At 45.3% G+C, this 132,311-nt stretch overlaps 1 protein-coding gene across 1 annotated transcript; it reads left to right on the top strand.

Annotated features, from left to right (window-relative positions):
- Positions 1-25,423: 25,423 nt before the first annotated feature.
- LOC115083778 (zinc finger protein 664-like) lies at positions 25,424-109,042 on the top strand. Its single transcript, XM_029587797.1, has 4 exons — positions 25,424-25,621; positions 100,780-100,906; positions 101,928-102,047; positions 107,875-109,042. Exons 1-4 carry the CDS (start codon positions 25,523-25,525, stop codon positions 108,882-108,884), a joined length of 1,356 nt encoding a protein of 451 aa, XP_029443657.1. The 5' UTR covers positions 25,424-25,522; the 3' UTR covers positions 108,885-109,042.
- The last annotated feature ends 23,269 nt before the right edge of the window (positions 109,043-132,311 follow it).

Here is a 132,311-nt window from a genome sequence, read left to right on the forward strand (position 1 = left end):
TTTGGGGACAAGCAGCACTACATGTGTTCAGTGGCCCTGCAGCCCCCACTGCTATACAAGAGTTGGAAACTGAAGTGCTCTGGTGTGACCAGAGAATGGGAGAGGGAACAGGTGGCAGAGGAGAGATGGGAAGCAATAGAAAAAAAGAGGGGGAAGAGGATGAATAGAGAGGGATTGTAGAGAAATGAGCTAAGTGCTGAAGAGGCATATGTAAGTGAGAGGAGGGAATGAGATGTATATATGGACAGTCTGATATGGTGAATGTCGTAGATGCATTTGCTTTTCAGAAGAAATGAATAAGAAAGATAGAAACATATACCCAAAGGAACTTATAGGCAAGAAATGGAGGGATCTGAAGAAAGAGATAACATAGGAATGTAGAGGCAGATATTCAGCCTGCTGTGCGCCAAGGCAACCAGGCTAATTTGTTCAATCCAAAACACTTCAGTCAAATGGCAGGAGGAGGGGAGGGGGGTTGAAACGGCAAGGTTTGTCTAGCTATAGTTCCCAACGTTAGCCAGACAAAACATATATTTGGATTTAGTACACAAGACGAGAATTGCAAGTGCTATTCTGGAGGTTGTCCAAGTGCGTTTGTTCCTTTTTGATAAGTTAAGAAGAAGCTGATTGAAGAGACGTGGTATAAATCTCGTAAGTGGTTCAGACTGTAGGAATTGATTCTCATTAGATTTTTCTCCATATTATTTAATGGTGTCACTTCTGATATTAAGTATTGATTGGAAAAACATGCTGGGAAACTTTTTTTTTTTTTTTTCCTTTAAGTTTCTAGAAAAAATTCTAGAACAGGTAGTCATGGGGAAAGCTACGGTTTATCCCTGGGTGTTAGCGGCATGGCGTCGGTCTACTCTTTGGGATCCTACTTGTAACATGGCATAGCCACTGTTGGAAACACTGGGCTTGATGGACCGACCCTTGGTCTGACCCAGTACAGCAATTTATGTTCTAACAATAAAATGTACTCTTTTTTTTTTTTGCTAAGTCCACATTAAGTTAAAACCGAGCAGATGTCTTTAGTATTTTGATTAAAAGAGCAGTCAGTTATTAAGGTCCCTAATAAGTTTAATAGCAATGCCTTACATGTTACCTAAGTAACTGGCTAGGAATTTTTCAGCTTTGTATCAAACAATAGAAACTGCTATGAATCTAAAAACAAAAAAAAAACTATAAAAGTTATAATTTTAACTGAAGTACCTTTTTATTTATAAAAACAAAATGTTGTTTTGCGAAGATAAGATGGTGCTTTTGTGCAGTTGAATTCCTTCCCCCTTATTTCATGGATCTTGAAGGGAAGAGGGCAAAAATGTTTTGCAGATAGCTGAGACCCCTTCATTCCTACATGTGAATGAATTAACCTAAGTTATGTTTTACAAATAGAGCTTGCGTCAGCTATTTTAAAGATGTTTTATAGATAAAAAAATATATGTATATTGCCTTTTTTTACTGGATTACATTTTTTTTAATCCTAAGAAATTTGTACAACCTGCAGTTGTACTTTTTTTTTTTTTTTGAGCTATTTTTTTCTTTTCTGGTTCTGATTTAACTTTTTTTCATTGTTTTAGGTATGTCTTTGTCTTGTGTAATTTTTTAATTAGTTCAATTAATTTTTGTTATCATTCACAAATAAACATTTTTAAGTTTTCATTATTCACCGAAAAAAAAAAAATGAAGAAAAATCAAAGTGTGTGTTTTTGCTTTGTCAGTGAGTTTGAAATAATGGTGCAGAAAAGACATTTAATAAATTACTCATGAAATTAGTTACAGAAAAAAAACAAAAAAAAAAGCTGATTGAAGGAGTGAGATGGGAGTCATGAAAAGTTTTAGGGGCAGAAGTATGCCAAAAAAAATATTTCTTGGACCACAGTATGCCAAAGGTGATTAATGATAGAACTGGTTAAAAAAAACAAATAAAAGTGAATTATTCGTATACTGAAAGCAACAGAGAAAGTTGTTGAGTTTTGGGCAGGGATGTAGCAGTGTTAAGTTTTGTTGTTTTTTTTTCTCAGCTAAATTTTGACTAAATTAGTCTGCTAAGAAATTATTTGGGGATTTTTTTCCAAATTTAGTTCCTTGGTTGTATTAATGTCACATTTGATGTCTTATTAGTACACACAACAATTTTTTCCAACACAGCTTCATAAAGATTTAACATCAAAAGAACTGATAATGTGTTATAGTTTACTTTTAATTGTTCCTGATAACCATTACTACAAATGCTTCCAGTTTGCATATTAACTGAAAGTATCAAAATACTTTGATTTGTTACATATGATTTAAAAAAAAAATTGTCATGTAGATTCACTTATATTGTTTAGTTATACATTAACTTTTTTCTATGAAAGCCATTTAAATGTTTTGCTAAATTTTAATTTTCGTATGTCTATTTTAATCATTGATAGAAAAAAATGTGAAACAATCTTTTATTAATTATCCTCTAGGAAGACACATGTTGCATCCTTTATTGACAATTCAAACAACAATGGTTCAACTGGTCAATCTCAAATTCTTACACTACCAAAGCCAACACAAAAATTCATATGTAGGCCCCTTACTCTCAGGGTCTGTAATGACTTCAGACTCTAATCTGGTATAGGGTCACCTTTACTTTATTGTAACAACAACTTTTCTAATTTTGTGTGTCCATTTTTTTTTTTTTAAACCATTCTTTCACAACGTGCTGCTGGATTCTTAGTGCCAACTTTGGTTCACAAAATGCTATGTTTGCCAAACAAGCAAAGAATTTGAATACTGTGAAGGCTCACCGCCCGTGCTGCCCTGGGTGCCGCTCCGCTGCCTCCGGTTCGGGCCCCTCGCGAGTCCTGGACATCCCTGGAGTCCCTCAGTCTCACAGGACTCCCTGGGTTCAGGTCTCCGCTGGCCCTGGTTTTGCTGGGCTTCTGGGTTCTCTTTGTATGGCGTGGGGTTGAAGCAGTCCCCCAACCCCCAAAGATAACACAGAGAGAGAGATGTTCCTCAAAGCATTTTTATAAAGCAGAGTAGCTGAATCTGTTACATTGGCTCCGTCCCCTCAGGAGCTGAACAAATGACCCTGCCCCCGCTCTCCAGCAGTCTAACCCCTTAACACAGGTGCTGGATTAAAGGTACTGTTTGAGCCCCCCGGCTCTCCAGTTCACCCGCAAACACCCCTGCCCTAACTTCCCTTAGGGTACAGGTTATCTGTTTCCCTTTTCAGGCTAGGCTGTGCCCCTGAGACAGCTGGAGGATTCCTCTCCCCCGGAACCTACCTCCATTTCCTTCTCCCCCTTTGCTTCCTGGCACTCGCTTTTTCTGGCCACTGCTGCTACCTAGGCACGCCCTCTTCCTCTAGCTCCCCAGGCTCACCTGTGTGACTCATTAGTGTCTAAGTCTGACACCTGCTCACCTCCAGGCTCTCCCTACAGGTCAGGTGGTGGTTCTAGGAACCTGGGATTTGTAGTTTCCGCCTTCACCTGCTCCACCTGCTGGCGGGCTCTAGTATTACTAGCTGCCTTATGGTATCTTATCCATTCCTGCCCCCGGCAGCGCTGCACTCCATCACAATACTCATCCGTTAAAGGATGAGTATTCAAATTCTTTGTTTGGCAAACCTAGTATTTTGTGGGAACCTTTAACGGATGAGTATTTAAATTCTTTGCTTGTTTGGCAAACATAGCATTTTGTGAGCCAAAGTTGGTATTAAAAATTCGACCTGAAGTTGGCACTAAGAATCCAGCAGCACGTTGTGAAAGAATGGTTTTTAAAAAAAAAAAATGGACACACAAATTTAGAAAAGTTGTTGTTACAATAATAAAGTAAAGGTGACCCTATACCAGATTAGAGTCTGAAGTCATTACAGACTCTGAGAGTAAGGGGCCTACATATGAATTTTTGTGTTGGCTTTGGTAATGTAAGAATTTGAGATTGACCAGTTGAACCATTGTTGTTTGAATTGTGGATACACATATCAGGGTGACTGGAATACAGTGGTAATGGGGTGAGATTTGTGATTGATATCGCATCCTTTATTGAAACATGAATCTGTGGCCTTAGCTTTTCTATTAAACATAGATTTAAATTTATAAGAAATGTAATAATTTTAGTTCATGAACATGAAGCTTTTAGAAAAATATATTTGCTTACTGTAACTTTGGAGAGTTTGTTTTAATTTTAGATATGTAAATATATACAAATGGGGGATAATGAGTAAAGTCATAGCTTATGATTTTTAATTCCTTCATCTTTAGTCCTTATTATTTCTGTGAATTTCTCACCAGAGGCTTTTCAGAGCTGCATATCTTAAAGCCGTATGATATTGCTGTGGCCCCTGGATGCCACAGAGCGTGTACGTATTGATGTTCCGAGGATGTGTAATGTATTGTGAAGATTTCCCTCCTACGGGGGAAGGTGGCAGTGAAGTCATGTGAGAGGTTCTAGTGCAAAAGGCTTCAGCTGATGATAAGAGGATGTTACAGCCAGCTTGATACAGCCCCACTAGGGGGCATGCTTGAGGGGAAGGCTATAAAAACCCTGGTCTGGGGCTTCTCCAGCATGTACAGGCCCTCATGAGATGCAGCTGTGACCCTCTCCCGGGGTTACAGGGCTGGAGAAGCAGAAGCTTGAGCCGAGATACTTTCCTTGTGTCTCAAGAAGCTTGAGAGGGTTAGGAGGTTCTGAGATATTTGTTAAAAGATTCTAACTTTTCACTCTTTAAACTGTGACGGGAACTTGCATGGACCAGAAGGCGAACTTGCTGTGAGCGCTAGTCTGACTCCTAGCTGCAGAATCGGAGAGATTTCTTCCTCAAGCTGATCAGGACATTGGGAGTAACTTAAGCTGAAAATGGAGAGAAAAAGAGGGCCAGGGTAGGCCGAAGAAGACTGTGTTAAAGAAAAAAGTTCCTTTGTTTGAGGAAACGATGCTGAATATGGACTGTGATTTCTTTTAATGCTGTTGCTACATGGTCTGTTTCATAATCTTTTACTCTTCATCAACCTAGGCAAACTATTGATTGATTGATTGTTGGAGCACATCTGTCAGTCGGTTATTTCATTGGTAGAGTCATTGGCCCTGTGGATTACACTGCCCACAGCCCAGGAAATTCAGTTCCTCACTTTGGGAGAATGGCCCCAGAGCTTCCCCTAGGCTGGGAAGGTGACCCCAGATAGAGCAGAGTCGTCTTCACTGCTACAATTCTGATTGGAAAAATAAACTAGTTCCCTATAACATTTTCCTCCTGGAGCTTTCTCTCTCTGCATAGTTCAGACAGTGGTCAGAGCATTCAGAACATGAATTCAGACCTAATGAGGACCCATCATCCATGGCAGCACAGTTTAGGGTGGTGGTGCCCACCACCAGATATAGACCACCTCCAAGGCAAATCTCCAGAACGTTTGTCGCAAATGACAGTGAATCTTCATCACCAAGGAAGACCGGTGCGGTGTCGCACATAGCCCAGGAAAGGTCTCTGAAGATCAGATGACGACAAAAGGTTTGGGAATGTAGGAACCCTTGCAGGTTTGAAAGGATTAACTACAATTGCACATGAAAACAAAATTTATAAGGCGGAGATGGTATCCAGGCTAAATTATGCTGATTAGACCAAAATCCTTCGCAAGATATCAACACTAATCTCTTATTTATTGGCTGGTGCCGAGAGGGGATTGGTCCTTTCACTGACTTGTGACAGCGGAGGGACCAGTCTGCTGTTGGTGAGGGAGCAGCCCTGCCGAAGGAGGGAAGGTCTTCTCCAGATGGGGGAAAGGGGGAATTTGGAAGGCTTCAGGCTTTTCTGATGGGCAGGATTGGGAGGGTAGGGAAATTCCATTCCATGCCGGCTAACTTTCTTTTAAGGAGAGAGGAAGAGGGTTTGGCCTGCTTGGGAGGAGAGGGAGGACTTGCCTGGGGCCAACCACATCAGGTCAAAGTGGGAGGGAGGGAGATGTGTAATCGAGGTCAGAAAACATTTTTATATATATATATATATATATATATATTTTTTTTTTTTTTTATTTTTTTTTTTTTGTACAGGTTTTGAAATAGACATACAAAATGGCCATTGAGGAAAAAAAAAGTGTTTAGCATGCTTTTATTTTTTTAACTTGTCTTTTTGCATGTCATCGGCTTCCTGCATCCGGTGGGAGGGGACCACTTATTTTAATGCACACATTAAGTGAAAACTGTGCTAAAATCTAACTCTGATTTTAGTTGAGTCTTATACATCGGCCCCTTAGTTAAAGAAAATTCTTCACTATTCTTTCTTGTATTTTGTGCAAGAGCAGCAGCAGCAGCTACCGCCTTGGAGGACTTGCGGTGGAAGGAAGTGATGGGAGCCAGGGGGAGAAGTGAATCAGATGATCTGTGCCTGGGTAGCAAGAGGATTATTCCCGGGGAGACAAGGCTGTGGGGAAAAGGAGGAAGCAGAAAAAAAAAAAATGCTTGTTGTACCTACAAAAAACCAGTAGGGGTAGCTGTAGGACAGTTAATCACAGATTATCAGAGACTAACAAAACAATGTGTTTTTTTTCTAATGTCTGTCATTTCAGAAGTTCTTAAGAGGTGAGCGTGCCTGCAAATCACATCTTTGCTTTTTGTATTGGTTTTCTATTCTCAATGTTTGCAATATTTCCTTTCTTTTTTTTTTTTTCAGTCATTACAGAATTTAAAAAAAATCTAAATATGAGAAACAAAAAGTTACGTTCTCCGAAAGTGAAAGAAAAAGATGATCCTCGCGCTCTGGGATCTGGGGTGTATTAGCTCAGTATATTTAATGTTTGGTATTTTCCGAGGACGATACAGTATTTCACGTGATGCGTGCTAAACTGATTTTCTTCAAAAGAAGAGAGGAGAGAAATGTAACCGCAGGCACCAACAGGCCCATGTTTTACCCGAGGTTGGACGCACATTTGACACGTCCACTACCCCTTTTACGCTAAGGGGTTTAGGGTGTCGAAAATGCACATATGCACATCCAACTCCCCCCCCAAAAAAAACAACTAATAGCACTAGTCACATGCAAATGCACGTTGAAGAGGCTATTAGTTATTCAGCCGAGATGCTGAAAGAAAAAAAAATGCAGCCAATCCACACATTTGTGCTCAGAAATTGAGCAGCCCAATAACGTGTAGGGAAAAGCAGAAAATACTGCTTTTCTGTGCACCCTCCGACTTAATATCCTAGTGCTATTAAGGCGGAGGGACCAAAAATGTTAAACCAAAAAAAAAAAAAAAAGTGCCGACTGGTCAGGTTAGGGAAATGGTCACTCAGGTTAGGGAAATGGTCACTCAGTTTTAGCGGCATCCGTTTTCCTAACCCAAGGCATTCAGCAGGTTCGGAAAACCGATGCTCGTAAAATAGAGCGGACGGCCACCGAGTCTCCTGGGTTTCCGCTGCTGAGGAGATGCTAGGGACGCGCTATTGTCCCCGGTGCCTCCTTTTTTGCGCGACCCCCCTCATTTAAATACAGGATCGCGTGCCCGGGAGAGGTGGGTGGGCACCCATTGGGAGAGCGGGCGCTCCACACAGCCCCTGTTTTCCCGCAGGCCTTACGGAATCGACCTGTAAGGTTGGAAACTTGCATACTGAACCTTTTGATGAGGATTTCTTTGGTAGCTGGGCTGCCTCAAGGGTGGGGTCAGCCAGTGTCTGCCCTTCTCTTCCAGCGCTGTGCTCAGCAGGGGGGGGGTGAATAAGGTATGTTTCTTCTGGACTCCACGGAGGAGGGAATATGTGCAGCCCTGAGCTGAATATCTCCCTCCTTAAAACTTGCTCCAGCTTTCTATTTTATTTTATTTTATTTTTTTTTAGGTCCAGTCCCTAGCATTGCTTCCCAGCTACTTTTAAAACTGTGCTTTTCTCCCAGCCTCCCCTCACTTCTCCCTAGACAGTCACAGCAAGGGTTGAACATTCACCTAAGGCTGGATTTTAAAAGGCCTGCGTACAAGGGCCGAGCCTCTCCAAAGGGGGGAGAGGGGCCAGGACAGCGCCATTCTACGTTGTCCCGAGGAAGCACGCGCCGGCTACTTCTGCACCAGAGGACAGCAGAAAGTAATAAAAAAAAGAATTAGTAGATAGGAAGGGTTTAGTGGGTAGAGGAAGAGGGAGGAAGTTTAGGTAGGGGGGTTGGGAATTTTCCTCCCAGTCCGCTCCTTAATTGAAGCGTACTGGGAGGGAACTGGGGGAGCCCCAGTTGCGGCACTGTGTGTATTAATGGAAAATTCACACACAAACACACACCCCCTGCAAGTGCCACCTGCATATGTGCGCGTGGCCATCAGATTTTAGAAGGTGCGTGTGCATGTTATAAAATCAGCGCACACCAGGAACCGCGCGCACACGGATGGCCTCGCTCTCTTTTTAAAATCCACCTCTTTTATTGATGTTTAAATTTCCCAAGGCACCTCCTTAATGTTTTCAGCCGTCTTGCTGCAGGGCCATTTCTCATCGAGGCACAAGGTGAGTAAATGTGAGGCTTTTGTTATACTGTCCAGTGGAGGTACTTTTTTTTTTTTTAAAGGAAGTATATTTTTATTTATTCAAATTATTTATATGCTGCACAGGTTACATTGAAAGATGCAGGAATAGACAGTAGCCAGGGTTAAAGCCTGTGCAAATTTAACCCAATTTTCTATCAATTCCTTAAAAATTTAGGGGGGGGGGAAACAATTATCATAAGATGATCATTTCCTGGTGATCTGGGAGAAAAGGGAGCTCATTGCACAACCACCCATGCTGGGACTTGCATCATCTCTGTGTGTTGTCATCAGTCTGCATGCTCAGTCTATAAACGTCTTCCCTCCTATCTGATGTAGTCAGTCTGCGCAGGCCGTGAAAAGTGCTGGCCTCCTCCAGTCTGTGATCTGGATGGGAAGCTCTGCCCTTGTCCACTTTGACATCAGTCTGCTTGCTCAGTGTAAAGCGCTACCCTCTTCCTATTTGATGTCATCGGTTATTGCCTTCACTGTAAAGCTTTGTCTTCTTCTTCTTGTCCAGCAGCCGCAGAGCCGTTCTGCACATGTGCAGTGGCTTAAGAGATCCACGGGAAGAAAAGGCATGTTCTCCCCAAGCTCTCCAGCTCTGCTTCTCAGTATTCCTCTCCGCCTGTAGAAGCAAGAGGAAAACTCGTCTCTTCCCCAGCTCAGGAAAGGAGCCACCAATTCATTTCTAATCCTGAAAACGGCAAAAGCAGAGAGGAAAATGCCTGCAGGAGCTTCTGCTTGGAAGCTTGTCCCCTACTTCCTGCCCTCTCTATACAGACTCTTAGAACATGTATAGGAAAATTATGTTCTTACCTGATAATTTTCGTTCCTGTAGTACCAAGGATCAGTCCAGACTGCTGGGTTATGCCTCCCGTCCAGCAGATGGAGTCAGAGAGAAACTGAAAAGGCACCACTCATATACCCTGGTGTGCCCCCTGCGATCCTTCAGTATAATCCATAACAAAGCAGTATGAATTTAGGAACAATGGCAAACTCTGTGACTAGATCAAGATAAATATGAACATGTGGAAAACGAGGAAACCAGGCAAAAGCCATGAAACATAACCATATGAAAAATAGAACAAGTGCTCGGAAAAAACAATGGAATCTGAAAAGGAAACACGACAGACGCGGGACTCTGCACTGACATGGGCGGGCGTCTGGACTGATCCTTGGTACTACAGGAACGAAAATTATCAGGTAAGAACATAATTTTCCTTTCCCTGTACGTACCAGGATCAGTCCAGACTGCTGGGAAGTACCCAAGCTGCCCTAAACGGGGTGGGATCCTGACAGTCCCGCACGAAGCACACCACTGCCAAACGAGTCTACCGGCGGAGCGCGGACGTCCAATCGGTAATGTCTAGCAAAAGTGTGCAACGACTTCCAAGTAGCCGCCCGGCAAATTTCCTGAGAGGAAATAAAACCACTCTCAGCCCAAGACGCCGCTTGGGAACGCAGAGAATGAGCCTTAAGACCGTCCGGAACGGTGCGACCTTGAGAAATGTAAGTAGAAACAATCGCCTCCTTCAACCAGCGGGCTATAGTAGCCTTGGAAGCTTTATTGCCTTTCTTTGGACCATTCCACAAGACAAAAAGATGATCAGACAACCGAAAAGGGTTGGTAATGTCCAGGTACCGTAAGAGTGTCCTTCGAACATCCAACCTGCGAAGCTCCGGGTGCCGAGACACCTCAGCACCATCCACCGCAAAGGCCGGTAGGTCCACAGTCTGGTTGACGTGAAAGGCAGAAACTACCTTAGGCAAAAAGGAAGGAACGGTACGCAGAGAAACCCCCGAGTCAGAAATACGGAGAAAAGGTTCTCTACAGGATAACGCCTGAAGTTCAGAGATTCTGCGAGCAGAACAAATAGCGACGAGAAAAACTGTTTTGAGAGTGAGATCTTTGAGAGTAGCCCTTCGTAGCGGTTCAAACGGAGAAGTACATAGACCCCGGAGAACCAAATTTAAACTCCAAGAAGGACAGATAGGGCGTACCGGAGGTCGCAAATGTTTAACTCCTTTTAAAAATCGTGCAACGTCCGGGTGCATGGCAATGGAAAGTCCGTCAAGTTTACCGCGGTAACAGCCTACGGCTGCCACCTGCACACGAAGAGAATTATAGGACAAACCTTTCTTTAGACCTTCTTGCAAAAAAGCCAGAATATGAGAGACCGTAGCCTGCCGTGACGACGCTTTCAAACCCTGGCACCAAGAGTCAAAAACTTTCCATACCCTGACATAAGCAACCGAGGTAGAGGGCTTCCGAGCCTGTAGAAGAGTAGTAATGACCGACTCAGAATATCCCCTCTTTCTCAATTGCCGCCTCTCATAAGCCAAGCCGCTAGACAAAAGCGATCGGCCTGGTCGAAAAATACTGGACCCTGCCGTAGGAGACGAGGCAGATGACCGAGACGCAAGGGGCCGTCCACCGCTAGGTTGATGAGGTCGGCGAACCATGGCCTCCTTGGCCACTCCGGAGCTACCAGAACGACGGGTCCTGCGTGGGATTCGATCCGACGCAATATTTTTTCCACCAATGGCCACGGTGGAAACACGTACAGAAGAACTTGCGCGGGCCAGGGAAGAACTAGCGCGTCCACGCCTTCCGACCCGTGTTCCCTTCTGCGACTGAAGAAGCGAACCGCCTTGGCATTCGAACGAGTCGCCATGAGGTCCAACCGGGGGGTCCCCCACCGGTGACAGATGAGTCTGAGTGCCTCGGGAGATAGTTCCCACTCTCCCGGATCTAATCGCTGCCGGCTGAGAGAGTCTGCTTGAATGTTGTCGACTCCGGCGATGTGCGACACAGCAATCCGAGACAGGTGCTCCTCTGCCCAATCCATCAGTTGGCTGGCTTCGGTTGCTACCGGAAGACTCCTTGTACCGCCTTGCCGATTTATATACGCCACCGTGGTTGCATTGTCGGACAAAACCCGAACCGCTCTGTTCCGAATCAAAGGCAGGAAGTGCTGTAACGGTAGGCGAACCGCCCTGGTTTCCAAACGATTGATAGACCACTTGGCCTGAGAAAGCGTCCAACGTCCCTGAGCGGATTGAGACTGACAGACTGCTCCCCACCCCGTCAGACTGGCATCGGTCGTGACAATGATCCATTGGGGTGGTTCCAAATCGATGCCTTGGAGCAAGTGGACCGGATCCAACCACCATTGCAGACTGGTCCTTGCTGGGTGTAGGAGTGGCAAAGATATCTGAAACGCCTCTGATTTGGGATCCCAACGCGACAGAAGCGCCCTCTGTAGCGGCCGCATATGCGCAAAAGACCACGGAACCAAATCCAGGGTGGACGCCATATAACCAAGAACCTGTAAATAATCCCATACCACTGGCAAGGGAAGGGCTAGGAGACGACGAACGTGCGCCATCAGACGCTCCATCCTTGCCTGCGGCAGGAAAACTTTTCCCACTCTTGTATCGAACGAGGTGCCCAGAAATTCCAAACTCTGGGAGGGAATCAGTTGGCTCTTGGGATAATTGACTACCCAACCCAAGGAGTGTAGTCGGTGGAGTACTGTCTGAATTGCGACCTCGCAGAGACGACGCGATTTTGCCCGAATGAGCCAGTCGTCCAAATACGGGTGGACCAATACTCCGTCCCTCCGGAGGCTCGCTGCCACCACCACCATTACCTTGGTGAATACTCTCGGAGCGGTCGCCAGTCCGAACGGAAGGGCACAGAACTGGAAATGAGATCCCAGGACCATAAAGCGGAGAAATCGTTGATGGAACTCTTGTATTCCTATGTGCAAGTAAGCCTCTGTGAGATCTAAGGAAGCCAAATACTCTCCTTTGTGGACCACAGCGATGACTGAGCGCAGGGTTTCCATCCGAAACCGCGGAATGCGCAATGCCTTGTTGACCCGCTTGAGATCCAGAATAGGGCGGAATGTGCCCTCCTTTTTGGGAACGATGAAATAGATGGAATAACGGCCTGTGCGTTGTTCGGCGGGCGGTACTGGCACTATGGCTCCCATCGCCTGCAACTGCTGCAGGGTTTGAGCAATCCGCTGTTGTTTTACCAGAGAACCGCTGGGAGAGATAAGGAACAAATCGCGCAGGGGCCGTGCAAAATCTAAGGCGTATCCGTGAGTTATAATGTCGAGGACCCATTGGTCGGTGGTAATTGCGGCCCATTCCTCCCGAAAGTAAGAGAGTCGTCCTCCGACCTCCGGGACGGAGGAATGGACCTGCGTCCCTTCATTGAGCCGCCTTAGAGGTGGCGAAGGTATGAGACGCCCCTGCGCGGGCTGGCCTTCTAACACGAAAGGAAGGAGTCCATGCTTGGGAATGCATAGACGGCTGTCTTGAAGCGTAAGAGGAACCCCTCCCCGATCGAAAACGGCGCTGCCCGCGAAATCGCCCGCGAAAGTTACCCGAAGTACGAAAAAATCTCGGCTTGTCCTCTGGCAACTTGAACACCTTATTCTCCCTCAAAGATCGAATAAGGTCTTCTAACTCGGTGCCAAATAATAGTTTGCCCCGAAAAGGAAAGGAACCGAGTTGGGCCTTGGAGGAAGAGTCTGCTGCCCAGTGACGCAGCCAGAGTAACCGCCGTGCGGACACTGCTGAAGACATAGACCGTGCCGAAGTGCGGAGGAGATCATAGAAGGCATCCGCGGCGTAGGCCACCGCGGATTCTATGCGGTTTGCTTGCTCAGCTTCCCCCAGAGGCAGATCCTGAGATGTCAACATCTGTTGTACCCAGCGAAGGGTAGCCCTTTGTACCATACAACTGCAAACGGCCGCCCGTACTCCCAATGCTGAAACCTCAAAGATTCGCTTAAGCAACATCTCCAACTTCCGATCTTGAAGATCCTTAAGGGCCGTACCCCCAGTTACGGGGATGGTGGTATGTTTTGCCATGGCAGTGACCGCCGAATCCACCTTTGGCACCCTAAGGAGCTCCAAAGAATCAGCAGGGAGTGGGTAAAGCTTATCCATAGCGCGGCTGACTCAGAGTAGCCTCCGGATTATCCCATTCCTTGGATACAAGCTGAAACAGTTTATTGTGAAAAGGAAAAGCATGTGAGGGTGTGCAAGCCCGTCTAACTCAAAATCCCCTGGCTGGGAATTCGTTTCAATCTGGGGTACCGGAATTCTTAGTTCTTGAAGAACATGAATGATCAAGGGATCTAATTCTTCTTTATGAAATAACCGAAGAATGAGAGGATCGTCCCCTTCAACTGGGTCAGCTGGGTCCGTACCCCCCACCTCCGTACCAGAATCCGGAACGGGTGGGTCCGGTGAAATAGGGTCCGGAGCTACATGCCGTAAAGGTTTAGGAGGAGGAGGAGGGTCTGGATTTGGATCCCCTCCCAAGTTAGTAGAAATTTTGCCACATTTATCTGGGGCAGGAGCACCCTGCTCCCATTCAGCTTCGGCCTCCATATAGGCCTTATGGAGCAAAAGAACAAATTGTGAGGTAAATGGATGAGGTCTTTTTAAAGAACCTCCCTTGGCTCCCATAGGTGGCAAATCTAGAAGCCCCGATAAACCGCGGGGTCTGTGGGGGCTAAGGTCCGGTGGGGACAGCGGTGGGAGGTCCTCTCCCTCCTCCGACGAAACGGCATCGCAATCAGGCACTTCTAAAATGGCCGCCGAATTTTCCCTCATACCGGCAGCGAGGACTGCCGCGTTTTGCCCGACGCTGCCCGAGCCCCAAGTCGCGGTGAGGGAGAGCTCCCGGCCACGGCTGGCCCCCGCGAGGAGCCCTCACCCCCAGGAAGGCACCGGGAGCAAAGGCCCTCGCGGGAGAGCCGGCGGCCCGGCTCCCCACATGCAGTACAAACTGACCCTCTGGGCATTTTTTTTTTTTTTTTTAAGAAGAAAAAACGGCGCGAAAAGGGGCCGGGTGACAAGCCACCCCTTCCGGAGACCACAGTGAGTAAGGCAGGCAGAGTAAAAATAAATTACCTCGTTTTTTTTGTTTTTGTTTTTGTTTTTTTTTTAAACGTGTATAGCGCTGCTACCGGCAGCTATGAAAAACCTCACAATTCAATTATACAATGGAGCCTGCAGAGGGTGTAGCATACCCATCTGACTAACTTCTCCGAGGAATTAAACTTCTCAGGAGGCGGAGAGGGAGAGTGACCGGCCCACCGATTAATTCTCCCCTCCTCTCACTGGGCAGGGCAGAGAGAAACTCCGGGAAAAGGCTGTAGGGCAGTGCCCTGCCTTGCCTGCTACTGCTCCTATTAACAGTGTTAAACTAGGCCTGTAATTAAATTGATCCAGTCACAGGATTCCTCAGAAAATCGTAAGTCAAACCTGATAGGGAAAACCCCCTCCCAATTTACAGGAGATCAGGACCGCAGGTTATGCTCTCTCATCTGCTGGAGTCAGAGATATACTGAAGGATCGCAGGGGGCGCACCAGGGTATATCAGTGGTGCCTTTTCAGTTTCTCTCTGACTCCATCTGCTGGACGGGAGGCATAACCCAGCAGTCTGGACTGATCCTGGTACGTACAGGGAATAGGACAATATCCCCCTCCTAGGTCACGTTACCAGCAAGTCGTGAGTAAATCTGTATGGCGGTCAGTGCTTTAGAGAATAATTAAGGGGAGGCATCATTTATCCACAGCCCCTCTCTTTGAGAGGTCTGGGAACGCCTGTCCCCTTCCAGAAGTTTTATAGCAGCTCTCCCCAGCCAGCTCTCTGATTTCTGGAGGTTTGGGAGCTGTTGCTTGTCTGGATTTTTGCACCCGCCCTGGGGTTCCAGGAAACGCTGCCCATAGCCTGTGAGTCGGGTCAGGGATCTGCCTTTTTCCTTTCCACTCCCTGGTGGGTAAGGGTTGTATCCCGGGAATATGTTGGGCTTTAAAGACTCTAATCTTTTTAGGAGCCTGGTGAGGCACCTGGGACTTTCTTGGAGTCAGGGCACGGGGAGCCCTGTGTTCGGGACGCCCGGGGATAGGCAAGGCCTGCCCATCGGGGATGGTGACCTGCTGCAGAGACGAGCTCTGGTGTTTGCATCAATACTTGCAGACAATACTTTGCATCAATACTTGCATCAATACTTGCAGACAATACTTTGTTTTTGGAAGAACTGGGAGAAATGGTTTGTCTGCCCCTCTTCTTTCCCATCTAAGAATGTGTGAAGCTGCTGTTCCAGCTTGGATTCCACCGTTCTGTGATCCATAAAGAAATATAAAAACCTAGAAGTCCAACTGATTGTGAGAAAAGAGAACTTTTAAGATCATTGAGGACACCCAGCCAGAGCCTTCACTCTGGGGAGAAAAGAGGTTTGGCCCTCGCAATCTTTCCTGTTCTGGTATGCTCCCCCCCACACACCACATATGTCCCAGGTCCAGTAGTCCAGGAATCAATAAACGATGCACCTAAAACATCAAACCTTGTCCCAGGATCCCAGGCAAGATTATTGTCCGGACCCAGATCCCAACCCCACGACTCAGGCCCTTGGCTAATGTTCAGTCACAGTTTTTAACTCTTTCTGGTAATCTTTAATTTCAATGGGTCATCAGTGCTGGTCACTTTCCACACAGGAGTCTCAGCAGGCAGGTCCACTGGTCCCTTGACTCAGGAATGGTGGGTCCACCCTTTCTCAGCTGTTCGCACTGCCGTTTCTGTGGTCAGAAGGATTTGGAATCGTCTTTCCCACTTTGGCTGTAACTTAGACTCCTTCCACACTTTTTTATCAGCACCCAGTCTCCTGGACGAAACTGATGCACCACAAACTCCACTGGAGGGGTCTGCACCAACAATCCCTTCTTCCTTAAGGATAAAGAAGAAGATAGTGCCAGTATATAATTCTTTAAAAATAGGTCCTTTGTTTCGAACACTGGTATTTCTCCAGTCTCTCCCCACCCCCCCCCCCCCCCCAAAAAATAGGGCAATCTAAACCTCATCTCATCTCATCTTCTCTCCTGTATCCTTCCTGGGGTGGGTCCTCACCCTTTACAATGCCAGGGGCAAGCACTTAGTCCAGGGCATCTTAGTTTCTAACATAATTTTGGAAATCTGTTGTTTTAAGGTCTGATTCATTCATTCCACCCTCCCTGAAGATGGTGGGTGCCAAGGAGTATGGAAATGCCAATCAAGCCCCAACCCCCTCCATGTCCCCTGGCAGGATCCTGGAAGTGAAATGGCTTCCTTGGTCTGAGTCAATATTCTCAATCAATCCATAGATTAGGATTATTTGTTCTGGAAGAACTTTTATTACCTCCTGTGCTGTGGCTGAAACCATAGGAAGGGTTTCATCCCACCCCGTAAGGTGATCTACTATTACTAACACAAATTTCAACCTTTTAGATGGGGGCAATTCAATGAAATCCACCTGCATACTTTGAAAAGGTCTTAGCCCCAGATCCCGTCCCCCTGGGATTGTTTTCCTCAAAATCTTTTTATTTATTCTCTGACACACTGCACGCCTTTCACATATTTGGTTGGCTACCGTGTAAATCCCCATGCAACCGTATTTTCTGAGGACAGTATCGCAAAGGGCCTGTGTTCCCCAGTGGCTCCCCTAATGGAGTATTGCCATTATTTCTCTCGCCACCTGTTTATTCAACATTTGGCGTCCATCTGGGAGAAGCCAGACTCTCCTGTTTCTTACTAGCAAATCATCCACATGTTGCAGTATCTGGGTTCCTTTGGATAAGGAAAATTTCTCTAAAACCTGTTCTAGAACCTGTGCAAATTCTGGGGACTCCGTAAACCCCTGGGGAGGAACCTTCCACCGGTATTGTTTTCTACCTGTGTAAGAACATAAGAAAATGCCATACTGGGTCAGACCAAGGGTCCATCAAGCCCAGCATCCTGTTTCCAACAGAGGCTAATCCAGACCATAAGAACCCAAAAACTAAGTCTATTCCATGTTACTATTGCTAGTAATACCAGTGGCTATTTTCTAAGTCAACTTAATTAATAGCAGGTAATGGACTTCTCCTCCAAGAACTTATCCAATCCTTTTTTAAACACAACTATACTAACTGCACTAACCACATCCTCTGGCAACAAATTCCAGAGTTTAATTGTGCGTTGAGTTAAAAAGAACTTTCTCTGATTAGTTTTAAATGTGCCCCATGCTAACTTCATGGAGTGCCCCCTAGTCTTTCTATTATCTGAAAGAGTAAATAACCGATTCACATCTACCCATTCTAGATCTCTCATGATTTTAGACACCTCTATCATATCCCCCCTCAGCCGTCTCTTCTCCAAGCTGAAAAGTCCTAACCTCTTTAGTCTTTCCTCATATGGGAGCTGTTTCATTCCCCTTATCATTTTGGTCGCCCTTCTCTGTACCTTCTCCATTGCAACTATATCTTTTTTGAGATGCTGTGACCAGAATTGTACACCATGGAGCGATACAGAGGCATTATGACATTTTCTGTTTATTCACCATTCCCTTTCTAATAATTCCCAACATTCTGTTTGCTTTTTTGATTGCCGCAGCACACTGAACCGACGATTTCAATGTGTTATCCACTATGATCCCTAGATCTCTGTCTTGGGCACCTAATATGGAACCTAATATTGTGTAACTATAGCATGGGTTATTTTTCCCTATATGCATCACCTTGCACTTATCCACATTAAATTTCATCTGCCATTTCGATGCCCAATTTTCGAGTCTCACAAGGTCTTCCTGCAATTTATCACAATCTGCTTGTGATTTAACTACTCTGAACAATTTTGTATTATCTGCAAATTTGATTACCTCACTCGTCGTATTTCTTTCCAGATCATTTATATATATATTGAAAAGTATGGGTCCCAATACAGATCCCTGAGGCACTCCACTGCCCACTCCCTTCCACTGAGAATTAGATCTAAAATTGCTCCCTCTCTTGTCGGTTCCTGAACCAATTGCTCCATAAAAATATCACTTATCCTATCCAGGAATAAATAACAGGCAGAACAGTGAACATAAAGGATTTAAAAAAAAACTGCATTACAACTGGCAGGGGAAAAAGAAAAGGAATTTCACAGTAACACCAACTAGTTTAACTGTACTTTTTTGCAGAGCTGAATGCTACACCTGTCTCAGTCGGCTGTGAGAGTGCTGATAAAATCAGCTCAGATTGTACTTCTAGCTGCGGTTCTTTAGCATTGGGTTGCAGAGCTCAGACTGTCATAGCAGTGACTGTTCTCAGCTTATACTGATTCTGGGATTCATCCCCTGTCAGCCCACAGCTCTGTCTCTCTGGGATCCTCAGCAGCAGTGACCGTCCTCAGCTTGTACTGATGCTGGGATTCACCCCTGGTCAGCTCCAGCTGCTGGTGTCTTCAGGTGGCACAGTTATACTGCCTCCTGCTGTCCAACTCAAGATCATCAGAAAAAATAAATTGTTCTACGTGCTAGCCAAATATTATTAACCATTAAAACTGATGTTTTGCTAAAAGGAGAGGTGGGGGAAAGGAAAAGAAGAAGGGGGAGGAAAAGTAGAGAATGGCAAAGGCGGATGGGCAATCAGGAAGGAGCAGAGAAGAATAAGTAAGAAAAGGGGAAGAGGGAACCCAGGAGATAAGGCAGGGAGACTGATGGGAGAGGGAGGAAGTGAGATATAGAAAGGAAGAGGCATAAGGTGGAAGAGAGAAGGGAGAGCAGAGGGATCATTGGAGGGAGCGGTGGGAGTTCCAGGTAGAGCTAGTTCTGAGCTGCAATAGGTCCTCTTCTTTATCCTTTCACTTGTAGTTCAGTTGCAGAAGCTTCAGGTCCTTTGGTCTCTTAATATCTAGAGCCCCAGGCAGCAGAAATGCTCACTGTCTGCTGCCATCCTTGCTGCGGTCCCGGTCGCTAGTCTAGCGACCGGGTCCTTACCTGCTGCCTCCCGTTGCAGGCTGCGAGGGGGCATGGCGTTTCCCGGGCCTGCCGGGCCTCTTCATGGTGGCATCTCCGCGAGGGAGATGCTGCCGAGCCCCGAGCTAAACTCCGCCCCTTCCCAGGGCGTGTGCGCGAGGGGGGGGTGTTAATGGCCCAGCCATGGGGAATTCCGGCCCGCCCCTTTGATGACATCAGACGCCAGCGACTACTTAAGGCCAGCGTCTGCTCTGAGGAAATTGCCTAGCAACAAGGTTTCTCAGTCTCTGAGTGCCTAGTTGCTGATCCTGCTGATCCTGATTCCTCTGATCCTGTTTCTGCTGATCCTGATCCTTCTCCGCTTCCGGATTCTCCTCGGTTAGTTCTTTGGTTTCTGACTTCGGCTCTGCTTCTGATTCTCTGTGTCAGCCGCCTGCCTCTACCTCTGGCTGATCTTCTCGTCTTGTTCCTTCACCTAAGTCCCAGCGGTCTGGGTCCTCATGGGCTTCTCTCGGAGGGATCTCGGGTTTCCAGGGTGAAGATTTCATCGACTCTTCAGTCTCGCTGCCTTCACCTAAGTCCCAGTGGTCCGGGTCCTTACGAGCTTCTCTCAGGGGGACCTCAGTCTTCCAGGGTGAAGACTCTACTCTCATCTCCGTCTTGGTTCCGCCTCCCAGCCTGTGCCATCTCCAAGGAATTCGCTCTTCTCATCAGCGCACTCCACCAGGCCGGCCCAAGGGTCCACCGTTCTGTCCACAACAGTTTGTTAGGCCATGGACTCGGCGGACATCTCCGGACTGCAGGCCATTCCCGGGATGGCCAAACAACTACAACAGCAGCAACACTGTCTCGACATCCTGGCTGCCACCGTCGAGTGATTGGTGAATCGGCTGGATGCCACTGTGCCAGAGCCACCGCCGGTACCTCCTCCGGTTCCTACAGTAAGCATAACTGCACCCACTCAGCTCCCAGCCCCCTCCCGCTACGTGGGCAATGCCAAGGCTTGTCGAGGATTCCTGAACCAGTGTTACATAAGGTTCTCACTACTTTCGGGACAGTTCCCGTCAGATTCAGTGAAGTTTGCCTACATCTTGTCGTTGCTGGATGGGAAGACGTTGAATTGGGCTTCTCCGATGTGGGAGTGTCAGTATCCTTTGTTGAACAATTTGCAGCAGTTTGTTCTCAACTGCAAACAAGCTTTCAATGAACCTGCGCGCCTGCCTACAGCTACATCAGAGCTGTTACAGCTAAGACAGGGATCTCGGTCCCTGGCAGACTATGCTATCGAGTTTCGTACTCTCGCAATGGAGGTAGGCTGGCATGATGACAGCTTGAAGGGAATCTTTTTGGAAGGCTTGTCTGGTCGCATCAAGGATGAGTTGGCCGCCAGAGACATTCCTGATAATCTCAACGACGTAATCAAATTAGCCGGTCGGATAGATTGACGCCTCCAGCAAAGGGCCGTTCTTTTCGCCAGCCCATATTTTTAGTACCAGTCTTCTCTAGACCCGTAAGGACACCTTCAAGTCACGGGACAGTACAATCAGAGCCATCATCTGAAGAACCTATGCAGTTAGGCCGCACGCCATTGACTGCCGAGGAGAGGCGAAGACGTCGCGCATTGGGATTGTGTCTATACTGTGGCAACAAGGGCCATTTTCTAGCTCAATGCAAGGAGAGCTCAGAAAACACCAAAGCCTAGGCAGTACAGGGGAGCTACTCCTAGGCTGTGTTAATTCTGCTCCTGGATATTAAGATAAAACAAATTATTTAACAATTAACAGCACTCTCCTATGATTCATTGGGACTCCTTACAAATAGCTCAGTGGAGCCCCTTTTGTTTTGTTTTTCTGTCGTGCACATGCTAAGTACTTCAGTATTGCCTCCTATAACTTACACGGACTTTGCAGAGGTTTTTTCAAAGAAGAAAGCAGAGATTTTGCCACGTCATCGCCCCTTTGACTGCGCCATAGACATTGCCCGGCACCATGCTGCTGCGTGGTAGAGTGTATCCTTTGTCTCTGCCGGAGTCACATGCAATGTCCGAGTACATCACTGAAAACCTCGCCAAGAGATTTATTCGTCCCTCTCGATCACCAGCTGGAGCGGGGTTTTTCTTCGTGGGGAAAAAAGATGGTACACTCAGACCCTGTATTGATTACAGTGGCTTGAACACCATTACTAAGCGAGATCGGTATCCCCTTCCTTTAATTCCAGAACTCTTGGACAGACTACAGGGGGCAAAGATCTTTACCAAGCTAGATCTATGGGGAGCTTACAATTTAGTTCGCATCCATCCGGGAGACGAATGGAAGACTGCCTTTAATACAAGAGATGGGCATTATGAATACCTAGTAATGTCGTTTGGCTTGTGTAATGCTCCGGCAGTCTTCCAAAATCTCATGAATGAGGTGTTGAGAGAGATGCTGCACTTGTACATCATAGTGTATTTGGATGTCGTCTTAATTTATTCCCAAGATCTGGAGTGCCACCACCAACATGTTAGACAGGTGTTGCAAGTCTTGAAAGACAATCACTTGTATGCCAAACTTGAGAAATGTATGTTCGAATGTGAGTCGCATTGTGTCATCTACCGGCTTTCAAATGGATCCAGAAAAAATATCAGCAATCACAAACTGGCCCCGTCCCGTGGGGGTGAAAGCCTTGCAGTGTTTCCTCGGATTCATAAACTTCTACAGACATTTTATTCCTAATTACTCATTGAGAGTTGCACCCCTCACTGCACTGACTCGTAAAGGAGTGGATGCCAAGGAATGGCCCGAAACAGCTTGTCGAGCTTTTGAGGATTTAAAACAAGCTTTCCTGATGGACACTTGTTTGTATCATCCGGACCCGCAACCTCCTTTTATTGTGGAAGTAGACTCGTCCAACATCACAGTAGGAGCGATACTCAGTCAGCACTCAGATACAGGCAAGTTGCTTCCATGCTCCTACTTCTCCAAAACGTTTTCACTGGCCAAGTGCAACTACAGTATAGGGTACAAGGAGCTTTTAGCAATTAAGTTGGCCTTCGAGGAATGGAGGCAATGGCTAGAAGGTGCAATCCATCCTGTCACAGTCTATACTGATCATAAAAACTTAGAATGCTTATGTCAAGCACAGAGGCTGAACCCCAGACAAGCCAGATGGTTTCTTTTTTTTTAACCGTTTTGATTTTACCCTTCGCTACCGGCCAGCATCCAAAAATATCCGTGCGGATGCCTTATCTCGTACTTCTGAGTTAGAGGAGGAGGAGGAACGTCCTCAATACATCCTGGATCCCACTAAGATCAACTTGGCCGCTGTGACCGTGAGTTCTCTGGGGAAGACAGTAGTTCCCAAGCTTCTCCGAACAAGGGTTTTGAGTTGGGCCCACGATTCCCTGACTGGTGGCCACGCTGGTCGAGACAGGACTTTGGATTTATTGAACCGCTATTACTGGTGGCCAAACTTAAGACAAGATGCACGTACTTATGTGAGTTCCTGTCCCACCTGTGCTCTAGACAAAAACCTCAAATTGGTCACCCTTGGGGGCTATTACAACCACTGCCTGTTCCAACTGAACTGTGGACACATATAGCTACAGATTTTGTAGTAGATTTGCCTTCATCCAATGGAAAAACAGTCATTTGGGTCACAGAGGACTGTTTTTCCAAAATGACTCATTTTGTGCCATTGATTAAGCTGCCGTCTGCTCCAGAGTTAGCACTGCTATTTGCACAGCATATCTTTCGCATTCACGGACTTCCGCAGGACATTTGTTTCTGACCGGGGTCCGCAGTATACGGCCCGCTATTGGAAAGCTCTGTGCAAGAAGTTTGAGGTACAACTCAGTTTCTCCACCGCATTTCATCCCCAGAGTAACGGTCAGACAGAGCGTATGAATCGCTCCCTACAGACTTCGAGCTTTTGCTAACGACAAACAGAACAACTGGGTAGAGTTACTACCCTGGGGCGAGTTTTCCTACAATAATCAAATTCATACGGCTACTGGAAGGTCGCCCTTTCAAGCAGTATATGGGAAGCAACTAAAACCACCTCTTTCCGTGTCTGTGCCGTCACCGGCAGCCCAGTTGTCTGCCCAGCAGTTGCATAGACTTTGGAATTCCATCCAAAGTAAACTCACCGCTTCTGCAACAGCCACTAAAAGGCATGCCGACCGGCATCGTCGGTCAGCGCCAGTGTTCCTTCCGGGAGATAGAGTCTGGCTCAGCACCAAGAACATTCACCTCAAGTTGCCTTCTAAAAGACTAGCTCCTAAATTCTGTGGACCATTCCAAGTTGCTGAGAGAGTTGGAATGGTTTCTTATCGTTTACACCTGCCTACTGCGCTACGCATCCACAATGTATTTCACGTTTCTCTTCTAAAACCAGTGGTCCTTTCTCGATTTCATCGGAGACCTCCTGATTCTGCAGAGACCCCTGCTGCTGATGATCCGATATACCAGGTTAGAGAGATCCTTGATGTACGTTTCTTCAACCGTTGCTGGGAATACTCGTTAACTTGGGAATGTTGTGGTGAGGAGAACCCTTGGAAGCCGGCTCGCAATATCCTAGACAAATCTCTTCTGCAACAGTTTCACTTGGATCATCCTAGTAAGCCGGGTCCCTTGAAGAGGGGGGCATAAGGGACGGGGTACTGTTGCAGTCCCGGTTGCTAGACTAGTGACCGGGTCCTTACCTGCTGCCTCCCACTGCAGGCTGCGACGGAGCATGGCATTTCCCGGGCCTGTCGGGCCTCTTCACAGTGGCGTCTCCGCGAGGGAGACGCCGCCGGGCCCTGAGCTAAACTCCGCCCCTTCCAGGGGCACACGCGCGAGGGGGGAGCTGTTAAGGGCCCAGCCACGGGGAGTTCCAGCCCACCCCTTTGATGACATCAGACTCCGGCGACTACTTAAGGCCGGCGTCTGCTCTGAGGAAATTGCCTAGCAACAAGGTTTCTCAGTCTCTGAGTGCCTAGTTGCTGATCCTGATTCTGCTGATTCTGGTCCTACTGATCCTGAACCTGCTGATTCTGCTCTGCTTCCGGATTCTCTTCGGTTAGTTCTTTGGTTTCTGACTTCGGCTCTGCTTCTGATTCTCCGTGTCAGCCGCCTGCCTCTACCTCTGGCTGATCTTCTCGTCTCGCCTCGTTCCTTCACCTAAGTCCCAGCGGTCTGGGTCTCACGGGCTTCTCTCGGAGGGACCTTGGGCTTCCAGGATGAAGACTCTACTCTCATCTCCGTCTTGGTTCCGCATCCCGGCCTGTGCCATCTCCAAGGAATTTGCTCTTCTCATCAGCGCACTCCGCCAGGCCGGCCGGTCCACCGTTCTGTCCGCAACAATCCTTTGCATTTATAGTGACCCTGAGCATCTTTGCCTTTTATTATGTTACCTCCTGTCATCATAAGAAGGTGAGAGCAACCATCCAAGGTTGATGGAGAGGAGGGGGAACTGAATTCAGTTCAGTAGAAATTAAAATAATTTAACAATAATGAGGAAAGTTGCTCCACACCTGTATGGCCAGTATTGAAACTGAGTTCTGCCACCTACCTCCTTGTACTCTCCAGCTCCTCCTGCTTTGCAGATAGTAACCTGTGTGTTGGGGAGAGAGTACATTAGGGATTGTAGGCTGTGAGGAAGAGAATGAACTGACTGGGGATCGGGAGGTATGAGCTGAAATGCTCCTATTCTGCCCATTCTTATGTTCTTAATAATAAAGAAAAAAACCTCTATTCTCTTCAGGAAGATCATCTTGTAAACTGAGAAACTGTGATTTAAAAATCCCTCTGTGTTTTTCATCAGCAGTGCTGCCCAATCCTATGTAAGAAAAATCACTGGATTCACAATGAAAAGTCTTCAAAGACTTGGATATATCGACTTGGGGGAGGGGAGAGAGGTCATACACAGGCACACACTAAGCTATTCGTGCTCTCTCTGGCACAGACACCTCTGCTGTCCTGCTGCTGCTGCTCCTGTGTTCCCTCAACCAGTGCTCCCCCCGCCCTCTACCCAGCACACTGAATGGCCCTATCTATCAGCAGGCCCTCGCACAGAAATCCCCCGACTCTTCCGTATCTCCAATCCCCTAAGTGTGAAGCTGCCCTTCCTCCGCTGTGATGTAATCAGTCTTTGCCTTCTCCTGTGTGATGTCATTAGTCTGCGCTGGGCAGCAGACGGAGTTGCTCTGCTCAGTTGCAGCAGCTGAGAATCAGATTCAAAGAATCTCACACCCCCCCCCCCCCCCCCAGCTCTGATTCTCAACTTTTCACTCCCACCTATAACAGCAAAATGCAAGCACTTAGCTCTTCCCCAGCCCGAGAAAGAGCTCCCAGTTCATTTCTAATCCTGAAAGCAGAGAGGAAAATGCCTGCCGGGACTTCGGTACAGGTAGGAGATTGCCCCCAACTTCCTGCCCTCTCTGTATAAACACCAAGAGCATTTATTTATTTAGACATTTTGTACAGCGTAGGGTGACCAACTGCCAGGTTTTGGACTGGTCAGTCCGGTTTTGCAGCCACTTATACAGCGCCCGGTTACAAGTGTAACCGGACCCTGTGAAATCTGGTCAAGCAAGCCCAGAGCCCAATCAGCGGTAGGCATGTCCGGATTTGTAGAGCACCAGTCACTGCTGCTATGCAGTGTTTATTTCTCACTCGGTGCCCTGGGCTGCAACTTGCAAGGAGCTCTCCGTTATCCTGGCTATCCCGAGAGCTGTTCCCTTTCTCCCTCAAGTCAGGCCTCCTCCTAGATAGCTGCTGCCTGCCTACACGATCTGTTCTCGTGCCTCATATAGATGAATGTGACCCCCGGTTCTTGAGCCTCCTTTACCTACCCATTCTGGCTTTTCTCCGATGCAGTGTGCCAGCAGATGTGACTCCTGCAGCCACGGTATCTTGCACCTCCATTTTTTTGCTTCACTAACTGGAGGCTGTGACTCAACTAATTGCTTTTTGTAAGTTTGCAAATTGAGCTCCACGCATTGCCTGTTGCTGCCTCCTCTGACCTCCAACACAGTCCTGACCCATGTGGCTTCGCCCATATTTACCTTTCTTCTCCCCCCCCTTCAGCAGCGGCACCAGCAGGAGCCACAACAGACTGCATCCAGTCCCTACCTGGGACTGGATGCAGTCATTATGGCCATAAGTGAGGGGGGATGCAAGAATGAGGAGAGAAGACATCGGCGGTGCTGGTAATTTCTCTCATTGGCGGTGGAGCACAGCACCGCCGATGTCTTCACTCCTCATTCTTGCATTCCCCCTCACTTATGGGCACAGCAATGTGAACACAACACCCAATATGCTCCAACTGTTCCTCATGAGTTTTTTGTCTGCAGCCCGCCTCTCTAGTGCGCTATAGATTTGCCAAGTACTGAGTAGAAAGGGGAGAGGGAAGAAACAATGAAATGGCCACAGTGGCTGCTTCTGGGACTGGAGAAAGCCCCAATGCCTGCAAAAACAATGCATACCTGACTGAGACAGTCCTTCCCATTTTTGTATCACAGTGAGAAGAAATGTGAGCATGTTGTGTTTCACTGAGAGCATTTATGTGTGTCAGTATATGTGAGTGAGAGCATGTGTGTTTCTGAGCATGTGTGTGTCTGAAAACATGAGAGGATGTGTCAGTGAGAGCGTATGTATGCATGTGCATGAGTGTATGTGAATGCATATGTGAGCATGTGTGTCAGTGAGACCATATGTGAGTGCATATGTAAGCATATGTGAGCCTGTGTATGTCAGTGCAAGCAAATGTGAGAGCATGCTGTGTCAGTGAAAGCATATTCAGCATGTGTGTGTCAGTATCTGAAACATCACGTGTATTTCACAGCAAACATGAGAGATCATGTATATGTGAATGAGAATGTATGTGTCAGTGAGAGAATATGTGTGTGTGTGAATGAGATCATGTAAGTGAGCATGCATGTGCGTCCATCTGGGAATGAATGACTGTGTATATGTGAGAGAGGTGAAAGTTTTTATGCAGCCCCTTCACCTTTCCTCCCCCCAATAATCCATGACAATCACAAGGTGGTTGGAAATCAAAAGTTCCCAGGTAGCGACAGCAAGAGATGTTTTAATTCTTAGTTCTAATTATTGAATGCTATTTCATGAGTCTGCTGTTTTGAAATATTTATTTATATAAAAAGTACTTGTATCTTGCACCCTCCAAGGTTTGGGGTGGGTTATTGGTGTTTGGGAAATGTATAAACATTTTTATATTTTAATGTTATATTCAGCTGTTTTGAAATATTTATTCATTGTATTTGTATGGTTTTACTATTATGATGTTTATGTTTTCTGATTTTATGTTTGATGTTTTCTGAGGAATGGTGTTATTTCTGGTTTTCTTCTGTTGCATTGCATATAAAGTCTGCATTTTTGCAGTTTCCACTTCAGTTTATGTCTGCATGTTTCTATTTATAATCTCTGTTCTCTTTATTCTGTTTTTGGTGAGGGTCTTTCTGTGTTCTGCATGTTTGACCAAGGTGAGGTATTCTGCTAGTATGTAGGGATCTATAGCAGCCTGACTTGTTCTGTTTAGCTATGGGGGGTTTGTTATGTTGTAATTTAATTCAGTATATGTTAGCGGTTCTTTACCTCTTTCCTTCTCTCGGGGGTTTAGTCTGGCTGCCTCAGGGCTTGCGGCGCGTCGGTCTCGGAGTCGGCTTGACCGTGACTGGCGTCACTGGCCTTGCACGTGCGCAGTGTGCAAGCGCATCGGTGACGTCACGAGGCGCATGTGCGCGCATTAGTCCTTTGCTGGGACTTTTCTCATTCCTGTGTTTATTTTTACATGCGCGAGCGTCAGTGACGTCATTGTGCGTGTAGTCGCATGCCGAGGGGGTTTTGTGACACTTGACTGTTTCCTGTGCTGATCGGTGGGAAGATTCAGCGCGGGACAGAGAATATCCCTCAGCTGTTAGCTTTAACAGCTGAGGAATATAAACAGCTTCGTTGTGGCATTCCGCTTGCCTTGTCAACAGACTTCAAAGGAGTAAGGCTGGTATTCTTTGTGCTCTTGTCTGATGCTTTTGTTATTTTAATTAATTATTTTAAATTCAAGTTAATGTTATTCTCTGAATTCTTAAGAGTTTTGCTTGTTAAATATGTTACTAATTAGTATAATATGTTTATGAATATACTTTTGTTCTGAAGCAAGTATTTTTCTTTGACAACTAAAGGCTGCAGTCAGATTCTTGAATTGTTTTTAATCATTTGTACTTCATCTGACTGTTCTGTTTAACCTTCATGTGCAAGTGAAATTAAATTCATCTATAATTGAACTGTTTCCTGTTTTAAACCGCCTATCATCTGATCAATTCATATTGATCAGCTGAACCAAGGATCCACTAAATACCAGTATATCAGATTGTCAAGGCCATGGATCCGGCGGAGATATCTGGTTTACAAGCCATTCCTGGTATGGCTCAGCGAATACAACAACAACAGCATTGCTTGGATCTTTTGGATGCTACAGTGGAGCAGCTAACTAATCGTCAGAATCTTTCTTCTTCTGAGACTGCTTCTACTTCGGATGCGGGTTTGGTTCATGGACCTGTGACTTCAATACAATTACCTGCTCCTCCTCAATATGATGGAGACGTGAAACAGTGTCGAGGTTTTTTGAATCACTGTTTTATGAGATTCACATTGCAACCCCACCAATTTCCAAATGATCAAATCAAGACAACTTATATTAAACTGGCATCGCTCAAACCACTACTCAAGAAACCTAACCTAGATCCTAATGACCCAAACAACTACCGACCGATCGCCAACCTCCCCTTCATAGCCAAGATCATGGAGAAATTGGTGAACACCCGACTCTCAAACTACATTGAAGAAAACAACCTCCTATTTCCATCTCAATACGGATTCCGCAAAACACTTAGCACGGAGTCCCTCCTCATCTCCTTAACAGATCATCTCATCCTGGGCCTTGACAAAGGACAAGCGTTCTTATTGATCCTACTGGACCTTTCGTCAGCCTTTGACACCGTTAACCATTCCCTACTCATTAACCAGCTAGCCTCTTTAGGTGTCTCAGGCACAGCACTCTCCTGGTTCATATCATTTCTCAGCAATAGAGGATATAAAGTCAAGCTTCAGAACAAAGAATCCTCACAACACCCTTCATCAGTAGGAGTCCCACAGGGCTCTTCCCTGTCTCCTACTTTATTTAATATTTACCTCATACCATTATGCCAACTTCTCACCGACCTCAACCTCAAACATTTCCTGTACGCTGATGATATACAGGTCCTGATCCCCATTAAGGATTCCCTCGCAAAAACGCTGACTTACTGGAATACATGCCTTCAAAAAATTCAACTCCTCCTCACCAGACTGAACCTGGTACTAAACTCCGGCAAAACTGAACTCCTGCTTATCACCCCTGAGAACAGCACCATCACCTCGACACAGCAAAACACACCAACAATTACTCAAGTGAGAGACCTAGGAGTCCTAATTGACAATCGCCTGAATTTCAAAGCTACTATCAACAAAACAACTAAAGACTGTTTCTACCAACTACAGGTGCTGAAAAGAATTAGACCTCTTTTCCATGCACAAGATTTCAGAACCATCCTGCAAGCAATCATTTTCTCTAAATTAGACTATTGTAACACCATCCTACTTGAACTTCCCGCCTCTTACACCAAACCGCTTCAGATGGTACAAAATACAGCTGCACGAATACTGACAAATACCAGGAGAAGGGATCACATAACCCCCATCCTAAAGAGCCTCCATTGGTTACCTATACACTTTAGAATAATATACAAAGCCATTCTTACCACATACAAAAATATCCACCTACTGGCTCCCATTGACCTACAGATCCCTCTCCAAATACATAATTCATCAAGACCAACAAGAGATGCCTACAAAGGATCGTTACAGGTACCACCGCCCAAATCTACCAGACACATCACGCTAAGAGATCGGGCATTCTCTACAGCCATTCCACCGTTATGGAACTCCATCCCCTCAAACCTCAGACTGGAAACATGCATCTCAACTTTTAAAAAAAGACTAAAAACATGGATATTCATACAAGCATTCCCGGACTCAAACTGACCTATCTCTTCCACACCAATCCTTATCACCACCTACACCATGATTAACCACCTCCACTATTGTTTACATGTTTAAATTAATTATTAACCTGTCCTTTCTCTTCTTTCTCTGCCAAGTTCTAATCACCCTGTTATATGTAACTGCCTTTTCCGCACCATTGTTTTAGTTTATGTTCACAATGCACCCCTGTTTTATGTGAACCAGCATGATGGGACTGCGCTCTCGAATGCCGGTATATAAAAACCTGAAATAAATAAATAAAAATAATGTCTTTGCTTGATGGTAAGGCATTGGCTTGGGCCTCACCAATATGGGAATGTGGTGACCAAATTCTTGGAGATTTACAACAATTTATTAAAGTTTTTAAACAAGTATTTGATGAACCCGCTCGACAATCCATTGCAGCTACAGAAATTTTAAATTTACGACAGGGTTCACATTCATTAGTGGATTATGTAGTTGAATTTCGTACTCTGGCTTCACGACTTGGTTGGCGAGAGGATAGCCTACGAAGTATTTATTTAGAAGGGCTATCATCTAGAGTCAAGGATGAATTGGCAGCTTGAGATCTTCCAGAGAATCTGGAGGAGTTAATAGATCTGACTGGACGTATCGATCGAATACAACAGAGAGCTCAAGAGACTAGAGCATTTTGGAGACCTGTGACATTAGCACCATCTTTCTCTCATCCTCTATTCCTACTTCCTAAAGTTTCAAATATTCGGGTAGAGGAACCGATGCAGATTGTGAAGAATATGATTGATCAGATACACAATATTAGGAAGGAAAAATACCCAGACGCCTCTGCTGTACTGTGGCCTGTCAGAGGTGAATGAACTCTGAGTGTCTTTCTGAGCATGAATTACTGGCACCAACAGGAAGAGACCTATTCAATGGCAACATTTACTTCATAATACAAGGAAACTTAGTTTGCATGAAACCAGGATGCAAGCTTTTGTCTTATCTCAACGGACAGAAACCAGTTGAAAAGAAGATCCTTTGAGGTTACAGTTTTAATTAAATCCTGGTGCCAAGAAACGGAATTCAGGCCTAACTCCTATTGAAGCCACAGACTTGCGATTTGTTTACACAACAAAGAATATCAAGAGAAGAACAGAAGAACACAGTGCATCAAAGCCAGGGTGATAAAGGAACTTTTATGGTGGGAGGGTGTGTCAGGGAAGATAGGTGGAGAGTATGATTTTTACAATTGAATGAAGGGTGGCCTTACAAGCATTTCCTATACATGATAGATTGTCATGACAACAGCATAATGTATCTTTGTAAAGAAGTCTTTGGGCAGTCACGTCATTCATTCTGGAAACTTCGGTAATGCTGTATTTTGATTATATAAGTCAGGGCATGTCATATATTCATTGAGATGCTAGTTACTACAGATAGAGGGCATATCGCATCTCACAGGAACACTTGCCTTTTAAGAAGCCAAATAAACTAAATTTAAAAACCTCTTGTTGATTTGAAGTGTTCTTGTTGCCCTAGCTTTGAGTCCAGAAATTATTGACAATTGGTTATACTCCACTTACTTCCGAGGAGAGAAGACATTGCCGTTTGTTGGGATTATGTTTATAGTGTGGAGGGAAAGGTCATATGCTTGCTCAATGTAAAAAATTACCGGGAAACTCCCAAGTCTAGGAATCTCCGGGGAGCTGATCCTAGGCTGTTCTACCTCTGCTCCCCTATTTACTATACCTGTGACTTTGGAGTATGCTGGGGTTTCTTTTTCGACATTAGCTTTTATTGATTCTGGTCCTGGAGGAAATTTTATTCTGGCAGATATTATTAAAAGGTTACAACTACCTACTCAACTTAATACACCACCTTTCAAATTTCATCTATCCATGGAACTCAGCTTCCTGGTATCATTGAGAGGAAAACTGTTCCTTTAATTTTACGCGTTGGAGTATTACACGAGGAAGAGATTTCTTTTTATATTTTAAATAGATCTATTCATCCTATAGTATTAGGATTACCGTGGTTACAAAAACACTCCCCACATATTTCATGGGATGGATTACAAATAACTGCTTGGGGTAAAAATTGTTTCGGTACTTGTTTACAAAAAACACCTAAATCTACTATTCGCATATCAGATCGCATCATTCCAAGCATTCCGTTATCTTCAACTTCTTGGTCATTACCTTTACAATACATTTATTCCGATGTTTTTTCAAAAGAAAAAGCCGATCTACTACCAGAACATAGAATATTTGACTGTACAATAGATCTTCTTCCTGGTGCTATCCCTCCACGAGGTAGTGTACCCATTGGGGTAGATTTTAAAAGAAGCGCGATCAGCCTACTTTTGCTTGCGCATCAGACTCAAGCAAAAGTACGCTGGATTTTAGTAGATACGCGCGGAGCCGCGCGTATCCACTAAAATCCTGGATCGGCGCGCGCAAGGCTATCGATTTTGTATAGCCGGCGCGCGCCGAGCCGCGCTGCCTACCCCCGTTCCCTCCAAGGCCGCTCCGAAATCGGAGCGGCCTCGGAGGGAATCCTCTAACGCCCTCCCCTCCCTCACCTTCCCCTACCTAACCCACCCGCCCGGCCCCTGTCTAAACCCCCCCCTTACCTTTGTTGGGGGATTTACGCCTCCCAGAGGGAGGCGTAAATCCCCGCGCGCGAGCGGGACTCCTGCGTGCCGGGCCGCGACCTGGGGGCGGGTACGGAGGGCGCGGCCACGCCCCGGGCCATAGCCACGCCCCCGTACCCGCCCCAAAACGCTGCCGACACGCCCCCGCAACGCCGTGCGCTCCGGCCCCGCCCCCGACACGCCCCCTCCGAGAACCCCGGGACGTACGCGAGTCCCGGGGCTCTGCGCGCGCCGGGAGGCCTATGTAAAATAGGCTTCCCGGCGCGCAGGGCCCTGCTCGCCTAAATCCGCCTGGTTTTGGGCGGATTTAGGCGAGCAGGGCTCTGAAAATCCGCCCCATTATCTTTACCAGAGGCTCAAGCAATGTCGAAATACATCCAAGAAAACTTAGACAAAGGCTTTATCCGTTCCTCGACTTCACCTGCAGGAGCGGAGTTTTTCTTTGTTGCTAAGAAGGATGGAACTCTTAGGCCTTGTATAGATAATCGTGGACTAAATGCTATTACACGAAGAGATCGTTATCCTTTACCATTGATTCCTGAATTATTGAACCGATTGCAAGGAGCAAAAATATTTACTAAGCTTGATTTAAGAGGTGCTTATAATTTAGTAAGAATAAAGCCAGGGATGAGTGGAAAACCACATTTAATACACGCAATGGACACTATGAATATTTAGTTATGCCTTTTGGCTTATGTAATGCTCCAGCCGTTTTTCAAAATCTTATGAATGAAATATTCAGAGATATGCTAAATTCTTCAGTTATAGTATATTTGGATGATGTCCTGATATTCTAAAGATATCGATACTCATCGTCAACAGGTTCGACAGCTATTACAGAGACTTAGTGATAATCATTTATTTGCTAAGTTGGAAAAATGCCTTTTTGAACAGGAGTCTTTACCATTTTTGGGTTATATAGTTTCTGTTTCAGGATTTCATATGGATCCTGAAAAAGTTTCAGCCATTCGTGATTGGCCACAACCAGTGGGAATTAAAGTATTACAACTCTTCTTGGGATTTGCTAATTTTTACCGGATTTTTATTCCTCATTATTCCCGAAAGGTTGCTCCATTTACAGTGTTAACTAAAAAAAGGAGCAAATGCAAAGGAATGGCCTTCAGAAGCTATAAAAGCTTTTCAAGATTTAAAGCAAGCTTTTTTGACTGATAGTTGTTTGTATCATCCAAATCCAGTTCAACCATTTATTGTGGAGGTTGATGCTTCTGATACAGCAGTAGGAGCAGTTCTTAGTCAAATTTCAAATAAAGGAGTACTGTTACCTTGCTCATATTTCTCACGAAAATTCTCTTCCGCAGAAAGAAATTATGGAATTGATGATAAAGAGTTGTTAGCAATTAAAATGGCTTTTGCGGAGTGGCGTCAGTGGCTGGAAGGAGCACAACATCCAGTGGTGGTTTACCCTGATCATAAGAATTTGGAATATTTAAGTAAAGCGCAACGTTTAAATCCAAGACAAGCTTGATGGTCCTTATTTTTTAATCGTTTCAATTTTTCTTTAAGATACAGACCAGCTTCCAAAAATATCCGAGCGGATGCTCTTTCACGAATCAATGAGATAGAGGATACTATTATGCAATCTCAATATATCATTAATCCAGCTAATATTGTTACAGCCAATCCTAACATGTCATCTGAAGGGAAAACTGTGGTGCCAACCTGTTTACGAAGACAAGTTCTTTCTTGGGCTCATGATTCCCTTACTGCAGGACATCCTGGTAGAGTGCGAACTTTGGAACTTTTATCTCGTTTTTATTTGTTGCGGTCCCGGTTGCGGCAATCACGACCGGGACCTTACCTTCTGGTCGGGCTCTGGGGGGTTCCGCTGGCCGTCAAGGCCCATTTCCAGCGGCGTCTCCACAAGGGAGACGCCGTCGGCTCACTGTGCTAGCCCCTCCCCCTTAGGCGCGCACGTGAAAGGCTGCGATTTAAAGGGCCTTTCCTGCTTTGAGCGCCCTGCCTCCCTTTCTGATGTCAGACACCGGCAAATACTTAAGGCCGGCGTCTGCCTCAGTTTACTGCCTGGCAACAAGGTTGCTTAAAGGTCCTGGTCGCTGTGTGCCTCTAGGGTTCTTGTTTATAATTTTTCCAGTTGCCTGCTTCAGTTCCAGCCTTGATCCTGGTTCCTGTTCCGATTGCGAGCTTCAGTTCCAGCCTTGATCCTGGTTCCTGTTACGATTGTTCGCTTCAGTTCCATTCCTGGTTCGTGTCCGCCTTCAGTTCCAGCCTGTGTCCTGTTCTAGACTTGCCTGCCTTGACCTTGGATCTTCTCATCGGATTCTCCTCTCGCTTAAGTCCCAGCGGCCCGGACTCCTACGGGCTCCTCCCGGGGGAGCCTCGGGTCTCCAGGGTAAAGCCATCTTCTTCTCTCTCCTAAGTCCCAGCAGTCCGGCTCCTACGGGCTCCTCCCAGGGGAGCGCGGGCTTCCAGGGTGAAGATCCTTCTCTTCAATCCGTTCAGTATCTGCCTCCCGGCCTGTTCCGCAAGTCCGGAGACTGTTTCCATCTTCTCCGTCAGGCCGGCCTAAGAGTCCACTAAACCATTATAACAGTTTGCCAGGCCATGGACTCGGTGGATTTGTCACGTCTCTAGGCAATCCCCGGAATTGCTCAGCATGTGCAGCAACAGCAGCATTGCATGGATGTTCTCGCAGCGACTGTAGAGCGACTTGCTAATCGTCTGGACGCCATGCCAGATCCAGTGCATGCTCTGCCACTGGCTCCAGCGATAAACATTGGTTCATTCACTCAGCTACCGGCGCTGTTGCGATTCCGGTCACTGGGGCAGTGACCGGGCCCTTACCTCCTTCTGAGGCGCCGCGATTCGCCGGTCCCCGAGCCTCTCGAGCCGCGTGGCAGCGGCTGAAAACCACCGGTTCCTGGGCCTCCCAAGCCGCATGGCAGCGGCGTCTCCACGAGGGAGACGCCGCCGAAGACTCCGCCCCCTTGGAGTGCCACGCGCGTGCGCGGACCGCCGTTTTATTGGTGCAGCCCCGGATGTCAGAATCCGCCTCCTGATGACGTCAGACGCCAGTAAGGGGGATTTAAACCGAGCCCGGGGATTCTATCTTTGCCTAGCAACGAGGTCACTTTCTGAAGTGCTAGTTGCCTCCTGTCGGTTCCTGATTCCTGCCTGCCTGCCTTGTATTCTGCTTGCTTAATCGTTGGTTCCTGTTTGCCGCCTGCCTTGATTCCAGCTCGTGACTTTGACTTTGCCAGTTTGCCGCCTGCCCTGATTTCTGCCTGTGACTCAGACCCTGCTTGACTGCCACCCGCCTCGACTCCGGTCCGTGACTCCGTCTCCGCTGCCAGCCTCCAGTCCTGACTCAGCTCCGTGACTTCACTTTGCCTGTTTGCAGCCAGTCCTGATTCCGGTTCACACTCTTCCTGGGTTCATCAGTACTTCGCCTAAGTCCCAGCGGTCCGGGTCCCTACGGGCTCCTCCTGGGGGGACCTCGGACTTCCAGGGTGAAGACGCCTAAGCCCTAGCGACCCGGGTTACTACAGCTCCTCTGGAGGAATCACGGGTTTCCAGGTGAAGCTCGTCAGCCCAGTGTGTGTTCTGCCTCCCGGTCGTCCTTCCTGGCCGGCCGGCCCAAGGATCCACGTCCCGGATTGGATAGTCGTAACAGTTTGCTAGGCCATGGATCCGGCAGACCTCACTGGTCTCCAGGCCATTCCGGGGCTCGCCCAACGGCTGGTGCAACAGCAGCAAGTATTGGACTCCTTGGTTGCCACTGTGGAACGCATGGCAACTCGCATGGATACTGAACCACAGGCTCCAGCACCGGTACCTGTGGCTGCTCCGGTCGTCACATTGCAGACACCCACGCAGCTTCCCGCTCCCTCTCGGTACGCAGGAGACTCTAAAGCATGTCGTGGGTTCCTAAACCAGTGTTTTGTGAGATTCGCTTTACTCCCGAACCAGTTCCCTACCGATTCGGTTAAGTAGCATACATCTTCTCCTTACTAGACGGTAAGGCATTGAATTGGGCATCTTCTATGTGGGAGAAAAATACACAACTCTCTCCAATTTGGATCACTTTGTGGCTAATTTCAAAGCAGCGTTTGATGAACCCGCTCGTCAGACTTCTGCAACCTCTGAATTACTACAGCTCCGCCAGGGACCCCGCACTTTGGCTGAATATGCGCTGGAATTTCGCACGCTGGCGCTGGAAGTAGGCTGGCGTGATGACGCCCTGCACGGGATTTTCCTTGAGGGTTTAGCGGGACGAATCAAAGATGTCTTGGCAGCCCGAGACATCCCCGAATACCTTAACGCTCTCATCGAGCTCACTGGACGCATAGACCAACGTCTGCAGCAGAGGGCCAAGGAGGTACGTCCTCCCCGATGTATGGTGCCTTTGGCTCCCGCTTTCTCGAGGCCGCTCGTGTCCATGCCTCGATCCACGGGGGCGTCCGCTGAGGCCTCTCCCGAGGAACCCATGCAATTGGGTAAAACTTCTTTGACGGAGGAGGAGAGACGTCGTCGCCGGTCTCTGGGCCTTTGTTTGTATTGTGGCGGAAAGGGTCATTTCCTGTCGCAATGTAAAGTAAGGCCGGAAAACGCTCGAGTCTAGAAGAAGCAGAGGAGTGTCTTCTGGGCTGTTTCAATGCTGCTCCTCAATGTACAGTTCCTGTAACTTTAAGGTTTTCCGGAGGTTCCTTCGAAACTCAAGCTCTCATTGACTCCGGAGCTGGAGGGAACTTCATCACCCAGACCTTAGTTCAGCAACTTCAGTTATCCACGCAACCTCGTGTTCCACCATTACGGGTTACTTCCATCCAAGGAACTCCGTTGCCCGGGAGTATCTCTGTTATCACGAAACCACTGATACTTCAAACCGGGATATTACATGAAGAGACAATCTCATTTTTGGTCCTGGAGCGCTCTGTGCACCCGATTGTCCTCGGTTTACCTTGGTTGCAGTTACATTCACCAACGATTTGCTGGGATGATATTCAGATTACTCGGTGGAGTTCACATTGTCTCCAGTCCTGCATCAGGGCCACACCGGTTCCACCTATTCCATTGGCTCATACTGGAGTTCCACTCCCAGCTCCCTACGCGGACTTCGCGGACGTCTTTTCTAAAGAAAAAGCGGAGATTCTACCCGAACATCGCCCCTTTGACTGTGCTATAGACTTACTTCCTGGAACCACGCCTCCACGAGGTAGGGTCTATCCTCTCTCTCAACCTGAGACTAAAGCCATGACAGAGTATATCCGTGAGAATCTCGCTAAAGGGTTCATCCGACCATCTAAATCATCTGCAGGAGCGGGGTTCTTTTTTGTGGCTAAAAAGGATGGTTCCCTCAGACCATGCATTGACTATAGGGGTTTGAATACCATTACTAAGAAGAACCGCTATCCGCTACCATTAATTCCTGAACTGCTTGACAAACTTCAGGGAGCTCGAGTATTCACTAAACTGGATTTGCGGGGGGCTTACAATCTGGTCCGGATCCGTCCCGGGGATGAATGGAAAACTGCATTCAATACCCGGGACGGGCATTATGAGTACCTGGTCATGCCATTTGGGTTATGTAACGCCCCAGCGGTATTCCAGTATCTCATGAATGAGATTCTTCGTGAACTATTGTATTCTTGTGTTATTGTGTATCTGGACGATGTCCTTATTTTCTCGCAGGACTTGAAGTCTCATCGACGCCAGGTACGACAAGTACTCCAGATTCTCCGAGAGCAACACCTATATGCGAAGCTAGAGAAATGTTTATTCGAACAGGATTCGGTACCATTCTTGGGATATGTTATTTCCGCTACCGGGTTCAACATGGACCCCGAGAAAGTGTCAGCAATCCAGAAATGGCCACAACCTATCGGATTAAAAGCCTTGCAGCGCTTTTTAGGGTTCGCGAACTTCTACAGACATTTCATCCCTGGATACTCACATTTAGTAGCACCATTGATGGCCCTAACTAGAAAAGGGGCAGATACTCGACTCTGGCCTCCCGAAGCATGTCAAGCGTTTCAAGACCTAAAGGAGGCGTTACTGATGAGGACATGTTTACGCCATCCTGATCCTTTGCGTCCATTTATAGTTGAGGTGGACGCTTCTAGTGTGGCTGTAGGGGCGGTTCTGTCTCAATACTCCAGCACGGGGAAGCTATTACCATGCTCATACTTCTCCAAAAAGTTCACTCCTGCAGAAAGCAACTACGGAATTGGCGATAAGGAACTACTGGCCATTAAATTAGCTTTCGAGGAGTGGAGACAATGGCTGGAGGGAGCCCAGCATCAGGTCACCGTATACACTGACCATAAGAATCTCGAGTTCCTAGCACAGGCCCAGCGCCTTAATCCTCGGCAAGCTAGGTGGTCTCTTTTCTTCAGCCGATTTGATTTTATTCTGAAGTACCGGCCTGCCGCTAAGAATGTCCGGGCTGATGCCTTATCACGTAACACCATTTTCGAAGAAAAAGATGACCCCCCACAGTACATTATCGATCCGGCCCGAGTTCTCCTTGCTGGCACCAGTGTATCCACGCAAGGAAGGGTGGTCGTTTCTCGACGGGATCGTAGAAGGGTGTTAGAATGGGCCCACGACTCCCTTACTGGAGGTCACGCCGGTCAGGAGAGAACATTAACTCTTTTGAACCGATACTATTGGTGGCCACGAGTTCGGCAGGATGTGCGAGAATATGTGGCGGCATGTCCGACTTGTGCCAGACAGAAACCGCTAACTGGACGGCCTTGGGGTCTTCTTCATCCTCTGCCCATACCCACAGAACCTTGGACCCATATTGCCACAGATTTTGTAGTGGATTTGCCCCCATCTGATGGCAACATGGTAATATGGGTCACCGTGGATCGGTTCTCTAAGATGGTGCATTTAGTTTCGCTGCCTAAACTGCCATCTGCACCAGAACTAGCAGCCTTATTTACTCAGCACATCTTTCGAGCCCATGGTCTTCCGCAGAGCATTGTCTCCGATCGAGGACCACAGTTTACGGCCCGCTTCTGGCACGCTCTGTGCAAGAAATTCGGAGTACAGTTGAATTTGTCCACCGCGTTTCACCCACAGAGCAATGGACAGACTGAACGGATGAATCGCTCTCTCAAGACTTTCCTTCGGAGCTTCATTTCAGAACGTAGGGATAATTGGGTTTCCTTACTCCCATGGGCCGAGTTTGCCTACAATAATCACATCCATTCAGTTACAGGGCAATCTCCGTTCCAAACTGTCTTTGTACGACATCTTCGGTCTCCTGTTCCAGTTCCGGTTGAAGTTCCTTCACCAGCGGCTCAAACTATGGCCGCGCAACTTCATCAACTCTGGAAACTACTTCAACAACGACTCGCTACTGCTGCTCGAAAAGCACAGGACACTACCAATCGTCATCGACGTCCAGGCCCTGAATTGTTGCCTGGGTCCAAGGTTTGGTTAAGCACCAAGAACCTTCATTTTCCAGGACGGTCCCGCAAGCTAGCTCCCAAGTTTTGTGGACCATTTCCTGTGGCAGAACGGATAGGCCTGGTTTCATATCGGCTTCGGCTGCCTTCAACCCTACGCATCCACAATGTGTTTCATGTGTCCCTCTTAAAACCTGTAGTGTACTCCCGTTTCCATCGCATCACTCAAGATGAGGTACCCGCTTCAACACCTGCAGATCCGGTGTACCAGGTACATGAGGTGAAGGATGTGCGCTTCCATAGTCGGCGCTGGGAGTACTTACTTGCCTGGGAGGGTTGTGGTCCGGAGGAAGATTCGTGGGAACCGGCACGGAATATTCTTGACAAGTCTCTGCTGACCCAATATCACCTGGACAATCCTGGAAAACCTGGTTCTCTTAGGAGGGGGCGTAAAAGGGGGGGTACTGTTGCGATTCCGGTCACTGGGGCAGTGACCGGGCCCTTACCTCCTTCTGAGGCGCCGCGATTCGCCGGTCCCCGAGCCTCTCGAGCCGCGTGGCAGCGGCTGAAAACCGCCGGTTCCTGGGCCTCCCAAGCCGCATGGCAGTGGCGTCTCCACGAGGGAGACGCCGCCGAAGACTCCGCCCCCTTGGAGTGCCACGCGCGCGCGCGGACCGCCGTTTTATTGGTGCAGCCCCGGATGTCAGAATCCGCCTCCTGATGACGTCAGACGCCAGTAAGGGGGATTTAAACCGAGCCCGGGGATTCTATCTTTGCCTAGCAACGAGGTCACTTTCTGAAGTGCTAGTTGCCTCCTGTCGGTTCCTGATTCCTGCCTGCCTGCCTTGTATTCTGCTTGCTTAATCGTTGGTTCCTGTTTGCCGCCTGCCTTGATTCCAGCTCGTGACTTTGACTTTGCCAGTTTGCTGCTTGCCCTGATTTCTGCCTGTGACTCAGACCCTGCTTGACTGCCACCCGCCTCGACTCCGGTCCGTGACTCCGTCTCCGCTGCCAGCCTCCAGTCCTGACTCAGCTCCGTGACTTCACTTTGCCTGTTTGCAGCCAGTCCTGACTCCGGTTCACACTCTTCCTGGGTTCATCAGTACTTCGCCTAAGTCCCAGCGGTCCGGGTCCCTACGGGCTCCTCCTGGGGGGACCTCGGACTTCCAGGGTGAAGACACCTAAGCCCTAGCGACCCGGGTTACTACAGCTCCTCTGGAGGAATCACGGGTTTCCAGGTGAAGCTCGTCAGCCCAGTGTGTGTTCTGCCTCCCTGTCGTCCTTCCTGGCCGGCCCAAGGATCCACGTCCCGGATTGGATAGTCGTAACAGGCGCCATCATGTTACGCCGGAGAGTTTAAGACTTGCCGAGGTTTTCTGAACCAATGTTTTATACGGTTCACGCTGCTTCCTCAACAGTTTCCTACTGATGCCATAAAGGTGGCGTTATATCCTGTCGTTGCTTGATGGGAAGGACCTAATTTGGGCGTCTCCACTCTGGGAGTGGAATGATCCCTTGCTCAGTAATTTGTCACAGTTCATTTCCAATTTCAAACTAGCCTTTGATGAGCCGGCTCGCCTAACCACCGCCACCTCAGAACTACTGCAATTACGCCAGGGTTCCCGCTCTCTAGCAGATTATGCCATGGATTTCCGCACGCTTGCTCTTGAAGTTGGGTGGCGTGATGACAGCCTCCGGGCTGTATTTCTGGAGGACATGTCTGGGCGTATCAAGGACGAGTTGGCCCCCGCGATCTTCCAGAGGATTTCAACGGCTTCATAGATGTGGCTGGTCGTATTGATCGTCGCCTCCAACAGAGGGCAAGAGAACTAAGACCCACTCGACGTACCCCGTCTTTAGCTCCTGTGTTCTCCAGATCACTATCTTCGGTCTCCTCTTCAGGAGCAACACGTCCTGATTCTGCCTCTGAGGAGCCCATGCAGTTAGGGCGTACCCCGCTCACCGCAGAGGAGAGACAGCGTCGTCGTACTCTAGGCCTGTGCCTCTACTGCGGTCAAAAAAGGCATTTCCTCGCTCGCTGTAAAGAGCGTTCGGAAAACGCCAGAACATAGGAGGTCATGAGGAACTACTCCTAGGCTGTGTTGGTATTGCTCCTCCATTTACTGTACCTATCACACTAGAATACCCAGGGGGATTGTTGGAGACCCTCCCCTTCCTGGATTCAGGAGCAGGGGGCAACCTCATCCTGGAGGATGTGGTACGCCAGTTACAGATCCCTACTCTGCCTCGGGAGGTGCCGCTGCGGATTACTTCCATCCGGGGAACACTTCTTCCAGGGAAAATCTCTGCTTCCACGATACCCTTGACCTTACGCACCGGGGCGATCCACTCGGAGATTACCTTCCTTGTTCTGGAGAAGGCCGTCCACCCCGTGGTGCTAGGTCTACCATGGTTACAGAAGCACTCTCTGATTATCCAATGGAACACATTACAGATCGTGAAATGGAGCCCCTTCTGCTTCGCTAACTGCCTGAAGGTTCCGAGAGTGTCCGTTCTCCCTCTCTTACACACCGCCATCAATCTACCTGCACCATATGCCGACTTCTCCGATGTATTTTACAAGACGAAGGCGGAGATCCTGCCTCAGCATCGGCCGTTCGATTGTGCCATTGAGATCTTACCAGGCACAACACCTCCTCGGGGGGAGAGTTATACCCCTTATCTCTACCGGAGACTCGGACAGTGTCCAAATACATCTCGGAGAGCCTGGCAAAAGGATTTATCTGACCTTCTAAATCTCCAGCAGGGGCGGGCTTCTTTTTTGTAGGTAAAAAGGACGGGTCGCCAAGACCATGCATTGACTGTAGGGGTCTCAATGCCATCACCAAGCGGGATCATTATCCACTCCCACTGATTCCCAAACTTCTGGATAGATTACAGGGAGCTAGGATTTTCACAAAGTTGGACTTGAGGGGTGCATATAACCTTGTCCGTATTCAACCAGGGGACGAGTGGAAGACTGCCTTTAACACCAGGGATGGGCACTATGTCATACCTTTCGGACTATGTAATGCCCTGGCAGTATTTCAACATCTCATGAACGAGGCACTTCGTGATTTACTGAATACATCTGTCATCGTGTACCTGGATGATGTATTAATATACTCTCGGGACCTGTATTCTCATCGCCTACAGGTCCGTCAGGTATTACAGTTACTCAGGAACAACAGGTTATATGCCAAGTTCCCTGTACGTACCCGGATCAGTCCAGACCATGGGTTAAGCCCCCGTTCCAGCAGGTGGAGACAGTTCAGAATTCTGAGGCTAGTCCATATAAGGACAGAACCTACCCCGGAACCCTCAATATTCAACTTTCTCCAGCAGCTGGAACATCTCACTCTCTCAGTTCCCTGTTTAGCTTGCCCTCTCTGTCTCCTCTTTTCTTTGGGGCAAGCTCACGCAAGTACCTTTTTTGTCTACTTCATATTAATAAAAAAAAATAAATTTGTTTTGAGAACTTTTCTCACTGACTGTGTTTAGGGCAGACACTTCTGTCTCCCTCGCTCTTGGGGTTCCTAGGGGGGCTTTGCCCCTTGATTATTATCAGCCTAGGTTCCCTTCCCGGTGACCTGTGTTGGTGATTCTGGTGGTGCCAGTCCCTCTCCTCACTGCTGCCGTGCCCCGAGTGGTCTATTCCTCGGCTGTGCCTTTCAGGGATGAATTTCATTCCCCTGTGTCTGTGAGGAACTAAAACTTTTTTTCTGTCACTTTTTCCACAGAGCTTTGTTTTTCTTACAGTTCTTTAAAAAAAAAAGAACTAACAATGAATATTTACTAAATTTAACTTTAAGGCAGCAGTTTTATTATTTGAGGAGAAAGTGGGGTTCAATCTCCCGCCTAACTCCTCTGGGGCTCCCAGCTCAGCGGTTTTGCTTAATTACATCGTGGCTCCTGCTCTCATGCCGCGGCCATTGTGCTGCACTGTTTGTGGAGAGTTGGCCTCCCGGCTCTTCCGTGAAGGGGTTTGTTCTCGGTGCCTTTTGGGGGGTGAAGGTCCCTCTCTTGAATCGCCAGCATTTAAGCCTCGGGGAAGGACTCCCCGCCGTGCTGCCAAGCCTTTTTCGTCGAAGGATTGCGCGGCTGCGGCGGCCATCTTGGATTTTTCTCTCCCTGCTTCTCCGGATGCAGGGGACTCGAATTTTTCGCTTTTTGTGCCCGATTTGAGCCCGGTTCGCTCTCGGGGTGCTGGCTCTGACCTCCCCTCGCCTTTTCAACCCCCCCCCCCCATGAAAAGTTCGGCCCAGGCCCGTTTTTCATCGGATTTTGTACTTTTAATGTATGATTCATATCTGGCCAGTCTGCAAAGGGATATGGACCCACCTCCTATTGTTCCCTCCCCTCCAATTCCACCTAGGCCTTCCTCTGAGGAAGTTTTGGACCCTCAGGGCCCTGTTAGGGTTTGCGTGGTCCCGGGGGCCCTCCTCCCGCCGTGGACCCCCCCCCCTCCAGTGGACCCTCGCGATTTTGGGGATGATGAGGATTCTACTCCCCCTCCCCTAGAGGGTGATGATCCGCGTGTTCTGCATTTATTTAGGCGGGAAGAATTGGAGCCTCTTATTCCCTTCGTTCTTCAAGAACTGGGAATTGACCCTCCCCCAGAGGATTCTGTCGCTACAGCTATGACTCCAAACGCGGACCTGATCCTGGCGGGACTTAGGGCCTTACCGCGTTCCTTTCCTTTTCATTCCATACACCACTTGCTCCTCCTTAGGGAATGGGAGTCTCTTGAGTCTGGACTTCGTGTTGGGAGAGCTATGGATAAGCTATACCCTCTCCCTGAGGACTGCTTGGACATTTTAAAAATTCCCAAGGTGGATTCGTCTGTCACAGCTGTGACAAAGTGCACTACCATCCCAGTGGTGGGTTCGACTGCTTTACGGGACATTCAAGACCGTAAGCTTGAATTTTATTTAAAGTGCATTTTTGAAGTTTTGGCTCTTGGTGTCCGAGCAACAATTTGCAGCAGTCTTATGCAGCGGGCAAGCCTTAGGTGGATGCAGCAGTTACTCAGCACCCAGGACCTCCCGTCTGCACAGGCTGAGCAAGCTGAACGTTTGGAGGGTGCTATTGCTTATGGGGCGGATGCTCTGTATGATTTGCTTCGGGTCCAAGCTAAAGCTATGGTGTCAGCGGTTTCTGCCAGACGTCTTCTCTGGTTGCGCAATTGGTCTGCTGATGCTTCCTCTAAGGCTCGGTTGGGCAATCTTCCTTTTAAGGGCAAGTTGCTTTTTGGTGAGGACCTGGAGAAGCTTATTAAGTCCTTGGGTGAAAACAAGGTCCATAAGCTGCCAGAGGACCGTCCCAAACAGTCAAGGTCTTTTGTCCCGTCTCGTTCTCGCTTCAGGGGCAATTGCCGTTATGTCAGCAGAGCCCGTGGTTCTTTTCCCAGGGGAGGAGTATCCAGGTCCCAGTCTTGGTCGCATTCCTTTCGTGGATGCCGTGGTTTCCGAGACGGCCATCAGCAGTCCACTTCTTCTAAGTCTACCCCACAATGAAATGCGGCCGGTCCATTCCTCCGCACGAAACTTAGGTGGGCGTCTTTCCATGTTTTTCGAGGAGTGGGCCAAGATCACTTCCGACCTCTGGGTCCTTGACGTGATAGAGCACGGCTACGCATTAGATTTTACCAGACACCTGTCGGATCCCTACATCGTTTCCCCTTGCGGCCGTTCCAAGCGGCCTGCGGTTTGCCACACCTTGCTCAATCTTCAGGAATTGGGGGCAATCATTCCGGTTCCAGTTCACGAAAGGGGCGCCGGCCAATATTCAATTTACTTCGTTGTTCCCAAAAAGGACGATTCGTTCCGTCCCATTCTGGATCTCAAAAGGGTAAATCAGGCCCTCGGGGTTCCCCGTTTCAAGATGGAAACCCTGAGGGCGGTGATAGCGGTGGTTCGTCCCGGGGAATTCTTCGCTTCTCTGGACCTGAAGGAGGCTTACTTCCACATTCCCATTCGTCAAGATCATCAGAAATTCCTTCATTTTCAGATTCTAGGTCATCACTTCCAGTTTCGGGCTCTCCCGTTCGGTCTCGCCACTGCTCCCCGCATCTTTACAAAGATCATGGTGGTCGTCGCAGCAGCTCTTCGCCGGGAAGGAATTCTGGTCCAACCTTAGCTGGACGACTGGTTGATAAGGGCCAAGTCCGCCGCTCTCTGCTCCCTTGCAATAGACAGGGTTTTAGCCCTTCTCACTTCTCTCGGCTGGATAGTCAATTTCTCCAAAAGCACTCTTTGACCCTCTCAACAACTAGAATTCCTGGGCGCCCTTTTCAACACTCGAGTCGGGAAAGTTTTTCTTTCGGACTCACGAACACTCAAACTTGATCAATCAGTTGAACACTTTCATCACTCTCCCGCTTCCCACGGCGTGGGATTACCTCCAGGTTCTAGGAACCATGGCTTCCATGATCGATCTCGTTCCTTGGGCGTTTGCTCATATGCTTCCTTTACAAACAGCTTTGTTGTCCTGTTGGAAGCCAATATCCGAGGACTATCAGGAGATTCTTCCTCTTTCCGCATCTACCATCGCCAGCATACAATGGTGGTTTTCCCCGGCTCACCTTCTCAAGGGAATGCCTCTTTTGACTCCCTCTTGGGTCATAGTAACGACGGACGCCAGCCTCTCCGGCTGGGGCGCTGTCTGTCAGTCTCAAATCACTCAAGGGTTATGGTCCCCTTCCCAATCCCGATGGCACATCAATCGCTTAGAAGCCCAAGCTGTTCGTCTGGCCCTCAAGTTTTTTCTTCCTCTGATTCGTCACAAAGCTGTCAGAGTACTATCAGACAATTCCACCACTGTAGCTTACATAAACCGACAGGGCGGAACTCTGAGCCGTCTGATGGTGTTAGAGACCAGCAAGCTTTTTCTTTGGGCAGAGAGACACTTGGATCGTCTGGCGGCTTCCCACATAGCGGGGAGGAAGAATGTTCAAGCTGACTTTCTCAGTCGTCAGCATCTCAATCCCGGCGAGTGGGAGTTTTCGAACATTGCGATGGATCTAATTGTGCGCAGGTGGGGTCCCCCTCACCTAAACTTCATGGCTGCGCTAGCCAACGCAAAGGCTCCACGGTTCTTCAGCCGGTGGAGGGAGCATTGTTCAGAAGGGGTGGACGCGCTAGTTCTTCCCTGGGCCTCCGACATTCTTCTCTACGTGTTCCCTCTGTGGCCGTTAGTGGGAAAAGTCCTTCGGAGAATAGAGTTCAATTGCGGTCCGGTCATTCTCGTGGCTCCAGAGTGGCCTCAGAGACCATGGTTCGCGGACCTGGTGAATCTCTCGGTGGATGGTCCTCTCCGTCTTTGTCATCTACCCCATCTTCTGCGCCAAGGTCCCGTATTTTCCGATCAGGCGGATCACTTCTGTCTAGCGGCATGGCTTTTGAAAGGCGTCGTTTGAGATGCAGAGGATATAAAGATGAGGTTATTGCCACCCTTCTCAGGGCTCGTAAGCAATCAACTTCCATTACTTATGTTATGGTTTGGAAGGTTTTTGAAGATGTATGTGAAGACTTGGGCGTTTCGGCTCGTTCGCCCTCTGTGGCGGTCTTACTTTCTTTTCTTCAGCGTGGCCTTTCTAATGGTCTCTCGGTGAGCTCTCTGTGTGTTCAAGTTTCTGCTCTTGGTTCACTTTTAGGCACCATCGAGGGTCGTCTGGTCGCCTCTCATCCTGATGATGTTCGTTTTTTAAGAGGCGCTAAACATCTGAACCCGCCTGTTCGGTCTATTTGTCCTTCGTGGAATTTAAACTTGGTGCTTCGTGCTCTTTGTTCGGCTCCATTCGAACCTCTTCGTCATGCCACTCTTAAGGACGTGACTCTTAAGACTGTTTTTCTGGTTGCTATCTCTTCTGCCAGGAGAATTTCTGAGCTCCAAGCTCTATCCTGTAGGGATCCCTTTCTCTGTTTTTCGGATTCCGGTGTCTCTCTAAAGATTGTTCCTTCCTTTTTACCTAAGGTTGTTTCATCTTTTCATATTAATCAGTGTGTTGAACTTCCCACTTTTTCACCGGAGATCTCTGCCTCCGGTGGTAACGATCTCCGTCGTCTCAATCTCAAAAGGATCTTGTTGCACTATCTTGAAGTTACCAATGACTTTCGTCTCTCTGATCACTTGTTTGTCCTATGGAGTGGACCCAACAAAGGTAAGCAAGCTTCTAAAACTACTATTGCTCGCTGGCTGAAGGAGGCGATTTCCTCAGCCTACATTTGCAAGGGCAGGCCAGTTCCTGAAGGTCTGAAAGCCCATTCTTTGCGTTCTCAGGCGACTTCTTGGGCGGAGTCTCAATCTGTGTCGTCTCAGGAGATTTGTAGGGCGGCTACTTGGAAATCTCTTCATACCTTTGCTCGTCAATATCGACTCGACGTTCAGGCTCCAGTTTTTGGTTCCTTTGGTCGTCAGGTTCTTCGAGCGGGATTGTCTGGATCCCACCCTTTGTAGGGAAGCTTTGGGACATCCCATGGTCTGGACTGATCCGGGTACGTACAGGGAAAGGAAAATTAGTTCTTACCTGATAATTTTCGTTCCTGTAGTACCACGGATCAGTCCAGACACCCGCCCGTTCTTCTCTTATCCGCTCGTTTTTTTCCTTCTTACAGGAATTTTTGTCTTTTTCTTGATCTCCTGCATCATATGTTTTTTGAAGTTCACTGTTAAGGCACCGGAAGCATCTTTTGATAATCAGGGGTAGTTGTACAAGAGCGCTTAGTTACACAGTTCTTTTGTCCCAATTGTTGGGTTATTTGGATATTTTTATTATATTCTGGTACTTGCTTGATCTTATACCTTTCTGCTTTGGCAATAGTTATACTAAGGGTTCCGGGGTAGGTTCTGTCCTTATATGGACTAGCCTCAGAATTCTGAACTGTCTCCACCTGCTGGAACGGGGGCTTAACCCATGGTCTGGACTGATCCATGATACTACAGGAACGAAAATTATCAGGTAAGAACTAATTTTCCTTTGGAGAAATGCTGCTTTGAGAAAGATTCTCTTCCCTTTCTTGGATACATAGTTTCCGTCACCGGATTCAAGATGGATCCTGAAAAGGTAGCCGCCATCAGAGACTGGCCCCGACCAAGGGGGCTAAAGGCGGTACAGTGTTTCCTCGGCTTCGCAAATTTCTATAGACATTTCATTCCACACTATTCTCGTATCGTGGCTCTTCTCACCGCCCTAACTCAGAGAGGAGCTGACGCGGTGGATTGGCCTGATTCAGCCTGTCAGGCATTCGTAATCCTCAAAGAGGCCTTTCTACAGGATACATGTCTTCGTCATCCTGATCCACTTCGTCCATTTGTCGTAGAGGTGGATGCATCAAACGTCGCTGTGGGAGCTGTGCTTAGTCAATGCACTGACTCCGGTCAACTCATGCCATGTTCATACTTTTCCAGGAAATTCTCTGCTGCCGAGAATAATTATAGTATCAGGGATAAGGAGTTACTAGCTATCAAGCTCGCCTTTGAGGAGTGGAGACAATGGTTGGAGGGAGCCATCTATCCCGTTACAGTATATATGGACCACAAGAACCTGGAGTTCCTGTCCCAAGCCTAACGCTTAAACCCTCGTCAGGCCCGCTGGTCTCTATTCTTCAACCACTTCAATTTCACACTACGCTACCGGCCGGCTGCCAAGAATGTTTGAGCGGACGCACTTTCTCGCTCAATGGAGCTGGCAGAAGAGGAGGATCAGCCCCAATATATCCTAGACCCTGCAAAGATCAATCTTTCCGGGACCACTGTATGTTCTCTTGGTAAAACGGTGGTTCCACGACGGTCTCGAAGGGGGTCTTGCTCTGGGCCCACAATTCCCTCACGGGGGGTCACGCTGGCCGCGAGAAGACTCTTGACTTGGTAAACCACTTTTACTAGTGGCCAGCCTCGAGGCAAGATATCAGCGCTTTCGTAGACTCCTGACCCACCTGTGCGATACAGATGCCGCGGACGGGGAAGCCTTTGGGACTACTCCAACCGTTGCCTATTCCAGTGGAACCCTGGACCCACATCCCCACCGATTTTGTGATGGACCTTCCAGCCTCAGAAGGGAATACAGTCATCTGGGTAACTATAGACAGGTTCTCCAAAATGGCCCACTTTGTTCCCCTGCCCAAGTTACCTTCGGCTCTCGAACCAGCCTGCTTGTTCACCCAACATATCTTCAGGATTCACGGTCTGCCCCAGGACATTGTCTCTGATTGCGGGCCTCAGTTCACAGCCTGGTATTGGAAGGCATTATGTAAGAAGTTCAATGTGAACTCAATCTGTCCACCGCCTTTCATCCCCAAAGCAATGGGTTGACGGAGCGCACCAACCGCTCTTTGAAGACTTTTCTTTGCTCCTTTGTAAACGAAAGACAGAATAACTGGGCACAGTTATTACCATGGGCAGAGTTCTCATATAATAACCATTCCCATTCTGCCACAGGAAGTTCACCCTTTTTCATCGTTTATGGGAAACAGTTACGACCACCTCTACCATTGCCGCTTCCTAGTGCAATTCCTGCAATACTAGCATCCGCCCAGCAGTTGCAATCTCTGTGGACGTCCATCCAAGAGAGACTCGCCAAAGCAGCCAGGGACATGAAAACTTGGGCAGATCATCACTGACAGCCGGCACCCATCTTCCTTCCCGGGGTTCGAGTGTGGCTCAGCACAAAGAACATTCAACTCCGAATCCCGTCCTGGAAGTTGGCTCCAAAATACTGTGGCCCTTTTCATATAGCTGAGCGTGTGGGGCCTGTTTCTTACCGGCTACATCTACCCTCCTCGATGCGTATACATAATGTATTCCATGTCTCCTTGTTAAAACCTCTCATCCTCTCCAGGTACCATCATCAAGTTCCTGATGCAGCGGATCCTTCTGTGCCCGATGAGCCCACCTATCAAGTTCTGGAGGTTCTGGATGTCCGCTTCCACTAACGACGATGGGAATATCTACTTGCCTGGGAGGGTTGTGGTCCGGAGGACAACACATGGGAACCAGCTCGTAACATTCTGGATAAGGATCTACTGCTCCAATTCCATCGCCAGCATCCCGCTAAACCAGGGCCTTCTAAGAGGGGGGCGTAAGAGGGGGGGTAGTGTTGCAGTCCCGGTCGCGGCAATCACGACCGGGAACTTACCTTCTGGTTGGGCTCCGGTCCGGGGGGTTCCGCTGGCCGGCAAGACCCATTTCCGGCGGTGTCTCCACGACGGAGATGCCATCGGCTCATTGAGCTAGCCCCTCCGCCTTAGGCGCACGCGCGAAAGGCTGCAATTTAAAGGGTGTCTGCCTCAGTTTATTGCCTGGCAACAATGTTGCTTAAAGGTCCTGGTCGCTGTGTGCCTCTGGGGTTATTGTTTGTAATTTTTCCAGTTGCCTGCTTCAGTTCCAGCCTTGATTCTGGTTCCTGTTCCAGTTGCCTGCTTCAGTTCCAGCCTTGATACTGGTTCCTGTTACGATTGTCTGCTTCAGTTCCAGGCCTGGTTCGTGTCCACCTTCTGTTCCAGCCTGGGTCCTATTCTAGACTTGCCTGCCTTGACCTCGGATCTTCTCATCGGATTCTCCTCTCGCCTAGTCCCAGCAGCTCGGACTCCTACGGGCTCCTCCCGGGGGAGCCTCAGGTCTCCAGGGTGAAGCCATCTTCTTCTCTCTCCTAATTCCCAGCGGTCCGGCTCCTATGGGCTCCTCCCGGGGGAGCGCGGGCTTCCAGGGTGAAGATCCTTCTCTTCAATCCGTTCAGTATCTGCCTCCCGGCCTGTTCCGCTAGTCCGGAGACTGTTTCCATCTTCTCTGTCAGGCTGGCCTAAGAGTCCACTAAACCGTTATAACATTTATTGGTGGCCAAATGTTAATAGTGATGTAAGGAAATATGTAGATTCTTGTCCTACATGTGCTAAACAGAAACCTTTGTCAGGTCGACCATGGGGATTATTGCAACCATTACCTATTCCGGTAGAACCATGGACTCATTTATCTACAGATTTTATTGTGGATTTACCTCCTTCGGAGGGAAAACAAGTAATATGGGTAACAGTAGATAGGTTTTCGAAGATGGCTCATTTTGTAGCACTTAAAAAACTTCCTTCGGCACCAGAATTAGCACAATTATTTACTGAACATATTTTTCGATTTCATGGATTACCTCAACATATAACTTCTGATCGAGGTACACGATTTACGGCCAAATTTTGGAGATCTCTTTGCAAAAAATTCAACATTCAATTGGATTTCACTACAGCTTTCCACCCTCAAGGAAATGGACAAGCAGAACGTACTAATAGATCATTGAAAACTTTTTTACGGCTTTTTATTGGAGATAAACAAGATAACTGGACAACTTTACTTCCAAGGGCAGAATTTTCATATAACTACATATTCATTCTGCTACAGGAAAATTCTCCATTCTAATTAGTCTTTGGGAAACAACCAAAACCTCCTTTGCCAATTCCATTGTCTGTACAATCTCCAGCATTTCAACTTACAGCTCAACAACTTCGACTATTGTGGGACTCAACACAAGTCAATTTAACGAAAGCAGCAAACATGGTAAAGAAAGCTGCGGATAAACATCGACGAACAGCTCCTATCTTTGAAACTGAAGATCGGATGTGGCTCAGCACTCGACATATTCGTCTTAAAGTTCCCTCAATGTGTATGGCTCCAAAGTACATTGCACCCTTTGTAATTACTGAACGTATAGGTACAGTTTCATATCGTCTACAACTACCATCAAATTTCCGAATTCATAATGTTTTTCATGTCTCTTTACTTAAACAGTTAGTCACTTCAAAATTTCATCCAGCTCCCTCTGAACCAGTGAATACAGCTGCCAATGCAGATATTATTTACCAAGTTCAGGATATTCTTGATGTTCATTTTCTTCATTGTCGATGGGAATATCTGATTTCTTGGGAAGGCTTTGGCCCGGAAGAGAATACATGGGAACCGGCCTCAAACATTTTGGACAAATCTCTTTCAAGTCAATTTCATGAAGATAATCCTAATAAACCCAGACCTCCTGCGAGGGGGCATAAGGGGGGGAGTACTTTTAGGGGTTCTTTACCTCTTTCCTTCTCTCGGGGGTTTAGTCTGGCTGCTCGGGGCTTGCGGCGCGTTGGTCTTGGAGTTGGCTTGACCGGGACCGGCGTCACTGGCCTTGCACGTGCGCGGTGTGCACGCTCGTCGGTGACGTCATGAGGTGCACACTCGCGCATTAGTCCTTTGCTGGGACTTTTCTCATTCCTGTGTTTATTTTTACATGCATGCGCGTCAGTGACGTCATCGCGCGTGTATTCGCATGCTGAGGGGGTTTTGTGACACTAGACTGTTTCCTGTGCTGATTGGTGGGAAGATTCAGCGCGGGACAGAGAATATCCCTCAGCTGTTAGCTTTAACAGCTGAGGAATATAAACAGCTTCGTTGTGGCATTCCGGTTGCCCTGGCAACAGACTTCAGTGGCGTAAGGCTGGTATTCTTTGTGCTCGTCTGTTGCTTTTGTTATTTTAATTCATTATTTTAAATTCAAGTTAATATGTTATTCTCTGAATTTTTAAGAGTTTTGCTTGTTAAATATGTTACTAGTTAGTATAATATGTTTATCAATATACTTTTGTTCTGAAGCAAGTATTTTTATTTGACAACTAAAGACTGCAGTCAGATTCTTGAATTGTTTTTAATCATTTGTACTTCATCTGACTGTTCTGTTTGAACTTCGTGTACAAGTGAAATTAAATTAATCTATAATTGAACTGTTTCCTGTTTTAAACCGCCTATCATCTGATCAATTCATATTGATCAGCTGAACCAAGGATCCACTAAATACCAGTATAACAGTATACTCCTTGCTTCCTGAGGGCCAAGCCCACACCCAACATGTATTATAGAGCAGGCCTAACACCATATGGGTTCCAAGTGGCAGGATTTAAATATATGCAAATGTTTACATATTTATGCAAACAAGAGGGAGGGACCATACCCCCAAACCCCGCCCCATCTCTGGTCCTTGAGTGTCCAGTCCTAGTCTGTGGAAAAACTGGCAACCCTAATATACCATCGTTCAAAATAAAAATCACAACGGTTTACAAAAGTAGCATTCATACTTTACGTCAACGGAACAGGGATTAATATAAATCCACTGAAATGTTTTAATATATTTTAGCTAAAGTTCTAAGGCATAAAGCTATTAGATCAAGCTGGGTCAGAGCAATAGTCCATCGTGCCCAGCATCCTGTATCCAACAGGAGCCAGTTCAGGTTACCTGGATGTATCCTGCAAATCCCAATATGAAAGTTTCTGAGTCTTGGAGAGGAAGCTGCTTCAGGAATGGAGGTGCAGGCGATGAATGAAATTAGTTATTTATTTATTATTTATTTCTCCCTTTTTTGTTATTTGTAAACTTTCATAACCCTTCATTAAATATGTAAACCGTTGTGATGGCATTACCGAATGACGGTATATAAAACTTGATAAATAAATAAAATAGTTATCTTAGCAATGTTGTAGATAAGTTAGAGATGGAGAACATTCTATTTAAAAAATGTAGCATTTCTACAGGAGAACCAGAGTGCATTGTTTGATCTTCTAAATTTAGAACAAATTTGGCTAAAAGATTTTGAACAGAAATTGCTCAGAAAAGAGCACGAAATGGAAGCCCTCACTTTGGAGCGCCACACTAATTTGGACCATTGGCAAGATGATATGGCATTTTTTGAGCGAAAATGTATTTATTTATTTATTTTTATATACCGACATTCGATCTCAATTGAGATAAATGTCATCTTATGCAAGACTGTCTAAACAAGTTTGTTTTTGGGGCTTCTCTCCTAGGTCCCTCCTCTCCTAGGTCCATTTCCCCCTCCTCTCAATTAGAAATATATATATTAGGCCCTCCTCTATTTCCTCCTCACCAGTAGTGTCCTACATGACTTCCCCTGGTATGTCTTGCCCCCAATCTCCTGGGCTGTCTTTCTTCCCCAAACCCACCCCTGGTTCTTCCCAGCCTCCCGACCCTTCCTTCTGACGCTGTTATGAAATTACCTTTTGTATGGATAGGAGTGGGGCAGCGAGAACGCCGGCTTCGCTGGTTTGCGCATCAGCCGGGAGTTACGGTGGGGCTCAATTGGGCTCATTTGATTTGTTGCGACTGATGTCAGGGGCGCGCGCACGCATGTGTCCCTGACGTCAGGTCGCGTGCATGCGCGTTTGTATTCATGGGGTCGATTACAGCGCGTGTGGGTGTTTAGATTTGACAGAGAAGCTCGTGCTAAGATGGAAGGAGCTTCGTGGGAGTGATGGGGGGCTCAAGCAGATTCCAACTGTGGAGGTACGTCACAAATTTCTAGTGTAAATGTGCTGAAGAGGAGCATTCAGGTTGCCTTGGCAACCATCAGCAACGGTGAACGCAGCTCTTCAGTTTTGTCTCTGCATTTTTAACTAGTATTTTGCCTTTAGCCTTGTATTACATATATTTAATTAGTTGCCAGGTATTTTTCCCTGTTCCTGGTGTTCATGTTTTGAATATATTAGAATCTACATTGTTTTTGTGAATAAATATATCTTGAGAATCATCGCTGTGTTCAAATTGACTTCTTAGCTTGAAGGTCAGTTACATTGAGAGACTCTTTGTCCTTAGATCCATCTATTGACTTTATAAAATCTTAAGTCAAACAAGAGTCCACAAATTAAACAGATAACAGTTTGCCAAGGCCATGGACTCAATGGATCTCTCTAGCCTCCAGGCTATTCCCGGTCTGGCCCAATGGTTGCAGCAGCAGCAGCACTGTTTAGATGTTTTGACCGCTACCATCGAAAGACTAGCTAACTGTCTGGATTCAACACTACCGGTAGTAGCTCCGCTGCCGGCTTCTCCAGTAGTTGGTCCAGCTGCATCTTTGCATCTACCAGTGCCACCTCACTGTGCGGGAGATGCCAAGCAGTACCGGGATTTCATTAACCACTGTCTCATGTGGTTCTCTCTTCAACCCACGCAGTTCCCATCAGATCAAGTGAAGACCACTTATATTCTGTCCTTATTGGATGGGAAGGCTCTGGCATGGGCCTCTCCTCTGTTAGGAAATCTACAACAATTTTTGCATAATTTTAAACTAGTATTTGATGAACCAGCTCGTCAGTCTACTGCAGCCTCTGAACTCTTGCATCTCTGTCAAGGCTCCCGGCCGCTAGTCAACTACACGGTTGAATTCCGTACTTTAGCATCGGAGCTAGGATGGCGGGAGGACAGTCTACATAGTGTTTTCCTAGAAGGAGTATCTCCTCGCGTTAAAGATGAGCTTGCAGCAAGGGATCTTCCTGAGGATCTTGAAGGCCTAATCAACCTGTCAGGAAGAATTGATCGCAGACTTCAGCAACGGGCCCGAGAAGTGAAACCTGTCTGTAGACCGGTTACACTGGCTCCATCCTTCTCTCAACCAATGGCATCACCTCTGGATCATCAATCCAGTCAGTGTGTAGAGCCCATGCAGCTCATCCACAGTCCATTCACCCCAGAAGAAAGGAAACATCACCATATTTATTTTTATTTTATTTTTTTATATACAGTTATTCAATCTGACATAAACTCTAGGCTTGTGTTTATACTGCGGTGGTAAGGGACACATGTTAGCACAATGTCGGGAGCGACCGGGAAACTTCCAAGCCTAGGTGTTACAGGGGAGCTATCCTAGGTTGTGTGAGTCCTGCTCCCCAATGCACGGTTCCAGTTACTTTGGAGTATCCTGGGGGAACTTTTGCCACATTGGCTCTTCTTGACTCTGGAGCCGGGGGCAATTTCATCCTTGCTGATCTGGTCCAACAGTTACAACTGTCAGAGGTTCCTCATTCACCACCGCTACAAGTTTCATCTATTCATGGCACTCCTTTGCCGGGCAGCATTTCTTCTACCACTGCTCCTGTGATTCTGCCCATTGGAATTCTTCACAAGGAGAAGATTTCTTTCTACGTTTTGGACAAATCCATTCATCCCATAGTTTTGGGTCTACCCTGGCTTCAGAAGCACTCACCACTCATTGACTGGAGGTCTTTACAAATCCCCTCCTAGAGTGCAGCCTGCTTTTTGAGCTGCTTGTCGAATCTGCCATGCCTAGTGTACCTTTGGCCTTTACTCCTTTGACATTGCCACCTCAGTACATAGAATTTGCAGATGTCTTCTCCAAAGAAAAGGCTGAACTTTTACCAGAACACCAGATTTTCGACTGTGCCATTGATTTACTACCTGGCGCTATACCGCCTCGAGGACGAGTTTATCCATTGTCTTTACCTGAAACTCGGGCAATGTCTCAATATATCCAAGAAAATCTGGATAAGGGATTTATTTGGCCATCTACGTCCCCAGCTGGAGCCGGTTTCATTTTTGAGGCCAAGAAAGATGGATCCCTTAGACCCTGTATAGATTATCGGGATCTCAACTCCATCACTCGCAGAGATCGATATCCTCTTCCTCTCATTCCTGAGCTATTGGACCTTTTACAAGGAGCAAGGATATTTACTAAATTAGACCTCCAAGGAGCCTATAATTTAATACGAATAAAACCAGGCGATGAATGGAAAACCGCATTCAGTACTCGTGATGGGCATTACGAGTATTTAGTCATGCCTTTCGGACTTTGTAATGCACCAGCGATTCTCCAAAATTTGATGAATGAGGTTTTTCGGGACATGCTCCATTCCTCAGTAATTGTATACCTTGATGATGTCCTCTTATTCTCTAAAGATATCCATACCCATCGACAACAAGTACATTTGGTGTTACAACCGCTCTGCGAGAATCGCTTATTTGCCAAATTAGAAAAATGTGTGTTTGAACAACCATCTTTACCCTTTTTGGGATACATCGTGTCTACTTCTGGATTCCATATGGATCCAGAGAAAGTGTTAGCCATTAAGGATTGGCCTCGTCCTGTTGGAGTGAAGGCTCTTCAAGATTTTTTGGGGTTCGCAAACTTTTACTGACACTTCATTCCCCATTACTCTCAGAAGGGAGCACCACTCACTGCGTTAACCAAGAAGGGGGCCAATGCCAGAGAATGGCCTACAGAAGCAATCCAGGCATTCGAGGAATTAAAACAAGCATTCCTGCTCAATTCTTGCCTGCATCACCCGGATCCCACACGACCCTTTGTAGTAGAGGTAGATGCTTCTGACATAGCTGTTGGGGCTGTTCTCTGTCAGCTATCAGACAAAGGATCACTTGTTCCTTGCTCATTCTTCTCAAGAAAATTTACTCCCGCACAGAAGAATTATGGAATAGGGGACAAAGAATTCTTAGCCATTAAAATGACGTTTGAAGAGTGGCATCAGTGGCCGGAGGGGGCCCAACATCCAGTGGTGGTATATACCGATCAAAAAAACCTGGACTATCTGTGTCGTGCTCAACGTCTTAATCCCCGACAAGCTCGCTGGTCCCTGTTTTTTAGCCGCTTTAATTTCTCTTTACGCTATAGACCAGCCTCCAAAAACATGCGAGCAGATGCTCTCTTCCGTATTATGGAATCTGAGGTCTTGCCTTCCGTACCCCAATACATTTTTGACCCTACTAAGATCCATCTTGCAGCAACTGATGTAGTGCCTGCTGGAAAGATGGTAGTGCCTCTTCGTTTACGCAAGAAGGTCCTGTCTTGGGCCCATAATTCGCTCACAGCAGGACATCCAGGGAGGCTTCGTACTCAAGAACTTCTGTCTCATTACTATTGGTGGCCACGTGTAAACCAAGGTATCAGAGCATATGTAGACTCCTGCCCAACCTGCACCAAACAAAAACCATTACCAGGATGTTGTTGGGGGTTACTACAACCACTTCCTATTCCTGTGGAACCTTGGACTCATATTTCTACAGATTTCATTGTGGATTTACCAACATCGGAAGGGAAACAAGTCATCTGGATTACAATAGACAGATTTTCTAAAATGGCTCATTTTGTAGCTCTTAAAAAGTTTCCAACTGCACCAGAACTTGCACAGCTTTTTTACCGAGCATATCTTCTGTTTACATGGATTATCACAACACATTAATTCCGATAGGGGAACTCAACTTACTGCGAAATTTTGGAAGGCACTATGTAAAAAATTTGACATTCAATTGGATTTCACATCAGCTTTTCATCCACAGGGTAATGGGCAAGTTGAAAGAATCAATAGAATTCTAAAGACTTATTTACGACTATTCATAGGAGAGAAGCAAAATAATTCTGTATCTTTACTACCTTGGGCAGAATTCTCTTATAACCATCATACTCAATCAGCCACGGGATTTTCGCCATTTCAATTAGTTTATGGTAAACAACTAAAACCGCCCTTACCTCTTCCATTGACAGTTCATTCACCTGCAGCTCAAGTTACCACTCAAAAATTTCAATCACTTTGGAATTCTACGCAAACTAATTTAATTCGGGCTAATTCAGCAGCCAAAAAAACAGATAAATATCGTAGAACAGCACCCGTTTTTCAACCAGGAGATAAAGTTTGGCTCAGTACTCATAATATCCATCTTAAATTACCCTATATGCGTTTAGCGCCCAGATATATTGGACCATTTGCAATTATTGAGCGAATTGGCATAGTTTCTTATCGTCTAAAACTACCTTTGAAACTTCAAATTCACAATGTATTTCATGTTTCTTTACTCAAGTCTTTAAATCACATCTAGGTTTCATAGTGTTCCACCTGAATCTACAAGTACAGCTGCGGATGCAGACATTATTTATCAATGTGCAGTTTAACGTTTACTGTAAACCGATGTGATATCCCAGATGAATGTCGGTATATAAAAACCCTAAATAAATAAAAGTACAAGACATTCTGGACGTTTGTTTCTTTCATCGACGATGGGAGTATTTGATTTCCTGGGAGGGTTTCGGTCCAGAAGAAAACATTTGGGAACCAGCCTCCAATATTTTGGACAAGTCTTTATTAATACAATTTCATCAGGACAATCCAAGTAAACCTAAACCAACAGGGAGGGGGAGTAAGAGAGGGGGTACTGTTATGAAATTACCTTTTGTAGGGATAGGAGTGGGGCAGCGAGATCGCCGGCTTCGCTGGTTTGCGCGTCAGCCGGGGGTTCCAGTGGGGCTCATTTGCTTTGTTGCGACTGACGTCGGGGGTGCGCGCGTGCGCATGTGTCCCTGACATCAGATCGCGTGCATGCGCGTTTGTATTCAAGGGGTCGATTGCAGCGCACGTGGGTGTTTAGATTTGACAGAGAAACTAGTGCTAAGATGGAAGGAGCTTCGTGGGAGTGACGGGGGGCTCGAGCAGATTCCAATGGTGGAGGTACGTCACAAATTTCTAGTGTAAATGTGCTGAAGAGAAGCGCTCAGGTTGCCTTGGCAACCATCAGCAACGGTGAACGCAGCTCTTCAGTTTTATCTCTGCATTTTTAACTAGTATTTTGCCTTTAGCCTTGTATTACATATATTTAATTAGTTGCCAAGTATTTTTTCCTGTTCCTGGTGTTCATGTTTTGAATATATTAGAATCTACCTTGTTTTTGTGAATAAATATATCTTGAGAATCATCGCTGTGTTCAGATTGACTTCTCAGCTTGAAGGTCAGTTACATTGAAAGACTGTCCTTAGATCCATCTATTGACCTTATAAAATCTTAAGTCAAACAAGAGTCCACAAATTAAACAGATAGCAGTCGCCTTATTTCTCCCTTTGAGGAGCCACCCAGAAGAAGACGACAGGCCAAAGACAAGCAAGGGGCTATGGTTCCACAGGATATTCTACTGTTTTAGCAGAAACTAATTCAGTCCAGAATCTTCTCCATCTCTCCCCTTAAGGTCATGCCCCTCTCTCTCATTCCTCTTCCCCTTTCAATACCCTTTCCCGTTGATAGCAGGGCTGAATTAGCCATGCTGTCATGGGAACTGTCATTCAGGGTCCGGGAGGCAGAGCTTTACCAAGCAGAGGTTAGAGTTTTCAGCCTCTGCGGCTGCGCACGTGTTCCTGCGCAGGAAAGTAACAGATTCTCCTCAGTCTGTTTTTTTTCCGTGCACAGGATCGCATGCGGAACTTTTTTCTCCTCTCTGTATTATTTTCACAGTTGTGAAAATGTCACAAAAACAGATAAGACAGTTAGGTTTTAAGCCCTGTCTATGCGGGAAGGTAATATCTGTCTCAGATGGGCATGACCATTGCTACCGCTGTCTCGGACCGGACCACAATCTGTGAGTACTGTGCGAGAATGTCGCTGAGGGCCCAAAGACAACGGACCTACAAAATGAAGGACCTGCAGAAAGGTAATCCACCTTCAGAGGTGCACTCGTAACCAAGGCCATTAAAACAAAAGGCCCCATCTCAGAAAAGAGCCTCGTCATGGGAACCCACGACCTCCAGCACTGGAGGTAAGGCAGAAACACGAGGCACTCAGGCTGACATCGGAAACCAGGGCTCTGGTCCGCAAAAGCCTGCAATAGATGACCCCACGACTGCAGATCCTGGTGTGAAGTCCTCGACTTTGACAAGCCAGAAGCCAGAGACGCATCGAGCGTCATTGTCAAAGCACCGTGAGCAGGAGCAAAAATTGCGAGTGCCGAAGATGGCGCATTGGACGAGGGGGACGCACCCGACACTGACAAAAGCGCAAACATTGACGCCGTTGCCGGAGAATACGGATCCAGCACTGAAGACAGCGCACCCGGCACCGAAGAGGGCGCAACCCACGCCTAAGATGACGTACCCTGCACAAAAGACCACGGCACCAAAGACTGCGCACTCGGCGCAAAAATCATCCCATTTGACGTCACTGCCGTCAAGGTCAGTCCATCGCATTCAGACATCACTACAAGAATCAAAAACGACGACTCCACCGCAAAAATGGAGACATTCATCTTTGATGCACTCTGCCTCAAGAGAAACAACGCCAGGGCATTCTCATAGATCCATTTCACCACCATGTCGATATAGAGATGAGTATACTAAGCGTCCACGACTTCCATCGACTGATAAAGCCACCCATCGAGAAAGACGTGGAACATCCTCTATTGAACATCATAAGTATGTCCATCACCATAGACGCAGACATACACATGAGCATTCCATAAGTCCCTCGGCATCTAGCTCGTCTCACCGTACATGATCATCTCATACTACATGTCCCTCAGAGGAAGATGTAGTTCACATTTCAACCTCTAGTGCCTCGTCGTCCTCTCGCAACACAAATGGGCAATCAACACATTCTGGCTCACGATCTGGAGAGGCCGATCCCTATCATCTCTCACAAAAGAAGAGGAAACATAGAGATGGTGCCCGGCCCAAGACTTCAAAATCTTCTCAGTCTGGCCCGGACGCACGGGACACATTACCATCTCCGGTGCAGCATATTCTTCCACAAATGCCGCCGCAAATGCGAGAAGCATTTTTTAATCTGTCCCAGTCACTGTCAGGATTCTTTGAAAGCCTGCAATCATCCTTCAATTTATCACCTGAACCATCCTCCAGCTCTGTAAAAACGCGACAGTCCTTGAGAGAACAGTCAGTAGAGCCATCACCATCATCAGGGCTACAATTGCCTATTTCGCCAGCTCATACACCCACACCGCCCGGGGCCTCTATTTCCCCGCAAACTTCACCAACATCTTCTACAGGGTTTCCTTTGGACCTGCCGGAGCATCCACAAGAGCCCTATTCACCTCCAGAAGATCTGTCTTATCCGAAATTTCTGGACAAAGTGGGTGCGATATTGCACCTGGAGGTACAGAAACTGCCCGATCCCAGAGCAGAGACAATGGGTCTTTTAAAGATCTTTGGTGCTCCAGGGGAGGCAACATCTCTTCCCCCACAAGAAGTGTTACACAGCGTCCTTCAGAAGTCTTGGGAGACTCCATACTCGTTACCGGCCGTTTCATGGAAAACCGATCTGAAATTCAGGATGCAAAAATGTTCACATTATACTTCCCCGCAGTTGCCACATGCATCCATAGTGGTCGAATCTGTGCTACAATGTTCCAAAATATAAAACATACACGCCTCCTATCCACCAGGCCATGATAACAAGTGCCTGGACGACTTCACAAGACGTATTTATCAAAATGCGATGCTAAACGCTCAAATTCAGCACTACCAATTTTATATGGTACAGTACATGTATGAGTGTATCCAAGCGACCAAAGGTATGCTCACAGCCACTGGAGACAGAATTCCATCTCCACTCCAAGACATGGATGAGTGTTCTTGACATTTGTTATGAGCAGTATATGAAGGGTTTGAGACCTCGTCTAGAGCAGCTCGCAGGATAGAATGGCTTCGAGCTAGTGCTATCAGAGAAGAGTTATATGAGAAGCTCGCTAACTTACCATGTACGGGGAACAATTTGTTCAGAGACCGGTTCCAGGACACAGTTAGCAAGCTAAAAGACCAGGCTATCGCTGTACAATCATTAACGGCTCCGTCCCAGTTCCCATCTTCTCGATGCTACTTTGCCACTTCTCGTCGGCAGCAATTCTCACGCCGGCCTTACCGATCTTACCAACAATACCGAACACAGTCTTACCCATCTTATCAGCGTCCGCAAACACATCAACCACAACAACAACAAAGGAGGGGCAAACCAAAGACAGCAGGCTCAACAACCTGCGGCTCCAGTAAAGACATCACAGTCTTTTTGAACATATGGCTGTCACCACTTCACCAGGCACCCCGGGAAGGATCCCAACTCACCTTTCAGCCTGGGAAGTTATAACGTCAGATCAATGGGTCCTTGAAATTGTAAAAAATGGCTACCAACTCCAGTTTACAGCCAAAACCCATACTTCCTCACCCCACAATTTGATTACACAGTCATCTCATCCCCAGCTCGGAAAGGAAATTGCCTTACTTCAAAAACAACGGGCAATACGGCATATTCCTCTGACAGCCTGAACGGCGTATTCCTCTGACAGCCTGAACAGGCTTTTACTCTCCATATTTCCTCATTCCCAAGAAATCCAATGGTCTTCGTGCTCAGTAGATCTGAAGGATGCCTACACGCACATTCCAATCCATCCATCCTCGTGGCAATACCTATGCTTTTGTCAACATTACCAATACAAAGTACTCCCCTTTGGCCTATCGGCAGCACCCAGGGTATTCACCAAATGTATGATGGTGGTGGTGGCTCACCTCAGACAACAGAGTATGACAATATTCCATTATTTGGACGATTAGTTGATAGTAGCCTTGACTCCGGACATTCTGATCGAACATCTCTATCGGGTGATTGATTGTTTACATGGGTTGGGACTTGTGATCAATTTTCAAAAATCGACCTTGTGACCAACTCAAACTCCACAATTCATTAGAGCATGACTGGGTACCACATGCAACAGAGCGTACCTGCCGGAGGACAGAAAGCAGGAGATGTGTCAGCTCCTATGCTCTCTAAACACGACTCACAATCCGTCAGCACGACAGATCTTGACAGTCTTGGGCCATATGGCGGCGGCTATTTTTACAGTCCCCAACACCAGACTGCACATACGAAGCCTGCAGTGGGGTTTAAAATGGCAGAAGAAACAGCACTTGCAACCATTGACAAAACGCGTATTGCTCACGACCAAGATGAAGAAAATATCTCCTGGTGGCTCTTCGAGTCCACACTATCCAAAGGAGCATTGTTCAGCCCCCCTCCTCACAACGCAGTACTGACCCCCAATGCGTCTTGCAAGAGTTGAGGGGCACAGCTAGAAATTTTCAAAATGCAAGGGCAATGGTCAAAGTCAGAACAAGTTTTGCAGATAAACTTATTGGAACTCAGAGCAATACGAAATGCCTTACTAGCATTTCAGAAACATCTGCGGGGCCACAGAGTCATGATCTACACGGACAACCAAGTAGCAATGTTTTACATAAACAAGGAGGGTCCAGTTCATGGTCCCTCTGCAAGGAAGCCCTTCTAATTTTCAAGCAGGCACATAGAAATTCCATACATTTACAAGCAACTTACCTATCAGGAGTAGCCAGTACCAGGGCGGACAGGCTAAGTCGAATATGTCACCCACATGAATGGTCCCTCAATCCACAAGTAGCTCAGAGGATATTCCTGCAATGGGGAGTACCCTCGATAGACCTTTTTGCCACAGAGACAAACGCTCAAGTTCCGCGTTTCTGCTCGATTCGACCCAGCCACCTCAGAACCACCCAAGATGCTTTCCTCATTCTGTGGTCGAGCGGCCTGCTATACACCTTTCCTCCCATACCGCTCATTACCAAGACAATTCAATAATGCATAGCGGACGGGGCTCAACTGATCCTAATAGCGCCAGCCTGGCCCAGGCAACAGTGGTACAGCTACCTCTTACGTCTCTCGATCAAAAATCTGATGTGCCTACCAGATCAACCAGATCTTTTGATTCAGGAGCGGGGAATGCTCCTACACCTGTTCCACTCGTCCCTCCACTTGACAGCGTGGAGGTTGAACGTTCCTCTTGACGGAGCAAGGGGTATCCACGGCAGCCCAGTTGATCCTGTTGGAATCCAAGAAACAGTCAACTAGACGAAATTACAGTTTCAAATGGAAATGCTACTCTACCTGGTGCACATCCAGGGGCATTCCACCATTGGACTGTTCACCAGAACTACTTATGGATTCTTTATATAAGTCTGGCCTGGCAACATCCTCTATGAGTTCATTTCAGTGCCATATCAGCATATCATAGGCCATTTAACAATCAACCAATCTCCATTCACCCTTTGCTTTCTCACTTCATCAAAGGTTTGAATCACCTTCGTCCATCAATCTCTAAGCCACCGGTTCCATGGAATCTTAACATAGTCCTGGAACAACTCATGCTTTCCCCGTTTGAACCCATGGATTTGGCATACATAAAGTACCTGACATGGAAAGTAGTATTTCTGGTGGCATTGACATCCGCATGACAAGTTAGTGAACTGCAAGCCTTAGTTCACTATGCTTCATATTTACAATTTTACCACACAAGGCAGTTCTCAGAACTCACCCAGCCTTTCTCCCAAAGGTAGTCTCACAGTTTCACCTGAACCAGTCAATCAAACTACCAACATTTTCCCCAAAGCCTCATTCTAATGATAGGGAGTGCTTACTACACACACTAGACTGCAAACGGGCGTTAGCGTACTACAAAGAAAGAACACAAGCTGACTCCCGTGCTTCTCAACTATTCGTCTCGTTTGCACCTGGCCTATCAGTAGCTAAATGCACCATCTCAAGCTGGATAGTGCATTGTATCCAATTCTGTTATGAGAAACAGAAATTATCTCTAAAGTCTGTTCCCAATGCTCACCAAGTCAGGGCAGTAGCGACTTCCGTAGCACATCTTAGAAATGTACAACCGGTAGACATTTGCAAAGCTGCTACATGGTCATCTCTGCATACCTTCACATTCCACTACTGCCTGGACCAAAAGACAGCTGCTGATGCAAAGATAGGGCAAGCAATCCTGCAGTCTCTATCATCTTCAACAAGTCAACTACCACATTGAATTGATCACGCAAAAACACTGCACCTTTCGCACAGAGCATGAATCGGGAGCTTGGGACTCCCATGACAACATGGCTAATTCAGCCCTGCTATCAACGGAAAAAAGCAAGTTTTCTTACCGTAAACGGTGTTTCCGTAGATAGCAGGATGAATTAGCCATGCTGACCTTCCCTCCTCCCTGGTAGTCGACCTGATATTCTGCTACGCATCAGCTAAATTACAGATTGAGGAGAATCTGTTACTTTCCTGCGTGGGAACGTACGCGCAGCCGCAGAGGCTGAAAACTCTAACCTCTGGTAAAGCTCCACCTCCCGGGCCCTGAATGACAGTTACCATGACAGCATGGCTAATTCATCCTGCTATCTACGGAAACACCATTTACGGTAAGCAAACTTGTTTTTTCCCTCTTTCCAAATCCCTCCCCCCTCTCTTGAAGAGGGATCCTGTCCCCGTCCTAAAAACAAAATGTTGCACTTCACAAGAATTAGGCTTTGGATTCTCCACCTCTTATCTATCTGGTTAATAAATATTTATGGACCTGTCCTACAATGTATCCTTTTCCCTCTTCCTTCATTTCATTCCAGTATCCCCCTTTAGTCTGCTTGCGACTAACTAATCTCTCCTCCTTCATTAATGTCCTTCCTCTCCTCTTTTTCCTGCCTACTCCGTCTCCCTGTCCTGCAGTATAGCCTTCCTCTCATTTTCTTTTCCAGCTCCCTAGTAAGACCTCCCTGCATTTATAGCTGCTGCTGTCAGCCTTCTGAGCCCCCTCGACTTCTGCCAAAACCATGTATCTTTATTTGCTGTGAACCACTGTGCCAGGAGTAAGTGACAGGGTCAGGCAGGAGAGACTGGAGGCAGCAAGGACTAGCTTCAGAAGTGATGGTGGAAGCTGGCTTGTGAGGGTGGCTATGCAGGGCAAGAGACTGACAGCAGCAGCAGAGTGAAAGAGCATCTGCAGTAGAGGTGGGAACCCATCAGGTAGCAGAGTATAGGGCTGATGGTAGTGGGATTAATCACGTGGCTACAGCAGTGGTGGAAAAAGCCATTATTGTAACCGGGCATGGAGTGAGACCCGAGGGCCAACATGAGGAAGGGAGTACCTTAAGGTGGCTCTCACCCACGTGGCAGGCTGCAGGCCTATGGTGAGAGTGGTCAGAGTCTAAGCTGGGATCATGGCAGGTGGCAGCAGGGGTGGTTCTGTAATGAGGCAGAGTGAAGCGGCTGCATCGGGCGGCAAAATATTGGAGCAGCAAAAAGTGCCCCCAAAATGCCTGGCAGCCACCTCATCTTGCAGCTGAAAAAGGATGAGGCCGGTGGCAGAATAGAGATCTCATGTGCGGCCAGCGAAGCCCACCTGCTAGCAGCAGAAGGACAGGAGTTGCACACCACAAGTCACTGAAAAACTGAAGGCTGCTGGTGGCAGAAGTCAAAGAAGAGTCGCGTGCTGCTGGGAGAAGCAGGACTGGAGGAGTCGAGTGCTGCAGCCAAGCATAACTCGCTGATGGCCAAAAATCTGAAGAAGCCTCAGGCGGAGCCTAACCTGCTGGCTGGGAGACCGGGCCATGCTAGCAATACGAGACCTGGTTGCCCCGCTCGGGAGGAGGTCAGTTGCAGGTGTGTGAGCATTACGGAGTGCATGGGAGTCAGTGTGTTTGTGTGAGAACGTACGTTGGCATCTCAGAGTTCATCCCCAGAGCGGAGCGCTACAACCAGCTGCTGAATGTACTGAACACACACAAGGACAGGTTCATTTCAGGGAAGGAGATAAAAAAGAAGAAATGTCTGTTTGGGCTTCACAGTCGTGAGCCGCCTCCTGCCCCGCCACACCTGGAGGGAGACATCAGTCATGTGACTGAGGTACCAACCAATCATGGGAGGGCCGCAACCCCCACACTTGCCCACGGAAGGTTATTCTCTCTGGCTGAAGGGGATTATTATATTATATTTATTATTATTATATTATATTATTATTTATTATGTTTTATTTTACATTGGGGCGGATTTTAAATGCCCTGCTCGCGTAAATCCGTCCGGATTTACGCGAGCAGGGCCCTTGTGCGCCGGCGCGCCTATTTTGCATAGGCCGCCGGCGCGCGCAGAGCCCCGGGACGCGCGTAAGTCCCGGGTTTTTTTTTAAAAGGGGTGGGAGGGGACGTGTCGGGGGGGGGGGGGGGTGTGGCCGCATGACGCGGCGTTTCGAGGGCGGGCCCGGGGGCGTTCCGGGGCGTGGCTGCACCCTCCGGAACAGCCCCCGGGTCGGGTCTTGGCGCGCCAGCAACCTGCTGGCGCGCGCGGATTTACATCTGCCTCTGGCAGGCATAAATCCAAGGATAAAGGGTGGGGGGGGGTTTAGATAGGGCCGGGGGGGGGTGGGTTAAGTAGGGGAAGGGAGGGGAAGGTGAGGAGAGGGCGAAAGAAAGTTCCCTCCGAGGCCGCTCCGATTTCGGAGCGGCCTCGGAGGGAATGGAGGCAGGCTGCACGGCTCGTTGCGCGCAGGCTGCCCAAAATCGGCAGCCTTGCGCGCGCCGATCCAGGATTTTTTAAGATACGCGCGGCTACGCACGTATCTTATAAAATCCAGCGTACTTTTGTTTGCGCCGTTTTCTTTATCTGTAACCTGTGTTCCTTGTACCGCCTCCGAGAGATTGTTAACGTTACACTGTAAACCGATATGATTTGTATATTTTACAGGAATGTCGGTATAGAAAAAATAAAAATAAATAAATAAATAAAATGTGTCTGGGGGCGTGCATGTGTGGGAGCATGAAAGCATGTGTGTGTATGTGTGTGAGAGCCTGTGAATAAGTGTGTATGAAAATGAGTGTGAAAGAGCCAGCGTGCATGTGTCTGTATATGTGGGTTTGTGTGTATATCAGTGTTTGTGAGTGATCACCTGAGTGGAGGAGAACTTTTGTGTCTCCTCCTCCTCCCCACCACTAACTAATCCACAACAATCTTACGGTGTCTGGAATCAAAAGCTCCCAGGTTTTGAGATCTGAGGAATTTATAAAAACCTGAGTTTTAATTACTGGGTGGTTTTTGATGTTGTAAAATATGTTGCTGTTGCTGAAGTAAAATATTTTATTGGCATTCCGGAAATATTTAACAAATTATATATATATTTTATTTTTATAGAGAAAGCTTGTAATTGTATTCCAATGAATACAAATATTGTGTTCCGCTGTTCTGAAATTTTTTTTTATTAATATGGATTTAGTATTATTGGTAATTTATATTTCTTGATTTTATTTTTTGTTGTTTCTGTTTTTCCTTTGTTGCACTGCATAAAGAATCTGGCTTATTGTGGTTTCCAGTTCAGAATTTGTCTGCACGTTTCTATTTACACAGTTTTTGGACTCCTTATTCTGTATTTGGTGAGGGTGTTTCCATGTTCTGCCTGTGTGACAGATGGGGTATTCTGCTAGCGTATAGTCTCTACAAGGATCTATAACAGCCTGGCTTGTTCTTTTTTCGTAAAAGGTGTATCAGTGTTTTAGGGCCTGGTGTAATATCAGCAGTGTTGCCTTTTTTATAGGTAGGGTTGTTACTCTTTGAGTGCTAGCAGCTAATGCTGTTTAGGTATGGGGGGTTTGTTATGTTTTAATTTAATTCAGTATATTCATTGCTTTCTCAAGCCCACACTCAACACGTATTATAGAGCACGCCTAACATCATATGGGTTCCAAGTGCAGGATTTAAATATATGCAGATTTCACATATTTAAGCAAATAAGGGGGGTGGGAATGTACCCCCAAACCCCTCCCCCCATCCCTCATCCTTGAATGTCTAGCCATAGTCTGTGGAAAAGTTGGCAACCCTAATATACCATCGTTCCAAATAAAGATCACAACAGTTTACAAAAGCAGCATTCATCTTTTACATCAACGGAACAGGGATTAATATAAATCTACTGAGATGTTTTAATACATTTTAGCTAAAATTCTAAGGCATAAGGATATTAGATCAGGCTGGGCAGAGCAATAGTCCATCGTGCCCAGCATCCTGCATCCAACAGGAGCTAGTTCAGGTTACCTGGATGTATCCTGCAAATCCCAATATGAAAGTCTCTGAGTGTCTCTGATTCTTGGAGAGGAAGCTGCTTCAGAAATGGAGGTGTAGGTGATGAATGAAATTAGTTATCTTAGGAATGTTGTAGATAAGTTAGAGATGGAGAACATTCTATTAAAAAAAATGTAGCATTTCTACAGAAGAACCAGAGTACATTGTTTGATCTTCTAAATTTGGAAGGAATTTGGCTAAAAGATTTTGAACAGAAATTGCTCAGAAAAGAGCATGAAATGTAAGCCCTCACTTTGGAGCTCCACAATAATTTGGACAATTGGCAAGATATCATGGCATTTTTTGAGCGAAAATGTCATCTTATGCAAGACTGTCTAAACGAGTTTACTTTTGTGGCTTCAGCCCCTCCCTCATCTCCTGGCACCATTTCTCCCTCCTCTCAATTAGAAATATTTATATTAGGCCCTCCTCTATTCCTTCCTCATCCTTCCTCTGTTCCTTCCTCATCCAGGAAACTATAGACCGTTGATCCTGACTTCATTGCTGTGAAAAATCGTGGAAACTATTATAAAGAATAAAATCACAAAACATTTAGATAGACATGGTTTAATGAGACACGGCCAGCATGGATTTTCCCAAGGGAAGTCTTGCCTCACAAATCTCCTACATTTTATTGAAGGGGTGAATAAACATGTGGACAAAGGTGAATCGGTAGGTGTGGTGTATTTGGATTTTCATAAGGCGTTCAACAACATCCCTCATGAGAGGCTTCTAAGAAAACTAAAAAGTCTTGGGATAGGAGGCGATGTCCTTTTGTGGACTGCAAACTGGTTAAAAGACAGGAAACAGAGAGTAGGATTAAATGGTTTGTTTTCACAGTGGAAAAAGGTAAACAGTAGAGTGCCTCAGGGATCTGTACTTGGACTGGTGCTTTTTAATATATTTATAAATGATCTAGAAAGGGGTACGACATGTGAGGTGATCAAATTTGCGGATGACACAAAATTATGCAGATTAGTTAAATCTCCAGTGGATTGTGATAAATTGCAGGAGGACCTTGTGAGACTGGAAGATTGGGCTTCCAAATGGCAGATGAAATTTAATATGGACAAGTGCAAGGTGATGCATATAGTGAAAAATAACCCTTGCTGTAGTTACACAATGTTAGGTTCTATCTTATAAGTTACCACCCAGGAAAGAGATCTAGACTCTAGTAGTGGATAACATATTGAAATCGTCATCTCAGTGTGCTGTGGTGGTCAAAAAAGCAAACAATGTTATGAATTATTAGGCTTCCTTTAGACAGCTGCTGCCTGCCTCCCTGACCTGTTCTCGTGCCTCATATAGATGAATGGGACCCCAGGCCTTGGTTCTTGAGCCTCCTTTACCTACCCACTCTGGCTTTTCTCCGATGCAGTGTGCCAGCAGATGTAACTCCTGCAGCCACTGTATCTTGCACCTGCCATCTTTTTGCTTCACTAACTGGAGTCTATGACTCAACTAATTGCTTTTTGTAAGTTTGCAAATTGAGCTCCACGCATTGCCTGTTGCTGCCTCCTCTGATCTCCAACACAGTCCTGACCCATGTGGCTTCGCCCATATTTACCTTTCTTCCCTCCCTTCAGCAGTGGCACCAGCAGGAGCCATAACAGACTCCATACTGCCCTACCTGGGACTGGATGTAGTCATTATGGCCATAAGTGAGGGGGAATGCAAGAATGAGGAGTGAAAACATCGGCGGTGCTGGTAATTTCATTGGCGGTGGAGCAGGGCACAGCAATGTGAACACAACACCTATTTTGCTCTAACTGTTTCTCATGAGGTTTTTGTCTGCAGCCTGCCTCTCTCTAGTGTGCAATTGATTTGCCAAGTACTGAGTAGAAAGGGGAGAGGGAAGAAACAATGAAGTGGCCACAGTGGCTGCTTCTGGGAGTGGGAGAAAGCCTCAATGCCTGCAAAAACAATGCATGCCTGACTGAGACAGTCCGTCTCATTTTTGTATCACACTGAGAACAAATGTGAGCATGTTGTGTTTCACTGAGAGCATGTGTGTTTCTGAGCATATGTGAGCATGTGTGTGTCTGTGAAAACATGAGAGGATGTGTCAGTGAGAGCGTATGTAAGCATGTGCATGAGTGTGTGAGTGCATATGTGAGCACGTGTGTCAGTGAGACCATATGTGAGTGAGAACATTTGTGAGTGCAGATTTAAGCATATGTGAGCCTGTGTATGTCAGTGAAAGCAAATGTGAGAGCATTCTGTGTCAGTGAAAGCATATGCAGCAGGTGTGTATGTCAGCATCTGAGACATCACATGTTTATTTCATAGCAAACGAGAGATCATGTATATGTGAATGAGAAAGTATGTGTCAGTGAGAGAGTACGTGTGAGTAAGCAAGCATGTGCGTCCATCTGGGAATGAATGTGAAAGTTTTTATGCAGCCCCTTCACCTTTCCTCCCCCCAATAATCCATGACAATCACAAGGTGGCTGGAAATCAAATGTTCCCAGGTAGCGACAGCAAGAGATGTTTTAATCCTTAGTACTAAGTAAGTATTGAATGCTATTTCATGAGTCAGCCGTTTTGAAATGTTATGTATTTATATAAAAAGTACTTGTATCTTGCACCCTCCAAGGTTTGGGGTGGGTTATTGGTGTTTGGGAAATGTATAAACATTTTTATATTTTAATGTTCTATTCAGCTGTTTTGAAATATTTATTCATTGTATTTGTATGGTTTTACTATTATGATGTTTATATTTTCTGATTTTATTGTTTGATGTTTTCTGAGGAAAGGTGTTACTTTTGTTTTTCTTCTGTTGCACTGCATATAAAATATGCATTTTTGCAGTTTCCACTTAAGTTTATGTCTGCATGTTTCTATTTTTAATTTATGGTCTCTTTATTCTGTTTTTTGTGATGGTCTTTCTGTATTCTGCTTGTTTGACCAAGGTGAGGTATTCTGCTAGTATGTAGGGTACTATAGTAGCCTGACTTGTTCTATTTTCTAATAGGAGGTATATTGTTGTTTTAGGGCCTGGTGTAATATCAGCAGTGTTGCCTTTTTCATAGGTAGGGTTGTTACTCTTTGAGTGCTAGCAGTTAGTGCTGTTTAGGTATGGGGGGTTTGTTATGTTGTAATTTAATTCAGTATACTCATTGCATTCTGAGGGCCAAGCCCACACCCAACACGTATTATAGAGCAGGCCTAACACCATATGGGTTCCAAGCGCAGGATTTAAATGTATGCAAATTTTACATAAACCCCGCCCCCATCCCTGGTCCTCGAGTGTCCAGTCCTAGTCTGTGGAAAAGTTGGCAACCCTAATATACCAACGTTCCAAATAAAGATCACAACGGTTTACAAAAGTAGCATTCATACTTTACATCAACGGAACAGGGATTAATATAAATCTACTGAGATGTTTTAATATATTTTAGCTAAAGTTCTAGCTGGGTCAGAACAATAGTCTATCATGCCCAGCATCCTGTATCCAACAGGAGCCAGTTCAGGTTACCTGGATGTATCCTGCAAATCCCAATATGAAAGTCTCTGATTCTTGGAGAGGAAGCTACTTCAGGAATGGAGGTGCAGGTGATGAATGAAATTAGTTATCTTAGGAATGTTGTAGATAAGTTAGAGATGGAGAACATTCTATTAAAAAAATGTAGCATTTCTACAGGAAAACCAGAGTGCATTGTTTAATCTTCTAAATTTAGAACAAATTTGGCTAAAAGATTTTGAACAGAATTTGCTCAGAAAAGAGCACGAAATGGAAGCCCTCATTTTGGAGCTCCACAATAATTTGGACCATTGGCAAGATAACATGGCATTTTTTGAGCGAAAATGTCATCTTATGCAAGACTGTCTAAACGAGTTTCTTTTTGGGGCTTCAACCCCTCCCTCCTCTCCTGGCACCATTTCCCCCCTCCTCTCAGTTAGAAATATATATATTAGGCTCGCCTCCACTCCCTACTCATTAGTAGTGTCCTACATGACTTCCCTTTGTGTGTCTTTCTTCCCTAACACCACCCCTAGTTCTTCCCGGCCTCCCTCCCCTCCCCCTCCTTCTGTCGCCTTATTGCTCCCTTGGAGGAGTCCCCCAGAAAAAGACGACAGGCCAAAGACCAGCAAGGCGCTATGGTTCCACAAGATATTCTGCTGTTTTAGCAGAAACTAATTCGGTCCAGAATCTTCTCCATCTCTCCCCTTAAGGTTATGCCCCTCCCTCTCATTCCTCTTCCCCTTTCAATACCCTTTCTCTTTCCCCCTTTTCCAAATCTCTCCCCCCTCTCTTGAAGAGGGATCCTGTCTCCGTCCTAAAAAAAAAAAATGTTGCACTTCACAAGCATTAGACTTTGGATTCTCCACCTCTTATCTATCTGGTTAATAAATATTTATGGACCTGTCCCATAATGTCTCCTTTTTCCTCTTCCTTCATTTCACTCCAGTATCCTCCTTTAGTTTGCTTGCAACTAACTATTCTCTCCTCCTTCAAAGTGATCACTCTTAATAATAATGTAAGTTTTAAGTTAGTAGATATAGCAAGGAACTTAGGCCTGTTTGTCGATTATGAACTAAACATGAAAGCACACATTGCAAAGAAACTAAATGAAGGATTTTGTAAGCTACGAATGTTAAAACGCTTAAAACCATTAAGCTCTGGGAAGAATTTTACATATGTGCTACAAGTTATGTTGTTTACAGGAATTGACTATTGCAACTCCACCCTCCTAGGCCTTCCTAAAACAACTACTCAGCCTCTTCGGGTACTTCAGAACGCCACGGCTCTGTTTTTGACAAACACTAGAAAAAGAGACCATATTACCCCAGTTCTACAAAAGCTTCATTGGTTACCGATAGAATTTAGAATAAAACATAAATTGTTGTGTATCATTCATAAGATTTTATACGGTGAGAGGACAGAGTGGTTAAATTTGACGATTAGACTCCATACACCTCCATGTGAGTTAAGATCTGCCAGCAAAGGTCTTCTTACAAAACCCACAGTTAAATCCGCCCACCTAAGTGAGAGACCGTGCCATTTCGATTGCAGGACCAAAATTCTAGAACAGTCTACCACAAAATCTGCGATTGCAACATAATCTGAGTAAATTTAAAAAAGAGTTAAAAACATGGTGTGTTCAACAAGCGTATAGGGTGGATTCCTAAGAAACAAGTTGAGAGTCATATAAGTTTTATTTTTATTTTTACTCTTTCTTTTAAGTAATGAATTTAGATATCTTTTCGTGTTGTTTTATTTTATTGAACGGTTTTTGTAATTTTTATTCCAAATCTGTATTTTATGTTTATTTATATTATTAACATGTACACCGTGGAGATAGAAACTTGTTTTCTGTATAACGGTATAAAAAAGCTGTATAAATAAAATAAAATAAAATAATGCCCCCCAGTGGGGCTGATCCAGCCAATCACATGACTTTGTGTTGGTCAGAGCAGCTCCGTGGTTGCGGAGCCGCTGCAACGAACAGCAGCCACGCAGTAGCTCTTTTGTGAGAGCTGCGAATTTCCCCTATGCTTGTTGTCTGCTTTTCATTCTTGAGGCAACGGCAGCAGCATGGGACTATTTGCTTCCCGCTCTCCTTCCTAACCAGCATCGCGGCCACATGGGCCTCGGTCCTGCACCCTATACTCCTCAGGTGCCCCTCCCCCTGCTTCACTGCGGTGGCAGGAAGCACTGTCATGGCTTCTCTGCTGTTGTCTTTTCCTCTGCCTCACTGCCAGATGAACGTCTTGCACTGCTGTCTACTCCTAGGTTCCCATTAAGCTTAGCCACGCAAAAAAATAAACCTTACCCCAACCCACCTCCCTCCCAGGATTGGGGCCTTTCAGCCCACATGATGGGCCACTTCCAGGACTATCAACAGGCAACCCGGTCTGGATCCCCCCTGAAAGTGTTTTCTTTTTAATTCAGATGCCCAGGGGGTGAAAAGTGAGTGTGTGTGAGCATGAGAGAGTGTGTGTGAGTGAGCATGCATCAGTGTGAGTGGGTGTGAGCAAGTATGCATATGTGTGAGTATGCGAGAGTATGAACCAGCATGCAGGTGTGTGAGCATTACGGAGTGCATAGGAGTCAGTGTGTTCGTGTGAGAATGTATGTTGGCATCTCGGAGTTCATGTTTCTGGGGGCGTGCATGTGTGGGAGCATGAAAGCATGCGTGTATATGTGTGTGAGAGCCTGTGAATAAGTGTGTATGAAAATGAGCAAGAAAGAGCCAGCGTGCTTTTGTCTTTATGTGTGGGTTTGTGTGTATCAGTGTTTGTGAGTGATCACCTGAGCGGAGGAGAAAGTTTGTGTCTCCTCCTCCTCCCCACCACTAACTAATCCACAACAATCTTACATTGTCTGGAATCAAAAGCTCCCAGGTATTGAGATCTGAGGAATTTTTTCAAAACTTGAGTTTTAATTACTGGGTGTTATTTGATGTTGTAAAATATGTTGCTGTTGCTGAAGTAAAATATTTTATTGGCATTCTGGAAATATTTAACAAATTATATATATATTGTTTGTAAGGATTTGGGTGGACCCGTGGACTCTGTGGCTGCTGACTAGGGCCACAGGTCAGGCTCAGCTTTAGGACACACACACAGTTAGATCTTTTATTAAACAGTATTGAGGAGCCACCAGAGGTGGCGGCAGTGAGTAGGAATGTAGCCCGACTGGGCTTGTAGTCCCTCAGCCTCTGGAACAGCGATCCCACAACAGCTGTGCTGTAGTGGAGAGAAACTGAGATCGTGAGTACAAGCAATATATGCAGGGTTCAGGTACTGTGTAGTATAGTACTCACACAGTGGTCTCTCGGTATGGAGCACAGGAGCTAACGTAAAGGCAGGCCCTCAAGGAGAAAGTACCTGGTTCCAGGGAACAGCTCTGAGAGAAGCAGATGATAACTCACTGATGTTATAGGCAGCGGTGTCTTCCAGGCAGAAGAGAAGTCCAGGTAGCGAGTCCAGGAACATGGGCCCTCGAGGAGCGAGTACCAGTTTCAGACAGCGACCTGAAAGAGAAGAGAGAGAGAGAGGCCCCCGAGCAGCGGGTACCCCAAATAGAGTAGTCCAATAGTGGAGGCAGAATAGCTAGGTACGGAGAGCGAATCCTATCCGTTAGGAAACCTTTGCTAACTCAACGGCTAGCAATCGCGTAGGCTATTTGTATCCGAGATGCGGGACGTCATCACAGGGGGACGCCCCTGAGGTTCGCACCAAAGAAGGTACTTGAAGCAGGGCTGCGCAGAGCGCGCGCCCTAAGGCAACTGGACAGCATGGCGGGAGGCACAGCCCAAGCTGGATTGGGGACACTGGAGAGGACGGCAGGCAGACGCCGTGGCAGCCAAACGTCCGTCAACCGCAAGAGGAGTAGGAGAGAGGTAAAGAGGGCTGAGTGGAGATGTCAGGCAGCGATAGTCGTAACATATATATTTTATTTTTATAGAGAAAGTTTGTAATTGTATTCCAGTGAATACAAATATTCTGTTCTGCTATTCTGACATTTTTTTTTTTTTTTATTAATATGGATTTAGGATTATTGGTAATTTATATTTCTTGATTTTATTTTTTTGTTTCTGTTTTTCCTTTGTTGCACTGCATACAGAATCTGGCTGCTTGTGGTTTCCAGTTCAGTTTTTGTCTGCAAGTTTCTATTTATACAGTTTTTGGACTCTTTATTCTGTATTTGGTGAGGGTCTTTCCATGTTGTGCCTGTGTGACTGAGATGGAGTATTCTACTAGCGTGTAGTCTGTGCAAGGATCTATAACAGCCTGGCTTGTTCCTTTTTCGAAATAGGTGTATAAGTGTTTTAGGGCCTGGTGTAATATCAGCAGTGTTGCCTTTTTCATAGGTAGGGTTGTTACTCTTTGAGTGCTAGCAGTTAGTGCTGTTTAGGTATGGGGGGTTTGTTATGTTGTAATTTAATTCAGTATACTCATTCCTTTCTGAGAGCCAAGCCCACACCCAACACGTATTTTAGAGCAGGCCTAACACCATATGGGTTCCAAGCGCAGGATATAAATATATGCAAATTGTACATATTTATGCAAATAAGGGGGAGGAAACATACTCCCCAAACCCCGCCCACATACCTGGTCCTCGAGTGTCCAGTCCTAGTCTGTGGAAAAGTTGGCAACCCTAATATACCATCGTTCCATATAAAGATCACAACGGTTTACAAAAGTAGCATTCATACCTTACATCAACGGAACAGGGATTAATATAAATCTACCGAGATGTTGTAATATATTTTAGCTAAAGTTCTAAGGCTTAAGGCTATTAGATCAGGCACAGTCAGAGTAATAGTCCATCGTGCCCAGCATCCTGTATCCAACAGGAGCCAGTTCAGGTTACCTGGATGTATCCTGCAAATCCCAATATGAAAGTTTCTGAGTCTTGGAGAGGAAGCTGCTTCAGGAATGGAGGTGCAGGTGGTGAATGAAATTAGTTATCTTAGGAATGTTGTAGATAAGTTAGAGATGGAGAACATTCTATTAAAAAAAATGTAGCATTTCTACAGGAGAACCAGAGTGCATTGTTTGATCTTCTAAATTTAGAACAAATTTGGCTAAAAGATTTGGAATTATTGGCGAGATATCATGGCATTTTTTGAGCAAAAATGTCATCTTATGCAAGACTGTCTAAACAAGTTTATTTTCGGGGCTTCAACCCCTCTCTCCTCTCCTGTCACCCTTTCCCCCTCCCCTCAATTAGAAATATATATATTAGGCCCTCCTCTATTCCCTTACACCAGTAGTGACCTTCATGACATCCCCTGGTGTGTCTTTCTTTCCTGACCTCCCTCCCCCTCCTTCTGTCGCCTTATTGCTCCCTTGGAGGAGTCCCCCAGAAGAAGACAACAGGCCAAAGACCAGCAAGGCGCTATGGTTCCACAGGATATTCTGCTGTTTTAGCAGAAACTAATTTGGCCCAGAATCTTCTTCATCTCTCCCCTTAAGGTCATGCCCCTCATTCCTCTTCCCCTTCCAATACCCTTTTCCTTACCCCTCTTTCCAAATCCCTTCCCCCTCTCTTGAAGAGGGATCCTGTCCCCGTCGTAAAAAGAAAATAAAATGTTGCACTTCACAAGAATTAGATTTTGGATTCTCTACCTCTTATCTATCTGGTTAATAAATATTTATGGACCTGTCCCACAATGTCTCCCTTTTCCTCTGATTTTCTTCTCCAGCTCCCTAGTAAAACCTCCATGCCTTTTTAGCTGCTGCTGTCAGCCTCCTGCGCCCCCTCCGCTTCAGCCAAAACCATGTGGCTTTGTTTGCTGTGAACGACTGTGCCAGGAGTAGGGTCAAGTAGGAGAGACTGGAGGCAGTAAGGACGAGCTTCAGAAATGATGGTGGAAGCTGGTCTGTGAGGGTGGCTATGCAGGACAAGAGACTGACAGCAGCAGCAGCAGAGTGAAAGAGCATCTGCAGTTTAAGGTGGGAACCCAGCAGGTAGCAGAGTAGAGGACTGATGGTAGTGGGATTAATCACGTGACTACACAGAGCTGGAAAAAGCCACTATTGTAATGGGGCATGGAATGGACCCTACGCCCAGTGTGAGGAGGGAGCACCTTAAGGTGGCTGTCTCCCACGAGTGGGTATCACCGATACCCACTCGTGTTGCTACCGCTGTCTGGGAATAAACCATGACCCCAAAAACTGCACCTCATGTGGCCGAATGACCCAAGAGCACTGAGAATCAGGGCGGAAAGAATAAAAACATTAAAAAATATTCAAGAGTCATCGAGTATGTTATCTGACACCAGATCTTCCCCGGGGCCTTCCATTACCCCTCCCCAAAAACAGAGGGGATGCTCCACAGAACGAGAGACTCACCAACGAGTGAAAGTAAGACGGGCCGGGGACCGCAGACGCAGAGACCTCACGATCAGGCAAGGCCCCCTTCACGGGAGGCTTCAGCATCGCCACAAGTAAACGGTGCATCACTGAGGCAATCTGACCAATCAGATGCGCGCCAGAACCTGACGCAACACCACGGGGCACGTACCAAATCGCCTCGTACCGGTGGCACGCAGCACAGCACGGTGCACAAAGACGCGGCACAGACCAGCGCGGAGCTGACCGGCGTGCCGATAACCGGCGCGGCGCAGACTGGCGAGGTGCAGGCTGGCGCAGCACAGGCCGGCGCGATGCAGACTGGCGCGACACAAACGAGCGGGGCGCCGATTGACGCGGAACGCACGAGCACGAAGCGGCGCAGATCGCGAACACACAGCGAGCATCGGCGCGACGAGGCACAACCCGATCCTTTACCAGGCACCACACTGCATCAAACACCAGCAGAGAACCGATCACAGTCGGCAAACTTGTCCAAACACCATGTCTCTCGGCCCCATCAACAGGGCACAAAACAACATGCACCACAGAAGGTGACAGAAGTAGAATCAAGAGGGACATCGCATATACCGGCTCAGCCTGGAGACCGGCCTATCAGGGCAACGCACAGGGCACCTCAAGAAAGAACCCAGTGCCTACCAACAACGTCAATTCTATCATCCCAAAACAAAACTAAACGATCATACCACGTGGCATTATCAGCATCAGAAGAAGAAGTAGAATACTCAGATTTGGGATCTACTAGATCATCGTCCTTATCGTCGGGGAAAATGTATTCCGATTTCTCCCAAAATTCTTTCCATCAGTCAAGGCAATATTCTCTTCAAGAGCCATTACTCAAAAAACAGAAATTACCCATCAGGGAAACCAATTTCCATACACAGGTACCACAACCGGATTCGGATATCTTAACAGCTCAAATACGTAACAAACCACAAATGCCAGAGCACACAAAGGATGCTTTTCACACACTGTCTCTGGCTTTAGCAGGATTTTATGAGTCCATGCAGACCTCATACCATATGCCGACCTCATCTGATGCAAATCTGCAATCCTCTCCATCGCATTCCACTACTATGGAACACGATGGTCCACAACATCAACCTGACTTACGAATTCAGTCACCACGGGTGCAAACCCCAATGTTGACGATCTCGAACCAGATGGCATTACCACCACCGGATCAATCAGGTGATTTGCAATCTGCGTCACTTACAGGGCATATCTCCCCTTATACACATCTCTCACCCGATTCCTCTACAGGATACTTTTCAGAACCTGAAGAAGAAACACAAGAACCTCATTCACCGCCAGAAGATTTGACTTATCCCAAATTCTTAGAAAAAATGGGAACAGTGTTAAACATACCTATTCAGAAGGTCACGGATCCAAAGGCGGATACACTAGACCTACTAAAAATATTTGAGACACCAACAGAACCGACTGCTCTACCTCCACATACAGTCTTAGATGCCTTATTAGAAAAATCGTGGGAAACTCCCTTTACACTACAATCAGTATCTAGGAAAATAGACGTGAAATACAAGATGCAAAAGTCTCAATACTACTCCACACCACAGCTTCCACACGCGTCACTTGTGGTGGAATCAGCAATGGGTAAAGCCAGGAAACACAAACTACACTCCACGTCTCCACCAACCAAGGATTTAAGGAAGCTGGACGACTTTGCAAAACGGGCGTTCCAAGGCTCCATGCTGGGAGCACGTATAGGCCATCATCAGTTTTATTTGACTCAATACTTATACAATTGCGTACAAAAGCTCAAAACCGACCAAAAACTGATAGACCTTACACCATTACAAGACATGGAGGAAGCCATACGGCATCTGTTGCGAACAATATACGAAAACTTTGACACCGCGTCAAGAGTCTTGGCAAGTGCACTAGCAGCACGCAGACTGGCATGGCTAAAAGCTAACTCAATAAGGGAAGATGTCCATACCAAACCTGCCCTGTCGAGGAGATAATCTCTTCGGAGACAAATTACAGGAAACCGTAGCGCAGCTTAAAGAACAATCGGTGGCGGTACAGTCTTAACACCGCACCTCAAAATTACACAACAGGTAGGAGATTCTATCCACAATACCGTCGACAACCTTTCCAACGTCGCCCATTCAGGCCATATGCATCGTACAGGCCACCACCATACCAACCACCACCCCGCCAGACCAATAATCAGAATCAATCTCGCCGGGGTAGACCACGACCACGACCACAACGTCAACAACAACAACAATCAATGACACCAAAGGCGACGCAGTCTTTTTAACGATACCTCACCCACTACCACTAACAGTCCTTGCTGGAGGAATATCATCTCGACTCCAACAATGGACGGCCATTACTACAGACCAATGGGTCCTAAAAATTGTAAAGGAAGGATACCAAATACCCTTCAAAATACTTCCTCCCCTACCACATCCACCACCCAAACAGCATCGTTCCAACACGTTAACAATACAGAGAGAGTTGGACACACTATTGCAACAACAGGCGATTCAACCTCTCTCCCCAACTTCATGGAATACAGGATTTTACTCCCCATACTTCCTTATTCCAAAGAAATCCGGAGACCTACGACCAATTCTAGATCTTCGAGAACTCAACAAGTTCATAGTCACAGAAAAATTCAAGATGATATCTCTGAAATCCATCTTACCCCTGATACAACACAATGCCTGGATGTGCAGCATAGATCTCAAGGATGCTTACACCCACATTCCGATGCACCCCTCCTCATGGCAATACCTATTGTTTCGGGCCAACAACGGTCATTTCCAATACAGGGTACTTCCGTTCGGTCTCTCAACAGCACCCAGGGTTTTCACGAAATGCATGGCAGTGGTAGTGGCGCACCTCCGCCAACAGGGAATAATACTTTTTCCCTACCTAGACGACTGGTTACTAGTGGCAAAGGATCCAACCACGTTACGTCAAAATCTTTCAGACACAATTATCTGCCTGAACAACCTGGGACTACAAGTGAATCACCAAAAATCTCAGTTTCAACCAACGCAAGTCATACAGTTCATTGGAGTAATACTGGACTCTACCAAACACAGGGTGTTCCTTCCTCAAGACAGGAGAACGAATATGCGTCACATATTTCGCACATTAAAGACACTTCACAGACCGGCACGCCAAATCCTAGTAGCCCTCGGGCACATGGCGGCATCCATTTATACAGTCAACAATACGCGTCTCCACATGCGGATGCTCCAATGGCATCTACGTCGCCAATGGATGCAACACTCTCAACCCCTTTCCTGGAGGATAACTATGACCTCGGCCATGGTCCAACAACTCGACTGGTGGTTACAAAGGAACACCTTAACGAAAGGAGCACCATTCACCCTACTCCCACACAATGCAGTCCTCACCACGGACGCCTCAAGGAAGAGATGGGGAGCACATTTCAACCACCTTCAAACACAAGGTCTCTGGACAACCGTGGAACAATCCTATCAAATAAACCTCTTGGAACTCAGAGCAATACGTTATGCACTTCGCACATTTTTACCTTACCTACAAGGACACAGAGTCATGATCTATACAGACAATCAAGTGGCAATGTTTTATATCAACGAACAAGGAGGGACGGGATCATGGCCCCTCTGCAACGAGACATTAAAGATTTGGAATTGGGCATGCCAACACTCCATTCATCTACAGGCCACATACATTCCAGGAATAGCCAACACTCAAGCAGACAAGCTAAGCCGGGTTTTCCATCCACACGAATGGTCACTCCATCAGGAGGTAGCAAATTCAATCTTTACAACATGGGGATATCCATCCATCGATCTCTTTGCGACCGAACACAATCGGAAAGTGCACAGATTCTGCTCAGTGTGGCCCAGCCACCTTCGCCAAGCACAGGATGCATTTCTCCTCCCCTGGACGGAACCGCTGATGTATGCATTTCCTCCGATTCCCTTGATCACACGTACGCTACAAAAATGTATACTGGACAGAACGCAGATGATCCTCATAGCACCGGCGTGGCCCCGTCAACATTGGTACACACACCTGCTTCAAATGTCCACAGAACCACCACTCAAGCTTCCAGCCCGCGTGGACCTACTTTCACAAGAACAAGGAACAATGCTCCACCCTCTACACGCCTCCCTACATCTCACGGCGTGGAAACTGAACGGATCCTTCTAACAGAACAAGGAATCTCCTTAACAGTACAAGAGATAATCTTAGCAGCATGAAAACCGTCCACAAGGCGGAACTATCAATTCAAATGGCAGAGGTATGCACTCTGGTGCACCACGGAACATCTCGACCCACTGTCTTGCCCTCCAACAAGACTCCTGGATTACCTTCATACGCTATACCTGTCTGGACTGGCTACTACGTCAGTATGAGTTCATCTCAGCGCCATAGCGTCAAGACATAGACCATACGATGGTCAATCTATCTCATTACATCCACTGATTTCCAAATTCTTGAAGGGGCTCAACCACTTACGCCCACCAATCACGAAACCTCCGGTACAATGGAACTTAAATGTAGTCCTAGACCAACTCATGAAATCACCCTTTGAACCTCTCTATGCAGCCCACCCGAAATACCTAACATGGAAAGTCGTATTTCTGGTGGCCGTCACCTCGGCACGTAGAGTGAGTGAGCTACAAGCCTTGGTGCACTATTCACCGTATCTTCAATTCTACCCGTTTAAGGTAGCACTTCGACCACACCCTTCCTTTCTCCCGAAAGTGGTGACTCCATTTCACCTTAATCAGTCAATAGACTTACCAACCTTCTATCCAGAACCCCATGCGTCTGAACACGAAAAACTCCTACACACACTGGACTGTAAGAGGGCTCTAGCAGTATACACATTAAAAACACAATCGCCATCTCGTCCATCACAACTATTCCTTTCCTTTAATCCAAATGCACCTGGTCAACCAGTTACCAAACGCACCATTGCCAGCTGGATAGCCCAGTGTATACAATTCTGTCACTCCAAACATAATATCAACCTACCTACTCGAACTAAAGCTCATCAAACACAAGCGATGGCAATATCTTTGGCCTATCTCACGCAAGTTCCTCTATTAGACATTTGCAAGGCAGCAACATGGGCATCACTACATACTTTCGCTGCTCATTATTGCTTAGACCAACAAGTTACAGATGACACGAAATTGGGACAATCGGTCCTACAGTCATCTCAACAGGGAACATCAAGGTCGACAGACACATAGATAAGTCACGCTCCAGAGAACAATAACCAATTCAGCGTGACTGGGAGCTGGGAACTCCCATGACAGCAGGGCTAATTCAGCCTGCTATCGACGGGAAAAAGCAAGTTTGCTTACCGTAAACGGTGTTTCCGTAGATAGCAGGATGAATTAGCCATGCTGACCCACCCACCTCCCTGTCAGTCGACCATCCTACACGATCACGCTTGCTATATCACAGACTGAGGAGAGTCGTTAATCCAGCGCGGGAACCCACGCGCAGCCTCAGAGCAAAGCTCTGACATCGCTTAAGAAGCTCCGCCTCCCGAGCCTGACGGACAGTCCCATGACAGCATGGCTAATTCATCCTGCTATCTACGGAAACACCGTTTACGGTAAGCAAACTTGCTTTTACCAATCCCCTACAGAGTTCAGTATAAAGCCTTATCCCTCATCCATAAAGCATTATATAACAACAAAACGGAATGGATGGATGTAGTACTTCATTTCCAAATTTCACAGAGAAATCTACGCTCCACTAACACTGGTCTTCTCACAACTCTTTCCCCCAAATTAGCCCACCTCAACTCAACCAGAGAACGCGTTTTCTCAATAGCTGGACCACTCCTATGGAACACCCTTCCCACTGACCTAAGACTTGAGCTGACATCACAAACTTTAAAAAAAACAAACATGACTCTTTAAAAAGGCATTCACAACATAATGAGAAAAATCACCACTCAACTCTCCCATACCCACCCCTATCTCCTCCACAATATACCCAATCTCAAATCCATCCCTATCTGTCTAATACACACCTACAACAATCCTATATTAATCAAATTACACAGATTACCTCTCCTCTACACACCTGAATGCACATAAGATAAACCTCCCTGTCAAATCTTTTTGTTACTTAATTTATTTGCTTCTTCTATTTTTCTTTCTTTGCCTTATCTATTAATTAAATCTCCCTCCCCTTGTTTTACTTTCTCATTTACCACTTTCTATTGCAATGTAACTTTTTTCTTTTTTTCTTTATCAACTCGTTATATGTAAACTGATGTGATGACATATGTTGAATGTCGGTATATTTATTTATTTATTTATAACTTTTATATACCGACATTCAAATGAATATCACATCGGTTCACATACAACTGGGAAACCAAAAAACTAGTAGTGAGAAAGGAAGGATAAAGTTACAATTAACAGGGGGTCATAAGGAACAGGGAGAGAATGCGGAACGGCCTAAGGGACCAAGTGAGAGTAATAGCAGGAAGGATACAGCAAACTTACAACTTTGTTGAGATAGCAACTATATTACATAATATATTTACAAAAACTGTATGACAGTCAAAAGGCCTAGTGGTTGCAGCAAATTGTTATGACAATGTATAATGTTTGAGTTTACCAGAGATAGCTATAGGAATGTTAGGAGGATAAAGGTTAAATGGATGGAGTAATGGAAAATGGTAGGGGTGCAGAGACTAGGATGGGATTAAGTGAATGCTTGGTTGAATAACCAGGTTTTTAACTTTTTTTTAAAGGTGTTTGGGCAGTGTTCCAGGCGAAGGTCTGGCGACATCGAGTTCCATAGTGTAGGACCTGCGATGGAGAGGGCACGTTCTCGGGTGGAAGTGAGCTGGGCAGATTTATGTGAGGGGGCAGTAAGAGTCCCTAGGTAGGCTGATCTGGTAGGCCTGTTGGGGATATGAAACTGGAGAGAGTCATTAAGCCAGTGTATCTCCTTATTGTGTAGGGTTTTGTGGATGATGGATAGGCTTTAATGAAGGATTCTAGCTGGGATAGGAAGCCAGTGAAGGTCTCTGAGGATAGGTGTGATATGGTCTGATCTGCGGGAGTTGGTAAGAATTCTAGCTGCCGCATTTTGCAGCATCTGCAAAGGTCTGGTGGTGGACGCAGGCAATCCTAGAAGTAGGGTATTGCAGTAGTCAATTTTTGAAAATAAAGTAGTTTGGAGGACAGTACGGAAGTCGTTATGGTGTAAAAGGGGTCTTAATTTTTTCAGGATGTGTAATTTGTAAGGTGGTCATCCAAGGTGACGCCCAGGTCTCTGACATGTTGTGAGAAGGGGTGAGTTGGGAGCGGGGGAGTGTGAGGGTGGCGGGCAGGAGAAATGTAGAGTAGTTCAGTTTTTGATGAATTGAGGGCGAGGTTAAGGTTGGTGAGAAGGCTATTGATTGAGGATAGGCATTTATCCCATAATTTAAGGGCATTTGTTACAGAATCGGTGATAGGAAGAAGTATCTGGACATCATCTGCATATACATAGTGTGTGAGTCCAAGATCTGCAAGCAATTGGCATAGGGGTAATACGTAAATGTTAAAGAGGGTAGGGGAGAGGGAAGAGCCTTGGGGAACGCCATGAGTTAACTTGACTGGGTTAGATTCATGATTGCCTATTTTGACTTTGTAGAAGCGGTTGTCTAAGAAGGAGGACAACCAGTTCAGGGCTGAGTCTGCAATACCGATATCTGAGAGGCGACTGATAAGGAGATTATGGTTGACGGTATCGAAGGCCGCAGAGATGTCTAGCAAGGCCAGGATGTAAGATTGGCCTTTATCTAACCCTTTGAGAATTGTGTCGGTAAGGGATATTAGTAAGGTTTCAGTATTGAAGAATTTTCGAAAGCTGAATTGAGAGGGGAAAAGCAAGTTGTGACTATCGAGATGTTCTATAAGCTGGGCGTTAACTACTCTTTCCATGAGTTTAGATATGAATGAGAGATTGGATATCGGTCGGTAGTTGGCTGGGACAGCAGGGTCCAAGTTAGGTTTCTTTAGAATGGGTTTGAGGGTAGCTTGTTTCAGTTCATCGGGGACCTTACTTAGGGTGAGGGATCGATTGATAATTTCAGAGAGAGGTTTAGCTATGGTGTCAGGAATATCAAGGAGCGATTTTGTGGGGATGGAATATTCGGGGTGAAGGGAGGGTTTCATTTTCTTTAAAAGATTAGTGTTGGAGAGACTTCTGACTGAGGTGGCTGGGATGAGCTCTGAGAGGTGGGCAGCTGGCTGTGGAACCAGTGAACCTACTCGAGAGTGGGGGTACCAAGAAAGGTTGGAATGGGAAAGAGAGGGGATGCTGCAGGGGGGAGGGGAAGTGCCATCTCATGCCTCACCTCAGGCAGCAGATTGCCTTGAGCCGCCCCTGGGTGGCAGGCAACTACGTACTCAGTATTCAGGCAAGGGTCATGGCAGACAGCAGTCAAAGACATAGTCAGTGATCAGACAAGGGTTGTGGCAGGCAGCAGGCAGGGATGTAGTCCGTGTTCAGGCAAGGGTCATGGAAGGCATAATGATCCATGGATAGGATTATATGAGAATTCAGCCCAAGAAAGGAGTTGTGCCCAATTGTCTTGTCTGGCAGCCATGTAAGTTTTTTAAAGTTTTTCCAGGATCTGATTGGTGCATTTCCTCTTCCTGTTAGTCTGAGAATGATTTGTAGACAAAAATCCCAGAGTGATGCCCAGCTTTTTACAAATTGCTTTCCATAGTTTACACATAAATTAGACTCCACAGTCACAGATGATGTGTTCTGGGAGGCCATGAATGTGAAAGATATGTTGGAAGAATAGTTGAGTCATCATTTTGGTGGTTGGCAGGTCCTTATCGGGGATGAAATGGGCCATTTTGTAAAACCAATCTACCAATACTCAGCTGTGGAATCAGATGAAGGTGGTAGACTGGAGATGAAATCCATGGAGTTGTGAGTCCATGGCTTCTGAGACACTGGCAAGGGAGGAGATGAGCCATGGGGCTTCTCCTGGAACCTTGTTTTGAGTGCAATTAGAAGAGGCTGCCACATATGCCCATACATCCTGTGCCAGACATGGCCACCAGCGATGAGATCCAGGGTCTCTTGGATTCCATTCAAGAAGGAATCATGGGCCCACTTGAGTACTCAAGGTCGAAGGCCCTTGTTGACCAAGGTTTGGTTTGTGGGCGAGCCTCCTGTAGACAATGAAGATAGAGCCAGCATTTTGGCTGGGTCGATGAGATACTGTGGTTCCGTTAACATCCCCTCAGCATCAAAAGGTCAGGATAATGCATCTGCCTTGCCGTTTTTCTGAGCTGGCCAGTAGGTTAGGGTAAAGTTGAAGTGTGCAAAGAATAATGCCCAGTGAGCCTGCCAAAGATTTAGACTATGGGCGGTCTGGACATAGATGAGGTTTTATGGTCTGTGTAAATTGTGAATGGATGACGAGTCCCCTCAAGAAGGCGTCTCCATTCTTCAAGTGCTAATTTCACTGCCAGCAGCTCCTAGTCTTCGATTCCATAGTTTGTTTATTTATCAAAATATTTATATTCTGCCTATATTGATATTGTCATGCTAAGCAGATTACAGCAAAACATAAAACAATAGTATTATAGACAACACTCACAAATAAAAATTAAAATACCTAATCAGTAATCACATGCTGAAAAACTTCTTTAAAAAAGAAGTTTCCGAAACAATTTATAAATCAAAGCGTGAATCTCAGTTTCACTATTCCAGAGCATTACTTCCCCTATAGACAATATTTGCTGCCTTATTTCTTGAAGATGCGCAGTTTTTACTGGTGGCATCTCAAGATATTGTTTATTAACCGGACAAAATTTCCTTTTAGGAACATAGGCCTTAAAAAGATTAGATAGGAAAAGAGGGGCATTGCCTTGCAGAGGTTTAAATATAATAGATAGAATCTTAAATTTGACCCTCTGTTCCTTGGGCAGCCAGTGAAGCCGAAAGAGTAAGGGAGTTACATGATCCCGATAGGAGGCTTTTAAAACCATCCCGGCATTGTGGCAGTGAGTATGCCAGGTAGCTTCGGTGGCAGAGAGCTTCTTGGAAAACTAGACAAAAGGGAGTAGCTTTCTGAAGGTAGAAATTTGAGATAAGATGCTACTTACTCCCAAGGAAAAGGCATCCGACTCCAAGGAAAATGGTTGGGATGGGTCTGGCCACTGCAGGACTGGAGCTTTCCGAAAAGTCATCTTTAATTGGTGGAAGGCCTGAACCACATCAGGTGGCCAGACTCGTGTGTTGGAGCCCTTCTTCATGAGAGCAGAGAGGTGTCACCGGAGTGGAAAATTGAAGAATAAATTGGTGGTAGTAATTTGCGAAACCAAGGAACCTCTGGATGTCTTTCAGGCCCCCCAATTTGTGGCCAGTCTGTAATCACGGATACCTTTGAGGGATCCATACATAGACCTTGCACAGATATTATATAGCCCAAGAAGGGCAACTTGTTTTTTTTTTGAAGAGGCGCTTACTAAACTTGGTATATAAGACATGGTCACGTAAGTGTTGGAGCACAGTTCGTTTGTGATCCCAGTGTGATTGGAGAAAGAAAGAAAGAAAAAATTAGATTTTTAATTTTCTAAGTAGACCATCACATACCTATGTAGTAGGTTTCTAGAGATATTATTCATGAAGTTTTGAAAAAACGCCAGGGTGCTGCAATGTCCAAAAGGCCTAACAAGGTTCTCTTAACTTGTTAGGTACCAACGTTCCACAAGTGGAACATTTTTTTCATATACTTTTAATTATTGCAAATTTATTTATTTATTTTTTATTTATTTTAGTGAGTTTTGTATACCGGCATTCATGTTGATACATATCATGTCGGTTTACAGCATAAATCAATAGTTGGTTACTACATTTATTTCATGTCACTATCACTATGTAACTAGATATGTTTTAACCACTGTAACCTCCTCCATTTCCCCTGCCCCTTTGGTTATTCTGTTAAAAATGTTTCGATGTAAACTGCCTCTCCGAGGCATCAGTTTTATTTCCATGTAAACCGGTGTGATATGTATATTATACAGGAACATCGGTATATAAAAACTAAAAATAAATAAATAAATAAATAAATAAAGGTTAACTTTTAAAACGGTTCATCTAAAATATAAAGTCTGTCTCAACATAAGCTAAAATACAATAACAATGGATCCAAGTACATCTTAAAATACAAATAAAACTATAGATCAAAACACATCTTAAAATGCAAAATGTAACATTAAAAGTATATCACTAAAAATTTTCACTAAAAGAAATCAATCCTTGTTGTTAAAGGCTTGGTTAAAAAGCCAGGTTTTGACTCCTTTTTTAAAAAGTCTGATATCTGTTTCCATCCTCAGCTGTGGTGGTAAAGAGTTCCAAAGGTTGGGCCTGGCAATAGATAAAGCTCTTTCTCGTACAGTGTTCATATGAGCAGATTTTGTTGTTGGAATTGTTAATAGCCCAGTGTTCGCAGATCTGGTTATTCGTGCTGGTACATGGAAATGTAGTGCTGCATTTAACCAGACGACCTTCTCGTTATACGGTGATTTGTGTATTAATGTAAGTATTTTGTATTGTGACCTGTATCCCATAGGGAGCCAGTGAAGCTCTTTCAGAACAGGGGTGATATGCTCAAATTTCTTAGTGTTAGTCAATACCCTTGTGGCAGAATTCTGCAAGAGCTGCAGCGGTCGCATAGTACTAGTAGGAAGGCCCAGTAAGAGGGTGTTGCAATAGTCTAATTTAGTAAAAATCAATGCTTGTAAGACTGTCCTAAAATTGTTGGGATATAAAAGGTGTTTTACTCTCTTTAAAATATTCAACTTAAAAAATCCATCTTTAACTGTTTTATTTATCCATTTCTTCAGGCTAATTTCACAATCTAATATTATTCCCAGATCTCGAACATCTGGCTTAATAGGATAACGTTTTGCAGCTTCCAGTATTTCGAGTTCCTTCAAAGGGCTTAATTTTGGGCAGATGTACAAAATTTCTGGGGTTTTTTTTGTCATTCAGAGCTAAATTCATTTCAGATAAACCATATACCATAGTTGGGTCTAGTTAACTAACATATGTAAAAAAGGGGCACCAGGAAATAATTCCTTCAGTGAGCAGGATCTAAAAGGTTAATGTCCATCAGGTGTATTGAAGGAGGTTTTCCCTTCGTCACCATCACGAATGAAGGTCAGGTTGAGGGGGTCCCTGTAGATCTAGTTTAGAAAATATTATAGCCCCCATGCAGGCAATCGAAGAGTTCAGAAATCAGAGGTAATGGATATTTGTTTTTAATGGTGATGCTGTTCATGCCTCTGTAGTCTATACAGGATCACACTGAACCATCGTTTTTTCTGAAGAAGAAAAAACCCGCTCTGGTGGGCAAGGTGGAAGGATGGATAAATCCTCTCTCTAAATTTTCTTTGATATACTGGGAAACGGCTTCTGTCTCAGGCTCCCCCAAAGGAAGTTCAGTGCCTGGGATCAGATTGATGGCGCAGTCATAGGGAGGATGTGGGGGAAGGGTTTCTACCTGCTTTTTGGAGAGTATGTCCGCAAAAGATGTGTAAGCCTTGGTTGTCAATCTCATTAAGGGCGGATCGGATGTAGACATTTTTGATGGCACTGAGGACCCCCAGCAGACAACAATCTTAGAACAGTTTACACTTTCCAAATTTTGTAGCAAAAATCTTTACATAATTTAAATAGTTTTAATTTAAGGTTTAACAATGTGAATTAATTCCATAATACACAATACACTTATCATAAAACACCAAATTCACATCACCCCCCAGCAAATCCTTTCCCCATATGGTACCATAACATCATAAAAACCAGAAAACTGAAAAAATGTCAAAAAATGAAAAAAAAAAAATTAGTCCTCACTAAAATCACATTTTCCTTATGTTGGTGAAGATGTTGCACAATTTTTATCATCCAAAATAATGAGAAATGTTTCATCCAAAAATTGTCGATCTCTCTGTTGTATTGATGTCTCTGAAAGAATAATGCATCATTCCTGATTGTTTCTCTCTAGTACTGCGTAACAATGTCTCACCGCATTTAAGGTGCAACACTCAAGCACGGTGGACACCACCACCAAGCAAAATGCAATCTCGAATAACCTTGATAGCAATCACTAGCAAATCCCACTAGGTATTTTCTTTGTGTTACTGAAGATGTTGCACAATTATTCATCATCTGATGTAATGAAAACTGTGAATCCCACTGTTATGCTGACATTTCAGAGGATAATACAGCAGTTCAGACCATTTCCCTCTAATGCTGAATAATAGTGTTCCATAGCATTTAAAGTAGCACGATCGAGAGCAAATTACTGTCCCGATGCTGCAGCCCTGACTAGCGCATGTAATCTAAGAGACTGGTTGGTTTGGTCAACGTTTACAGAGTTTAAGAACTCTACTGGATGGCAAGGACAGTTCGCTTGTGGCCACTGTAACATATGTCCCCTATCATTCAATCGTGATGTATTATGTTTACCCGATAGACGTCCTTTTAAATTAAAATCATTGACCTCGTGTGAGTCACCTGGGGTAGTATATTTAATATAGTGTCCCTGGTGGGTTGTGCTATATAGGGAAAACAACTTATAAGATTAAGCTAAGGATTCAGGAACACATTAGCTGTTATTAGATGCAACAGACGTGCGGCTCCATTAGTGGCCAATTGGAAAGCTAAAAATCATGCAGTTGATGAATTGAGATTTATTGTTTTAGAGAAATTAGAGCCAAGCCAGAGAGGTGGGGACTTTGGGCGACTTGTTGCAGAAAAAAACAGAAGTTTATTTTTCAATAGGAAGGTAGAATGAGTAGTCCTTTTTTTTTTTTAATACAAATATTCTTCTTAAATTGATATAGACTCATGTTGCAATTTTCATAGAAGATTCATTTATGGGAAATAAAAAAAGGAGTCCAGGGGCAAGAAATCTTGGGGTGGTTAGAAACTTGATGTGTCTGTAGGACGTGCGCTATGATGGGAAGGGAGACACTTGAAATGCGTGGATGAGACGATGGTGCAAAGAAGAGGGATTCAGTTTTGTTAGGAACTGGGGAACCTTTTGGGGAAGGGGGAGTCTCTTCCGAAGGGATGGGCTCCACCTTAACCAGGGTGGAACCAGACTGCTGGCACTAACTTTTAAAAAGGAGAGCAGCTTTTAAACTAGAAAAAAGGGGAAAGCCGACAGTCGCTAAGCAACGCATGGTTCGGAGAGAGGTATCTTCAAAGGATACTAATGATGCATTAGAATTAGGGCATCCTGACAGTGAGGTTCCAATAAGAAGAAAAGTAGTCCAAGTGCCTGTAACTAAAAACTCACCTGAGCTAAAAAATTCTAATTTATCCCTATCAATTAAAAAGCAGAATGAAAATGTAAACAAAAACAAACTTTGAAATGTTTGTATGCTAACGCCAGAAGTCTAAGAAAGAAAGATGGGAGAATCAGAATGTATAGCAGTGAATGATAACATAGACTTAATTGGCATCTCAGAGACATGGTGGAAGGAGGACAACCAATGGGACAGTGCTATACCGGGGTACAAATTATATCGCAATGACAGAGAGGAGCACCCGGAGGCGGTGTGGCACTTTATGTCCGGGATGGCATAGAGTCCAACAGGATAAACATCCTGCATGAGACTAAATACAAAATTGAATCTTTATGGGTAGAAATCCCTTGTGTGTCGGGGAAGACTATAGTGATAGGAGTATACTACCATCCACCTGGTCAAGAAATTAGGGAAGCTAACCAAATTGGTAGTGCGGTAATAATGGGAGACTTCAATTACCCCAATATTGACTGGGTAAATGTATCATCGGTACATGCTAGAGATATAAAGTTCCTGGATGGCATAAATGACATTTTTATGGAGCAATTGGTCCAGGAACTAACAAGAGAGGGAGCAATTTTAGATCTAATTCTCAGTGGAGGACAGGATTTGGTGAGAGAGGTAACGGTGGTGGGGCCGCTTGGCAATAGTGATCATAATATGATCAAATTTGAATTAAAGACTGGAAGGGGGACAGTAAGCAAATCCACGGCTCTCATGCTAAACTTTCAAAAGGGAAACTTTGATAAAATGAGAAAAATTATAAGAAAAAAACTGAAAGGGAGCAGCTACAAAGGTAAAATGTGTGCAAGAGGCGTGGTCATTTTTAAAAAATACCATTAAAAAAGGTGGAAAGAAGGCAAAATGATTACCGGCATGGTTAAAAGGGGAGGTGAAAGAAGCTATTTTAGCCAAAAGATCTTCATTCAAAAATTGGAAGAAGGATCCAACAGAAGAAAATAGGATAATGCATAAACGTTGGCAAGTTAAATGTAAGACATTGAGAAGACAGGCTAAGAGAGAATTTGAAAAGAAGTTGGCCTTAGAGGCAAAAACTCACAATAAAAATGTTTTAAAATATATCCAAAGCAGAAAGCCTGTGAGGGAGTCAGTTGGACCGTTAGATGATCGAGGGGTTAAAAGGGCACTTAGAGAAGATAAGGCCATCGCAGAAAGATTAAATAATTTCTTTGCTTTGGTGTTTACTAAAGAGTATGTTGGGGAGATACCCGTTCCGAAGAGGGTTTTCATGGGTAATGATTCAGATGGACTGAACCAAATCACGGTGAACCTAGAAGATGTGGTAGTCCTGATTGATAAACTGAAGAGTAATAAATCACCTGGACTGGATGGTATACACCCCATGGTTCTAAAGAAACTTAAAAATGGAATTTCAGACCTATTAATAAAAATTTGTAACCTATCATTAAAATCATCCATTGTACCTGAAGACTGGAGGATAGCTAATGTAACCCCCAATATTTAAAAAGGGCTCCAGGGGCGATCCGGGAAACTACAGACCGGTTAGCCTGACTTCAGGGCCAGGAAAAATAGTGGAAAGTGTTCTAAGCATCAAAATCACAGAACATATAGAAAGACATGGTTTAATGGAACAAAGTCAGCATGGCTTTACCCAAGGCAAGTCTTGCCTCACAAATCTGCTTCACTTTTTTGAAGGAGTTAATAAACATGTGGATAAAGGTGAACCAATAGATGTAGTGTACTTTGATTTTCAGAAGGCGTTTGATAAAGTTCCTCATGAGAGGCTTCTAGGAAAAGTAAAAAGTCATGGTATAGGTGGCGATTTCCTTTCGTGGATTACAAACTGGCTAAAAGACAGGAAACAGAGAGGATTAAATGGACAATTTTCTCAGTGGAAGGGAGTGGGCAGTGGAGTGCCTCAGGGATCTGTATTGGGACCCTTACTTTTCAATATATTTATAAATGATCTGGAAAGAAATACGACGAGTGAGGTAATCAAATTTGCAGATGATTCAAAATTGTTCAGAGTAGTTAAATCACAAGCAGATTGTGATAAATTGCAGGAAGACCTTGTGAGACTGGAAAATTGGGCATTGAAATGGCAGATGAAATTTAATGTGGATAAATGCAAGGTGATGCATATAGGGAAAAATAACCCATGCTATAGTTACACAATGTTAGGTTCCATATTAGGTGCTACTACCCAAGAAAGCGATCTAGGCGTCATAGTGGATAACACATTGAAATTGTTGGTTCAGTGTGCTGCGACAATCAAAAAAGCAAACAGAATGTTGGGAATTATTAGGAAGGGAATGGTGAATAAAACTGAAAATGTCATAATGCCTCTGTATCGCTCCATGGTGAGACCACACCTTGAATACTGTGTACAATTCTGGTCGCCGCATCTCAAAAAAGATATAGTTGTGATGGAGAAGGTACAGACAAGGGCAACCAAAATGATAAGGGGAATGGAACAGCTCCCCTATGAGGAAAGACTAAAGAGGTTAGGACTTTTCATCTTGGAGAAGAGACGGCTGAGGGGGGGATATGATAGAGATGTTTAAAATCATGAGAGGTCTAGAATGGGTAGATGAGAATCGGTTATTTAGTCTTTCAGATAATAGAAAGACTAGGGAGCATTTCATGAAGTTAGCATGTGGCACATTTAAAACTAATCAGAGAAAATTCTTCTTCACTCAACGCACAATTAAACTCTGGAATTTGTTGCCAGAGGACCTGGTTAGTTCAGTTAGTATAGCTGTGTTTAAAAAAGGATTGGATAAGTTCTTGGAGGAGAAGTCCATTACCTGCTATTAATTAAGTTGACTTAGAAAATAGCCACTGCTATTACTAGCAACGGTAACATGGAAGAGACTTAGTTTTTGGGTACTTGTCAGGTTCTTATGGCCTGGATTGGCCACTGTTGGAAACAGGATGCTGGGCTTGATGGACCCTTGGTCTGACCCAGTATGGCATGTTCTTATGTTCTTAAGACATAGGGAAGTTTACGTAGGCATTTGCAATGGTTGCAAGGAAACTAGATGCCAAAAGAACATAAGGTAGGTAAAAATTATTTGTAGGATATAGTGGATTTTGATTGGGAGTTTGAAAAGTTTTTTTAAAGTTGATATTGCATTTCTTTATAGATTGATGATGTTCCCTAATGCAGGCAGTTGCTCTGCCGAAACGCTGCAGCGTCAGGATAGTAGTTTGCTCTTGATCATGCTACTTTAAATGCTATGGAACACTGTTATTCATCATTAGAGGGAAACGGTCTAAACTGATGTATTATTCCTTTGAAATGTCAGCATAACAGTGGGATTCACAGTTTTCATTACATCAGAAGATGATTAGTTGTGCGACATCTTCAGTAACACAAAGAAAATACCCATTGGGATTTGCTGGTGATCGTTTACAAGGTTAATCGAGATTGCAGTTTGTATGGTGGTTTTGTCCACCACGCTTGAGTGTTGCTCCTTAAATGCAGAGAGACATTGTTACTTAGTACTAGAAAGAAAGGGTCTGGAATGATGCATATTCTATACAAGAGAGAAATTGACAATTTTTAGATGAAACATTTCTTATTATTTTGGATGATTAACATTTGTGTAACATCTTCAGCAACATAAGGAAAATGCCTATTTCCTAGCGTATAGACAGATGGACTCAGAACAAGTAGGTTATGCTCCTCTGCAATGAGCATGTGGAATTGCACTACATATTGCTTCACAGTCATGGCACTCTGTCAGAGGTGAAGAATGTTAGGGGTGGTGGAGGAGGCTCGGGCAATCTCATCGCATAACCTCCAGAATGCGAACAGGAAGAGTTGGAGAGAAGTGGTGCAGACATCTCTTCTTCCAATAGGGTGGTCACCCAAGCCAGTGCAGACCCTGCGAGCAATGAGATGATGAATTCAAGTTTAGCTCTCTCGGAGGCAAAACTGGTCAGTAGTAGTTCAAAATGGATTTTGTATTGACTGAGAAAACCTCAACAGGTTTTGAGGGTTTTGTCATACTGTGGTGGCAAGGGCAAGTGAAGAGAGCCAAGTGGTGGTGGTGCTGATCCTAAAAACCCAGAGGGTGGGGGGGGGGGGGGAGGAAGTGCAAGAGGGTCCCTTGGTGTAACCTGAGTCTGCAGATGATTCAGCCTGGTTGAGAGGACCTGCAATGTTTGCATGATCTGACCTTGGTTAGTGTGGTGTTGTGGATGCTTGGGCAAGGTCTCACAGGAATCCTGGCAGAGGAACATCAGCCCGGTCCATGGCCTCAGCAAACTGTAACAGACATGGAGTGGTCCCTTGGGCCAATGTGAGGAGGGAGATCCACAAGGTGGTGCTCTCCCATATGACAGGCTGCAGGCCAATAGTAAGTGAGAGTGGTCAGAGTCTGAGCTGGGGTTGTGGCAGGCAAGGGTCATGGCAGGTGGAGGCAAGGTGAGGTCAGTGTCTGGTCTGAGATCAGCAAGTAAAGATCAAAGCCAAGGAGTTGAAGACTGTGGAGAATCAGATGAGGCATGAAAGCAACGTTGGGCTGGGAGGCTGGCAAATGACAAGGCAGGAGAACTGGAATATGGAAAGACAGGAGCACAGCAGGTCAGGAACATGAAGCAACTAGTACTGCAGACAGGAGCATGGCAGGAGGGAGACCTGTTGCTGAGGTGTTGGGTGATTGTGCTGGGCTTCTATATACATTGGAGCAGAGATAACATCATCAGTCAGTGTCTCCAGGAAGTGTTGGCTACCTGGCCTATAAAAGGGCCTCAGGAAGTGGAGGTGCTTCCAACCAGGCCCTAGGATGCAGTACGCTGCAGGAACCTATGCCAGGAATGTCTGGAGGGTAAGGGTAAGGGTCATTACATTTATGGAGTGATGTATTGGAGTAAGTGTTGGTGGTGAGGTGAAGGAAATGGCAAGGTGGTAGTAAACAGGCAAGAGAATGAGGTGGCAGCAGCCCTATGAACAGCTTCCCATGCAAAAAGATAAAAACAGGGAGCTGCTAAATAGAATGGCAACAGGATCAATGAGTATGGAAGCTGATAATTTAAGGAAAGAAATATATATATATAAAGTTCAGTTTCTTTAAAATAATCACTCCTCTCCCCGTCTTATGGTGGAATCCATTACCGTACCTAATAAAAGTTAAAGAAACTACTGCTGGGGATTCTGACGAGTCTATACCTGCTCTCACATCATATTATGTTTTGTATATCCTTTAATTAGGACCAAAAGATTATTTACACTGTGTTTCAAACATTTAAATAAGTCGACAATGCTAAAGAATGCCTTAAAGGACCATCATAATACACATGATTGCCATTTCCCGCACGTCTATGCTGGATCATGTATAATCCTGGGTCCTGTTTAGTCTTTTATAGAGTTTTTTTTTCTTTGCAAATAAAAGTGATTAGTTCCCTTGTTTTGTGCAATGAATTCTTCAGCCAATGGCAACAGGACTGAGGTCTCCCAATACAACATTATGTTCTGAACTGCACGCTGTCTCAGAGGTAAGTATATCAGCAGTGTCAGTGTCTCTCTATGCAAGGGCACAGAACATGCAATTTGGGACTGTCCTGAGTTTAAGAAGAGAAATCAGGAGTCACTCAAAGTAAAGCAGGGTGTCCCAGGTTCTGTGTGTAACTGGTTTTCAGTTAAATTAGTCTTTCTCTGGGACTGTGTATTTATATGACTGTGAATTATTATACACCCAGAAATGTCTCCCCCTGCCCTGGGCTGAGTCCCAGCACTGGGAGGTCTCCTGATGCAGAAGGTACTGAGTGTTTCTGCTTTGTGTTTCAGGTCCCAGTAACCTTTGAGGACGTCGCTGTCTGCTTTTCCCAGGAGGAGTGGAAGGGTTTAGAAGAATGGCAGAAGGAGCTTTACAAGGAGGTGATGAAGGAGAATTATCAGACCCTCAGCTCACTGGGTAAAGAGGGGTAGTTTTAAATAAATTCATATTTTTGAGAAGGGGAGAACAGAGTATTATTGCATTATTGATTGAAGGCGGGTCTTCTGCTTCCTGAGTTGCCTGAAGTTGGGGCTGGGAATTATGCAGAGGGCGGCTTTCATTGCCCCTGGGAAGGAGAGGGAGTCACGGTCATTGCTCAGGGGTGACACCTAGTGGTTGGATACAGGGTAATAGAATGTGCCTTGGTGTTTGCTCTCCCACAGTCCAGGACTATTGCTGCAATGAGAATATTTGGTGTTTTTTGGAGGAATTTAAAATGAGGGGAAAAATTCACAGTTAGTCGGAATTGAAGGCTTATGGCACCAGTTCCAACCCTTGTTCTGATTGATCTGGAAGTACAAAGGATCAGGAGAAAAGTCCCAAGTCAAAAAAGAGAGGCCAAGAATTTCTTCGTAATTGTAGTGAGCTTTTCAGACCCCACAGGTCCCTTTTTCAGGTGGGAGCCTAGAGACTTCAGGGAATCCTAACCCCAAAGGCTGTAAATCTGATGTTAGGTCATGCTTAATTCATGTATGTGTATTGCACTGTATCTGTATATGTTTTGAGGGGAATATAGAAAAACTTACAAAGGGTAAATGTTGTAATAGTTACTCATTAGCTTCCTGTTTAGGACTTTTAGTTTCCCTGTGGTCTTCCCCCTCTATACTGCCTACTATGTCTCCCCCTGATCCTACCTGACTCTGATCTCCCTTACCAGCTCTCTCCATATCTGCCCCTAACCTGCTCAGTTTCTTTCACTGTTGTGCTTTCTTCCACTTCTGGTTGGCTTTCTCAAGCCTTCACTGTTCTTTCGGCAAAGAAATATTTCCTCCTGTTTTCTCCAAGTCTCCCTCTATTGACCTTGCTATCTGGAGCCCACAAGGTATTGAATGTCTCTTTTATATCCCTCATTCCCTCCAGTACAAGCCTTTTCTAGAAAATAAACAATTACATTATGCTGAGTGATTGTGGGAAGCCTAATGAAGTGTTCTTTCCCTAGGAACAGGCTCCCTGACCATCACTCCTGAGATTATATCCCACATTGAACGAGGGGAAGAGCCGTACATCAGGGATGAGCCGGGATCAGAGGAAGGAGGAACTGGGAAAAGCAGCTGCTCAGGTGAGTGCAGGAATAAGAGGGACCGGGGTAAAACTGCTGAGCTGGAAAGTGGAAGGAGCAGCTGAGAAGTGCAGACACCCCTTCACAATCTTTTGGTGACAGGCATTGGTTGTGTCTTTGTTATTTTTACATATTCACATACTGTGATACTATGCAAGTGGTCATTGACTGATGAAGGGGGCTGGAGGACTGAGCAGTCTGGACTCCTGATCTTTTCTTTACAGTATAATTTTATTTGCAGCACAAGAGAAAACCAGCAGAAAAAGGTCTGCTTACCTTAGCAGCTTTAAATAAAAAAGTACAGCCATCACAAATAGACAAATCTTAGCATAGAAGCTGAATTCTCTTCACCAGGGCCTCTCTGTTCCTCCCTGGGCCTGAGCTTTTATTCTTTTCCCCAGGGAAGTGCCCTGTGTCTTGGCTTCCCCTCCTTGGTATCCCTTAAGGTGGATTGGGCTAGATAGCTGAAGGTAGTCCTTTAAGGTGTTCTGAGGGATTTTCCTATATACCCACACATTTTCCCTCATCCTCAGTTCAACCTTCCTAGGTTGAGCACCTGCACCTACCAGGGTTACCTCCCAAGGAAGGAAATCACCAGTCCTGTTTTCCTTTCCTGTCCTAAAGTATGGCTGTCTATTTCTTCTTCTAACAGAAGATAGTGTCAAAATGTGGAACGCTAAGCCAAGAAGTGACTTCCCTTCTAACATCTGTACACACCCCCAGCCAAACTAGGAAAACCCTTGTCCACTGGGGCTCCCAAGCTATCAGGCAGAGAGTGCTGATTTCCCTGGTTGAGTGGGCTCCCAAGTCAGCAGGCACAGAGCCTGATTTGTCCCTGATAGGAGCAGGAATTGAAGAAGAAGAAGGTAAGGTGGAGGAAATCAACATGTCAGCTAATGCTTGAGAAAATGTTGGAATGTTTTAATCTGGGCTATCATACCTAGTTAACTTTGTAAGCTGCCTTCAGGTAAAGATAGCGATTCTAAGTGATTGGCATAACCAGTTCTCACATGGGAGAAATTTTCTTGAGGAGCTCTAATGACCAGGCTGAGAAACTGACTGTATGCTAGTAACCCCACCCTTGGCTGGACTCTGATGCAGAGCAGCAGGTTATGTTCCTGAAACCTTGTTGTGAATTATAAGTTCTAGTGCCCTTCTTACTCCAGTTCCTTGCCACGTTCACTACCTTGCCTCAAAAAAAAAAAAAATAATAATAATTGGGGGGGTTCATATATAGATAAGTACTTATCTATGGATGGTCTTGTGTGTATGTAGGCAGTAATTAGGGCTACAAAAGTACTGGTATGGTGGGTTTTTGTCCTTTATGGACTGGATAATACAGACCCATTTCATTACTTAATGAAAATTTTGGCTAAAGTCCTGGCCATTCGTTCAACAAGGATGATGACAAAGTTAATTAATTCTGACCAGGCGGATTTTATTCTTGGTAGAATGGTTGCGGACAATGTGCGTAAGATTGTAAATATTGTCTGGTGGGTGAAAGAAATAAGGTCTCGGCTGTGTTACTTTCAGTGGATGCCGAAAAGGCTTTTGATATGGTACATTGGTCTTTCCTGTTTCATGCTATGGAAAAATGAATTTTGGGCCTAACTTTCTCAATTGGATTTGTCCTTAGGCCTGTGTGAAAGTTAATGGGTATTCTGATCCATTTCTAATTCAACGTGGCACTAGGCAAGGTTGCCCACTTTCACTGCTATTGTTTGCCCTGTTTTTGGAGCCATTAGCGATCAGAATACGCAAATCGTCAACCATACAAGGGGTATGTTTGGGAGCTGATACTTAAGCTTTTGCTTTTTGCCGACGATATTTTATTTACGTTAACAGATCCAGGTCAATCTCTCTCAGGAGTGGTGAGTGAGATGAGTTATTTTAGCAGAGTAGTTGGATTTAAACTAAATCTAGGTAAATCTAAACTTCTTAACCTTTCAGTCCTGACTTCGCAGATTTCTCAATTGAAGGAGGGATTTTCCATTTACGTAGGCCAAAAAGAAGGTTAAATACTTGGGGTAGTAATGTGAGTAATAATTTGGACGAATTATTCTTCATTGTCACACGGAATCTTTCATGATTTGGAAGAGTGGATGGAGGGGGAAATACAGCAACAAAAATGAACATTCAACCTGTTTCCAAACTTTGACAATCCATGTTGCAAATGCTATGATTAAAACATGGTAAAAAAGAATCTTTGGGAAAGGAGGCCACCTGGGGTGGCTAGAAATGTTATGGATCGAACCAAATTGAGAGGGGGGTTTAGGTGTACCTCTTGTTGGCTGGTGGTATGCTGCTGCACAACTTAGAGCTGTGTTGGATTGCAACAGGAAGGGAGAACAAAAGCAATGGGTAAGGTTGGAGCAGTCTGTAGTGGGTTGTATACTGCTATGGGCGATGATTTGGCAACCAGGGTCAACATGGAGACGTGCCAACACATTGCCTTTAACTACCGATAATACCTTGAGGGTTTGGAAACAGTGGCGTTCCAGTCTTGTGGGTAAACGACAGTACTGTTTTAGTTCCTCTATAAATCATAATTTAGGTGTTCAACCAGGTTTTAATTTGCAGTGCTTTTGGGGTTGGCAGGAGAAAGGAAGTACACATTTGGGACATTTAAGGGGAGAAGGGAACATTAAGACCTTCCAAGTATTATGTGAAAAATATTCTTTGGATAGTTCGGATACTTCATTATTTACAAATTAGACGTTTTATGCAAGCTAATAGGGTGAGAGAGGTGAAACACAATTTGAACATTGGTGTGCTAATGCAGATAGAATTCAGGGAGCGATTTCAAACATTTGCTGCTTACTTAATAAAGATCCAGATGTTAAACCTTCCTTCATGAGGGCTTGGGAACAAGATTTTGGATGTGAAAAGTCTGAAAATGAAAGGGACATGGTTTTTGTTAATACTAAGAAAAGTTCTATATCAGTGATGATAACAGAAAACAGCCATAAAGTGTTATTAAAGTGGTATCTAACTCCTGAGCGTCTCCATAGAGCATACCCCAATTTAAGGGGCTCTTGTTGGAGGGGGTGCAGCACACTGGGCACATTTTTTCATATGTGGTGGGACTGCTCCTAAATTGTGGTGGTTTGGAAAGGGATTGTTTCCTTTGATTAATGAGGTCTCTCGCTTACAATTCATGCCATCTCCTAAGAGTCCTTTATTTGAATGTACCTGCCAATCTAGATGAAGATTCAAATTGGCTATCGACACATCAGATTCTATTAGCAGCTGGTTGTGAAATAGCCTCTCCCTGGAGGACAGTAAATGCCGTTGTACACAGACTTGAGAAGATATCTGCATTGAATAAATTGACTGAGATTAAAAAAAAAAAAAAAGATTGGTGGAGGGGTGACATTATATATTAAGGAGAGCATGGAGTCAAACAGGATAAAAGTTCTGCAGGAAACAAAATGCAATGTAGAATATTTATGGATAGAAATTCTAGGTGAAAGGGGAATAAAATAACAGTGGGAGATGTATTACTGTCCATCTGGCCAGAATGAACTGACAGACAATGAAATGCTAAAAGAAGTTAGGGAAGCTCACAAAATCAGCAGTAATAATGACTGGAGGTGAATGTCACATCAGGACATTCTAGAGAGGTAAAGTTCCTAGATAAAATAAATGACTGCTTCATGGAGCAGCTGGTACAAGAACCAACAAGAGGGAAACTGTTTTAGACCTCGTCCTTAGTGGAACACAGGATTTGGTGCAAGAGGTAACAGTATTGGAGCCTCTTGGCAATAGTGATTGCAACATGATCAAATTTGACTTAAAAACTCGAGGGAGGACACTAAAGAAATCTACTGTGACAGCATTTAACTTTCAAAATGTTGACTGATTAAATGAGGAAAACAGTTAGGGAAAAATCGTAAAGGATCAGCTGCAAAGGCTAACTTGTTGATTTTAAATCCCCTATGCTCACCAAAGCCAGGAGATACATGCGTGACTCGGCCCGGCGAGCAATGCATGGATTTTAAAAACAGCTCAAGTACGCGCATATCTTCGGGTACATGTATAAAAACATTTTTCACCTAAATGGGTGTGGCCTGGGCATGGTCTGGGTTGGAACTGCACCATGAAGTCTGCGTGTAAGTATTTACGTGCACAAGCGCGTGCCGGGGTCCCTTACCGTGTAAATTTACTTCTGCTGTGGATGGCGTATAAGTCATGTAACAAAAAAAAATAGACTAGTCAGCGGAGTTTTAAGGCTCAGGGCTAATAGGGTAAAAGGGAGGCAAGTTAGTCAGGGGGTTTAGAAAGTCCTCTCCTTTACTGGCGTAAACTTGGGGAAACGGGTAATTGCGTCGGCGCACGTATCGACTACAATTCCCCCCACTTAAGTGCTCGAGTTGCCATTTGCGCGCAGATGCGCACTTCAGTATAAAATTATGCGCACATGTATACGCATCTAGCCAATTTTATAAAATGTGCACGTATGTTATAACATCGCCGTGTCCATGTGCACGCATCAGCAAATGCGCAAACATGCGTGTGGGTCTTAAAATCTACTTCTAAGAGCTTACATCAGGCACAGATGTTGTTTAGAAATACCATCTTGGAAGCCCAAATCAGATGTATTCCACGTAGTTAAAAAATGTGGAAGGACTGCTAAATGACAACCATCATGGTTGAAAGGTGAAATGAGAGAGGCTGTAATAACTAAAAGAAAACAACATCTTTCAAGAAATGGAAAAGGGATCCGAATAAAGGAAACAGTATAAGTAATGGCAAGTTAGATGCAAAGGACTGATAAGGAAGGCAAAGGGAGAATTTGAAAAGAAGCTTGCCGGGGAAGCAAAAAATCATAATAAAAAACGTTTTCAGGTACATTCGAAGTAAAAAGCTTGCAAAGGAGTCAATTATGGGCACTTAGGAATGTCAAAGACGTAGCAGAGAGACTAAATGAATTCTTTGTATTGGTCCTCATTGAGGAAGATGTAAGTCAGATATCCATGCCTGAAATGGTATTCAAAGGTAATGATTCAGCAGAACTGAAACCAATCTCAGTGTACCTGGAGGATGTAATATGCCAAATTCACAAACTAAAGAGTAGCAAATCACCTGGACTAGATGGTATACATCCCAGAGTGCTGAAATTACTTATCGTACCTATGACTTATTGCTGTCTCCTTCAATGAAGCGTTTCCCAAGCGATATTCAACATTCCATTATCAATACCCAACATGAACCTCTAAAGAAGATCGTTTTCGAAACGTGGATATGCATTAGGTTCTGATAGTGAAATGTTGAATATCACTTGGGGAATGCTTTATTGAAGGAGGTAGCAAGAAGTCATAGCTCTGATAAGTAATTTTAATTGCAAATATGACAAAAATTCAAAAAACATAATTTAAAATTAATAAGTGCTCATTGTTGTCCATTTCAAGATAGAAGAGGTAGAAAGACTTTCAGGTGAGGTCTATGATTATTGTGAAGCGTCAATTTAATTTGCAAGATTAACAGAAGCTGTGTGTGAAGGCCTCCATTAATATTTTAAACTGCGTGCTGGACATCACAGGGCTATTTAAATACAATTTAAGTTAGTTTACAATGTGATTTTTCTGATGTGTGAGTTACATAAAACAACATTCTGAGAATTTTATATACTTAATAGTGTTGAGATGTTCAGTCCTCTGTTTCTTCCTTCTCTGAGACTCAATGATGTGCTCTAGCTCTTAATGGAATGTGGCTGCTTTACACCCCTGTTTCTTCTGAGGTGTGTTAATGCTGGGGAAACCCTGACCATTGTCACTGTGTCTCTCTCTCACATCAAGTAACATCTGTTCTTTATTTTCTTACCCAGAGATCAATGAGTCCAAGAGAAGACACAAGGAGACACATCCTGAGGACCTCACTAAAAATCTGAAAATGGCTAAAACTGTATCAGAGAAAGATGTAGTAGATACCTGCCCATGTTGTGACTGGGAGAAAAACTGCTGGAATCCGTGCAAGCCAGAGGAAAGGCTGAGAACTCCAGCAGAAGAATCCGCTAAGAAAATGAATCCTTGTGAGCAAACTACACAACACCTGAGACAAGAGACTGGGTTGAGACCATTTTCATGCAGTGATTGTGCAAATAAAGAAATATTAAAACTGCTCCAGAAGATTCATACATTTCCATGTAGTGAATGTAATAAAATCTTCATTTATCCATCAGAACTGAAAATGCACCAGAAGATCCACTCAGAAAGAAAGCAGTTTTCATTTCCTGACTATGATAGCTTCAATTGGAAAGTAAAACTGAAAAAGCATGAAAGGGTCGACTCAGGAAAGAAACCATTTACATGCTCTGAGTGTAATAGAAGATTTAGTTGGAAATCAAATCTTAAAAAACATGAAAGAATCCACACAGGAGAGAAACCATTTATATGCACCGAGTGCGATAAAAGCTTCAGTAGGAAATCAAACTTGAAAAGCCATGAAAAGATTCACACGGGAGAGAAACCGTTTACATGTACTGAGTGTGATAGAAGCTTCAGTTGGAAATCAAGTCTGAAAATGCACGAGATGATACACACAAGAGAGAAACCATTTACATGCAGTGAGTGTAATAAAAGCTTCAGTAGGAAATCAGACTTGAAAAGCCATGAAAAGATTCACACGGGAGAAAAACCATTTACATGTGCTGCGTGTGATAGAAGCTTCAGTTGGAAATCAAGTCTGAAAAAACATGATAGGATCCACAGAACAGATAAACCATTTGCATGCACTGATTGTGATAAATGCTTCAGATTGAAGTTAGGACTTAAAATGCACCAAAGGATCCACACAGGAGGGAAGTCATTTACATACAGTGACAGGCTGATGAAATAATCTGAGTGTTAAAAAACTTTGTTGTTCACATTTTTAACATTCAGAATAAGAACATAAAATATGCCATACTGGGGCAGACCAAGAGTCCCATCAAGCCCAGCATCCTTTTTCCATCAGTGGCCAATCCAAGTCACAAATATCTGGCATGCACCCAAACATTAAATAGATCTCAAGCTACTATTCCTTACTAATTAATAGCAGTTTATGGATTTTTCCTTTAAATGAGCTACTTTCTAACTTCATAGAGTGCCTCTTAGTCCTTCCATTATCTGATTTACATTAACCTTTTCAAGTCCTTTCATGATTTTGTAGATCTCTATCATATCCCCCCTCAGTCATCTTTTCTCCAAACTGAACACCTGTAACCTCTTTAGCCTTTCCTCATAGGGGAGCCGTTCCTTGTCCCTTATCATTTTGGTTGTCCTTCTCTGTACTTTCTCCAGTGCAACTATATCATTTTTGAGATGTGGCGACCAGAATTTCACACAGTATTCAAGGTGCGGTCTCACCATGGAGCAATACAGAAGCATTGTGACATCCACCGTTTTATTTGCCATTCCCTTCCTAATAATTCCTAACATTCTGTTTGATTTTTGACCACCATAGCATACTGAACTGATGATTTCAGTGTATTCACTATGACGCCTAGATCTCTTTCCTGGATGGTAACTCCTAAGATAGAACCTAACATTGTGTAACTACAGCAATGTCTTTTTTCCCCCTATATATATCACTTTGCACTTGTCCACATTAAATTTCATCTGCCATTTGAAGGTCTAATCTTCCAATCTCACAAAGTCCTCCTGCAATTTTACACAATCTGCTTGAGATTTAACCACTCTACATAATTTTGTGTCATCCGCAATTTCCTAGTGTTTAGCCAGATGGACTCAGGACCAATGGGTTATGAGCTCCCCTGCTAGCAGATGGAGACAGTCAGGTTTCAAAGCTGACGTCACCCTAGATATACCTCCTGCAGTGACCTCAGCCATTCAGTATCTCTCAGTCTCCTAGCAGATGTGGATTGTGCCTTCATTATCAGGAACACAGTACTCTTTAGAAGAAGACATTTTACCTTTAAATTGGAGAAAGATCGAGCCCCGCTCTTTTGCGGTGATACCTAATTGTTGTCCCACATTTGAAAATTCCTGAGGCGATTTCTGAGATCCCTCAGAGGTGGATCTTGATCTGCTGCTGAAGCAGCTGAAAGGCAGCGGGTGCAGGAAGCCAAGCGCGGTGGTGACGGCCAAAGCCTTCTCCCCCCGCAGCCGGAGACCAACTCTGTACTCAGCCAGGAAGCGCTGAGCCCAAGTAAGTAAAGAAGAACTCTGATTCAGAGACAGGGAAGGGCTTCGAAAAGTCTTTCCTCTGCTCTCCTTGCTTGGTGCGCTGTACTGAAGACATTGCTGATCCCATTAGGGCAAGGGAAGGGGGTTTCCGAGCAATGCCCCCCCCCCCCCCCCCGATGGACTAGGCCCCGCTTCAGACTCGGTGGGCACTCTATGTGGCAGGCCGCGGTGGCACCATCTTGCGTGCAGTTTGGTGTGGCGCCATTTTCCCTCATTGACTGTCGGTTCGTGCAGTGCGGGCTGGCCCTATTGTGCGCAAACCTGTGCGCATAACCGCGCATAAGTAAACGCATACATTCGCGCACAACCAGACTCTTATATTTACATGCATTGGGGTGGATTTGTGCACGCTCGAGCTCAGGCGCTAACCAGCTGAACGCACAAGCTACAGTTAACTATGGCTCCGGCAACAAAGAAGCACGGGCGACACTTTATGCTGCCTGCCATATTAGGGCTGCACAATCTGACCTAAAATCCTTCCTGTGTGAGCACTGTGAGGAAGCCCAAGGAGGGCTGGACTCTCAGAACTTCTCCAAGCCCGGCCCCTCCCAGCTAGAGGACAGGTCAGCCACTACCTTATTTGGTAGCACCCCGGATCTGAGCAATCCCGGGGCTGCATCCTCCCCAGGAGAGGGCAGTTCAGCAGCCCCTACCCCAGTCCCTCCTGGACCAGGTATGGACCTGGCGACCTTTTCTTGGGTGGAATTCTTTCAGGGCCTTCAAGCCTTTGTTCAGGCGCAGTCATCTGCTGCCCCTGCCCGTTCTGAGCCCCAGCTGGAAAGGCCTCGACCTCCCAGCCCTATCAGCATGCCTCAGGACATGGCCTGCCTCACCAAAGGTATCCCAGCAATATCTCACTTTTGGAACCATTTAATAACCACCCATTTTTGCAATAATCAATCTGAAATTTTCTGCCACCGTTCAGTAACCTGCCTAGCTCCTTGCCTCATGGCTATCCAGCCTTATCACTCCTTGGGTTGTCTTGTGACCTACTTAGGCCCTTTCTAGCTCAATGCCCTGTATAGGCCTTCTTAGCCCAGTGTGCCTTCAGAGCTTTATGTTCTGTATTCTTTGTTCTGTGTGTCCTGTCCTTGTTTTGTCTTGCTGGCACTCAAACCTCAGTTCCAATCCTTGCCTGCATTCAGATTCCTGTTCCAGTACTTAGCAGCACTCTGCACCAGTATCTGCTCCTGCCCTTGCCAGTACTTAGCCAGCTGTACCAGTGCAGCAGCCAAGTCCTGCTGGCCCCAGATTCCAAGGTCTCAACCTGCGGGGGAGGGGATTGGCTCGGCAGAAGACCGGCCCTAGTCCTGATCTGCCTTCTCTTGGCACTCCCCGGGTGGTGTTCCCTGAATCCAGACTAGCTAACTGCATCACACAGCCCTCACAATAGCAAGGCCAAGTGGAAAGTTTCAGAAAGAAGTCTATTGTGCACTCCGCCTAATTTATACGTCACTTGTGACAGGCAATGATATAATATTGACCCAAACCAAAAGACTACGAAGGCATCATTATAGCGATACTCTGCAAGAATTACCTGGTGAATACTGGTCTGTGCTCCCCTCCTTCATCAGCACCATTTTGTTTTCAGAAAATCAATGTGGCTTACTGGACTAAAAGTATCTCTGTTCAAAGCATTATCTGTAGAGATAATTGGCAGATCTTGCTTTCTGTTTGCATATGACCTTTGGAGAGCTCTGGTGAATGCACCTAACTAAATTGCTGTAGAGAAATGCATTAAAAAATACACTATAATCTGATTTTGTTTGTAATTTGTAGTCTTATAATAAACCTGAGCTTATTTGGAACTTCCTGGTTTCTAAGATTTTTATTATTCCTTATGAAACTAATTTTTTCCTCCCTTTTAAGCCAGCAAAATGCAGTAAAAGTTACATTTGTTAGAAATAAGCAAAATGACTTATTCTAATTATTCCTTGAAGGTGGAAGAAATTTTGTTTTCTCTTGTGCAGTCAGGGTGAAGGGGATTGTAATAGAGAAATATTAATGACTGATGTTGCTTCTTGTGGATCCAAGTCTACTTATTCAATAATTTTCCACAATTGTAGAAAATAGTTTTATTGAAACACAATTTTATGTTAAAGAGGAAGAAGATATATTATTTTTAATAGAAAATGAATGAGGCAGCATAGATAAAAATGGAAATAAAGAGCCAAAGTAAAAACCAAGAGTGAATGGGAAATATAATCACAGACACACAGGTTGAAAATTGTCTTTGTTTTCAGTTTGATGATTTCCGGGCAGTTGGTATCTGCCCTTATCCTCCAGGGCTGTGCTCACCCAAGTAACTAAGGGATTTTTTTTCTTTTAGGACACTCGGGTGGGGGTTGGGGGGGGAAACTGTGAGATGAAAATCTCCCGGTGGCCATTCTTATATTCTTAATAATCTTGTGAGCTGAGAAACTGGGATTTAGAAATCCCTCTGTGTTTTTCATCAGCGGTGTTACCAACTCCTGTGCAAGGAAAGTCACTGGATTCACTATGAAAAGCCTTAAAAGACCTCTGTAAAACGGCGTGAGAGTGTCGTGCACAGAGACACCTCCGCTGCTCCTGTACTCCCTCAGCCATTTCTCCCTCATCCCGGCTCGCGATCTCCCCCGCGATCTCTGAACGCCCCAGGCTCCGCCGTCTCCCACACAAACCTTCCCCTCCTCCTCCCTTTCTGCCTGTGACCGGATCTGCCCTTATCTTATCTTACCTTATAGTCCCGTCCCCGCCAAACACGGGATTGGTGGATGCAGAGTTACGTCATCAGCAACGCCTAAGGGGGCGGGGCCGTGCGCGCTGTCCCTGTTCAGTGAATAGGAAGTTGGGTGGAAAGTTTAGAAATGTGAAAAAGGAGCCAGATTTGTCGCTAAAATTAAAAAAAAAAAAAGCAAAATTATTTCCCTGTCGCATTCACACTTCTAAAATCTCCTTCCGGATGAAAAAGTTGTCAAATCAAGTGAGAAAAACCTCTAAATTGGCGACACCGAGGTCTCAAGTCTCTTGTCCTCAAAGCAAATCTCCCCCTCCTCCCGTGAGATAGCATCAGTTTGCGCCCGGCAGTCTGATTAAGGGAAGAGACAGCTCGCTCTTTCTCCCTGCCCTCTGCAGCGCTGATTTTCAACTTTCAAACACTCAGCTCTTCCCCAGCCCGAGAATTCTAGTCCTGAAAGCAGTAACAGCAGAGAGGAAAATGCAGGCAGGAGCTTTTGCTCAGGATTGCCCCCAACTTCCTGCCCTCTTTCTTTATATAAACGCTAAAAACATAAGAAATGCCATGTGGGATCAGAACAATGCTCCATCGAGCCCAGTCCAGGTCGCCTGAATGTATCCAGCAAATCCCAGTACAAAAGTCTGTTTCATGATGCTCTCTGCAAGTAATAGACTTTGACTTTGCTTCCTCTTATTAATAAATATTTATGGATCTGTCCCCATCTGTCCTTTTACCCTTTCTTTCATTTGAGTGGCATAGCACAGTGGTTAGAGCAGTGGGCTATGAACAAGGAAGCCAGTGTTCAAGTCCCAATGTCACTCCTTGGGCAAGTCACTTTACTCTCCATTGCCTCATACAAACTTATGGGCCAAGCCAGTGAGCACCCATTCTCGGGTGTACAGAAAAGCAGTTTTTTCTGCTTTTTTGTACACTTTCCCTGTGCCGGCCAAAATTAACTTCTGCCTTTGGTGGCCAAACAGTACACCATATTGGTGAAAGGCATGGCAATGCTGTCATGAGAAAAAACAATTCAGAACAAGCATAAAGATAAGTGCCTTGCTGTTAAATCATGTCGGGAATTAAGTACCCATTACAGGACATACAGAGTTATGTTCTGTTAAATGCAAGGAAGTTCAGAACGGTGTGAAATTTTCCCGTCCAGAATTCAAGAAGGGTTTAAGCAAAATATTGATGATTTGCTGCTGCGAAAGCTTATAATTATAGTAAAGGCTTGCAATAATTGAAGACATTGCCATATGAAAGATTTACATCAACTGTAGATAACAAAATTGGCGGTTGTGTGAAAGTAAAAAACCAGCAGAGACATTACAAGAACTTTAATTGGAAACACAGCTGCACTATAATCAGTAATTAATAGAAAATGACTTCAAGCATTTTTTTTTACAAAAAAATAAAACTAAGAGAGTAAAAGACTAGTGATTGTAACAATTGGCTCATAAGAAGTTTCTGAGATATTCGGATCTCTTGCCAATACTGAGGTCTTCTCTCTATTATAAAAATTTTTTCTAAATAATTGTGATAACGAATAAAGTTTAAAATTTTCATAGTTAAACTTCACAATAGAGCTATCTCACTTACAGTGAATTTTTTGCAGCAAAGAATCTAATCATAACTAGTGATTCCCAGATTTTCTATCTGTTAATCATCCAGGCAGTAATGTCAGACAAGCCTTGAGAGAAGATCAGAGCATGAAGGGAATTAGTACAGAGAAAAGAGAGGAGGAGAGAGAGTCAGGCACACCAGCTGAGAGTGGGATGACAGTAGAGGAGGATCTGTTGAGGACATGCTAAACGTGCGATGGGAAAGGTAAGAGGAGAACCAAGACAGGACAGAGTATCAGAGTGGGTGGTGATCGGCAGTGTGAAAAGCAGCTGTTCCCTGTAGGTACCCGGATCAGCCAGGACTGCTGGATTTTGGAATGGAAGAGTAGTCTAGTGGTTAGAGCAGTGGGCTATGAACCAGGGTTCAAGTCCCTGCTGTCGCTCCTTGTGACCTTGGGCAAGTCACTTTACCCCCCCCCCCCCCCCCCCCATTGCCTCAGGTACAAAACTTAGATTGTAAGCCCTCTGGGGATAGGAAAATACCTACAGTACCTGAATGTAAACCAATGTGATATGTCAGTATATATAATAATAAGCTATGTCATTGCTATTTTTGGTTTCTGCAATTTTCTCCTTTTTTACTTATCTCTGATGACACTTATTGTGGTCTAATGAGTATTGGGTTTCTTTTGTACAAGAGAATTTCCTTGTTATATGTATTTTTTCTTTCTTTTGTCTATATCATATTTCTGTACAAAGTAGATACTTGTTTGAAAGTTGTAAAATTAATAATTAAAAAAAAAAAAAAGAATCACACCTAAACTATTTGAGCTTTGATGGCAAAGACAGAATTATCAAGAGTTATAGTCAAATCTTGTAGGGGTGCATGGGGGCTATGAATAGCAATGAATTCTGTTTTTGTCATATTGAGAGCAAGATTATTATAGCTTAGCCATTTTTTTATGGTTAAAAAACAGATGTTGAGTAATTCTTGTGTTTCCTGCCATGAAGTGTTCTTGCATGGAAATTTCATGCAAATGAGGTAATTAAGCAGCATTCCCTGATGTAGAAAGAGTGTATCTGGCCAGCACACCCTTCTTAGAACTGGAAAATTAACCCCCAAGGTTAGAGAGCTGGAGTTAATTTTCTAGTGCTACTGCGCTACCTCAAAAAAGGGGAAAAATGTAAAACAAACCACCCCAAAACCCCTGAAAAATTCCAGAATATTATCCAGGTAAGTGGTGGCCTGTGAGCCATGCCACTCCCCCACCTTCCTGAGTTAAAATGTGTGTTTGGCCTGTTCCAAAAATGTACATTTTGCTGCAGAACATGCTTTTTTTAAACTCCTGATTTACTTCAGGCTTTATCAACGTTTTAGTCAATGTGACCCCATCTCAGCACTTCAAAAATTCAAATGACCCTAGAAGTCAACCAAAACAAATTATCAGACGTGTAGTCTCCCTCTAACAAATTACTCCACTCTCACTTTCCCCGGACACCAGCTGATTTCCTTTGTCAGCCTCCATCCTCTACAGTTGCTGTGGGTGCCCAAAGCTCTATTGCAGACATAACAGTGAAATACTTTTTCACATGTCAAGCAAAGAAGTCATTATTCTTGTTTTCCTACGTTTTTTTTTTATTTTTGATCATAAGTAACTTTATCATTACTGAAAAGTACTGGTCCTTTTTGCTTCAGTTTTGTGCTTTGCTTTTGCTAGAAAAGCAGATGCCACAGGTTAGATAGAAAGTACTGGTATAGAAATTGTTTAAAAACAGACAAAATCCGTGCTGGCACTGCATAGATAGAATTTGCATACAAGGCAAGGATTAATTTACATGCAGAGCAAGAGCAAATTAACATACAGCCATTTAGATTATTTATAGTAAAAAGCCATCATAGAATTTTGACAATTGTGTAAGCTAGTTTAGGGGTTGGAAATGTACAAATGTAAAAGCCTTTATAATGTCTTATCAGTAAAATCATTTGAGAGTTTTATAGCGGTGCTGCCCATTTCTCTCTCCATAAGATAAGCCTTATAATAAGATGTCAAAAACAACTGATCTCACTAGATCAGGTGAAGATGTGTGACAGAACTGATTTTAAATTGGAGAGAATGACCATCATATTGCACTGTTATGATAAGACTCATCAGGGCTGGAAGTGCTGCCCTTTTAAAGCGCACAGGGGAACACAATCTACATATGAAATCAGCAGAGCCCCAAAAATAGTCATTTGGGGAACATATAAAGTGCTGTGCCAACTATGCTTATGGTTCTACAGGAGAGAATCGTGTTAGATGCCTCTGTCTAAGCCTCCCACTGTCCGATGAAGTGACTGGAGGTAGAAAGCTCTCCAGCCGCGAGCAGGCAGCCTCGCTCTCAGAGCTTTACGTCACAGAAATGGCGCGAAAAAAGCTGTCAATCAACGCAGGAGTTTCCGGTTCCTTTATCTTTGTTAATGCTCGAGAAAACCTAATTTCTCTAATTCAAAACATAATTGCGAAATAATTATATTAGGGGGGGGGGGGGGAACTTAACGGCTAACAGAAACTGTTTATGTTTATTAAAGAAAAGGGAAATGAAGCCGCCCATGCAGGTTGCTGTCCATAGTACTGTTGCAGCCTCACGGAGCTTTAGTCACAAGTTTGGCGCGAAAGAAGCTGTCAGTCAACTCAGAAGGTTGCAGGTCCTTTATGTTTCAAAAAAAAATCCTCACCAAGCTTTAGTCACGAGTTTGGCGCGAAAGAAGCTGTCAGTCAACTCAGAAGGTTGCAGGTCCTTTATGTTTCAAAAAAAATCCTCACGAAGCTTTAGTCACGAGTTTGGCGCGAAAGAAGCTGTCAGTCAACTCAGAAGGTTGCAGGTCCTTTATCTTTAAAAAAAACCCAACCCAAAACAAACATAAAAAAAATCTACAAAACACGAAATTTCTCTAATTCAAAATATAATTATGCAATAATATTGATAAGAAAGGAAAACTTAAAGGCTAACAGCAACTGTTTATGGACCTGATTCACTAAAGCATTTCTCCCATTCTGTGACTATGGGAATATGCCTTGATGAATCAGGCCCTTTATTTGCTACAGAAAAGAGAAACTGAACCGGAGATTCAGGCTGCTGTCCATGACACCGTTACAGCTATAAAAATAAAGAAAAATTGTATGTATGCAAGAAATCATAGCAAATGGCAATCTATTTTGTCATTAATCCCACTGAGCATGAGAGACTTAAGTTTACAAAACCGATCAGTTTCTAGACATCGCAAGCGGATTTTGAGATCCCCCCCCACCACGTGGAGGAGAAGGAACGTTGTAATATAGTCCAGGAGAAATCCTGAAAAGTGTGATTGTGTTGGAGACCACGTGGTACAATAGGAGCAAGCTCATCTTTGGTGTTCACACGACTTCTATGTTCGATCACGTAGCTTTTTGAATGTGTGTTACACAAATTCAGAATGACTGATGATTTAAACGCATGCACTTTAAAAAGGCAGCACTTCCAGCCCTGATGATACTTATCAATGAGTGCAATATAATGGTCATTCTGTCCAATTTAAAATAAATTCTGTCACACATCTTGATTTGATCTAGTGAGATCAGCTGTATTTGTTTTATTTTTCGATTATTCTTACACTTAGAGGGGTTTTTGTTTATTTAGTATTATTATAAGATGTAGTAGCATTTAATAAAAGAGAAGTTTTTTTTTCTCCACAGCTTTTGGCTGTAAGCATCTGTTTCATTGATCCAGAATAGTTTGGCAACTCATCGGGACCTGGATGGAGAGGGTGAGTGTATCTGCCTCCTTAGCTTTCCTGTTTAAGGAAGGGGAGACACAATGGTCTTTCCTTTGCTTCCCTTCTCCCTCCACTGTAGCTAACCGGCATCCTCTCTCTCCTCCCTCCAGATAAGGAAACCCTTTGATTTGGGTTTTTGTTTCGCTAACCAACAGCTGGAGAAAACTTTATTAGGACATAAGTTTTATAGATTTTTAAAGGTTAAGTTAGTTATAGTTAGGTATGTTATCCACAAGACGGGCATGGCAAAGTTATCCCACGGTGGAGAAGGACAGTGCACCTGGGCAGGTCTTCAGAAGGCTATTCTGTATTAAATTAATTCAGCTAATTTATGTAAATTACCAAACTAGCAGGTTAAAGGTTAAGGGTAAAGCGCTCAACTTTAAGATAATGCATAATGGGATGTCCAATATGTGTGCTGCCTGTGCAAGGGTGTGCTTTTTGATTGAAACAAAAATTGCAGTGCTTGTTAGTGTGAATGTGATTTTAAATGGTGACACATTCTGGGTAATGGGTAATGCTGCTTATCAGCGAGTGAATAAGTAACAGTTTTAATAGTTTATACAAATTTAAGGTAATGATTAATATTTTAAGGTGTTTTCATATCTGTCTCTGTGTTGCTCGTATTGGCCAAAAGCGCCTGCAAGAAAATCTCTGAAATAATAAGAGAAAAATATCCTAATGTGCGGTGAATGCAGCTCTGTTAATTGTTAGGGAAATGGAGATTCCTTACTGGAGTGAACATGCATCTGGTTCCACCTTGTTTAAGGGCCCACACGCTGCATATAGTAACCAGTAAGCTGGGTATTTGTCCAAGGCAGATAGTGCTAATAAGGACAAAACTAGCAGATAGATGTCATGGAAGGTGCATACAATTTACTTCATAGGTTTGGTGAAGTCTAAAGGTACCTAGCTATATTGTACTTGTTTCGTGGAGATCCTGTGGGGCCGATGTAATGAAATTCGTGCCAAAACAGGCGGTAGTTATGAGCGTGGGTTTTGATCACCGCGCGCGGTTAAAGCTGGCACCTCTGCGGGATGTAAAAAAAATAAATTATGCAAATGACTTGCACGCAGAAATCCGCACAGTCGTGAAGAAAGGCACGTACCTAAGCACAGTAAGAAAGGCCCTATGTAATAAGCGGCTGCATCCGTGCTGAAAAGCCACACCCATATTCCACGCATAAAAGCGAGCGAGTGAGCGAATGGGTCTCCCTATTTAGTGACAGTATGACCCTGGAATGTATTTTTAATATTTCAGATAACCATGTGCTGCAGAAAAAAATGGCAAATAAATTGGGTGATAATTCACACTAGACTGGCACGGCAGCAAGATAGGTGCTCAGTTGAGCATGAATCTGGATGCTTGGACGCCGAAATAGGTGCTCAACTGGTCGCGAATCTGGATGCTCGGGTGCCCAGAAAGGCACCTAGCTAAGCTAGCCGCTCGAGCATCCAGATTGGTGATTACCTAGGCACCTTTCTGGGCACTTGATCATCCAGATTCGTGGCCAGCTGAGCACCTAGCAGAAGAGCGCTTAGCTCGGCGCTCGAGCATCCAGATTCCTGCTTAGCTAGGCACCTTTCTGCTCTTAAGGATCCCTCCTCTCCGCCTGCTCCCTCCTAATCCTCTCTCCTGCCATGGCCTCTGTCACCTGCCAAAGCTTCTGCTGCTGTCATCCTTTGGTGAACCCACAGGATTTATTACAGCATCAGGAACAGCTGGACACAATCAGAAATCTCCATCATAAAAATCACACCAGAGCTGCATGGACACACAACGACACCATATCAATGAAAGGAGTGGTATAAAATGGCCCCCGAGTCAGCGCTGTCAAGTAACTCGTGCCCTGTACCTAGCAATGCCTCTGTCTATAATGCAGTAAAAAACCTGCATTAAAAGCCTACACTAATATTAATGCGACTCCCTGAATTGCCTATGATTAGGTAATCGCCTCCTTTGTATGCCATTAGCATGCATTCGTGCAGAAAAAAACGTGGGTAAGCGCATTCGTACGCACTTTTTCCCGTGCACAAAACCTTTATTACATCCCTGTATAGGGCTTTGGTGCGTACAGGCACATAGAAACCTGCGGCAGCTTCAGCGCACCTTATTACATCGGGCCCTGTGAGAGTGTCTGTGTATCTGAATGTGTCTGTATGCTTGATAGTGTTTTGTGTGTCTTGCAAAGAGCTTGTGGGATGTGAGATAATTTAGCTGGAAAATGTAATCCCGATATTTAAAAAGGGCTCCAGGGTGATCCGGGAAACTATAGACCAGTGAGCCTGACTTCCGTGCCGAGAAAAATTGTGGAAACTTATAAAGAATAAAATTACAAAACATTTAGATAGACATGGTTTAATGGGACACAGCCAGCATGGAGTTACCCAAGGGAAGTCTTGCCTCAAAAATCTACATTTTTTTGAAGGGGTGAATAAGCATGTGGACAAAAGTGAACAGTAGATGTGGTGTATTTTGATTTTCAGAAGGCGTTCGACAAAGTCCCTCATGAGAGGCTTCTAAGAAAACTAAAAAGTCATGGGATAGGAGGAGATGTCCTTTTGTGGATTGCAAACTGGTTAAAGGACAGGAAACAGAAAATAGGATTAAATGTGTTTTCACAGTGGAAAAAGGCAAAAGGTGGAGTGCCTCAGAGATCTGTATTTGAACTGGTGCTTTTTAATTTACTTATAAATGATCTGGAAAGGGGTACAATGAATGAGGTGATCAAATTTTTGGCTCACACAAAATTATGCAGAGTAGTTAAATCTCAAGAGGATTGTGATAAATTGCAGGAGGACTTTGTGAGACTGGAAGATTGGGCTTCCAAATGGCAGATGAAATTTAATGTGAACAAGTGATGCACATAGGGAAAAATAGCCTATGCTCTAGTTACACAATGTTAGGTTCTATCTTAGGAGTTTCCACCCAGGAAAGAGATCTAGGCATCATAGTGGATAATACATTGAAATCAACAGCCCAGTGTGCTGTGGCAATCAAAAAAGCAAATAAAGTTAGGAATTATTAGGAAGAGAATGGCAAATAAAGCTGTGGATGTCATAATGCCTCTATATCGCTCCATGATGAGACCACACAATGAATACTGTACTGTATGCAATTTGAGCCGGATTTTTAAACTTACGCGCAAACAAATGTACGCTCGATTTTATAAGATGTGCGGGGTCGGCGCGCGCAAGTGGGTGTACACTAGTACACCTTGCGCACGCCGAGCCCTAGGGGAGCCCCGATGGCTTTCCCCGTTCCGAAATCAGAGCGGCTTCGGAGGGAACTTTCCTTTGGCCCCCCCCTCCCCACCTTCCCTTCCCCTACTTGTCCTGCCCCCAGCCCGAAAAAAGAATACCCCCGCACCTTTATCCAAGAAGTTACGCCTGCCAGAGGCAGGTGTAACTTGCGTGCGCCGGCCAAGTGTGGGCGTGCGGTCCCTAGGCCCAGTGGCCGTAGAGAGGCCTCTGGCCATGCCCCCACTCGCGCCCCCGGACCGCCCATTTTTTCAAGCCCCGGGGCCCTTGAAAATAGGCCCGGCGCGCATAGGCTTTTAAAATCTGCCCCTTAATTATTTATTTATTTATTTATATTTGGATTTTTTTATATACCGAAGTATAGCGTTCTGCCTTCACTCCGGTTTACATGATAACAACATAATACATCCATTTAACTTGGAACCTTATTTAACATTCTAAACGTAAAACCTTATTTAACATATTAATTGAAATTTTTATATGAATACGATATTCCTTAATAGAACTATTAAATCAATTCTTTATATTCCGCTTTTCACACTTTTTTTTTCCAGCGCTTCAAAGTGGATTACATTCAGGTATTTCTCTATCCCCAGAGGGCTTACAATCTAAATTCTGGTCGGCGCATCTCAAAAAAGATAGATTTGCACTACAGAGAAGGGCGACCAAAATGCTAAGGGGCATGGAACGGTTCCCCTATGAGGAAAGGCTAAAGACATTAGGGCTGTTCAGATTGGAGAAGAGACGCCTGAAGGGCGTTTTTTTGTAATTTCCATCTTCAGTTTGGATGTAAACCGATATGATGTTTCACACTAATATCGGTATAGAAAAGCATTTAAATAAATAAATAAATAAGATAGAGGTCTACAAAATCATGAAAGGACTTGAACAAGTTAATGTAAATTGGTTATTTACTCTCTCAGATACAAGGACTAGGGGGCACGCCATGAAGTTAGGAAGTAGCTTATTTTAAAACAGATCAGAGAAAATTGTTTTTCACTCACCACATAGTTAAGCTCTGGATTTCATTGCCAGAGGATGACGTTATGGCAGTTAATATAACTGGGTTTAAAAAAGGTTTGGATAAGTTCTGTTGCAGAGGTGGACCCTTCCCCCGAGGTGGTATGGATCATTCCCCGCAGATTGAGCCCTTGGGTGCCAGGGCCAGCTGGACTTAGGTGGGCCTCCACGTAGATGATCCCGAAGGGTTGGACAGAAGGTGGTATCACGGAGGACAGTGGCTATTGGAAAGTCCCAACAAAGGTCTGAGGCAGGTGGCGATGCTCGTAGTCAGGTCCAAGTCCAGGTCAAAGCCAAGAAGATCTGTCTGAAGGGAAGAGGAAGGCTGGGTCAAATGAGAAGGGGGCCGGAGCAGGAGCAGAGGAACTGGAGCTGGAACTGGAACAGGAACACAGGCAACACAGAACACAGCAAGGCAGCATGGATACCTGTTGCCAAGGCAGGCTCTGATTGCCGGAACCTGCCTTAAATAGCGGGGCTTGACGACATCATCAGCAGGGGCTGCGGGTGGTTTCCTGCCGCGGCCCCCTTAAGTCCTGCAGAGACGTGAAAGCACGCGCCTAGGGCTGTCAGGCCTGAAGGGGAGTTGGTGATGGCATCTCCCCCATGCAGCAGAAGAGGAGGCATGGCCAGTCCCGGGGGAACTCCCCGCCACGTTGGGAGACCTGGAAGGCGTTGGGGCAGTGTGGGCGCGGAGACGGCTACCCGCAGCTGCCAAAGAGGATGGACCTGCTCTAGCAGCCCAGTGTCAGGGGTGAGTGAACCCGGCCACAGGCCTGCAGCAGGCGAGAAGCGCAACAAGTTCCTAGAGGAGAAGTTAATAAACCACTATTAATCAATAAGGAACAGCAGCTTGGGATCTATCTAATGTTTGGGTATTTGCCAGATACTTGTGACTTGGATTGGCCACTGTTTGACACAGGATACTGGGCTTGATGGCATTTCTTATGTTCTAATCCTCTGGTCTCCTTGTTCTATGTAACGCTCACAGGCGAAGTTATGTTTTTATTGTAAACTGGTGTGATTTGTATTTTATACAGGAATGTCGGTACATAAAAGTTAAAAATAAATAAATAAATAAATATTGTATGCTTAATGCTGCTTTTCAGCGTGAATGACCGGGCTCTCAGTGTAGGGGTCCAATTATACGTTTAATTATTTTGAAAATGTCTTGGCCTTTCTCTACATATAACTGAAAGTGACTTTGATTTGTCATCCTAAGGCCAATGCTATTCCTTCAAGGTAATCTTTACTGGAGGATCTTTATGCATCCCAGTCCTCTGCACAGAGGAATGAGTTAACTTCCATTTGAAGAATCTCTGTTATCTGTCTTTTCCTACTCCCTTGTTGGTTGCCCACATTAGTGAGGAGGAGGGGTGAGGTTAGAACCAGGGCATGCTGTGCGCACAGCATAATTTGCGAAGAAGAGGTAAAAAAAAAAAAGGAGACATTTTGAATGCAGTAGGTAGTTGCAGCTGTGTCCCATAAGATATGTATAATTGCAGATGTCTGGCATCATATGGAATGGCTGGATTTGATGGAATTATATGCATTGGATTGGAGATTGTTGTGATTTGCCGAGGCTCATATTCTTGCACAAAATTAATTGGCTGACTTCTTATTTTGAGTTTTTATCATTCTGTGTATAGCGGGAATGTTGATTTATTTAATTTGCAGGAATTGCTAAGAAGCTGCTTGCACTTGTGGGTAGAATTGACAATATAAAATGTTCAAAAGAGGAAATAAAAAAAAGAAAGAAAAGGAAATGACTCAAAGAGTTGCCAGAACTCCTAACCAGATGATTCAGTAAAAGTATGGGTTTGTGATACACAAAAGATAGGGGAATGGATGAAAAAGAAGTTGACATCTTCACATTGGCCAAGTGAGTGTTCTTTGTCCCCACTGTACTTATAGAGGCCCTGCATAAATTATCTTTTTATAAAACCCATACTAGATACCCTGTTGCAGTAGCAGTGTTTCAGCACTTTTTAGAAAGTATAGTGCCAATGGTGCAACATGAGATCTGAGGTTTTTACCTCATGGTTACAGTCATATTAGTCAGAACTGAGTGTCCAGCAGCAGCTTTTTTTTTTTTTCGCAAGAGACTACAGGAAGCAGCTCAGTTGCCTGTGAGCCGCCCTCATCCAAGCCCCACCATTTATGTCACTACATCTGATTAAAGGTAGGGAGCTATGCACTGGCAATTCTTATTGACATTAGAATTATGTGATATGTGTAATGATTGTATATGCTGCTTTCTGTCATATTAATGTCAAACACTAGCCATTTAGTTCACTTTTCTTTTTTTTATCTCACCTTTCGCTTTGTTGTTTATGATGTTGAGAAAAGTTCCAGTCTGCTCTTAACTGCAAAAACACCACAAAATGATACAGCACAGAAAAGTTACTAATCTGTAAAAAGCTGCTGCAGTAACAAAGAATAATATAGAGATGTGCATTTGTTTTAAACGAATTAGACAATTTCAACGAAAATTCGTCATGGTTTTTGGGAACACTCAAAAACGAAAGAAAGTTTTCCAAAATTTAGGAAAAAAATTTGTATTTTGTATTAGCTCGCACTAACATGAAATTCGGGAATCACGGAAAAAACAAAATTACCCACGGGGTAATTACCACGAAACGAAAAAAAAAAAAAGAAACATATCTCTAGTAAATAATACTGATATTGTTCTATCTTACACTGCCACCATGAGGTGTATTTGTGTAATTGCAAACAGATGATTTATATGGTGTAAAAGTGAACAAATGACTGCTGCAATGAAGTACAGATTACACAAATTATGTATTTTAAAAGCTATTTTTAATTGAACCGACTATAAAAATTTTGTAATTGTTTTGAAACAGCAGCTGCTGAAATTACTGCCTTTCTCCCCCTCACCATCCTGTCTTATGTGCTATCTCTGTATTATGAAATATTCAAAAATATTCTTTGTCATTTCTTTATGTTCCTAATATTTCCTAATACCTATCTCCAGACTAGAGGCTAATGTTCAAAACCTGTGTTATGGCTAACTAGCATTAAATTATTTTCTCTTATCAGTTCTGCCTCGTGAAGGGGGCGGGGGGGGGGGGGATTCTGCATCCTTCTTTTGTTCATCTGTTCTACCTCTGTACTGCAGAAATGTTCAAATCAGTTTTCATTTAAAGTTTTTCAGTCAGTCCTGGCTTAAGCCTTGAGACCCAAAATACTTTTCTTCTGACAAAACAAATAAGCATACAAAAACGTCTAAATATTTTGAGAGATTCTCTTATTTTCCCAATGCATTCATGAACTTTGACCCACTGCCTTTATGAATTTAATGAAAATAATCCTATTTCATTTGATAGAGTATTTCTTCTCATTTGAAAAATGTATATAGTTAATATGAGCTAAGATGGCACCTGAGAAAAATTGGCCCACCCCTCAGGAATTTACTTGCTGTGCTCTCTTCTCCTTGCCACCAAAGAAGGAAAACATTACAGCTTGTCGCTGGTCATTCATCATGTTAAACTTAACAAGCTAGATAAAATGATTTGCATACTGAATGCAAGGAGAATTTATGAGTTAGAGCTCATTAACTGAGAAACTTTAGAAGAAAAAAAAAATCATATCCTTTTGTGTGAGAATTGCTATGCTTTCTTTAAGATACACCCAGTACAAAGTTTGGGCTCTAATTTTGTTTTTTCTCTGTTGGTACATATTCAGCAAGGGTTCAGGAGGGAATAACAATCTTATATTGGTTTCAAGTGTGAAACTGCTCATTCTATCTGACTGTGGAGTTAATGATTATGGCGCCGATCGCCGTCATAGTGAGGGCAAAGGCGATCGGCGCCATTTTGAGACTCAAAATCGCCGTCCGATGCCAATACTCAAAATGGCGCCGATCGCATTTGCCCTCACTATGACGGCGATCGGCGTCATTTTGAGTATTGGCATCGGATGGTGATTTTGAGTCTCAAAATGGCGCCGATCGCCTTTGCCCTCACTATGTGTGTCATAGTGAGGGCAAAGGCGATCGGCGCCATTTTGAGTATTGGCTTCGGATGGCCGGTGTGCAAGGAGGTCGCTCCCGGACCCCCGCTGGACTTTTGGCAAGTCTTGTGGGGGTCAGGAGGCCCCCCCAAGCTGGCCAAAAGTCCCTGTGGGTCCAACAGGGGTCCCGGAGTGACCTGCCGTCCGACGCCAGGACTCAAAATGGCGCCAATAGCCTTTGCCCATACTATGTCACAGGGGCTACCAGTGCCATTGGTCAGCCCCTGTCACATGGTAGGAGCACAAGATGGCGCCGGTGACCATGTGATAGGGACTGACCAATGGCACCGGTAGCCCCTGTGACACAGGCTATCGGCGCCGTGATGAAACCGGTAACCGAGTGCAGCGATGGCTTCCAGACTCCCCGCTGGACCACCAGGGAGTTTTGGTAAGTCTTGGGGGGGTCAGGAGGGTGGGGGGTTTACATTTTTATTTAGGAGGCCGAATAAAACAGAAATCTGTTTAATACGTGGGGAGTCGCGATGCGTTTCGCCTCCTCACGTATTTAACAGATAGCAAAAAATAAATTGCGGATTACAAATCCGTGGAAAACGGATGCACATCCCTAATGATTAACAGTAGACTAAGTATAAGTAATATCAGACATGGTAAATATACATCAACAACTGGTAGCAGCGTATTCCCCGCTCATAGTAGACCCTTTGGCTCAGAGATTTTAACCCTGCATTCTGACTCTCTCTTTCTCTGTGTAGGAAGCTTATGATGCACATAATTGCTGGAAGAGAAAAATGCTTAAATGCACTCCATGTTTTTATTATTCCTATCTCAGCACAATTACAATTATTTCTTTCTTGAGGAAGTTAAAGTATAATATATTTATTAATCTGCCTATAGCAGGCTAAGCTAAAAGTTTGTTATGTTGTTTATATTACTGTTTACTCTGTTTCCTAGCGTGAAGCCAGATGGACTTAGGACCAATGGGTTATGTGCTCTCCTGCTAGCAGATGGAGATGGAGTCAGATTTCAAAGCAGATGTCACCTTAGATTATATCCCTGCAGTGACCTCAGCCATTCAGTATCTCTCCGTCTCCTAACAGATGTGAACGTGCTATCCCTACAGCAGCATTGGTGGTTTAACGGGATTGCAGTACTAATTGCAAGATTTACCTATAAACTGGAGAAAGATTGAGCCTCGTTCTCCTGCAGTGATACCTAAAGGTCCCTCCCCTAGTTGAGAATTCCTGAGGCGATTTCTGAGATCCCTCAGAGGTGTGCCTTGGTCTGGTAGGTGTTTCCCAGCGTGGGCTTTGCTGCTGAAGCAGCTGAAAGGCAGTGCGTGCAGTAAGCTGAGTGCGGTGGTAATGGCCAAAGCCTTCTCCCCCTGCATCTGGAGACCGTCTCTGAACTCAGCTGGTAAACGCTGAGCCCAGGTAAGAAAAAAAGAGCTTCTCTGATTCAGAGAGGTGGAAGGGCTTTGGTAAGTCTTTCCTCCGGTCTCCTTGCTTGGCGCGGCGTACCGACAACATTCCTGACCCTATTAGGGCAAGGGAAGGAAGTTTCCCAGCGGGTTGAGTGGCCCCCCAATGGGCTAGGCCCCACTTCAGGCTCAGTGTGCACTCCATGTGGCAGGCTGCAGCGGTGCCATCTTGAGCTCGGTTTTGTGCAGCACCATTTTCTTCCATAGACTGTTGGTATGCGCGGTGTGGGTCAGCCCAGTTGTGCACCAAACGCGTGCATAGTTGAGTGCATACTGGCATGCCTACCCGAGTGCATATGAGCGCTCACCCGTGGGCATAAGTGCGTGCATACCTGTGCGCATAAATGCACGAGTACGCTCGCATACAACCGGATGTGTGTGCTCGCATACAACCGGATGCCTACACTTACACGCATCAGATTCGTGCAAGCATGAATCAAGTGCTGGCCAGCTGAACGTACAAGTTACAGTTTATTATGGTTCCGGCAGCAAAGAAGCACAAGTGACACTCTCTTTGTGCTGCCTGCCATATTAGGGCAACACAGTCTGACATGGAATCCTTCCTGTATCAGCACTGTGAGGAGGCCCAGGGAGGGCTGGACTCTCAGAACTTCTCCAAGCCCAGCTCCTCCCAGTCGGAGGATGGGTCAGCCACGACCTTATCTGGTAGCATCCCGAATCTTAGCAATCCCGGGGCTGCATCCTCCTCGGGAGAGGGCAGTTCAGCGGCGCCTACTCCAGTTCCTCCTAGGCTAGGCATGGATCCAGCGACCTTTTCCTGGATGGAATTCTTTCAGGGTCTTCAAGCTTTTGTTCAGGCACAGTCAGCCGCTGCCCCTGCCCAGTCTGAGCCCCAGCTGGAAAGGCCTCGTCCTCCCAGCCGTATCAGCATGCCTCAGGACATGCCTTGCCTCACCAAGGATATCCCTGACAGGGACCCAGACACCATGGACGATGACGGGGATGCAGTCTCATTGGAGGACCATTCAGGACCACGCTGCGGTTTTTCCACAGAGATGAATTGCCGGTCCTGGTCTTCCAGAACCAAAGAAGAATCCCATTCTGGTCTCTCTACGGAAAGCCTCTTGCTATTTCCCGATGCTGGAAGCCATCCAGGAGTTGATTGACCTGGAGTTGGGATGCCCTGGAAGCCAGCATTAAAGGAGGTCGAGCCTTGGAGGCCTTGTACCCTCTGAACCCGGCGGCCAAAGAACACCTGCGCTTCCCAAAAGTGGACATCTTGGTCTGCACCGTTTCAAAGCGAATAACCATCCCAGTAGAGGGAGGAGCGGCCTTGAAGGATGCACACGATAGGTGGTTGGAGTCCATCCTTAAGCAAGCCTTTGACGCGACAGCAATGACACTGCAGATCGCTTCCTGTTGTGCCCTGGTGGCTCGCTCGTATCTGCATCTCAGGAGAGAGGCAGATAGCTCGGGACACATTCAAGAGAGGCGATGGAGCCTGCTGCAGCCTTCCTAGTGAATGCAAGCTCTGACCTTGTACGTACCTCGGCCAGAGGAGTAGCCTCAGTGGCAGTAGCCATAAGACAGCTATGGCTGTGAAATTGGTCAGCAGACACAACCTCTAAGGCAAACCTCACAAAGATGCCCTTTAAGGGATCACTCCTATTCGGAAGTGAATTGGAAAAGCTAGTCAGTAAGTGGGGTGAATCTCTAGTGTCTCGGCTATTGGAAGATAAGAAAAAGAGGTTGCAGCGCCCCTCCCCCATGAGGGGTCGGGCCAGGGGCTCCCATCTCTTCCGACCCTACAGAAACTCATTATTTCAGATATCTCAGCCCTCAGGAAGCTCTCAGTCCTTTCGGAGCAGACAACCAAAAAGAACTGGTTCGGGCTCAGGTTCGACTCAAGCTTCCCAATGAAGTTTGGCTGACACATCCATGTGACAAGGAGATAGAGGGCCGAAAATCCTTTTTCTATCAGTGGTGGGTTGAGATCACGTCGGACAAATTGGTACTGGACATCATATGAGAAGGATATGCTCTGGAATTTCACAGCATCCCTTGGGACATGTTCATGATGTCACCTTGCCACTCCCAGCACAAGAAACTGGCAGTGGAATCCACATTGATAAGGCTCCACAGTCTGAGGGCTATAACCCCGGTGCCTACACCTCAGGAAAATATGGGGCGTTATTCCATCTATTTCATCATACCCAAGAAGGAGGGCATATTTCATCCCATGCTGGACCTCAAGAGCGTCAATTGCCATCTGCGGATAATTCACTTCCACATAGAAACTCTTCGCTCCGTCGTAATGGCCATACAATCGGGAGAGTTCTTAACCTCCCTGGACCTCTCAGAGGCCTACCTTCATATCCCAATCCATCAAGACCACCAGCATTTCCTATGCTTTGCGATACTGGGCCACCATTATCAGTTCTGGGCGTTTCCCTTCAGCCTGGCGATCACCCCAGAACATTCTCCAAAATTAATGGTGGTCGTGGCAGTGGCACTGACAAAAGAAGGGTTCCTGGTACACCCTTACTTAGACAACTGGCTTATCCGGATGAAATTGTTGGAGGAGAGACTCCAAGTGACCAGCAGGATCAGGTCCCTGCTTCAGGAGCTTGGTTGGGTAGTGAACATAGACAAGAGTAGCCTCAAACCCTCCCAGTTCTAAGAGTACCTGGGAGTCCGGTTCGACACCAAGCAAGATAAGGTCTTCCTCCCCCCATCAAGGATAAGGAAATTGATATGCCAAGTGCGTTGGTTGACGAACACAATGCGCCCCAGGGTATGGAGCTATCTCCAGGTCCTTGGCCTGATGGCATCTACCCTGGAGATAGTATCGTTGGCGAGGGCACACATGTGGCCACTCCAACACTCCCTGCTGTCACGTTGGAACCCTTTTTCTCATGACTTCTTGATTCACCTCCACCTACCGATGGAAGTATTTTCTCGGCTCCAGTGGTAGCTACAGGAAGTTCATCTAAGCAAAGGTGTAAGCCTGTCTCCACCGAACTGGCTAGTCCTCACAACAGGTGCAAGCCTCCAAGGTGGGGAGCTCACTGTCGGGAATTGACAACCCAAGGGCGATGGACCAAGGAAGAAGCGCTCTGGAACATAAACTGCCTGGAAGCCCGAGCTGTCAGATTAGCATGTCTTCAGTTCAGGCACAGACTCCAGGGATAGGCAGGCTGCATGATGTCAGACAACAATAGCCTACATCAACCGCCAGGGAGGAACCAAAAGTCACCAAGAGTCTCTAGAAATAGACCCCCTTATGGAATGGGCAGAGTTAAATCTACAAGGGATCTCGGCCTCCCACATCACGGGAAAAGACAACGTCAGAGCAGACTTTCTCAGCAGGGAGAGTTTGGATCCGGGGGAGTGAGCGTTGTCGACCAGAGCCTTCCAACTTCTAGTAGATCGCATTCATCAACCTACTGGCCACAGCTCACAATGCAAAGGTCCCATTCATCAACCTACATCTCACAATGCAAACCTCCCATTCATCAACCTACTGGCCACATCTCACAATGCAAAGGTCCCTCAATTTTTCAATCGCAGAACAGATCAGCGCTCCCAAGGGATCGACGCCCTTGTCCAGACCTGGCCAGAGGAGGACCTACTGTATGCTTTCCCTCCGTGGCCTCTGCTGGGCAAGGTCATTCGCAAGATCAAATGCCACAGAGGATTAATCCTTCTGGTGGCCCTGGAATGGCCCAGATGTCCATGGTATGCAGACATGCAGAGGCTTCTGGTGGAGAGCCCTCTATGCCTCCCCCTCATAGGGACCTTCTCCAATAAGGTCCAATCCTTCACGAGGATCCAACACAGTTCTGTCTTACAATCTGGCCCTTGAGAGGGCTCACTTAATGAAGTGGGGAAATTCGGCAACAGTAATTGCCACCTTGCTCTGCATGCCCCTTATCACGCTTCTATGGGCTGACTTCTAGCATAAGGTTTTCTGGTTTTCCCGAATAAACGAATAAGATGAGGAAAGGTTCTGTTAGGACATTCCCTCCTGGTCTTTCTTTGCCTTCCTCTACATCTCAACTCACTTTGGAGGTTTTCCAATTTACAAGCCAAGGGGTTTCAGGCAATTGGCTTGAACCTGATGGTTCCATTCCTTTGGAGGTGTTGACCTCCTTCAGTCCCAGTGGACCTCCCCCACCCAGTCCCAATGGACCTCCCCCACCCAGGGTAAGAAGCCCTACACAGTTGGGTTTGCTGGACAATGCTTCAGTATTTGAAGATACTGCTTCTGTTGTCCAAAGGGGGGTTTTCCTTCA

The sequence above is a fragment of the Rhinatrema bivittatum genome, chromosome 2 (genome assembly GCF_901001135.1).
Source record: "Rhinatrema bivittatum chromosome 2, aRhiBiv1.1, whole genome shotgun sequence".
Lineage (NCBI taxonomy): Eukaryota > Metazoa > Chordata > Amphibia > Gymnophiona > Rhinatrematidae > Rhinatrema > Rhinatrema bivittatum.

Excerpts from the sequence above, each read along its gene's own strand:
- LOC115083778 (XM_029587797.1), top strand. The coding sequence starts at position 25,523 with ATGCAAGCACTTAGCTCTTCCCCAGCCCGAGAAAGAGCTCCCAGTTCA. Across the intron at positions 100,907-101,927 it reads TCAGACCCTCAGCTCACTGG|GAACAGGCTCCCTGACCATC; the intron begins GTAAAGAGGGGT and ends TTCTTTCCCTAG. Across the intron at positions 102,048-107,874 it reads TGGGAAAAGCAGCTGCTCAG|AGATCAATGAGTCCAAGAGA; the intron begins GTGAGTGCAGGA and ends TTTCTTACCCAG.